The sequence below is a fragment of the Dendrobates tinctorius genome, unplaced genomic scaffold, assembly GCF_039654945.1.
Source record: "Dendrobates tinctorius isolate UK_male_01 unplaced genomic scaffold, ASM3965494v1 ptg000028l, whole genome shotgun sequence".
Lineage (NCBI taxonomy): Eukaryota > Metazoa > Chordata > Amphibia > Anura > Dendrobatidae > Dendrobates > Dendrobates tinctorius.
The window spans coordinates 70633467-70777645 of record NW_027361696.1 but is presented as its reverse complement, the minus strand read 5'-3'; the positions used below and the strand labels follow the sequence as shown (position 1 = coordinate 70777645).

The window sequence follows — 144179 nt, the reverse complement described above, 5'->3', positions numbered from 1 at the left end:
TAGCGGTTCAGCATAAGTGGGACTGCAGTTGCCGGAAAAGGCTAAGCAGTACTGGCAGGTCTCTCATTATGTGGCAGCTTTTTGCATGGGCTGATGCCCTCAGGACCGGGGCAAAATGGCTGATGGAGTCCCCTAATGAAGTAAGGCTGAACAGAGAGGACGCTGAAGGATCGAAAGGTATGGTCCGTCCTGGAAGCGAGCTTAGTAACAGAAAAGGAAGGACAGGGACAGAGGAGAAGTTGCACATTATGAAACCTGATGTTGATGCGGGAAAGAATGCAAATATGCTGTGCACCAGAATCAGTAAATTTACCTGTTTGAAAGTTAAATTGGACTGTGGCTCTATTTGTGCTAAGCCGGACCGTGGAAACCTCCAGAAACGGATAGAGGACCCTGATGGTGCCAATGAAGAGGCCACAGGCATGCAGGGCTATGGACAGTATGTGTATGTGACGGGAGGCAGGGCGTGCTAACGCAAATGCTGACCGCCACGACTACCGCCTTCTTACACCTCTAAACTTGAATTATTGACCACTCTTTTTTTGCAAATTGATCCAGGTCTCTCATATTTGAAGGCGCCTTCTCTCAACAACAATTTTAAGATCTCTCCACAGTTGTTCAATGGGATTTAGATCCGGACAGATTGCTGGCCACCTAATAATTCTCCAGCACTTTAATTCCATCCATTTCTGGGTGCTTCTTGAAGTATGTGTGGGATCATTGTCCTACTGGAAGACCCATGACCTAGGATGCAAACCCAGCTATCTGACACTGGGCATTTCATTGTGACCCAACATCTGTTGGTAATTTTCAGATTTCATGATGCCTTCATACAGTCAAGGCACTCAGTGCCAAAGGCTGCAAAACAACCCAAAAACATATTTGAATCTTCACTGTATTTGACTGTAGGTACTGTGTTATTTTCTTTGTAGGCCTCAATCTGTATTAGATAAACAGTGAATTATATATATATATATATATATATATATATATATATATATATATATATACACACACACACATATATACATATATATGTACATAATAAAGCAAAAGAAAGCATGGATATAACACACTCATTATGACATAGTCCATTATAGGAAAAGCAACGGAGAGTCCAGAAAACCTAAACGAGAGGAACGCTAATGGCAGCCATTGACCCCAACAAATAAAGCAAGAGCTGCTGTCACATTACACTCATCATGCTGCGTGGTCCAGTTACAACTTCTTCAGAACTGGAATCTAGACTATCCTGACAGTTTAATTTTAACCTCGCTGTCTCAGCAGACAGAATAGACACCTCATGTAGACAAACATGCTCACAAGATTAGATGAGATTAAGAAGAGTGACCCTTTACCACTGGGCCCTGAGCACTGTCCATGAATGTTATATATGCTGATTTTTTTTATTGCAATCTGCAAAATAATCAAGAGTACAAATTTATGCTAAAAGAGCATGCATTAGATTGCAAAAATAACAAAATGAACCAGGCATCACAATTTTTTTAGAGTAATTTTTAAAGGGAATCTGTCGGTCGATTCATGCTGCACATGAATCAGACCATGAATTCACAACTGCAACCAAGTATGTGTGGCGCCCCCAGGAGTATGGTCGCCATAATGGCATTGCCTTCCTCCAGGGAGGGTGATGTCATGCTTGGAAGCAAGGAAGGGTCTCTCTAAGAGTTATCCATGTCATGCAACACAGTTCCCACTCCAGGCCAGCAGAGGGAGCTCTGAACCAGGATTGGGGGAGGAGTGCTCTCTGAGGGCCAGGAAGGGATATAAGAGTTAGTGTGAGGAGGGCAACGAGTGTAGACGTGTGGAGAGAAGCTGGAGGTTGAGCTGAGGAACGAGAGCTCCCTCCCAGTGAGAGCGCATGATCTGGAGCCTGGTCTCCACGGTTGTATGGATACTGAAGGTCCTGCAACAGAAACCAGAGGAATAGGAATCTGTAAATGCTCTATTCCCAACTAAGACTCGGAGGCACAACAGCGACGGGTGAGTCAAGAGAGATAGAGGGCTACAGCTGTCTGCCATACAAGGTGGCTCTAAGAGAAGATAAGAAGGAAGAACTTCAGTGTAACACTGTACTGCATGTACCTCAAGCCAGTGCTAGGAAGGAGACTACACAACCCATCTGATAGAGAGATTCCTGAGTTGCTTCCAGGCTAGCCTGCTCCTGTGCCATCTGTAATCAGGACCCTGGACTGCGTTTTCCCAGTAAAGGTAAAGAAACTACATTCTGCTGTGTCCTTGCCTTCTTCGTGCAACTTCTCAGCACTGCTACATCTCTGTGCCAGACACAGCACCTTCTTCCTAACCCTTTATCTACACTGCCCTGGGACAACAGCCCTGCCTGTGGAGGGCTACAACATCTTTGCTGCACTTCACCATCTGTCCCAGAGGATCTGTCTGCAGTGTTGGCTTAACACCTTCATTGCCAAACACCACAGGTGGCGTCACGAATCACTTATAAACTTTATTCCCAACTCAACCCCTTTTAAATGGGCGCCCAGGGCCACAGCCCTGGGAGGGCGACCCATTTTTGGCGTCACGAACAGGATTACGGACCCCTTTATCCCCGGGTCCTGTGTGCCAGAGACTGTTGTGTGCTATAGACTGTGTACGAAATTGGCGCCATTGCCGCCATTATGCCGTTCCGTTGATTGGCGCGCGCGGGGAGAAAAGGGGCAGGCCTTCGTGGGCGGAGCCTGCCAAAGAGCGCAAGGAAGTGAAGTGCCATGTGGGAAGAGAGGACAGCGCGCGAGAAGGGGATGAGCTGAGACCTACAGCCGGTAAGCCGCTCAACCCCGGGGCCTGGCAACCGTTAACTAGGGGGAAGGAGAATGTCTCAGGCAAGCGCCGATGCAGCGGCGGACGCCCCCGCCAGCCCCTCAGCGCCGCAAGATGCGGTGCCCAACGCGGCTGCGGCTCCGGTAGCACCCACCACAGCGGTCCCCATAATGCCGCTGTCTATGCCCTACATACCGGGAGCGGCCTGGCTACTGTAGTACTCGGGTGAGTCCCAAACCCTGAGTGAATTTAAAAAGAGACTGTGCAGTTTGTTTGAGGTGTATCCTCTATCTGAAAGCCAGAAGATGAACATCCTGATTGGGCAGCTAACAGGTGCAGCACAGAGAGAAGTAAAAGCCTGGCAGGACACTGATAAAGAGACTGTTAAAAAGATCCTGGCTAAGCTAAGTAGCACCTTTGACCCCCGCACTGCCGCTGAAATCAAGATGAGGTTCTTTGGATGTAAACAGATAGTACAGGACAGTATAAGGGACTATGTTCTTAACCTGCAGGAGGCGCTGCGAGCCGTCAATCAAATCGATCCTGACAGTGTGAAAGAGGAAGACAAACTGTTAAAAGAGCAGTTCATTGAAGGACTCCTATCCAGTACCCACAGAACGCAGCTGCGCATCATAACCCTACAAAACCCTGACCTGGACTTTGCTGCTTTCAAGAACAGGGCTATTTGGGTGCTGCAGGAATCAACTGTCAGCCGTCCAGCGCTCCCTAGGCGCCCAGGGATCACCTACCACCAGGAAGCAACATCTTTCCCTTCCATCCCAGTGGAGGCTGATGCACAGACTCTGGATAAAGATCCAAGAGAAGAGCTGCATCTTCAGGTCCAAGAGTTGACCAAAGGTATGGCTGCACTTTCTAAAACCGTGCTGTCCCTGCAGGTGTCCTCCAAGGAGAAGATCCAGCTTGCTTCCAGTCCAGAGGATGTCCTGTGGTTCCAGAAGAGGATTACCCCGCCACTCCGAGGGAGTAACAACGACCGCTATGACCTGGACGGACGTCCCATCTGTCGTCACTGCCACAAGGCAGGCCATCTTGCAAGATTCTGTCCTTTAAATGAGTAAGCCCTGGGGCAGAGGACCAACCCCCAGGAGTAGGGCCACAAGGCCCAAGGAACTGGCGAGCCAAGTATATTGGAGGGAGACCGATCCTTCCAGTGGTGATTGACGGCTTCCCCATGAACGCTTTGCTGGACACTGGCTCCCAGGTGACCACTATGCCCTATATCCTCTACAAGCGGTATTGGGCTGACTCTGAACTCACCCGTGGCCCAACTGATGAACTGACAGTAATTGCCAGTAATGGTCAGTCTTTACCACAAGTGGGATGTAAAGAAATTACTGTTAAAGTGGGGAGGGTAGAGTTAAAATCTCAAGGTCTGATAGTTGTGGATATTGATCAACGAGAATGTAATCCCATGATGACTCTTGGTACAAATGTAATTGAAAATTGTCTGTCCGAGATTATTGTCTTGTTGCAACAGGTGGCTGAGACTGCTGGTTCCAGTGAACAACGAGTCCTGCAGAAGGAGATCAAGGTCCTGATGCAAAGACAGCAGGTCGAACTCTCTGGCGGAAAAATTGGCAGCGTCAGAGTGAGTGATGCTTTCCCCATTGCAATACCCCCCAGATGTGAAATGTTGATTTGGTGTCGGGCAGCTATAGGTCTCAGAGGAAAGGATTACCAGGCATTGGTAGAGCCAGTATACTCTGACAGCAGGCCCACTGTCCTGACAGCCAGAGGGGTAGTTGATGTACGAAAGGGGAGAGTACCTGTATGCCTTTTGAATTGTGGGGAGGAGGAGGCCACAATACCTCGGTATGCTACAGTTGCTAAGCTGCTCACCGTCAGTAAAAATGCAATGCAGGCAGCAGAGCCCTTGGTCTCATCTGACCAGGTGGAGGACAATGGCTCTGTAAAGCAGCTGGAGGAGTGGTGCCAGCCACTGCAGGTGGGGACTGACTCTACACCTTCATACCAAAAAAATGGGGTTTACAGGGTGACCCAGGAATATGAGCGGGTATTCAGTAAACACCCTCTATATTTTGGGAAGGCAAAAGGGGTTCAACATCATATCCCCACTGGAGATCATCCACCCATTAAAGAAAGCTACCGGCCTATATCCCCAACACGATACCAGTGTGCTAAAGGTATGTTGAGAGAGATGAAGGAAGCAGGGGTCATCAGAGACAGTTGTAGCCGCTGAGCAGCTCCAATAGTTTTTGTAAAGAAAAAGGATGGTACCATGAGAATATGTGTTGATTACAGGAAAATTAACAGCATTACACATAAAGATGCCTACCCATTACCCAGAATTGAAGAGTCATTAGCTGCACTTAAAACTGCAAACTACTTTTCCACCTTAGATCTCACTAGTGGGTATTGGCAGGTTCCCGTGGCAGAGGCAGACAAGGAGAAAACAGCATTTACCACCCCATTGGGTCTCTGTGAGTTCAACTATATGCCATTCGGGCTCTGCACTGCCCCAGGAACATTTCATCGGCTGATAGAGTGCTGCCTGGGACACATGAACTTTGAGACAGTCCTGTTGTACCTTGATGATGTCATTGTTTTCTCCAAGACTTATGAAGACCATCTGGAGCACCTGGCTGAGGTGTTTGAAACCTTGTCCACCTTTGGCCTGAAGGTGAAGCCTTTCAAATGCCACCTCCTGAAGCCCAAGGTACAGTACCTCGGTCATGTAGTGAGAGCAGAAGGTGTGGCACCAGATCCTGACAAAGTCACAGTCATCCGGGACTGGCCGAAGCCCAGCAACCTCCATGAAGTACGCCAATTCCTCGGGTTGGTAGGCTACTACCGAAGGTTCGTCAAAGGCTTCACGGAGATAGCCACTCCTATGCAAAATCTTCTGGTGGGACAGTCCAAGAAAGCCAAACAGAAGAATTCCACATTTGAATCGACTGAGGAGTTGGAGAGGTCCTTCACCCGACTGAAGATGGCTCTCACAGGAGATGAAGTACTGGCCTACCCAGATTATGACCAGCCCTTTGTGTTGTATACTGATGCCAGCAACGTGGGACTGGGAGCAGTACTGTCACAGGTACAGAATGGCAAAGAAAGAGTGATCTCCTACGCCAGCAGGAAGCTTTGTCCCACTGAAAGGAACCCAGACAACTACAGTTCCTTCAAGCTGGAGTTCCTCGCCATAGTCTGGGCTGTGACTGAAAGATTCAAGCATTACCCAGCTTCAGCCAAGTTAACCATCTTCATGGACAACAACCCGTTGACTCCCTTGGACACTGCAAAACTGGGTGCACTGGAGCAGCGATGGATGGCTCGGCTGTCTAATTATGAGTTTACCATCAAGTACCGGGCAGGGCACAAGAATGCCAATGCTGATGCACTGTCCAGAATGCCTAATCTGCCAGATGCAGGAGAAGACCCTGAGGCTCTTGAAGAAATAGAGTTGCCTCCCTTCCACCGGCCAATTGCAGCCCAACATGCTCAAGGAGTGAGAAACAGACGGTCTGGCTTGAAAGAGGTCACCCTAAATCCATTGCCCCATCACGATTGGGCAGAAATGCAGGATAGTGACCCCGCAGTCCGCCTGGTGAAGGAGCTACTGTCACAAGCTGACTCATGCCCAGAGTTCGATGCTCCTGAAGAAACTCAGCAGTTGTGGAAGGAAAGAGGTCAGCTGTTCATTTATGAAGGAAAGCTGTGTTAGAGGAGTATCAATGCCCGCACTCATGAGTTGGTCTGGCAGGTGGTAGTCCCAAAGAGAGAGGCATCAATGGTCCTGGAAGCATACCACAATGGAGCTGGCCACTTCGGATGGAAGAAGTTGGATGCATTGCTCCGAGAGAGGGTCTACTGGGCTGGTATGAGGAAAGCCATTAAAAAGTGGTGCCGAGAGCGTGGACAATGTAACCTGCGCAGAAAGGATCAAAACAGCCAGAGGGCTCCTCTACAGCCAATAATAACCAAACAGCCACTTGAGTTGGTCGCCCTGGACCATGTAAAGCTGGTCCCAAGCCGTTCAGGCTACATCTATGCTCTTACCATCGTGGACCAACCACTACTCAAGATTACTGATAGTTGTGCCTGTCAAAGATCAAACAGCCAGGACAGCAGCCAGAGCCTTTCCACAGCGCTTCTGTAGACCACAGGGATATCCTGAGCTAGTGCTTAGGCTACTTTCACACATCAGGTTTTCGGCGTCAGGCGCGATCCGGCGTCGTGCCGGAACGCCGGATCCGGCAAATGTTTAGTAAAACCGGATGTGACGGATCCGGTTTTCTGCCGGATCCGTCTTTTTCTTGACAGACAAAACCGGATCCGTCTCATCCGGTTCATGCGTTTTTCTATCCGTTTTTCGACGGATTACGCCGGATCCGGTTTTTAAAATTGACCCTTGTGGCCTTCCGAACGGGATTGGCTACTGGAAAACTATATCTAGTATGTTCCTACAGCCCTTCTTTGACAGGTTGTAGAGGAGAAAGTGCAGGTTGGAGAGAAGAGCAAGTATACTGGCGAAGATGGATGTTGTCATTGGAAATATTTTGAAGAATTTGGCGGATTTTACAGCGGAGGCAAATCGTTTGAGGGTGATTGTTCTGGAGAAGGAGAGAGCGAGACAGCAGCGCATCAGGCATCGTAGACGACGTTTGTGGATCCACCCCATAGACGCGTGGGGTCTATTCTACACTATGCATGGACCTTCGACGAAACCCGGATAAATTTTTTGGATATGTTAGGATGAAAATGGAGAATTTTGATTACTTGGTGGAGCGCATTGCACACCTCATAAGAAAAGCGGACACCTATTGCCGCTTCTCCGTTTCACCCGCAGAGCGTCTGATGGTGACTTTAAGGTAAGCCACATTTATTGGATATGATCGCATCAGAGCACACTTTCACTGCAATCTTGTTGGTGGTAATTTGTATCTCCAAGTGTTAGGTCAGTTTTGGTATGTAATGCTGTGATTTAAAACTAATTTATTGTTTGTTAATTCCCCACAGATTTCTTGCAACTGGAGAATCCCTTTCGTCACTGCATTTCCAGTACAGACTCGGGATTTCCACCATATCTGGAATTGTGAAGTACACATGCCGTGCACTGTGGGACTCCTTAGCTGAAGAGTTTTTACCAGAGCCCACAACAGAGAGGTGGATTGAAATTGCTGACAAGTTTCAACAGATATGTCAGTTTCCAAACTGCTTGGGCGCTGTGGACGGGAAACATATCCGCATTGTAAAGCCAGCTGGATCTGGATCGGAATATTTCAATTACAAGAAATATTTTTCAATTGTCCTCATGGCCATCGCTGACGCGGAATACAAATTTATTGCGGTTGATATTGGGGCCTATGGCCGCTCCAATGACTCTCAAGTTTTCAAACTGTCTGCCATGGGGCGTAAACTGTATGGAAACACCTTCCAGTTCCCACCACCTAGACCGCTGCCGCAAACATCTGGTCCACCTATGCCATTTGTCTGTGTAGGGGATGAAGCCTTCCAGCTGTCAGAACACCTTTTGAAACCGTACTCTAGCAGAGGATTGACAAGACCAAAACGCATTTTTAATTACCACCTCACAAGAGCAAGAAGAATGGTTGAATGTACCTTTGGTATTCTGACAGCCAAATGGCGGGTCCTATTGACTGCGATCAACCTCAAGACAGAAACTGTGGACGAGGTGATCAAAGCGTGCGTGGTACTCCACAATTTTGTTATATGCAAGGAACCCATTTCCATTGAGGACACCTCTGAAGAAACCACCTTGCAAGATTACCATGACATTACCACTAGAAGTTCTGTGACGGTTTCAGTAATGAGGGACAATTTTGCACTATACTTTATGTCACCTCAAGGCAGAGTACACTGGCAGGATGACAGAGTGTGAAAGATTTGTGCCCTAACCAAACTTGTGTACCTTCTGTACCAACAGTATATACCTTTGCCAACCAAAGTTGGCTATCTTGTCATGGTCTCTATTTTTAGCTTTAGGCCACAGGTGTGTACCTGGTTGTGTTTTATGCAAAGTATTTCACCTTTTAACAAAAGTTGTGTACATTGTTCGGAAATCACCAACAATAAACACAACTTTTTAGGTGAAATACTTTGCTTCAAACACAACCAGGAACACAACTGTGGCAAAAAGCTAAAATTTACCCACAGTTATATACCTAGTTTTGAATACCATTTCACCTTTTAAATACCCTGTATTTAACCTTTTTCGCCGCAGAAAGAAATGACAGACAACCAGTGTAAAATAATTTAACTTTTATTGAAAAATGTTTTTTTTAGTAAACTTTTTTAAAATTTTAATAAACATGTTTAATAAAAATTTGAAACTATAAAACTGAAACCATAAAACTGGTCATTTTTATTTAAATACACACATTATAATTCTGTGTAGTGTGTGGTGGAAATACTGCTGTAGGGGCTGCGGGACACTTCGACACTGGGAGTGTGGAGAGAGGACTGGGATCGTTGTGGGGAAGAAACAGTTAGAGGTGAAGGTGTGGAAAAAACTACTGAATGGGTGGACATGTGGGAAGCAGAAGAGGTGGTGGGTGGTGGAGTGGAGGGTTGGGCAGGGACTGTAGGAGCAGATGATGTTGATGGCAAGTTGTATGGGGAAGGAGTTTGGTACGGGGCAAGTTGCTGGAAGTGGGGAGATGTCTGGTACGGGGCAGGTTGCTGGAAGTGGGGAGATGTCTGGTACGGGGCAGGTTGCTGGAAGTGGGGAGATGTCTGGTACGGGGCAGGTTGCTGGAAGTGGGGAGATGTCTGGTACGGGGCAGGTTGCTGGAAGTGGGGAGATGTCTGGTACTGGGGAGGTTGCTGGTACTGGGGAGTTTGCAGGTACTGTGGAGGTTGCTGGTACTGGTGAGGTTGCTGGTGCTGGGGAGGTTGCTGGTGCTGGGGAGGTGGCTGGTGCAGGGGAGGTGGATGGTGCTGGGGAGGTGGATGGTGCTGGGGAGGTGGATGGTATGTAATAGGAGGGGGAGGATGGAAAGTGGCTGGAGGTGGATGGTATGTAATAGGAGGGGGAGGATGGAAAGTGGCTGGAGGGGGTGTAGATGTAATAGGAGGGGGAGGATGGAAAGTGGCTGGAGGGGGTGCAGGTGGAGGAACTACTGTGGTGGGAGGAGGAGGTTGGGAGGTAACTTGCTGGAGAGCAGCGTGGCATGAATGCATTACATGCATCTGCTGGGCAGGAGAGAGCGTTTCCATGCGCTCCACAACAGACCTGAAAAAGGTGTGGTTTGGCGAAGATCTTGCTTCTGAATGCATGGTTTGCAGAAGTGTCTTCACCTCCAGAATGCTGGAGTTGATCTGCTGATAGCCTGCGGAGATTTGCTCTGACAAGACTTTTAGACAGTTCTGGAAAGATGCATTCAGATGCAAGAACTCTGGCGCATAAGTCTTTTCCTGACCCCTCTGCCGCTGCCGCCCAGTACCCGCAGGTGTACTAGAGGCGGCAGGGGCAGAAGGGTGGGGTAAAGGGAAAGCGATCTCCTCACCAGCAGCTTCATGTAATGTAGGCGGCCACGATGCTCCTGTGCTGGTGGATGGGACAGATGGGTCGAATGTGTGGGAAGGCTGGGAAGGTGCAGATGTACCGGGGCGGTCGAAGTGTCCCTCGGTGCCGGTCTCCTCAGGGATCGCCTCAGAAGGGTCCAATCGTGCCGGCTCCCGAGTGCTGCTCACCGTGCTGTGGAATAAAGAGAAAAAAAAACAATTAAAATACTGACATGGTATGGCCCTGGCTGAAAAAAAAATTTACATCTAACATTTTTTTTCACATGTGGTGTGTAATATTTACCTTCTGGTGACCATTGTTTCCCGGAGGAACGACAGGGCTTCTGCGTACTTGTACTTGCTCCTGCGTCCTCCAGATCCACTCGGGGCCCGCATCTCTTTATTGAACTCCTTCTTGAAACGATCTCTCACAGACCGCCACCGATTCACAATTCTGTTCCCTGAAACGAGAAAGGAGTGGTTAGTATACAACATCAGTGTTTCCCAAACTCCAGTCCTCATGGTCCCCAGGGGTCATGTTTTCAGGATTTCCATAGTAAATAGAAATCCTGAACACATGATCCGTGGGGACCACGAGGACTGGAGTTCGGGAAACACTGGTTTAAATCAAGCAACCGGTACTGTATATACTTACGCTCTGTAATCTGGGCTCGAACATCGAGGTCCTCCCAGCGGCCCACAAGGAGCGAACAGATTTCCTCCCAGAGTCGTCGGGTAACGATCAGGTCAGCGTGGCGGCGGTCAGCCATATTCCAGAGCGGCTCCCTTTCTCTGACGAGATCGATGAGGCGGTCCACATCAATCCCTCCATCCTCAACGTCAGAGTCGGGAGCACGCTGTGAAGGCTGTTAAAGAAAAAGACAAAAATAACATAATTAGCCTCCACAAAAGAAATGAAATAAAAAGTGCAAAAAAACAAAGCAAAAATATTTATACTTACACGCTGGTGACCGCCGCGTTGCTGTCGCCGACGACCCTGGGAGGCACTGCGAGCACCTCTTGGCCAAGCACCAGATTGGGAAGACTAGAGAAGAAAACAAAAAAAGTTATGTCTTTGGATGTAGGCATTTGTTTGCTGTGTGTGGTCTGCAGAACATTGTTTTCTATGTGTTGTGTGTAGTGTGATGTTGTGTTTCTGCGTTTGATGCAAAAAACTTACGAATTGTGAGCCCACTCCAGGTGTCTGTCCACCCCTTCCTTCTTCTTCTGGGAGCTCCTCTTCATCTTGTGATTCCTGTTTTGAAATAAAAGGCCATGAATAGACATATATTACAGAGAAGATGGATTTTGGAAATAAAAACTTACCGTCAAACGCTGACGATGCGAGGGAGGGCTCCCAGAAGATGATGTGCTGTCTTCCTGGTGGCCACACTCCATGCCTGTGGGTGGTGTTCCAGCTGCTGCCATTGCTGCTGCTGCTGCATCTATTGGGCGGCTGTTGAATAAAGAGAAACAAAGGGCCAATGAATATCTTGATATTCAATAGCCCTAGTTTGGAGGAATGGGTGATTTGATAATTACCGTCTCTCATCTGCTGCTGGACTCCCCTCCCGTTGTTCAGCATGCTGCTCCAATTGGGGTGGTGCTGATGGTGCTGCTGCAGATGTCTCCTGCCTTCTCCTGCGCCTGGTTGCTGTCTTGGGTGGCATGTTGGGTGTGGCTGTGGGTCCCACTGTCTTGCTTTTATATATGTCTTGTGGGCAGAGCTACTGAGCATGCTCAGACCAAAAAAACGGATCCGGCCGCCGGATCAGGCTTTCGCCGGATCCGGCGCATTGCGGCGCTCATAGGCTTTCATTGTGTGAAAAAGCCGGACGCGCCGGATCCGGCGTGTCCGGCTTTTTCGCCGGAGACAAAAAACGTTACAGTAGACGTTTTTTCCAGACGCCGGATCGCGACACATTGCGACACATTGCCGGATCCGGCGAAAACCGGATGAAACGCATGGCCATCCAGCGCGATCCGGCGCAAATGCAAGTCAATGGGGGGGAAACCGGATCCGGCATTGCATTTCGCCGGATCCGGTTTCTGTCAAAAGCGCCGGATCGCGCCTGACGGCGAAAACCTGATGTGTGAAAGAGGCCTTACAGATCAAGGTCCCGCTTTTGAGGCAGAAGTGTTCCAGGAATTCTGGAACTTGTATGGTTGTAAGAAGATCCGGACAACACCATACCATCCACAGACCAATGGCATGTGTGAAAATATGAACCAGGTAGTGATTGACCTACTGAAGACCTTGCCCTTGGAAGAGAGGAATCTGTGGCCAGAAAAGTTGCCAGATCTGGTAGACCTCTACAACCACATTCCTGTGAATTCCACCAACTGCACTCCAGCATACCTAATGAGAGCGAGGCCTGGTAAACTGCCTATTGATTTGGATATGGGAGTCCTTACACCTGAAGTAACGTTACCAGATGCTGACTGGGACACAGAAAGGAAGCAACAGTACAGAAGAGTACAAGAATGTGTGGAAAAGAGTCTAGCTCAGGCAAGACAAAAACAAGAGAGGAACTACAATCAGCATGCACCAGCAGTTCCCTTGTCACCAGGAGAACAAGTCCTCAAGAGGAAAAGAAGACTGCATAAATTGGATGACCATTGGGAAGCTGAACCCTATACCATTCTACCCTCAAACTTTGACAATACCAAGGTGTGCCTTATTAGTAAAGATGGAGGAGAAACCTCAGCAGCAATATCAAGGGATCATTTGAAATTATGCCCTGACCAGTTAAGAGAAAGGATGGAAGAACAAAATAACATCCAACCCGTAGAAGAAGAAAAGGTCAGCACCATACTTGGAGAATTTCCTGCAAATTGGACTAAAGTAAATGATGCTATAGTGGTGCCAGTGTTGACATTTCCCCAACTGGTAGTATAAGAAGAAGTGACTCAAGAAAATCCAGAAAATCAGGCAGCAGATGCCACACCAGCAGTGGAGCCAGAGAACCCTCGCCCTGCCAGTGGTGAATCTGTCATACCCACAGTGAGTAGAAGTGGTCCTAGGAAATCTAGTATTCCTGTGCTACACAAAACCACCAGTAGTGTATCCAGTACATTACACACTACACCAGTAGTTAGCACCAGACATCCAGTAAGATCCCCAATCACACCAGTGTTACGCAGGTCTACCCGTACTACACAAGGTATACCACCCATCAGATATCGCATATAAATAAGTTAAAGTAATGTTAACCTGTACATGTACATATGTAACTGTTTTCAAGTTTGTGCCTACAGGTAATCTGTAAGAGATTCCTTTGAATTTTCCAGTTTGTTTCCATGGACATTTTGGCCACAGGACTGTGTGTGGTCACTACCCTTGTAAATAGTTCACCATTTGCCCAGGAATGGACCATGGACATTGATGCTTGGACTTATCATCATAGGACTATTTTTGGAGCTTTTTATTTTTGTAAATTTTTCATTTTTTCTTAAATCTTGTAACCTTCATATTGTTTATATGCTTATATGTTATTCATGTTTTCTTTCATCAGCCCAGGAGTGCTGACTTGCACTAGGGGGGAATGTGGCGCCCCCAGGAGTATGGTCACCACAATGGCATTGCCTTTCTCCAGGGAGGATGATGTCATGCTTGGAAGCAAGGAAGGGTCTCTCTAACAGTTAACCATGTCATGCAACACAGTTCCCACTCCAGGCCAGCAGAGGGAGCTCTGAACCAGGATTGGGGGAGGAGTGCTCTCTGAGGGCCAGGAAGGGATATGAGAGTTAGTGTGAGGAGGGCAACAAGTGTAGATGTGTGGAGAGAAGCTGGAGGTTGAGCTGAGGAACGAGAGCTCCCTCCCAGTGAGAGCGCATGATCTGGAGCCTGGTCTCCACGGTTGTATGGATACTGAAGGTCCTGCAACAGAAACCACAGGAATAGGAAGCTGTAAATGCTCTATTCCCAACTAAGACTCGGAGGCACAACAGCAACGGGTGAGCCAAGAGAGATAGAGGGCTACAGCTGTCTGCCATACGAGGTAGTTCTAAGAGAAGATAAGAAGGAGGAACTTCAGTGTAACACTGTACTGCATGTACCTCAAGCCAGCGCTAGGAAGGAGACTACACCAATCTAATTGAGAGAGATTCCTGAGTTGCTTCCAGGCTAGCCTGCTCCTGTGCCATCTGTAATCAGGACCCTGGACTGCGTTTGCCCAGTAAAAGTAAAGAAACTACATTCTGCTGTGTCCTTGCCTTCTTCGTGCAACTTCTCAGCACTGCTACATCTCTGTGCCAGACACAGCACCTTCTTCCTAACCCTTTATCTACACTGCCCTGGGATAACAGCCCTGCCTGTGGAGGGCTACAACATCTTTGCTGCACTACACCATCTGTCCCAGAGGATCTGTCTGCAGCGTCGGCTTAACACCTTCATTGCCGAACACCACAGGTGGCATCACGAATCACTTATAAACTTTATTCCCAACTCAACCCCTTTTACATGGGCACCCAGGGCCACGGACCGGGTCACCGCTGCTGTGACAATCCCTCTGAGAGACCGGCCCGGTACCGAGTACCCCACAGCCCTGGGAGGGCGACCCATATGTTTTTCTCTGAAATGCTACAGTTTAAAGAGCTGGCCATAGATCATAGAGCTGAGACTAGTCTGGTGCCACCACTTCTCCTCAAACCGTTGGGAGACGCTAATCAGCGGCGGCGCCAGAATAGTCATGCCTCTTCCTATAGTCACCGGCCAGTTCTTCAAACTATGTTTTCTCTGAAATTCTGAATAGGTCTAGCCTTATTACTGGATTAAGGTTGCTAACATTGCAGGAGGAATAGACCCGCGCACATGGGAAAGTGGATGTACCCTATAAAAAGAGGGGAAAAAACAAACAAATATGACACAACACTCAGGGCACTTTTGCTAAATGCTACCATGCCCTATCATACCAATCTCTCCTTCACCTCCCATATACAATATCTTGCCCGCTATTGCCATTTACAACTAAAGAACATCTCTAGAATCTACCCCTTTCGCACCATGGAAGCAACAAAAACCCTCACTGTCGTCCTGATGCACTCCCGCCTGGACTACTGCAATACTTTATTAATTGGCCTCCCCCTCACTCGACTTTTCCCTCTCCACTTCACCCTTAATGCAGCAGCCAGGGCCGTCCATCTGTCTAAACGGTGCTCGGATGCATCCGCTCTTCACCAGTCATTGCACTTGCTGCCCATTCACTATAGGATCCAATTCAATCTGCTTGTTCTCACCTACAAAGCTCTTCATAATGCAGCACCCCACCTCTCCTCTCTCATTTCTGTTTATCGGCCTACCCACTTGTTACGCTCCGCAAACAACTTTCGACTAACCTCTGCACTCATCCATACCTCCCATTCCCGGTTCTAAGACTTCTCCCGCATTGCGCCAATACTCTGGAATGCTCTAACCCAAGAAATTAGAACTATCCACAACTTGCACAGTTTTAGGCGCTCCCTCAAAACACATCTGTTCAGAGAGGCATATCATGTTCCCTAATCAAAGTCCATCAAACTTCATGGCACCCAACAGCACCACAAATACTGACTGGTGACCAACTCATGCAACCTTTATCTATCCCCCACTCCCTCAAGATGGCTGAACCATCATTGTAAATAAGCCCCTGTACTTTGTGTCTCCCCCACCTCATTGTAAATTGTAAGCTGTCACTAGCAGGGTCGCCTTACTTTGCTTTAATTATTGTATTTTTTTTAACGTTGTTACTTATGACTGTTGGGTATGAATTGTTAAACTGTAAAGTGCTGCGGAATATGTTGGCGTTATATGAAGAAAGATTATTATTATTACATTGTTTTGAAGTTCTCCAAGAATAAGCTAATCTCATAGCACCTGCTACCGAAATCCTTATTGATCGGCTGCAACCACGGAGAGAACAAAATGACAGTTGTTCAATTCCAGAAAACCGCCACCATAGGAGACTATCTCTATTTATGGCCAAAATATTAATTTCTAGGGGCATACTATTTCATGGGGACACTAATTTTAATTTCACTGGGCATTGTGGCTATTATCATTCATTAATGGGGACACTGGCCACAATTTTTCGCTTCTGGAGGCACAAAGGTCATATTTACTCATTTCAGGGGCAACAGTAGCTGTTATCCTTTGTTTCTAGGATACAGTGTCCATTTTTCTTTCATTTTTGGGAAGCAGGAGAAATGCAGTTAGGTCCAGAAAAATTTGGACAGTGACGTAAATTTTGGAATTTTTAAACTGTTTAAGAAAACATATTCAAGATACAATTATAAAAGTCAATTTGGGTTTAAAGTGCAGACTCAGCTTTAGGGTTCATACAGACTAGTATTTAAAAAAATAAAAACGGGTGCGAGTGTGCAATTATTTTCTCGCAATGCAGCCGTATGCCTTCCGTACGACAGCCATTTGCAATGCAATTTCAAACTTGGGTACAACCACAAAAGCAGTAAATTTAAGTGCCACATTGATTTTTTAAGGTAGTGTTGTTTCAGCCCCTTTCTATATGAATGTTGTGGCTTGTTTTATTCTTTACTAGCTGAAGTGCCCGGCGTTGCCTGGGCATAGTAACCAACTGTGGTTAGTTATAACAAATGATAATGATTATATTGCACATAAAAACATTTCACATCATATATTCAACACTACAGATTTGCAACACAAATTAACTAAACGATTACCCAAGTATCATCTCCTGTGTGATACTTTCTGCTGAGCTGTGTATCTAATCCTATCGTGTGTTACTGACTGCTCAGCCATGTATCTAATCCTATCCTGTGTGATACTGACTGCTGAGCCGTGTAACTAATCCTATCCTGTGTGATACCGTCTGCTGAGCCGTGTATCTAATCCTATCGTGTGTTACTGACTGCTGAGCCGTGTATCTAATCCTATCCTGTGTGATACCGTCTGCTGAGCCGTGTATCTAATCCTATCATGTGTGTTATTCACTGCTCAGCGGTGTATCTAATCCTATCCTGTGTGATACTGACTGCTGAGCTGTGTGTCTAATCCTATCCTGTGCGATACTGACTGCTGAGCCATGTATCTAATCCTATCCTGTGTGATACTGACTGCTGAGCCGTGTACCTAATTAGGGATAGGCTGCTGTTGAAGACTGTGAGGGACAGTTAGAAATAGCGATCATCAAAAATATCTATTGCTCTACTCAGGCTACATAATCCACCACTGTAGCATTTTTGTAGCCCAGCAGCGCTGTTTTAATAGCTGTCTGCAAGGGCTGTGTGAGTGCAGACCCACGCTGTGTAGTGTGTCCTGCAGGCACGTCTGCTTGTAGGCCGCCCAGCGTGTGTCTCTGCCTCATACACATTTTTCTTTTATTACTGCTTTTTTTTTCTCCTCTATAGTGTGCTTCCATACGTATCCATATACGTTGGTTGCAAACACTAAAGGAGTGGACAGCGGAGCCTTTCAGCAGCCTTTCAGTGCTATAGCCCATTTCTCTGCACTGTTTTTGGCTGTCTGATAGGTCTCTCTGTGTGTGAGTGCAGCTCACGTTGCAGTGTGTTCTACAGCCACCGCTAGCTGTAGTCCGCTCAGCGTGCGTCACTGCCTCATACATAGTCCTTTTTTTGCAGCTAATTTAGCCAGATTTTTGCTCCTATATTAGTGTGTTTCCAACCGCATCCATTGTCATTGGTTGGTTGCAAACACTATATAGGATTAGATAGAGGAGCCTTTTTGCTGGCTTATGCCCTTCAGGGCCAGCCAGACTAGTATCACCCTATTTTTTGGAGCCTCATCAATTGCATTGTAGGTTAGCTTCCTGCATTGTAATCGCTCCAAAAAGTTTGTGATACTATAGCTTTCAAACTTTGGTCACATCCTTTTCTTCCCCCCCCCAAAAAAAAAAGAGGAAATAAAGTTCACCAAACACTCCACTTTACAGTTGTGTAGGCCACATTAGATCATATTAAAGTGTAGTACACACACTCTTAGCCAAATTAGTGTTTCTTATACTGGTTAGCAGGTGTTCAGGAATAAGAACACTAAGCCACCCCTTTTTTACTTTTCTGCCTATCTTTATCAGTCTACCAAGATGAAGAAGGCAGGGAGTAAGGCACGTGGTCGTGGCCGTGGAGTTTCAGCAGGGAGAGGACGGGGGGATTCAGCAGGGAGAGGACGTGGGGATTCGGTGTCTGCTGCGGCCACCAGTGACCCGGCATCCCCCACTTTTACCAGGCAACAGTCATGCGCAGCTTTGTAGGACCTCGCCGTACCCCACTGCTGTGTGACGAACAAATTGAAGCCGTTGTCGGATGGATGGCAGCTAACGCATCCACTTCAATGACTTCCGCATCCTCCCAAGGCCAGAGCACTGAAGAGCAACCATCTGTCTCTTCACCACCTTCCAAATTGCCCAGGCAGTCTGAGAGCCCTGGACAGGAGCCATCTCAATCTTTACTTCTGTTCTCAGAATCTGTTGGCTTGGAAAGAGGTGGCCAGCCAAGCAGCATTCTAGAGCGTGAAGAAGAGGGAGTATGCAGTGATGCGCAACTGCTTTGTCCCTCTGAATCTGAAGAGGCGGGTGGGCCAGTGCCTATTGTCAGCACAACTCAGTGCTCATCTGATGATGATGAGACTCAGTTGCCAATTTCTGGTGCGTACGGTGCTGGCGAGACAACCCAGGACCAGCCGGTGCTTGAAGAGGGGAGTGGAGATGATGAGGTCCTTGACCCATCATGGCGTCAGCCACAGGAAGGTGGTGGGAGCAGCTCTGAGGAAGAGATTCCCCAAACGGCCAAAAGAGGAGGGAGAAGGCGGGGGCAGACTTGGTTGCCTGTAGCCTCCACTTTGGCACCCGTGAGGAGCAATCCTCTTCCAAAACAGAAAACGGGCGCTCCCAGGACTTACAGTGCGTGGTCTTTTTTGACACAGTTGCAGATGACATTTGCTTTGTCAAATGCAAGCTGTGTCATCAGAAAGTGAAACGAGGGAAAAATGTGAGCAACCTCAATACCACAAATATGTGGAAACATGTGCGTACCAAGCACGAGGTGGAGTTACACAGACACACTGAAGATGTAGGCCAACCTTCAGCAGCACCTACCACCTCTTCAGCTCGTGTTGGGGCCTCTTCCTCCAGCTCACACACAGCTGGTTCGGCTTCCTCACTGGAATGCCATGGAAGAACCACTGCCACTGTTGTCCAGAGACCCAGTGAAATTGCACCCACTGAACCACGTTCGCAGTCATCAGCACACTCCCAGGCCACTCACCAGCAATCGGTAGCACAGGCATGGGAGAAAAAGCGGCCATACTCGGCAAACCATCCCCGAGCACTGGCTCTGAATGCCGGCATTGCCAAACTACTGGCCCTTGAGATGCTGTCATTCAGGCTGGTGGAGACTGACACCTTCCGGAACTTTATGTCATTGGCAGTTCCACAATACAATGTGCCCAGCCACTTTTATTTCAGCAGGCAAGCCGTCCCTGCCCTGCAAAAGCATGTGGAGGGAAAAATTAAAAATGTGCTACTAAACGCCGTCAGTAGCAAGGTCCACCTGACCACCGATGCGTGGACCAGTAGCCATGGACAGGGACGATACCTTTCCCTCACTGCCCATTGGGTCAATGTTGCGGAGCCGGGTACAGATCTGGAGAGTGGCTCTGTACGTATTCTGCCAACTTCAAGGATTGCAGGAATGCAGTCTGTACATATTGAGTCCTCCTCCTACTCTAGTTCCTCGGAATCAGCACTGCATGAGCCTGTTAGGCCAGATATGAGCACAGGTGTGGCCAAACGTCAACAGGCCGTCCTTAAATTAATTTCTTTGGGGAATCGGAGCCACACAGCACAGGAGCTCTGGAATGCCATCAAGCAGGAGAGCGATGTGTCGTTTGTGCCAGCGAATCTCCAGCCAGGTTTGGTAGTGAGTGACAATGGCCGAAATCTAGTGGCAGCTCTGGGCCTAGGCAACCTCACTCACATACCATGTCTGGCACACGTGCTCAATTTGGTCGTGCAGAGCTTTCTGAGGGACTATCCGGATCTTGATGCACTGCTGCACAAGGTTCGCCTAGAGTGTGCTCACTTGCGGCATTCCAGCATGGCAAGATCGCGCATTGCATCTCTGCAACGCTGATTCCGCCTGCCAGAACATCGCATCATATGTGACCTCCCCACCAGGTGGAATTCAATGTTACATATGTTGGAGCGGTTGTGTGAGCAGCAGGCAGCAGTAATGGAGTACCAGCTGCATCAGGCGCAAACAAGTCGCACTGTGCGCCGGACACACTTCACCACCACTGAGTGGGCCACTATGAGGGACATCTGCCAAGTTTTGCGTGCCTTCGATGACTCCACGTGGATGGCCAGTGCAGACGATGCACTAATCAGCATGACTGTCCCCCTCATCTGTCTGCTTCAAAAAACCTTACAAGCACTAAGTGAGGAGGTTTTTGAAGAGGTCGAGGATGAGCAGTCAGAAATGCTATCTGCTTCTGGCAAGTCTGCGCAACGTGCTTCCACACAAAGGCCCAGGCAGGGGACACTTAGTGAGGAGGATGACGAGGAGTCAATGGAGGAGGAGGAACACATCTTTCCAGAGGAGGGAGGTACATAAGGCTCTAGTAGTCAGTGTGTACAGCGAGGGTGGGGTGATGCTGAGCAGGCAGAGATGCTGCCTCAAGCTGGGGACAGCGTTTCCGGTCCAGTTGGCAGTCTGCAGCACATTGTTGCTTTCATGCTGCAGTGCTTGTTAAATGACCGCCGCATCGCCAACATTCTCCACACGGCTGATTATTGGGTGTACACCCTCCTAGATCCTCGCTACTGGGACAACTTACAAAGCCTCATACCACAGTTGAACCGGGAGCGAAAAATGCGGGAGTACCAAGAAACACTTGTGCAGGCCATCATGTTCTCCATTCCCCCCGCAAGTGTTGCTGGTAGTGCTTTTCAAAGCAGCCATGTGGGTAGAGGCAGTGGAGGAAGCTCTGCACAAAGAGGTAGCAGAGGCAGTGCCGCAGGACAAGGCAAGGCCAGTATGGCCCAAATGTGGAAAAGGTTTGTGGGACCGCCACAAACGGCTACACCATCACAGACGGCTCCAGTCAGCAGGAGGCAACGTTGCCCTGTTAGTGTACTCCCAGACGGCTCTTCCCCGTTCAAGTATTGGGTCTCTAAGCTGGATACATGGCCAGAGCTTAGCCAGTATGCATTGGAGGTGCTGGCTTGCCCTGCTGCCAGTGTATTATCGGAACGTGTCTTTAGTGCTGCAGGTGGTGTGGTAACAGACCGTCGCACGCGACTATCGGCCGATAATGTTGACCGGCTTACTTTTCTGAAAATGAACAAGGCCTGGATCTCACCTGAATTTGCCAGTCCTCTTCCAGAATAAATAATTGGCTGGCAACAGGATCCAGGTCTCCTGTTGTGTTCATGTTTCTATGACCTGAACTTTATTTCCTGGGCTACAGCAACGCCCGTTGTTGCTCAGAAGTGCTGTCCACACAGACAAAACACTCGCTCATGTGTAAGTGGGGTTCGGTAACGTCAGCTGATCATCCCCTGCTGTGTGGAGGGCAAAGTGTCCTGCTCCCTCCACAGTCAAACAACCTCAGATTTACACCTGGCTCCAAGTAGGCCTCGGCCTACTACCCGATTTTCCCTGGGCTCCGACACCGCCAGTTGTTGCTCAGAAGTGCTGTCCGCACAGACAAAACACTCGCTCATGTGTAAGTGGGGTTCGGTAACGTCAGCTGATCCCCTGCTGTGTGGAGGGCAAAGTGCTGCTGCATCCAAATTGTAACTACTTCAGATTTAAACATTCTCTGATTTGGCCTCTGTCTTCACTCTGTCTCTAGTATTTCCCCTGACCTCCAACACCGCCAGTTCCTGCTCACAGTTGCCGTCCACGCATTCCACACGTGTTCCTGTGTTCCTGGTGTTCTGTTACGTGAGCAGATCCCCCAATGTGTGTCCGGCACTGTCTCCTGCGCTGTCCACCTTCCCACTGCAAGCGGTGGGAATGTGGACAGAGCAGGAGACAGTGGCAGACACACATCAGGGGCTCTGCTGACATTACAGAACCCCAGTAACACAGGAACACGTGTGGATTGGGCAGACGGCTGCTGTACGCATAAACTGGCAGTGTTGGTGGTCACGTGAAATCCTGGAAACAGAGTGGAGACAGATGCCTAATTGGAGCACGTTGACAGTCTGTTGTAGCCTACAAACAATCTAAAACTGCCACCAAGTAGGCCTCGGCCTGCACCCTGGTTCTCCCTGGGCTCCAACAACGCTAGTTGGTGCTTGGAAGTGTTGTCCACACAGAAAAAAAACACTTGTTCATGTGAAAGTGGGGGTCAGTAACGTCAGCTGATCCCCTGCTGTGTAGAGGGCAAAGTGTCCTGCTCTCTCCAAAGTCAAAATACCTCAGCTTTACACCTGGCTCCTAGTAGGCCTCGGCCTGCACACTGATTGTCCCTGGACTCCAATAACGCTAGTTGGTGCTCGGAAGTGCTGTCCACACAGAAAAAAACACTCGTTCATGTGAAAGTGGGGGTCAGTAATGTCAGCTGATCCCCTGCTGTGTGGAGGGCAAAGTGTCCTGCTCTCTCCAAAGTCAAAATACCTCAGCTTTACACCTGGCTCCTAGTAGGCCTCGGCCTGCACACTGATTGTCCCTGGACTCCAATAACGCTAGTTGGTGCTCGGAAGTGCTGTCCACACAGAAAAAAACACTTGTTCATGTGAAAGTGGGGGTCAGTAACGTCAGCTGATCCCCTGCTGTGTGGAGGGCAAAGTGTCCTGCTCTCTCCAAAGTCAAAATACCTCAGCTTTACACCTGGCTCCTAGTAGGCCTCGGCCTGCACCCTGATTGTCCCTGGGCTCCAACAACGCTAGTTGGTGCTCGGAAGTGCTGTCCACACAGAAAAAAACACTTGTTTATGTGAAAGTGGGGGTCAGTAACGTCAGCTGATCCCCTGCTGTGTGGAGGGCAAAGTGTCCTGCTCTCTCCAAAGTCAAAATACCTCAGCTTTACACCTGGCTCCTAGTAGGCCTCGGCCTGCACCCTGATTGTCCCTGGGCTCCAACAACGCTAGTTGGTGCTCGGAAGTGCTGTCCACACAGAAAAAAACACTTGTTTATGTGAAAGTGGGGGTCAGTAACGTCAGCTGATCCCCTGCTGTGTGGAGGGCAAAGTGTCCTGCTCTCTCCAAAGTCAAAATACCTCAGCTTTACACCTGGCTCCTAGTAGGCCTCGGCCTGCACCCTGATTGTCCCTGACCTCCAACACCGCCAGTTCCTGCTCACAGTTGCCATCCACGCATTCCACACGTGTTCCTGTGTTCCTGGTGTTCTGTTACGTGAGCAGATCCCCCAATGTGTGTCCAGCACTGTCTCCTGCGCTGTCCACCTTCCCACTGCAAGCGGTGGGAATGTGGACAGAGCAGGAGACAGTGGCAGACACACATCAGGGGCTCTGCTGACATTACAGAACCCCAGTAACACAGGAACACGTATGGATTGGGCAGACGGCTGCTGTACGCATAAACTGGCGGTATTGGTGGCCACGTGAAATCCTGGAAACAGAGTGGAGACAGATGCCTAATTGGAGTACGTTGACAGTCTATTGTAGCCTACAAACAATCTAAAACTGCCACCAAGTAGGCCTCGGCCTGCACCCTGGTTCTCCTTGGGCTCCAACAACGCTAGTTGGTGCTCGGAAGTGCTGTCCACACAGAAAAAAACACTTGTTCATGTGAAAGTAGGGGTCAGTAACGTCAGCTGATCCCCTGCTGTGTGGAGGGCAAAGTGTCCTGCTCCCTCCAAAGTCAAAATACCTCAGCTTTACACCTGGCTCCTAGTAGGCCTCGGCCTGCACCCTGATTGTCCCTGGGCTCCAACAACGCTAGTTGGTGCTCGGAAGTGCTGTCCACACAGAAAAAAACACTCGTTCATGTGAAAGTGGGGTTCGGAAACGTCAGCTGATCCCCTGCTGTGTGGAGGGCAAAGTGCTGCTGCCTCCAAATTGTAACTACTTCAGATGTAAACATTCTCTGATTTGGCCTCTGTCTCCACTCTGTCTCTAGTATTTCCCCTGACCTCCAACACCGCCAGTTCCTGCTCACAGTTGCCGTCCACGCATTCCACACGTGTTCCTGTGTTCCTGGTGTTCTGTTACGTGAGCAGATCCCCCAATGTGTGTCCGGCACTGTCTCCTGCGCTGTCCACCTTCCCACTGCAAGCGGTGGGAATGTGGACAGAGCAGGAGACAGTGGCAGACACACATCAGGGGCTCTGCTGACATTACAGAACCCCAGTAACACAGGAACACGTGTGGATTGGGCAGATGGCTGCTGTACGCATAAACTAGCGGTGTTGGTGGTCACGTGAAATCCAGGAAACAGAGTGGAGACAGATGCCTAATTGGAGCACGTTGACTGTTGTAGCCTACAAACAATCTAAAACTGCCACCAAGTAGGCCTCGGCCTGCACCATGATTGTCCCTGGGCTCCAACAACGCCAGTTGGTGCTCGGCAGTGTCTTTGGCACGGGTACTCCCTGCTGCCCAGCCTGGTTCCAGCACGCCAGCTGTTTCTGGGTAGTGTCAAGGTCACTATGCCACCAATCCGTTGTCCTGTCGTCTTGCGGCCGGGTTAGCCGACTCTACGGTGCCTGCAGTTTAGGTGACTCCTATGTGGGCTGCGGGAACTGGCACTGAAGGCTGGATCCGTAGTGCCAATGGGACATGGACCCCCTGTAGGACTGTGGGTTTCGGTAACTGCGGCCGGCTTGCGGCCTGGCTACTTTGCTTTGAATGGGTACCTTCTGCTACCCACCCGGGTTCCGGCATTGTCAGCTGGTTCTCGCCAGAGCCTTTGGCCTAGGTGCCTCCATCTTGGTATCTGAAGGTCCAGCACCGTCAGCTGTTCCTTGTTAGTGCTTTCTGGCACAGGTACCTCCTGCCTAGTAACCGTGGTCCAGCACCGTCAGCTGTTCCTCGGTAGTGCCATTGGCTATTGTAGCTTTTGCTACCCATCTGGGTTCCAGCACCGTCAGCTGGTTCTCGGCAGTGTCTTTGGCATGGGTACTCCCTGTTGCCCAGCCTGGTTCCAGCACGCCAGCTGTTTCCGGGTAGTGTCAAGGTCACTATGCCACCAATCCGTTGTCCTGTCGTCTTGCGGCCGGGTTAGCCGACTCTACGGTGCCTGCAGTTTAGGTGACTCCTATGTAGGCTGTGGGAACTGGCACTGAAGGCTGGATCCGTAGTGCCAATGGGACATGGACCCCCTGTAGGACTGTGGGTTTCGGTAACTGCGGCCGGCTGGCGGCCTGGCTACTTTGCTTTGAATGGGTACCTTCTGCTACCCACCCGGGTTCCGGCATTGTCAGCTGGTTCTCGCCAGAGGCTTTGGCCTAGGTGCCTCCATCTTGGTATCCGAAGGTCCAGCACCGTCAGCTGGTCCTGGGTAGTGCTTTCTAGCACAGGTACCTCCTGCCTAGTAACCGTGGTCCAGCACCGTCAGCTGTTCCTCGGTAGTGCCATTGGCTCTTGTAGCTTTTGCTACCCATCTGGGTTCCAGCACCGTCAGCTGGTTCTCGGCAGTGTCTTTGGCACGGGTACTCCCTGTTGCCCAGCCTGGTTCCAGCACGCCAGCTGTTTCCGGGTAGTGTCAAAGTCACTATGCCACCAATCCGTTGTCCTGTCGTCTTGCGGCCGGGTTAGCTGACACTACGGTGCCTGCAGTTTAGGTGACTCCTATGTGGGCTGCGGGAGCTGGCACTGAAGGCTGGATCCGTAGTGCCAATGGGACATGGACCCCCTGTAGGCTTGTGGGTTTCGGTAACTGCGGCCGGCTTGCGGCCTGGCTACTTTGCTTTGAATGGGTACCTTCTGCTACCCACCCGGGTTCCGGCATTGTCAGCTGGTTCTCGCCAGAGCCTTTGGCCTAGGTGCCTCCATCTCGGTATCCGAAGTCCAGCACCGTCAGCTGGTCCTTGGTAGTGCTTTTTAGCACAGGTACCTTCTGCTTAGTAACCGTGGTCCAGCACTGTCAGTTGGTCCTCGGTAGTGCCATTGGCTCTTGTTCATTCTGCTACCCATCCGGGTTCCAGCACTGTCTGCTGGTTCTCGCCAGAGCCTTTGGCCTAGGTGCCTCCATCTCGGTATCCGAGGTCCAGCACCGTCAGCTGGTCCTTGGTAGTGCTTTTTAGCACAGGTACCTTCTGCTTAGTAACCATGGTCCAGCACCGTCAGTTGGTCCTCGGTAGTGCCATTGGCTCTTGTTCCTTCTGCTACCCATCCGGGTGCCAGCACAGTCTGCTGGTTCTCGCCACAGCCTTTGGCCTAGGTGCCTCCATCTCGGTATCCGAGGTCCAGCAACGTCAGCTGGTCCTTGGCAGTGCTTTTTAGCACAGGTACCTTCTGCTTAGTAACCGTGGTCCAGCACCGTCAGTTGGTCCTTGGTAGTGCCATTGGCTCTTGTTCATTCTGCTACCCATCCGGGTGCCAGCACTGTCTGCTGGTTCTCGCCAGAGCCTTTGGCCTAGGTGCCTCTATCTCGGTATCCGAGGTCCAGCACCGTCAGCAGGTCCTTGGTAGTGCTTTTTAGCACAGGTACCTTCTGCTTAGTAACTGTGGTCCAGCACTGTCAGTTGGTCCTCGGTAGTGCCATTGGCTCTTGATCATTCTGCTACCCATCCAGGTGCCAGCACTGTCTGCTGGTTCTCGCCAGAGCCTTTGGCCTAGGTGCCTCCATCTCGGTATCCGAGGTCCAGCACCGTCAGCTGGTCCTTGGTAGTGCTTTTTAGCACAGGTACCTTCTGCTTAGTAACCATGGTCCAGCACCGTCAGTTGGTCCTCGGTAGTGCCATTGGCTCTTGTTCCTTCTGCTACCCATCCGGGTGCCAGCACTGTCTGCTGGTTCTCACCACAGCCTTTGGCCTAGGTGCCTCCATCTCGGTATCCGATGTCCAGCACCGTCAGCTGGTCCTTGGTAGTGCTTTTTAGCACAGGTACCTTCTGCTTAGTAACCGTGGTCCAGCACCATCAGTTGGTCCTTGGTAGTGCCATTGGCTCTTGTTCATTCTGCTACCCATCCGGGTGCCAGCACTGTCTGCTCTTTCTCACCAGAGCCTTTGGCCTAGGTGCCTCCATCTCGGTATCCGAGGTCCAGCACCGTCAGCTGGTTCTTGGTAGTGCTTTTTAGCACAGGTACCTTCTGCTTAGTAACTGTGGTCCAGCACTGTCAGTTGGTCCTTGGTAGTGCCATTGGCTCTTGTTCATTCTGCTACCCATCCGGGTGCCAGCACTGTCTGCTGGTTCTCGCCAGAGCCTTTGGCCTAGGTGCCTCTATCTCGGTATCCGAGGTCCAGCACCGTCAGCTGGTCCTTGGTAGTGCTTTTTAGCACAGGTACCTTCTGCTTAGTAACTGTGGTCCAGCACTGTCAGTTGGTCCTCGGTAGTGCCATTGGCTCTTGATCATTCTGCTACCCATCCAGGTGCCAGCACTGTCTGCTGGTTCTCGCCAGAGCCTTTGGCCTAGGTGCCTCCATCTCGGTATCCAAGGTCCAGCACCGTCAGCTGGTCCTTGGTAGTGCTTTTTAGCACAGTTACCTTCTGCTTAGTAACCATGGTCCAGCACCGTCAGTTGGTCCTCGGTAGTGCCATTGGCTCTTGTTCCTTCTGCTACCCATCCGGGTGCCAGCACTGTCTGCTGGTTCTCACCACAGCCTTTGGCCTAGGTGCCTCCATCTCGGTATCCGATGTCCAGCACCGTCAGCTGGTCCTTGGTAGTGCTTTTTAGCACAGGTACCTTCTGCTTAGTAACCGTGGTCCAGCACCATCAGTTGGTCCTTGGTAGTGCCATTGGCTCTTGTTCATTCTGCTACCCATCCGGGTGCCAGCACTGTCTGCTCTTTCTCGCCAGAGCCTTTGGCCTAGGTGCCTCCATCTCGGTATCCGAGGTCCAGCACCGTCAGCTGGTTCTTGGTAGTGCTTTTTAGCACAGGTACCTTCTGCTTAGTAACCGTGGTCCAGCACCGTCAGTTGGTCCTCGGTAGTGCCATTGGCTCTTGTTCATTCTGCTACCCATCCGGGTGCCAGCACTGTCTGCTGGTTCTCGCCAGTTTCTCAGCCTTCTTGTACCTTCTGCTACATTTCCAAGATCAAGCTTTTTGAAATTGTCTTTGGTAATCCTTATTGATCTCCATGACGACGACCCTGATGACGACGACCCTGAAGACCACACCAAAGAAGACCAGAAATATGACCCTAAATAATAAGACCAAGATGACAAAGAACATGAAGACAACCACCAAGATACAGAACAAAAGACAGAAGAACAAGAAGCAGAAGAAGCAAAAGCAGAAGAACAGAAAGCAGAAGAACATTAAGCATAAGACTAAAAATCAGCATAGAAGAAATCAAAATTATAAGCAGAAGAAGACTAAGCAGTAAATGGGGGTGAGTCCGTTCCTCCTCGTGGTGCCCCTGGAAAATGCCTGCTGCTGCAGGCCAAACTGAACGCGGACAAATCCTGTTGTAAATCTTTAGTGGCAGGCAGAACGTAAGGTGTAATCTTATAACTTTTATAGAAAAGTACTACAGGAATGCCTGTCACCATAAGAAAATGAAGACAAAGAAGAATAGGAAGAATATGAAGAAATAGCATATTAAAATTAATAATAGCTGAATAAGAAGAATATGAAGAATGGAAAAAAAAAAGAAGATGAAGAAGAAGAAGATGAATAAGGTGAAGAAAAAGTTGATGAAAAAAATGCTACTGCTGCGGATCATGAAGGAGAAAGTGTGGGAGAAGTACAAAAGAAGGTGAAGAGCATGGAAGTTGTGAAACATACATATCTGACAAAATATAAAAAAGGTTAACATAGTCAATATCTTTTTAACTCCGAACGTCTTGAAAAAAAAATTGGAATTAATGCTATGCCATGTGATTTGAATAAACCACTATGCCTTTAATGTCTCCTCCACCTCCCACAATACATTCTACATGATTCTTATTTGTTTTCAAGTATGTAGAATTAGCCAACAAGGAAATAAAGGGCTTTTTTAAATTCCGATACCGGAAGTCCCATTGACTTGAATGGGACTTCCGGTATCGGAATCGGCGATACCCGATATTTTTTTCGTATCGGGCGATACCATCCGATACGATATTTTTGGGTATCGAACGGTATCGCTCAACACTAGTTTCGACTTTTATGTGGCGAGGTTGGTGTATGTGTGGTGAAATGTGTGCTGAGGGTGGTATATGTGTTGAAGCACGTGGTAGTGTGTGGCGCATTTTGTGTGTGTGTTCATATCCCCATGTGTGGTGAGTATCCCATGTCAGGGCCCCACCTTAGCAACTGTATGGTATATACTCTTTGGTGCCATCGCTCTCATTCTTTAAGTCCCCCTTGTTCACATCTGGCAGCTGTCAATTTGCCTCCAACACTTTTCCTTTCACTTTTTCCCCATTATGTAGATAGGTGCAAAATTGTTTGGTGAATTGGAACGTGCGGGGTTAAAATTTTGCCTCACAACATAGCCTATGACACTCTCGGGGTCCAGACGTGTGACTGTGCAAAATTTTGTGGCTGTAGCTGCGACGGTGCGGATGCCAATACATACATACATACACTTTTTCCCCATTATGTAGATAGGGGCAAAATTGTTTGGTGAATTGGAACGCGTGGGGTTAAAATTTCACCTCACAACATAGCCTATGACGCTCTCGGGGTCCAGACGTGTGACTGTGCAAAATTTTGTGGCTGTAGCTGCGACGGTGCAGATGCCAATCCCGGACATACATACACACACACATATATACCCACATTGAGCTTTATATATTAGATCAGGGGTGTGGAGTCTTTTTTCTGCCAAGGGCCGCTTGGATATTTATACCATCCTTCGAGGGCCAAACAAACTCTGCCCACAAGTTACATCCTGACTCTGGCACTGGTTTCATGACTTAATCTTTCATTGCATGCCCTTCAATGTTCAGTAGTGAACACTGCGTGTGTGTGCTAACAGAGCAAGAAGAAATTAATGAGATTGTGGCAATCAAAATACAGCTCCCTGCCCAAGAATGCGTTCCCTGAGAATCTGCCCGGGGGCCTGATATAAGGTCATCGAGGGCCGTAAATGGCCCTGGGGCCTGAGGTTCCCCACCCCTGTATTAGATTGTTAGGCTGCGGGCACATGTTGTTCATTTGTCGAATTTTTGCTCCTAAAAAAAATGCATGTATATTAATGGAAAAGGAATGTCACCAAGAGATATAGGAAACTCCACCATTTTGGGTGTCCTTTAGGTGTTTGGGTGAGTTAGGGTGTATATATATATGTATATGTATAAAATTGGACCAGCACAATTCTTACTAGTGGGTGCCAGGCCTCCCAGGCAAAAAAAAGTCCAATACTTGCCCAAAGTTATACAGATAAGCAAAAATGAAGGCAGATTTATTCAGACCCACATGTCTGGGCAGCGTTTCGGCTCACATCACACTGAGCCTTTCTCAAGCACTGAGTGTCATTAAGGCCTCTTTCACACATCAGTTTTTTGCCTTCAGGCGCGATCCGGCTTTTTTTGGAAAAAACGGATCCGGCAAAATGCAATGCCGGATCCGTTTTTTCCCCATTGACTTGCATTAGCGCCGGATCGCGCCGGATGGCATTGCGTTTCATCCGTTTTTTGCCGGATCCGGCAACTTGTCTCATTCCGGCGTCTTGAAAAAACGTCTACTGTAACGTTTTTTGTCTCCGGCGAAAAAGCCGGAAGCGCCGGATCCAGAAAAAGACGGATCCAGCAACCGGATCCGTTTTTTTTAAGTCTGCGCATGCTCAGATCCAATTGGCCAGCCGCCAGGAACAGAGACGGATCCAGCAAAAAAACGGATCCGTTTCTACAGTTCTCCAAAATTTATGCCGGATCCGTTTTTTCTAAAAAAAGCCGGATCCTGCCTGACGGCAAAAAACTGATGTGTGAAAGTAGCCTAACAAGTGTGCTTATATAGACATAATTAACAATCATTAAATATTCATCAACCTGTGATAAAGTGCTTCAAAGATACATTTCATATTATGAATAAAACCCATCATAATCCTTAGATCACCATTACATACATATTAACAAGCAGAGTGCTAATGTGCTAATGTGCAGTTTTCCAAATTCATATAGATATCAACTCAACTCAGTTCAATTCAAAGAAGCTTTATTGGCAGGACTAAATACACATTAGTTTTGCCAAAGCAAGTGTACAGAAGGGAATGGGGATAGGGACTGTAGGGATGTTGAAAAAAGGTTGTAGGAAAGGTGGATGGGGGCAGATCCAGGATGGGGCTATAGAAGTCCATGGCAAGTCCAACTTCTCACATTTAACCCCTTCACTACCAAGGGTGGTTTGCATGTTAATGCTCGGGCCAATTTTTACAATTCTGACCACTGTACCTTTATGAGGTAATAACTCTGAAATGCTTCCATGGATCCCGGTGATACTGACAATGTTTTCTCGTGACATATTGTACTTCATGTTAGTGGTAAAATTTCATTCATGTAACTTGCGGTTATTTGTGAAAAAAATGGAAATTTGGTGAAAATTTTGAAAATTTTGCAATTTTCCAACTTTGAATTTTTATGCTCTTAAATCACAGAGATACGGCACACAAAATACTTAGCGCATAACATTTCCCACATGTTTACTTTACATCAGCACAATTTGGGAACCAAATTTTTTTTTTTGTTAGGAAGTTATAAGGGTTAAAAGTTGACCAGCGATTTCTCATTTTTACAACACCATTTTATTTTTAGGGACCACATCACATTTGAAGTCACTTTAAGGGGTCTATATGATAGAAAATACCCAAAAGTGACACCATTCTAAAAACTGAAACCCTTAAGGTGCTCAAAACCACATTCAAGAAGTTTATTAACCCTTCAGGTGCTTCACAGGAATTTTTTGAATGTTTAAAAAATTAACATTTAACTTTTTTTCACAAAAAAAATTACTTCAGGTTCAATTTTTTTATTTTTACCAAGGATAACAGGAGAAATTGGACTGCCAAAGGTATTGTGCAATTTGTCCTGAGTACGCTGATACCTGATATGTGGAAGGAACCACTGTTTGGGCGCATGGCAGAGCTCGGAAGGGAAGGAGCGCCGTTTGACTTTTTCACTGCAAAATTGGCTGGAATTCAGATTGGACGCCATGCCACGTTTGGAGAGCCCCTGATGTGCCTAAACAGTGGAAACCCCCCACAAGTGACCCCATTTTGGAAACTACACCCCCCAAGGAACTTATCTAGATAAGTGGTGGGCACTTTGAACCCCCAAGGGCTTCACAGAAGTTTATAACATACAGCCATACAATTAAAAAAATCATATTTTTTCCACAAAAATGATCTTTTCACCCCCAATTTTTATTTTCCCAAGAGTAACAGGCCACCAAAAGTTATTGTGCAATTTGTCCTGAGTACGCTGATACCCCATATATGGGGGTAAACCACAATTTGGGCACATGGCAGAGCTCGGAAGGGAAGCCGCGCCATTTAACTTTTTTGGCTGGAATTGAGATAGGACGCCATGTCGCGTTTGGAAAGCCCCTGATGTGCCAAAACAATGTAAATCCCCCAATTCTAACTCCAAACCTAGCCCTAGCCCTAACCCTAACCCTAGCTCTGACCCTAGCCCTAACCCTAACCCTAGCCCTAATGGGAAAATGGAAATAAATAAAAAAAAAATTATTTTATTATTTTTCCCTATGGGGGTGATAACGGGGGGTTTGATTTACTATTTATGGCAGGTATTTATTTTTGGCAGCTGTCATACGCTAAAAGACGCTTTTTATTGTAAAAATAGTTTATGCATCACCACATTTTGAGAGCTATAGTTTTTCCATATTTTGACCCACCGAGTCATTTGAGATCTTATTTTTAGCGGGACGAGTTGACATTTTTATTGGCACATTTTTGGGCACGTGACATTTTTTGATCACTTTTTATTCCGATTTTTGGGACGCAGAATGAACAAAAACCAGCATTTCATGAATTTCTTTTGGGGGGTGCGTTTACACCGTTCCACGTGCGGTAAAATTGATAAAGCAGTTTTATTCTTCGGGTCAGTACGGTTACAGCGATATCTCATTTATGTCATTTTTTTATGTTGTGGCGTTTTATGCAATGAAAACAATTTCTATATAAAAAATAATTATTTTTGCATCGCTATAACTTTTTTATTTTTTGCTGATGATGCTGTGTTGTGGCTCATTTTTTGTAGGACAAGATGACGTTTTCAGCGATACCATGGATATTTATATGCGTCTTTTTGATCGTGCGTTATTGCACTTTTTGTTCGGCGGTATGATAATAAATCATTATTTTTTGCTTCGCTTTTTATTTTTATTTTTTAAGGGGTTCGCTTAAAGGGGTTAACTAATGGGACAGTTTTATAGGGCGGGTCATTACGGACGCGGCGATACCAAATATGTGTACTTTTATTGTTTTTTTTGTTTTTTTATTTTCAAAAAATGAATTTATTAGGGAATATTTTTTTTTAAATTATTTTTTAAATTTTTTTTTTTTTTTACTTTATTATAATGTCCCATGAGGGACATCACTGTCCTGTGACAGATCGCTGATCTGCGGGCAGTGAGGAAGCCAGCTCCCTGCAGGCCCCCGAAGGTCCCCGTCGCCATATTGGATCCGGGGACCTGCAGGGAAGGCGACCCCCGCAGAGGCGCTGCACATCGCGATGCTGTGGGGGTTGAAGGGAAGCACGGAGGGAGCCCCCTCCCTGCCGATGCTTCCTTTAATCCCCGGTACACCGCGATCATGTTTGATCGCGGTGTGCCAGGGGTTAACGTGTCGGGGGCGGTCCGTGACCGCCCCTGACACATTGTGCCGGGTGTCAGCTGTGATATTCAGCTGGCACCCGGCCGCGATCAGCGGCACACATTTAATTGCACAACCCCATGACACACTATAAAATTGCACCTTTTAGTGCCTTGCTTGTGAAGGTTATTGTACAGCTTTCACAAAATAAATTAAAAAAAATATACTTTTTAGAAGCAATAATGCAACAAATTCTCAATGTGTATACATACCCTAAGCCATGTGTGAGGCACCACTACTTGAACCAATTCCACGATAGTCCTGAGTATGTAATGTAACATGGAGACCACAGACCCAATTCCGACACAGTACCACATGTTGGCTAGACATGCTGAGACCCTTCTGATATCAGAGTTTTGAGCATGAAAATCTGATATCTATGTAATTGTCCATTTTTTGTGCTTTCACAATTGATCATTGTTTACTACTTATACTTTTTGCGCACTTTTAATGTATGTTGGATATGTAATAAAAAATGTTATGTTTTTACACACTTCTTTGTGTACTTTACTTGAAGTCACTTCACTTTTTATGTAGGTTCCATGTATCAATTAGGTGTTTTCCACTCCTAATTTTTGAATCCTTTTACGAGACATTATGTTCTTGCCTGGATAATTTTTCTAGAGTTTTGAATATGTTAGCTTTGATTGAACAGAAATACACTAGAAGGAATTTCTCTATGCCAAGACATTAATGTTAATGACCAAAACGTTACCTTATTGGGATTGCTTTCCTGAATATTCTTCATTTCTGAAAACAAGAGTGCTAGATTTTGTTTCTACATGATTAAAGAGTTAAACCAAAGGCCCTTTTACATTTAGCGATGCACCAGTGATCCGTCCAGCGATCCGACTCAGTCAGGATCGCTGGTGCATCGCTAAATGATTGCCAGGAAGATCTCACAGCGATGCAGCAGCGACGCAGAGCACGATACTCACCTTTCACACACAGCGATCCAGACGTCCTCCCGCCTGCGTCCAGCGTCGCTTGTCGTCACAGCAGGAAGCCCAGCAGGAAGCAGACGACGAGAAATGGAGCCGCCCGATCTCGCGCGATCAGCGATGGACAGCGGGGGAGCCGGTCGGAGGTAAGTATCACACATAGCGATATCGCTAGCAATATCGCTATAATGTCACAAAACCAGTGACGTTTTAGCGATATTGCTAGCGATATCGCTATGTGTAAAACCCCCTCAAGACCCACCATTTACAACCAATTCATATTAATAAAAAAAAAGAGAGGACAATGTAATGTCTTAGCTGATCACAAAAAACACTCCATAGAAAGGTATATTGGATACTGGAGAAAAAGCTCTAGGAGATTGTGGTGCTTGAAGTATAACAAACTTTAATGTGTATATATTAAAATGTAGACAAACAATTTACAAGATAGGCATAACACAGAACAGGACTGACATCCACCTAAAGTGCCAACATGCAAAAAAAGCAAAAGCCTATGTGAATCTCTTAAGCCATACTATCTGATAGGATTACACTGATAAGTAGATTTGCCCAGTAATATATAGTAAGATACCAAATGCAATTATATAAAGTGAATGGAGGGACATTATAAGTCCCTAAGGGCCCCATCACACATAGCGACTCACCAGCGATCCCGACAACGATATGAACTTTTCAGGATCGCTGGTGTGTCGCTACATGATCGCTGGTGAGCTGCAAAACAGGCAGCTTCCCCAGCGATCAGCACCAGCGAGTACGAGCCCGGGTGTCGCTGTGTACCATAGATACCAGCACGCTGGTGCAGGGAGCTGGTAACCAAGGTAAACAGTGGGTTTCTAAGCGCCGTGTGGCACTTAGAAACCCGCTGTTTACCTTGGTTACCAGCTCCCTGCATCAGCGCCCTGGTAACTAAGGTACACAGAGGGTTTCTAAGCTAGTTCCTCCTCCCCGGACTAACTTCGCTATGATAACTATTCCTTCTGCCTGTTTCTCCCCAGACTAGAAATCATCAGCCACCAGGATTGGCTGCCTCTGGTAAAGCATCCGGCCCGTCTGTACCGAACTCGAGAAACTCCAGCTTTCTTCACTTGAGCAATGCAGCCGACTCCTGCCCTAAAAACATTGGCCCAGGCGACAAGTCACCACATCTTTCCGTTTCTGTACTGGCCTACTGCTATAACACACAGTGGCCATGGGTAATGTGGGCTGCAGTGCTTGAATGTTGCGTGGCTGCCAAGTTGTCCAGGCCTATAGCCCATGTGGACACTAGGGCACCCTAGCCTCATCTGACCTAACTTCCTACGAGATCCCCGCTTACTACCCGGCAGCCCCTCCTACACTTAAACCCCTATGAACGTCCTATCAGATGTACCTATAGAGCCCACTTGTATGCCCCCATCTACCCATATAGTGGCCCGCAACAGAACTACACTTACCCATGACTGTTGTGAGCTCATCTGTTCATTCACCTTTTGTGTCCGAGGATCTCCCTCTTCTGGTGAATTAAGGTAGTGAGGCTGATTTGGATGAAAGAAACCAAACACCTGATCAGGTGGATTGTGACTAGGTAACAGGAAATTCAGACTGGATATAAGGCAGCCGACGCCCTTCTGAGTGGCTGGTGATTTCTCTGCTGGATTCTTGGAGACCAGTCTGATTCCTGCTTCCCAAAGATAAGTTTTTGCTCTGCTATTGAACTTATTAGTTTTGGTTTTAGTTACCTTGTTTTGGAGTTCAGCCATCCCCGGCCGGGGGTGTGCTGGATTCTTATTCCTTGATCAGTGTTCTCTTTTGCTCTGCTTTCAGAATATTCTGAGTGCTGATATAGGGTTTGAAGTCTAGTGACTTCAGGGTCCTTTTTGCTTATCAGTTGTGTTGGTAATATTTTTAGCAGGGTTTTCTCGGATTGCAGACAGCAGCTTTTCTGTCCTGTCCTTTTAAGTTAGCTTGGGCCCCATCGTTTGCTCATCCTATCTTTCTATCTGTGTTAGTGTTTTCATCTTGCTTCACCATTATTATATGTTGGGGGCTGCCTATTGCTTTGGGGTCTGCTCTGGGGCAGTCAGTTTTTCCCTTTTCTCGCTTTAGGCTTATTTAGATCTTCGGCTGTGACGAGGTGTCTAGGATCACCGTAGGAACACTCCACGGCTACTGCTAGTTGTGTGATAGGATTAGGGGTCTGCAATCCGCTAGTTTCCAACCTCTCTGATTTTCTGGGCTGAGCTTGCATTTTTGTTTTTTCCTCCTCGGTGACTCAATCATAACACATGACTATGTGAACTATATACTAAAGTATTCTCCTCTAATGTCCCCAAAAGGATGCACTAACATAAGCTAACTGTACATGCACAACAGGCACACCATATTATGCAATAATATAATACAGAAACACAAGACTTTATGTCACAGCTTTCTACACAATGGTAACACATACATATGGAAATACCATTAAAGACGAGCGATAATACATATTTCTATGTAGCAGTCCGCAGACGTTTATCATAAACATTATCACTTAGAAATATATGAACAATAACATAGGAGGGACAATCTTAGGAAGGGAAGCAAGAAAGACATCATATCTCACTCCCTTAAACAGGCGAGGGGCTTTGTGGCTGAAGAAATGGTTGAGAGGGTGGGAGATGGTTCAGAGGGTGGTGCAGGATGGAGAGATGGTCTGGAGGGTGGTGGTGGGCACTGGTGGCATCTCAGAGGGTGGGGCTGCTGACTGGACTGCTTTTACCACCATGGTAGCTGCCACCTCTCTAAGAATTAAAAGAATGCCATTGGGGAGTTGGGTGGTATTGTGGCGTCTGACAATTTGGAGGCAGCCCTAGTATGCAGTCTCAAAGCCCTTGGAATATGGGTCAAATACGTGGCAAGGCTGAGGTAAAAAGCCTCATCCCCATCATCACTGAAAGGTAGACCTAGATAGGGGAAACCTCAACTATCTAAGTTGCGTCTTCCAGTGTTGGTGGAGAAGTCCCTCCTTTGGTGGGCTTGTCCCTAGGTTAGTGGACTCTTGTTTGCCCCCCAGTTCCAGCCTGGACTGGAGCCAAAAACAGGAGATGGTCATAATATAGGTATGGCCTTTTTTTTCATGGCGACACCCCCATTCTTGCTACATTTTTGGCACTTCCAGCAATATTGGTCCTGGCACCTCCTCCATCATCTACTCACATCACTCTGTAACGCCGGTGTGTTGGTACTTTGTTTCTCCGGCGTTACCCTGCATGTCTCTGCATTAACCCTTTGCTCCTTTCCCCCTAATTAGCTGGGATACTGTTGTCTGTTACCTATATGGATGCTGCTCAGTTCCCAGCTTCGCTGCGTAGCCATACATGTGTGTGTGGTTCCGCTGCGCTGCATGACCACCCCCTTGTGCGGTCCCTGGCTGCCACTGTGGGAAGCTATCCATGGGTTTTTAGGTCATCTGCACTGTGCATGTCTTACCACGTGTGTTCAGGCTTCCAGCTCCTGCCAGGTGTCCTTTGCAATGCTGATTTGTGTCTGGCTGTGCTTAGGGTGCGTGCGACCGCACCTCCCCTGCTTTTATGAGGAATGGGTGTGTGCTAAAATTGCTGCTCCAGCCTATTGCTGTGAAGCAGCTCCTATATAAAGTTTCACTGGCTCTGTGGGGCATTGCCAGAGCTTCGCATTGAGTTCCTGAACCTAGCCATGTGAGTTTGTGTGTTCAGCTCCTGCTCTGATTGTGATCAGTTCTGGGGGAGCTGATGCTCTTTGTCCCTGTCTGAACTGTGTCTTTGTTTCTCTGCCTGCTCTGGGGGCAGAATACCAAGATCACCTTTCCTGGAGGCTGCATATCCAGGCCGGTTCCTGTTGTGTCTTGTTTCCTGAATCCTTGATCCTGGATCTGTTCCTGTACCTGACCCTGTCTGGACTCTGTCCTGTTTCTCCACCTACTCTGGGGGCAGAATACCCAGATCGCCTTTCCTGGAGACTGCATATCCAGGCCCGTCCCTGTTGTGTCTTGTTTCCTGAATCCTTGATCCCGGATCTGCTCCTGTACCTGACCCTGTCTGGACTGTGTCCTCTGTTATGTTCTTGAGGCCCTTCTGTGTCTTGAACCCTGGGCCCAGTGACTGTGACTCTTTGCTAACTGACCTTCCATGATCTAACCTATGTTCATCTTGGAAGTAGGAGTCCGGTGTGTCCACTGAGTTTCTGCTACTCTGTGGTCAGCTTGGCTATACGGTGCAATCCTTGGCCAGTTCCAGTCCAACCCGGAGGGGCTTGCACCAAACCGCTTGGGTTCCTTTTTAGGTCGTTGCCAGATGTCCAGAGCCTAATGACCGTGGCCTCTCATCTGGAGCCTGATGACCACAGTCCGATGCCCGGTGTCTGACCACTTCCAGATGTGCTGTACCTGATGTCCTCCGCCAGGTGTCCGGATCCTATGCTTCCCTGCCCGATCTCTGGATCCTGCCTGTCATGATCCAGTGTTGGATCTGGCGGTATTAAAAGCACAAAGTGAACTTTTTTTACTTTGGTTAAGTTCAAAGGTGTTTTGACTGTCCCCGGTGGTGGTTAGTGGTATTGCACCTTAGGTTAGGTTGCACTTAATTATGGTTCAGGTGTGGGGCTCTATAAATGGGTCTCAGGGTATTCACTCACGGCTGGTGATATTTCTTGCTGAGTTGTTGGAGAGCCTGGTGGAAGGATGGAGCGGGATAGGAGTCCTGCGCAGTCAGCCAGAGAGAATGAGTGCCAGCTAATGGTGTCTGCAGGAAGGACTGGCATGGCTTGGTGGAGTCGCAGTTTATGGTGTCAGCGGGAAGTGCAGGCATGGCTTAGAGGAGTGGCGACTAGGAAGAGAGTTGCACTCAGCATGCTCTACTTGGTTGCTGAGAACTGGACTCGAGCATGCTTGGATTCTTGGCAGAGGCTGGACTCATCTTGGGACTCTGTGTGCTGGACTGCTGCAAGTAGTGATGGACTCTGCTCCCAGGCTGCTCGATGGTGATGGATCCAGTTATGGTGATGGATCAGGGTGGAGGAGAAGATGCACACAGGTGGTGGGCTCTGTTGCTAGGAGCGCACGCAACAGAGCAAAGATAAGTGGTGTTTCCCCTGTATTGTCTCTTTCCTCATGTGTGTTGTTAGTGCAGTGGTGGGATTAGTCTCCGCACCGACCTATTCCCTAGTGAGGGTTTAGGTTTAGGGCGAGCTAGGGTATTGAGGCACGCGTGCGGCGACAGGCGAGGAGCTTGTATAGGGAATGTGAGGAGTGCAGGGACACTGGCTCAGGGGAGTGCAGGAGGTCTCCATTTCCCCATTCCATATCGCAGGGCCCACCATTGTTAAAGTTATCCAGGTTCCCCCCTTATTATTTAAATGCGCCTTACTGGAGGCGGTGTTTCCAGATATATATGCATAACGTGTAATACCTAAATTCGCCAGGTGGAGGCGGCGTATCCACCTGCACGTTCTATTATTTAAATTCGCCCCGCTGGAGGCGGTGTATCCAGGGTCACGTGTGTTATGGGTTCACCTTGCGGCATCATCTGCGACCTGACACACGTGATCATGACACTGCCGATTGCTACCAGAGGTCCAGAGCCTGATGACTGCGGCCTGATGTCCGTAGCTGATGTCCGCAGCCTGATGTCAGGAGCCTGTTGATCGTTGCCAGATGTCCAGAGTCCGATACCAGTGTGCTGATGTCCTATCTGAGATCCGAGTCCTGATGTCCTGCCTGAGACCTGATGTCCGCCTGGTGTCCTGATGTACTGCCTGTGACCCGTGTTCCTGATGTTCAGCCTGTGTTCCTGATGTCCAGTCCGTGTTCTTGATGTCTGGTTCGTGGTCCAGGTTGTCCAGCCTGAGTCCATATGTCTGGTCTGTGGTTCTGGTGGTCCAGCCTGTGTTCCAGAGTCAGTCCCGCCTGTGTTCCTGGAGAGTCTCTAGCCTTGTTTCCCGGTGACGGCCCTTCCTGGATCTAACCAGCCAATGACCTTTGTTGCCATGCCGGAGTTCTTGTTCCTGTCCTGCCTGTATCCCGATGTCCCGCCGCTTCCCTGAGGTCCACCCTGTGATGACATCTGTCCTGAATCAGTGTCTGATGTTCTTCTGCTGAGCCTATGCTACGCCTGAGGCCTGAGAGAGAGGCCGTCCAAGTATGCCCATGTCAGATGACCCTGGATTGCATCAACCCATAATGACCCTTGCCAGCGTCTGACATCTGTCCTGGGTTGGTGTCTGATGTTCTCCTGCTGAGCCAGTGCTATGCCTGAGGCCTGAGAGAGAGGCCGTCCTGATATGCCCGTGCCAAATGACCCTGGACTGCATCAACCCGTGATGAGCCCTGCCATTGTCTGAAGTCTGTCCGAGGTCGGTGTCTGATGATCTCCTGCTGAGCCTGTGTTATGCCTGAGGCCCGAGAGGGAGGCCGTCCTAGTATGCCCCTGGACAGTTAACCCTGGACTGCATCAACCCGTGATGTCCTCCTGCCTTTGTCTGTTATCCTGAGACGTGTACCCTTCCCTGATGTGCGGAATCGGGAGCCTGGCATTATGTTCTGTTTATGTACTGTGCTTGTCTTTAAGTAAACATTGTTTCTTCATACCTGAAGTTGTGCGGTATCATGTAGTTCTGCCACCTCGTTCACATGCTGAGCTGCCACAGACCCTGCTCGCTGCCCTTCCCTAGTCTGAGTAGGTCCAGGTGACTCTATGTGGTCCAGAAGGTCCACATTCCGTCCCTACCTGGGACGCTCGCCCCATGTCGTTGTGGTCGGTCGACGTGGAGGCGTCAGCTCGGCCGTGGTCGCAGTCGTAACACCCTCATTGGAATGACAAGCGCAAGAGATTGGTTTCAATTTCTATTTAAGCATACTCTAAGAAATAACATGTACAGTTGTGGCCAAAAGTATTGACACCCCTGCAATTTTGTCAGATAATACTCAGTTTCTTCCTGAAAATTATTGCAAACACAAATTCTTTGGTATTATTATCTTCATTTAATTTGTCTTAAATGAAAAAACACAAAAAGAATTGTCCTAAAGCCAAATTGGATATAATTCCACACCAAACATAACGAGGGTGGACAAAAGTATTGGCACTGTTCGAAAAATCATGTGATGCTTCTCTAATTTGTGTAATTAACAGCACCTGTAACTTACCTGTGGCACATAACAGGTGTTGGCAATAACTAAATCACACTTGCAGCCAGTTGACATGGATTAAAGTTGACTCAACCTCTGTCCTGTGTCCTTGTGTGTACCACATTGAGCATGAAGAAAAGAAAGAAGACCAAAGAACTGTCTGAGGACTTGAGAAACCAAATTGTGAGGAAGCATGAGCAATCTCAAGGCTACAAGTCCATCTCCAAAGACCTGAATGTTCCTGTGTCTACCGTGCGCAGTGTCATCAAGAAGTTTAAAGCCCATGGCACTGTGGCTAACCTACCTAGATGTGGACGGAAAAGAAAAATTGACAAGAGATTTCAATGCAAGATTGTGCGGATGTTGGATAAAGAACCTCGACTAACATCCAAACAAGTTAAAGCTGCTCTGCAGTCCGAGGGTACAACAGTGTCAACCCGTACTATCCATCGGCGTCTGATTGAAAAGGGACTGTATGGTAGGAGACCCAGGAAGACCCCACTTCTTACCCAGAGACATAAAAAAGCCAGGCTGGAGTTTGCCAAAACTTACCTGAAAAAGCCTAAAACGTTTTGGAAGAATGTTCTCTGGTCAGATGAGACAAAAGTAGAGCTTTTTGGGCCTAAGGCATCAACATAGAGTTTACAGGAGAAAAAAAGAGGCATTCAAAGAAAAAAACATGGTCCCTACAGTCAAACATGGTGGAGGTTCCCTGATGTTTTGGGGTTGCTTTGCTGCCTCTGGCACTGGACTGCTTGACCGTGTGCATGGCATTATGAAGTCTGAAGACTACCAACAAATTTTGCAGCATAATGTAGGGCCCAGTGTGAGAAAGCAGGGTCTCCCTCAGAGATCATGGGTCTTCCAGCAGGACAGTGACCCAAAACACACTTCAAAAAGCACTATAAAATGGTTTGAGAGAAAGCACTGGAGACTTCTAAGGTGGCCAGCAATGAGTCCAGACCTGAATCCCATAGAACACCTGTGGAGAGATCTAAAAATGGCAGTTTGGAGAAGGCACCCTTCTAATATCAGGGACCTGGAGCAGTTTGCCAAAGAAGAATGGTCTAAAATTCCAGCAGAGCATTGTAAGAAACTCATTGATGGTTCCCGGAAGCGGTTGGTCGCAGCTATTTTGGCTAAAGGTTGTGCAACCAAGTATTAGGCTGAGGGTGCCAATACTTTTGTCTGGCCCATTTTTGGAGTTTTGTGTGAAATTATCAATGTTTTGCTTTTTGCTTCATTCTCTTTTGTGTTTTTTCATTTCAGACAAATTAACCCCTTCACCCCCAAGGGTGGTTTGCACGTTCATGACCGGGCCAATTTTTACAATTCTGACCACTGTACCTTTATGAGGTCATAACTCTGGAACGCTTCCATGGATCCCGGTGATTCTGACATTGTTTTCTCGTGACATATTGTACTTCATGTTAGTGGTAACATTTCATTCAAATAACTTGCGTTTATTTGTGAGAAAAACGGAAATTTGGCGAAAATTTTGAACATTTCGCAATTTTCCAACTTTGAATTTTTATGCCCTTAAATCACAGAGATACAGCACACAAAAAACTTGATAACTAACATTTCCCACATGTTTTCTTTACATCAGCACAATTTTGGAACCAAAATTTTTTTTTGTTAGGAAGTTATAAGGGTTAAAAGTTGACCAGCGATTTCTCATTTTTACAACACCATTTTATTTTTAGGACCACATCACATTTGAGGTCACTTTGAGGGGTCTATATGTGACAAAAGTGACACCATTCTAAAAACTGCACCCCTTAAGGTGCTCAAAACCACATTCAAGAAGTTTATTAACCCTTTAGGTTCGTCACAGGAATTTTTTTTAATATTTAAAAAAAAATGAACATCTAACTTTTTTTCACAAAAAAAATACTTCAGGTTCAATTTTTTTTATTTTACCAAGGGTAACAGGAGAAATTGGACTGCAAAAGTTATTGTGCAATTTGTCCTGAGTACGCTGATACCTGATATGTGGGGGGAATGACTGTTTCGGCGCATGGCAGAGCTCAGAATGGAAGGAGCGCCGTTTGACTTTTTCAATGCAAAATTGGCTGGAATTCAGATCGGACGCCATGTCACGTTTGGAGAGTCCCTGATGTACCTAAACAGTGGAAACCCCCTACAAGTGACCCCATTTTGGAAACTAGACCCCCCAAGGAACTCATCTAGATATGTGGTGAGAACTTTGAACCCACAAGGGCTTTACAGAAGTTTATAACGTACAGCGGTACAATTAAAAAATCATATTTTTTCCACAAAAATGATCTTTTCACCCCAATTTTTATTTTCCCAAGGGTAACAGGACCCTAAAAGTTATTGTGCAATTTGTCCTGAGTACGCTGATACCCCACATGTGGGGGTAAACCACTATTTGGGCGCATGGCAGAGCTCGGAAGGGAAGCAGCGCCATTTGACGTTTTTGGCTGGAATTGAGATCGGACACCATGTCGCGATTGGAAAACCCCTGATGTACCTAAACAGTGGAAACCCCCCACAAATGACACCATTTTGTAAACTAGACCCCCCAAGGAACTTATCTAGATGTGTGGTGAGCACTTTGAACCCCCCAGTGCTTCACAGAAGTTTATAACGCCCAGGCGTGAAAATAAAAAATTTGTATTTTTTCCACAAATATGATCTTTTAGTCACCATTTTTTTATTTTCCCAAGGGTAACAGGAGAAATTGGACCCCAAAAGTTGTTGTCCAATTTGTCCTGAGTATGCTGATACCCCATATGTGGGAGAAAACTACTGTATGGACACACGTCGGGGCTCGGAAGGGAAGCAGTGACATTTTGGAATGCAGACTTTGATGGACTGGTCTGCGGGTGTCATGTGCGTTTGGAGAGCCCCTGATGTACCTAAACTATTGAAACTCCCCACAAGTGACCCCATTTTCGACACTAGGCCCCCCACGGAACTTATCTAGATGTGTGGTGAGCACTTTGAACCCCCAAGTGCTTCACAGAAGTTTATAATGCTCGGGCATGAAAATAAAAAAATCATTTTTTTCCACAAAAATGATATTTTTGCCCCCAATTTTGTATTTTCCTAAGGGTAACAGGAGAAATTGGACCCCAAAAATTGTTTTGCAATTTGACCTGAGTAGGCTGATACCCTACATGTGGGGGTAAAACACTGTTTCGGCGCATGGCAGAGCTTGGAAGGGAAGGAGCACCATTTGACTTTTTCAACTCAGAATTGGCTGGAATTGAGATCAGACGCCATGTTGCATTTGGAGAGCCCCTGATGTGCCCAAACAGTGGAAACCCCCAATTCTAACTCCAACCCGAACCCCAACACACCCCTAACCCTAATCTCAGCCCTAACCCTAGCCCTAACCCTAACCCTAGCCCTAACCCTAGCCTTAACCCTACCCTACCCTACCCTAGCCCTAACCCTAACCCTAATGGAAAAATGGAAATAAATACATTTTTTTTATTTTATTATTTTTCCCTAACTAAGGGGGTGATAACGGGGGGTTTGATTTACTATTTATGGCGGTTTTTATGTTTGGCGGCTGTCACACGCTAAAAGACGCTTTTTATTGTAAAAATAGTTTTTGCATCACCACATATTGAGAGCTCTAATTTTTCCGTATTTTGACCCACCGAGTCATGTGAGGTCTTATTTTTTGCGGGACGAGTTGACGTTTTTATTGGTACCATTTTCGGGCACGTGACTTTTTTTATCGCTTTTTATTCCGATTTTTGGGACGCAGAATGAACAAAAACCAGCGTTTCATGAATTTCTTTTGGGGGGGTGCGTTTACACCGTTCCGCGTGCGATAAAATTGATAAAGCGGTTTTATTCTTCGGGTCAGTACGCTTACAGAGATACCTTATTTAGGTCATTTTTTTATGTTTTGTCGGTTTTATGCAATGAAAACTATTTTATATAAAAAATAATTATTTTTGCATCGCTTTATTCTGCGAGCTATAACTTTTTTATTTTTTTGCGGATGATGCTGTGTGGTGGCTTGCTTTTTGCAGGACAAGATGACGTTTTCAACGGTACCATGGATATTTATATGCGTCTTTTTGATCGCGCGTTATTACACTTTTTGTTTGGCGGTATGATAATAAATCATTATTTTTTGCTTTGTTTTTTATTTTTATTTTTTAAGGGGTTCTCTAAAGGGGTTAACTAATGGGACAGTTTTATAGGATGGGTCGTTACGGACGCGGCGATACCTAATATGTGGACTTTTATTGTTTTTTTTTTTTATTTCTAAAAAATGGATTTATTTGGGGAATTTTTTTTTTTTTCTAATTTATTTGGCGATTTTTTTAAATTTATTTTAACACTTTTTTTTTTTTTTTTTTTTAACTTTATTAAATAGTCCCAGGTGGGACATCACTGTCCTGTGACAGATCGCTGATCTGTCACATCACAGATCACTGTGACAGATCAGCAATCTGTCACAGGCACTGCAGAAGGCTTCCTCATGCCTGCGCTTTGCAGGCACTGAGGAAGCCAGCTTCCTGCAGGCCCCCGAAGGCCCCCGTCGCCATCTTGGATTCGGGGGCCTGCAGGAAAGGAGCCCCCGGCAGCAGCGCTGCACATTGCGCCGCCGTGGGTGGCTCAGGGAAGCACGGAGGGAGCCCCCTCCCTGCCGATGCTTCCCTTTAACCCCCAGTACACCGCGATCATGTTTGATCGCGGTGTGCAAGGGGTTAACGTGTCGGGGGCGGTCCGTGACCGCCCCTGACACATTGTGCCGGGTGTCAGCTGTGATAATCAGCTGACACCCGGCCGCGATCAGCGGCGCTCACCACGTGGGCGCCGCTGATCGCGGTAGACGTACTATCCCGTCCATGGGCATAGGGGCCGGGTCCCATGGACGGGATAGTACGTCTCATGTCAGGAAGGGGTTAAATGAAGATAATAATACCAAAGAATTTGTGTTTGCAATCATTTTCAGGAAGAAACTGAGTATTATCTGACAAAATTGCAGGGGTGTCAATACTTTTGGCCACAACTGTATACTGTGGATTTAAAGATCACTGCTAGTGTATTTGTTGTTTTAAATTGTGATGGGCCAAGAATTATGACCACATTGTAGGAATTCACTCTCTCGTTAGGTAGCGTTCGCACAGGCAAAACAGTTTTGGTCCAAACACGTGCAGTTTTTTTTTTTGCTGTCCAGAGATTGCACTGCACTACTACAAAATGGGCTTTTCCCTTAAATTAATGCATCATTAATTAAGCAGGTAAAAGGTCTTGAGCTGATTCCAGGTGTAGCAATTGCATTTGGAAGCTGTTGCTGTGAAGTCATAACATGGGGTCAAAGGAGCTCTCAATGGAAGAGAAACAGATCATAATTAGACTGCAAAAAAAAAGAAAAAATTCCTCAGTGTGGTAACAGAAATGTTAGAAGTACAAATCAACAGTTTGACCACAGCTGACATCAACCCCAACTACTATTACCCAGATTGACATTGCACCAGGGCAATCGGGAAGAGCCTGGCAAAGCCCCAGAACTAGGGCATGTAATGTGATGCACCATTCCTGGGATGGCTGCTGGCTGGTATTTTTAGGCTGGGAAAGGTCCAATAACCATGGACCTTCCCAGCCTGGTATCAGCTCACTGCTGTCTGTTTTAACCTTTGCTGGTTATCAACAATACTGGGGATCCCACAAATTTTTTAATTATTTATTTAGTTAAACAAGGCTAAACACCTTTTAGTGCCACATGAAAGGCACTAAAGGGTGCAAATTTATTATATGTTTATTACATGTAGGGGGCTTGTGAAATTATATATCTACAGGACATCTATCTATATATCTATCATCTATCTTTTATCTCTCTATCTACCTATTATCTATCATCTCTCTATCTATAGCGATTTTTTACGCGGATGTGAGCGAGGCCTAAAGGTCTGCAGCAAGATGGTCACTTGCTATGTTGTACAGTAGATATCATGTAGATGAATGTGAATGTTGTTCATTTTTTTATTGATGTTGATTGAAAAGAGTTTATTTAGTGAAGGCATTAACATTTCCATTTGTGATTTCCAAAACATATGCTTTTTATTAATCTGCACTTAAAATAGGAGGTGACAATCTTTGTGGCCGATGAAAGTTGGCACCAGTGCCTTTCCATGGGCAGCTATTCAAGGAAACAAGCCTGGAGCAGTAGCACTGACATTTATGTCTGAACCAACTTGTCAGTAAGAAGAAATGTTCTATATAATGTGGGGAAATCTATAAATATAAAGTAACTCGAGGCATCTATCAGTTCTCCAAGCAAAATTAGTAAATGATTCAGTAATTATTCTCAATGGAAACATTTTAATTTATTTATTTTGCAAAGTTACTGCTGTTTTTGGCCACAATCCTGACAAGTGATCCCCAAAGGGAATTTTTATGAGAAAATTCTTTGAGTTGTCATAAAGTTTAAAAAAAAAAGCAACTTTATGATACAGTGAAAACTATACATAGTTTCCAACCCGTTCTGTCTTCAGTCTATGAGTAAATAAGTCTTAGGCCGGGGTCACACTAACCGACGCCAAATTCGGTCCGTAGTTTACAGGCGTAATACGGATGAATGACCCCTAAATAGTGCTCCGTATGTCATCCGTAAGCAAGGTGTGGTTGCGTATTTTGCGCATGTAAGCATCCATATGTAATCCGTATGCAATCCGTATGGCGAGATTTTCTCGCCGCCTTGCAAAATGGACATATAATGGAGCCCTATGACAGGGTTTCTAACAGAAACGAAATAATAGATATAGACACATAGAATGCATACAGTATATACTGTATATACTGTGTGTGTATATATATATATATATATATATATATATACATATATACACACACACAAGTCATTGAGACACATATATATATATATTTATATTTCACAGAGTTCTTCATAGCAGAATAGCCGCTAATTAAATTGCCGGCTTCTATCAAATAATTCCCCAACCCGACATGAAATGACACATGGTTTACATTCAGTAAAGCATTTCATTTCATGTTTTTTTATATGTCCCTGACTAATAATTAGATGAGGGTTTGTGTGCAAAATTTGGGAGTTGTAGTTGTTATTTTAAGGGGTTAATTCGTTGTTAAAAAATGTGTGGGCTTCCCATTGCCCTGTAGCGGTGGCGAATGGGTTAATCTAACAAAGGGTTAATGTCACCTTACAATCGAATGGTGACATTAACCCTTTGTTAGATTAATCTACTGGCCACCAATATAGGGCAATGGGAAGCCCACGCATTTTTTAACAAAGAATTAACCCCTTAAAATAACAACTACAACTCCCAAATTTTGCAAACAATCCCTCATCTAATTATTAGTCAAGGACATATAAAAAAACATGAAATGAAATGCTTTACTGAATGTAAACCATGTGTCATTTCATGTCGGGTTGGGGAATTATTTGATAGAAGCCGGCAATTTAATTAGCGGCTATTCTGCTATGAAGAACTCTGTGAAATATAAATATATATATATATGTTTGTCACAATGACATGTATGTATTGTGATAAAACACTCCGGGATCTCCTTTGCTGGGGTCAAAGGTCACGTGCGTTCAGTATGAAACTCAGGCGCAGAGCTGGATTCGGGTATAACTGACACTGGGTCAGGTTTATTCAAGGTGAAAGCAATGCAAAAGGAAATAAAACATAAAACAAATCCTTGCCTGTCCGGCACTAACTAAACAAAGTACAACCTAACTACCAACTGGCGGGCTTCTCCCGTCCAGCCAAAACCACAGTTGCAGTGGGCACTGCTTCCACTCACGTGTGTGTCTCTCACACAGACAGGCTCTCTGTGTTCCCAGGCTGAGACACTCACACAACCACCTGGCATCCTTATATATCCACCTCCCATTATCCATTAGTAAGCAGGTGCGATACTGACCAGACTAGGCCACATAGGAGAGGAATATGGGCGAGATATACCTGCCCTCATCCACTATTCCCACATGATTCTCACATATCCCCCCCTTCTGCTCAGGCCACTCTGGTCGAGCAATGACACCCGCCAAACAGTGCACTCGGGACAGGGCATCTGCATTCCCCATCTGTACCCCTGGGCGGTGCTCCACCGTAAAAGTGTAGGCCTGCAGGGCAAGGAACCACCGGGTCACCCGGCTATTCCGTTCCTTGTTCAAGTGCATCCACTTGAGAGGGGCATGGTCAGTGATCAGCCTGAACTTTCGGCCCACCAGGTAATATTTGAGGGCCTCTAGAGCCCACTTAATGGCTAGGCACTCTTTTTCCACGACTGCATACCTTTGCTCGTGTTTATTCAGCTTCCTGCTGAGATAGAGGACTGGGTGTTCCACTCCGTCCCTCACTTGTGAGAGTACGGCCCCGATACCGGTATCAGAGGCATCCGTTTGTACCACAAACTCGCTGCGGAAGTCTGGAGTCACCAGTACGGGCTGAGAGCAAAGTGCCCGTTTTAGGCTATGGAAGGCTTCTTCAGCCGCTAAACTCCATTTAATCATGACGGAGTCTTTCCCTTTTGTAAGATCCGTCAGGGGGGTAGCGATGGCTGCAAAATTGGGTATGAACCGGCGATAATAACCGGCGATCCCCAGGAAGGCTTGCACCTGCTTCTTGTTGACAGGTTGTGGCCAGTCCTGAACCGCCTGAATCTTATCAACCTGGGGTTTAACAACACCCCTCCCAATTACATACCCCAAATACCGGGCTTCTATTAGCCCGATGTGACATTTCTTGGGGTTCGCGGTTAGACTTGCCTCCCACAGGTCGTCAATCACAGCTTGTACTTTCTGGAGATGAGTCTCCCAGTCCAAGCTGTAAATGACAATGTCGTCCAAATAGGCCGAAGCGTACCGCCTATGTGGCCTCAGGACTCGATCCATCAGTCTCTGGAAGGTCGCTGGTGCTCCGTGCAGTCCAAACGGCATATACACATACTGAAATAGACCTTCTGGGGTAGCAAATGCCGTCTTTTCTCTGGCCGCCTCCGCCAGAAGGATCTGCCAATACCCCTTTGTTAGGTCTAGGGTCGTAATATACCGGGCTTTTCCTAACCGATCTATTAACTCATCGACCCGGGGCGTAGGGTAGGCATCAAATTTTGAGACTGCATTCAGTTTCCTGAAGTCATTGCAGAACCGGATGGTGCCGTCCGGTTTAGGAATTAGCACAATCGGGCTGGACCACGCACTGTGCGATTCCTCAATGACTCCTAACTCTAACATTGCCTTCACTTCTCGGGAAACGGCTTCACGGCGCGCTTCCGGGATTCGGTAGGGCTTTACGTGAACTGTGACACCAGGTTCCGTTACGATGTCATGTTTCATTAGCATAGTCTGCCCGGGTTTTTCTGAGAAAAACTTTTGGTTGTGAAGTAGAAACTGCCTGACTTCCGTCTTTTGCCGCTCCGAGAGAGTCTCTGCAACCCGTACCTCCGGTACGGTATGCGAGCAGACAGGACGGGCCAGCTCCGCTGACAAGGCAGACCGATCCTTCCAGGGCTTTATCAGATTTACATGATAAATCTGCTCAGGTTTCCGTTTACCTGCCTGGTATACTTTGTAGTTTACTTCACCAACTCTTTCCTTGATCTCAAAGGGGCCCTGCCACTTTGCCAGGAACTTACTGTCCACCGTGGGGACCAGGATCAACACCCTATCTCCGGGTGCAAACGTACGGATCTTGGCGCCCCTATCATAGATTCTTTTTTGGGCTCCTTGAGCCTGTATCATGTGTTCTTTGACGATAGGCATAACAGCCGCAATACGGTCCTGCATTTGTGTGACGTGATCTATCACTGTTTTAAATGGAGTGACCTGACCCTCCCAGGTTTCTTTTGCAACGTCTAACAGTCCACGAGGACGTCGGGCGTACAATAACTCGAAAGGCGAGAATCCCGTGGAAGACTGGGGTACTTCCCTGATGGCAAAAAGCAAATACGGAAGTAAATAGTCCCAGTTCTTCCCATCCTTGTCTATCACCTTTCTCAGCATCTGCTTCAGAGTTTTATTGAACCGTTCGACCAACCCGTCTGTTTGAGGGTGATACACGGATGTGCGTAACGGTTCGATTTGTAACAATCGGCAGAGCTACTTCATTATCCTGGACATAAAGGGGGTCCCCTGGTCGGTGAGTATCTGTTTTGGTATACCGACCCGACTAAACACATGCACCAGCTCCTTGGCAATCGTCTTGGTGGCCGTGTTACGCAAAGGGATGGCCTCCGGGTAACGAGTGGCATAATCCAAGATGACCAGGATATGTTGGTGTCCACGTGCAGACCGTGGAAGGGGCCCAACTAAATCCATCCCAATCCTCTCAAACGGGACTTCAATAATAGGTAGGGGTACCAAAGGGCTACAGAACCGGGGCTTAGGTGCAGAGGCTTGGCAGTCAGGACAAGACTCGCAATATACACGAATATCGTGATGCATGCCTGGCCAAACAAAACAGTGTAATATCCTTTCGGTGGTTTTCTGGACTCCCAGGTGACCTCCCATCACATGTCCGTGGGCCAGGTCCAGGACCTGCCGCCGGTAGGGTTTTGGCACGACTAATAGTTGCACCGTATCTTCCCCCTTTTTCTCTATCTGATAGAGTAATTCATTCTCCAGAACCATGTAAGGATATGCCAGCCTAGAGCCAGGTTCTACGGGCACCCCATTTATCACTTTCACATTTGTCCTAGCCTGAGAAAGGGTAGGATCCTTTATTTGCTCGCTTTGGAAGTCATCTTTCTGAACTTCTAAATCCGGCAAACGGGGAGGTGGACGGCTGTCAGCCTCCTCCTCTTCCCCGGTCTCCTCATTATCACCCGCCATGACTGAAAACGGGAACTCCAGGTCATTTCCCGCAGACTCTTCCCCCGAGTCTTCCAGGGAGACCTCTTCCAGGGGTTCGGGACCCACACACTCCCTGGGAGAAGAATCATGTACACTATTACCCGAGGGCATCAACTGATTCTCCCACAATTGCCAGAAGTGGGGAAAATCCCGGCCCAGGATAACATCATGCAATAACGCCGGAACGAGTCCCACTTTATGTTGCACAGACCCATAGGAAGTTGTAATGCATATGACTGTGGTGAGGTACGAACAGGTGTCTCCATGCACACACGTTACAGAGAATTTGTCTGATGGCCCAGTCGGGGCTGGCACCAGACTGGCCTTCACCAGAGTCACCACACTTCCCGAGTCTAACAATGCCACCACATTTTTGCCATCAACAGTTAAATCACACAAGTGTTTTTCCACATCCTTTTGACCGGCATTCACACTCACTACCCGTGCAACCATAGACATGCGGTTTTTAGAGTCTGTGACGTCGCACTGCATGGGTTCAGTAGTGACCGGACAGTTCGCAGCAATATGTCCCATCTCTTGGCAGCGGAAACACCTAACGGGCCCCTTGCTTAGACCATAGTTCGTTACTCTCGGACTCGCAGTGCGGGCAGTCCCGTTTTCCTCCCCCACTGTCTTAGGGATTTTTCCATCTCCCCTACTCCCTGGAACAGTCTTACCGGTTCCACGTGGAGATGATGAAGAACGAGGTGGGGTAACGTCGTCTCTGAGTCCTTCCGCCACGGAGTAACGTTCAACCAGATCCACCAGTTGATCTGCCGTCGTAGGATTTCCATGGCTTACCCACTTCCTCAGGGCTGGCGGTAGAGCTCTCAGGTACTTGTCCATGACGACTCTCTGGATTATCTCTGGCGCTGTCAGCACCTCGGGTTGTAGCCACTTCTTCGTCACGGGGATCAGGTCGAACATCTGTGACCGTGGTGGTTTATCCGGCTGATAAGTCCATTGATGCACTCTCTGTGCACGGACAGCGGTCGTCACTCCCAGCCGGGCCAAGATCTCGGCTTTCAGTTTGTCAAAGTCCTGCGCAGCTTCAGGCTCTAAGTCATAATAAGCCTTTTGGGCCTCACCGGAAAGAAACGGGGCAATCAGGCCGGCCCATCGTGCCTTCGGCCATTTTTCTCGCACCGCCGTCCGTTCAAACGTGGTCAGGTATGCCTCGACGTCATCTTCGGTCGTCATCTTCTGCCAGTACCGACTCACGTGAATCACTCTCGACTCGGCTTCCAGGTTAACCTCCTGTAGGCTTGCCAGGCGCTGCGCCACCTGCTGGAGAAGCGAACGATCGGTAGCTGTCATGTCCACCAACTCCTTCAGCTGAGCCATCATCACCCGATTAGCTTCTTGCTGGACGGCGGTGGACTGTACCAGCGCTTTCACCACGTCCTCCATGCTCATGCTTGCAACGTGATGCCCGCGTTCTCCACCACAATGTGATAAAACACTCCGGGATCTCCTTTGCTGGGGTCAAAGGTCACGTGCGTTCAGTATGAAACTCAGGCGCAGAGCTGGATTCGGGTATAACTGACACTGGGTCAGGTTTATTCAAGGTGAAAGCAATGCAAAAGGAAATAAAACATAAAACAAATCCTTGCCTGTCCGGCACTAACTAAACAAAGTACAACCTAACTACCAACTGGCGGGCTTCTCCCGTCCAGCCAAAACCACAGTTGCAGTGGGCACTGATTCCACTCACGTGTGTGTCTCTCACACAGACAGGCTCTCTGTGTTCCCAGGCTGAGACACTCACACAACCACCTGGCATCCTTATATATCCACCTCCCATTATCCATTAGTAAGCAGGTGCGATACTGACCAGACTAGGCCACATAGAAGAGGAATCTGGGCGAGATATACCTGCCCTCATCCACTATTCCCACATGATTCTCAGAGTATATATATATATATATATATATATATATATATATATATATGTATTCTATGTGTATGTATCTATTCTTTCTTTCTTTATTAAACCTGTCAGTGTGAGTTTACTGTATAGCGCACTGAATTGCCGGCTTTTCTAAAAGACACCTGGTGCGTATTTCTCGCAAGTCACATGTGTGGTCCGTGTGTAATCCGTATTTTTTGCGTACCCATAGACTTGCATTGGCGTACTACGGGCATAGTACGCTGACAATCGCAGAATGCTGTTACCCCATAATAAGGATTGTCGATTTTTTTTTTATTTTTTTATTTATTTATTTATTTATTTTAATTTTTTTTTAGCCAATTTTTCAAGTGAATCAGAGAAAGAAAGAAAGTGGCTCATCAGTAGAGAAAGAAGCTTCTTTTTTGTTATATGACAAAGAAATATTACAGAAATTTCCTTGTACTAATAAAGTATGCAAATTTGTTGATATGACAGTAACTATTTAGATATATAGAGGGATCCACTGGGCAGGGTCAGAGAAGGAACTTTTCCACCGTGTCAGAGGAAAGTCTTAGGCCGGAGTCACACTGGCGAGGAATACGGGAGAGTGAGAGGCGCAAAAAGCACGCATTAGACACGGACAAATGATTTTCTATGGGGTTACTCGCACCAGGCGTATATTTCTCATCCGTATCCTACGCGCCGTGCCAATCACAGCATGCTGCGATTGTCAGCGTACTACGCCCGTAGTACGCCAATGCAAGTCTATGGGTGCGCAAAAAATACGGATTACACACGGAACACACGTGTGACCTGCGAGCAATACGCAGGTCTTTTGGCTGGTGACAGGAAATGGGCCAATCCATTATCAGGAAGCCTAGACATGCAAATGAGCTCAAAAACCGCTCCAGACATCCAGGAAGTACGCCTCCACGGAATACAGCAGAAGTATGGCGTCCACATATATTAATGTTGAGATGCTCATTGTGCTGGTGCAAGAGCGTCCCGAAATATGGGACCCACGCGATGCAAATTATGCGAACCGGACAAGAAAGGAGGCGTCATGGAGGCGCATCTGTCGCCAGATGTACCATGACTTTGGTGACAGACCACGTGATGAGCAGCATAAAATTCGTAAGTGCAACCATAAAAACATCATTAACCTTAGCGCGCGCAAAAAAATGAATCTAGAATCAGCACCCCCCTTCCTGTGCATGTAATTTTATTAGCCTCATGAGGCCGTTACATTTGGATGTGACACGTGGCTTCACACAGCCATAATTAGGGGTTCAGCCACAAGCTCCTCATCCTCCTAGCCAATAAAATTAGTTTAAGTGTAGCTAATGAGACCCTGTGTATCGGCCCAATTACATATGCCACCATGGGTAGAAAGCACACCCCAGAAGGCCCCATGCCTAGACTACTGTTAGAAAATGTGACCTCTCAAATATGTGATTTTGACAATCTTTCCTGTCACATTGCAGTGGAAGATGTGATGAAACGCTGGCGAAGCATCCGGTACCAGTTCCGCCGGGAACACCAGCAGCGGTCCAGGAGTGGGGATGCTGGACATGTGAAAAGAAAATATATATACTATGACCGGCTGAACTTCCTTGCCCCAATTCTGGATCTGAGACCGTAAGTACATAACTCACACCACATTACACAAATACATTACACAAATACTTTACAGGGACAAAAATATTGATGTATTTTTGCCTCTGTTCTATTTCATAACAGAACTCAATCCAACCTTACGGATCGAGGAACGGCCTCAGAGACAGAGCCCATTATAGATCCTGTAGGGGATGAGGTGGCTGGCCCATCTTCTCCCCCTACAAGAAGGATGGCTGAAGATGAGGCATCACAAGACCACACAATGGCTGGCCTACACAACACACCACCAGGATGGTCTGCTGCTGCCACCTCACCCATCCTGGAAGAGCCGGGTAACTTGAGCAGCAGCCCAACTGCCCAGATCAGGTCCTCCCCACAGGCTGCTCTAGCATCACGGCGAACAAGAAGAAGGCGCCAGGTCACTATTCAAGAGAGCAGGACCAATGTGGACACAGGGGTGCTCAATTATTTGTCCAGAGTAACTACAGATGATGGTGAGGAGGCCTATGCATGTAGCCTCACCCTTTATCTCCGTGCCCTTACCCGTGAGGTCAGGCTCCGTATTAGGGGATGTATTCAGATCCTGCTTGATGCAAGCACCCCCCCAATACCCCATATGAGGTTTTTGAATTTCTGGAGAGGTGGCAGCTCTCACCACGAAATTTAATGCGCATGAGACCATCCACACAGATGCTTGCTCAAGCAGGGTCTGAACAGCCCCTAATACGTGGGCCAACACCTCAACCCCTTCCTCCCGCTACCCAACCGTCTATTCCGCAGCCCCAAATGTCTTCCTCAAGCCAACCCCACCAATATGGCCACTTGTACCCACCCAGTGTTGGAGGCTGGTCCCAACCTGGTTGGGGACGATCTGGCTATCTTGGTGGGTATGAGCCACGGGCCTGCCAGAGCCAACAAGAAGCCCCTCACCATCATCATTACTCTGGCCAGTATCCCCAACAGTCCCAGGAGGCTGGACAATTACAGCATCATGGGCAACAGTATGGCCCCACACAGGGCGATGTTGGCCACAATGTCCAGCAGCACCCACAGGCTGTTCTGCCACGTTCCCCTTCCCCAACCTATGAGGATTTATGATTCTGATGGGTGGAGATGTCCAGTGAGATGTAACTGGTGCTCCTAATATAAATGAAAAAACAGGTGTTCTCCTTCACCAACATTTAGAACATAATTTAACATTCACATTTTTAAACTATGTTTTCCAAACATATGAAACAATCCATCATGACAGGCAACGCTACCTCCCGCCTTTCAGACAGATATTACATGTGTGTAGAAAAGAGAATATTTAAATGCGCTATGCTGTAAAATGAAAGGATGAAAATACACTACTCACTTGCTAACGCCTAGGAAAGGCGTGCTCGCCTTAGTTAAGTAGTCACCTTTTTTGTTACCAATCTCTAGTACAAAAATTCTAGGCGACCAGCATTCAGAATATCATGCTCTCTCTATGTCTTAACAAGTGAGTTTTGTATTTTCATCCTTTCCAGTATAGCACGCTTAAATATTGTCTGTTCTACAGACAGGTAATATCTGTGTGAACGGTGTGAGGTAGCCTTGCCTGTCATGGTGGAATCTTTCTATGATTGGATAACATTATGAGGAAATGTGAGTGTTATCTTGTTGCCTTTATGTTGGTGATGGAGCTCACCTTTTGTTGGCAAATCTAGGTTAATCTAGTCATGCAGCAATGTTGTTTTTGCCTAATGTTTGTGGCTGTTTTGTTTTGTAATGTTCATTTTACAACAAGTTAAAGAAGGCACAAAGGGTCATTTTGGCCATTGACAAATTTGTCTTAAGGCAAAATTATGTTTGCCTTTAAGCGAAAAAAACAAAAAAAGGCAAAAGTAAAAATTTGTCTACTCTAGTTAACGTCTCTGTGTGATTTTTCATAATCCCTCACAACATACTAACAGACACCAACCAATGCAATGAAACACTCATAGAATCATAAAGGCTTGAGTAATATATATTTAGACACACTTATTAAAGCAACAAATTATAACAGGCACAGCATGCTCTTGTCAAGAAGTTGCCCCCTCAGGTGAGATAAAGTAATTAGTGAAAATATCACGCACTTTTAGGCCAGAGAGCGGTCTACGTTGAGGGTTCATAGGTGGTCTCACCCTGCGCACATTGTCCGGCCTACGCACAACACCATCAGAGGAGGAACAATCATTTATCCTGGTGAAGTTATGCAGAACAACACAGGCTTTCACAACTTCATTCACATTTTGCTCACTCAACTGAATGGCAGACTGGAGTACCCGCCATTTGGCAGAAAGAATCCCAAAGGAACACTCCACCAGTCGCCTAGCACGTGATAGGCGCAAGTTAAAAATTCTGTGCCTGTGGTCAAGGTTGCGCCGGGGATATGGCCTCATGACATTGCGCGATAACTGAAAGGCCTCATCTGCCACAAGGACATAAGGGACTGATTGTTCGGGGGAGCCTGGTAGCTGGCGTGGTGGTGGTAGATCCAACTGGTTGGTGCGTAGCCGCCGAGCCATTATGGAAGTATTGAAGACTATAGAGTCTCCCGTCCTTCCATAGGCCCCAATGTCAACAATTATAAACTTGTATTGAGGGTCTACCAGAGCCAACAATACAATAGAAAAATATTGTTTATAATTGAAGAATTGGGAGCCTGAGTTCGGCGGCTTACGCAACCTGATATGTTTGCCATCCAGGGACCCAATACAATTTGGAAACTGGCAGTCCTCCTCAAAGTCCCTTGATATCCTTAACCAGTCTTCCATCCTGGGCTCGGGCATGACCACTTGATGGAGTCTTGTCCAGATTTGTGCACATGTAGACCTCACTATGCCTGAAATGGTTGACTTTCCAATGAGAAACTCATGGTGGAGGGCGGCATAAGACAGGCCAGTGGACAGGAAGCTGTAGAACAACAGAAATAGTAAAGTTTAGAATGTCTAAAGTAAAAAAAATCAGTTACATGCTGACCAAACTTGTTAGGAAATGAGAGAGAAGAACACACACATATTTGGTGGCACAATGACTAAGTGATATGCAGGACATATTAGATCTAACATTCTGCTGTGTCCGGTGAAACATATTTGGAGTAAGAAGAGGGCATTAAACTTTGTCCAAGAAGGCGAAAAACCATAAATTTGCACACACATTATGAACATAGAGAATGTGGTTGTGTAGTACATACCGTATTGTGAGTAGAAGTCGCTCCTCTGCAGATATGGCTTTGCGCATCCTTGTGTCCTGAAAGGTTATCCCAGGGCGCACTGTCTCCAAGAGTCGATCAAATGTGGAAATGCTCATGCGACAGTACTGATAAAATTTCTCCGGATGCTCCCGCAGAGAAGAATAGAGGCGGTGAAAATGACCTCTTGTGAGTCGTTGCCTCAAAAGTGGATGGACCCACATGCGTCTCCTCCTCCGCGGATCCACTATCACAGGATATGGTTGCCCAAAGCGCCGTGACAAAAGCCAGGTAAAGAGAACCTGCTCAGTTGTATTGAATCGCATACCCTCTGCCATGCTGCACAAAGAACACCAACACACCTCGTGAAAGCAAGGTGACAAATGTACAGAATGTAGGCAGCCACCTGATTCTGAGTGTCTAAATAGGGTGCGGGCTAATGATTTAAATTGTTTGCAGGCCTGAAAACCGTTAAATGTCCATTTTGCAAGGCTGCGAGAAAATCTCGCCATACGGATTGCATACGGATGCCACACGGATTACATACGGATGCACACATGCACAAAATACGCGACCTCACCTTGCTTACGGATGACCTACGGAGCACTGTTTAGGGGCCATTCATCCGTATTACGCAAGTAAACTACGGACTGTATTTTGCGCAGGTTAGTGTGACTCCAGCCTTAGTATCGTCACAAGTAAATTAGGACTGTAAATTCTAGTTGAAAATACAGATGCAAATAGCTACTGCGATGTACGTTAAAAATTGGGAGATAAGAATGCAAGATCAAAGAAGACTAGTTAGGCAGGACCGCTAACTAAAATAGCTCTGAGCTCAACCTATATCGTTATTCCTGGGAAACACACGAGGAGGCAATTCATCACACTTAGATTTCTGAATCCTATGGGGATTATATGTTACCAGAAAAAGAAATGTCCTCTCGAAGAATTCCAGGCAGATACCCGTAAGTGTAATGTCACAGCTTAGATGTTTATCTACCTCTATTGAAACTAAAGGCCCCGTCTGACATAGCGAGATCGCTAGCGAGATCGCTAAGGTGTCTCCAATTTTGTGATGCAACAGCAACCTCGCCAGCAATCTCGCTACATGTGACACATAGTGGCGACCGGCCCTCCCGCTGGATATCTCTGATCGTGCTCAAATGTCCTGGGCCATTTTTTCATCATCGGCCGCTAGCCAGCACGCATCGCTGTGTTTGACCCGACAAGCGACCTCGTTGGCGATGCAGAACTCAGGACGCAGGCTGGAATCGTACAGAATAGCTGCTGCGTGACAACGCACCAGCGATCCTTACCAGGTCGTATCATTGTCGGGATCGCTGGTGCATCGCTGAAGAGATCTGCCTGTTTGACATCTTACTAGCGATCATTTAGCGATGCACCAGCGATCCCTACCAGGTCGTATCGTTGTCGGGATCGCTGGTGCATCGCTATGTGAAACGTGACCCTTACCCTTTAATTTTTCTGAGGGTTGTATACTTACTAGAGCTGTATTGGAAACCCTTGACTTATAAAGATGGGGTTCTTCAAATAAACAGTAAGCACATCTCTTTAGTTTATTGATTCTCAATTGAAGAACCTGATATTGAAGACCACTTGCACCGCCGGTCCAAACTGTGCACTCTCCATTGCTGCAAGCAGAGGCAGCTTTACTTTTGAAGCACTGAACTGTGCACTCTCCATTGCTACAAGCTGAGGCAGCTTTACCTTTGCAGCACCCAACTGTACACTTTCCTATGCTGCAAGAAGAGGCAGCTTTGCTCTGCAACACAGAACTGTGCATTCTCCAATGTTGCAAGCAGAGGCAGCTTCACTTCTGCAGAACTGCACTGTGTGCTCTGCTTTGTTGCAAGCAAGGCAACTTTACCTTTGCAACACCTCTCCTATTCTGTAAGAAGAGGCAGCTTGGTTTTGCAACACAGAACGGTGCTTCTCCAATTCAGCAAACAAACACAGCTTTTTTTCTGCAGCACAGAACTGTGCATTTTCCATTGTTGCAAGCAGAGGCAGCTTTACTTCTGCAGCACTGAACTGTGCATTCTTGAATACTGCAACCAAGCCAAGTTTACCTCTGCAGCCACTTATTTTGCTTTCTCCCATGCAGCAAGAAAAGCAGTTTTATCTGTGTAGCAGCAAACTGTGAGCTCTCCAATGCTGCAAGCAGAGGCAATTTTGTCCCGCAGCACTGTGCATTTTCCAATGCTGCAAACTGAGACAGCTTTGCCTCTGCAGCATCGGAAGAGCACAGAGACACCGAAGGAGCCTGGATCAAGCAATTCAGCAGGCTTCAGTGCAGATCTTCCAAGCTCTATAAAACAGAGCTTGTAAGCACTGCAATACTTACCTAGGAAAACGATTACCACTGATAGATTGGCAGAGATGGTCGGTAATTTTGGCAATGAGCTGTAAATAATAAAAGTAAAAATTTCTGTTCTGGAGAGCAGAGAGAATTTTTAATAACAAGTAAATGGCAAACTTGTTTTGCAATTTTAACCTTTTATCATGATGAGAAAAATCTTCAAATCTAAAATACAAAAAAGTAAACACAAAAGCACAAATAAGGAATAAAACTCGTTGCAATAAATAAATGGTTTATTATTAGATAAATATAAATTTTCCAAGATGACATTGTGCTTACATGTACTGTATTAAGAAGTGGCCCTTGTCACTGGCCAGTGTACCTTTGGCACTTTCATATAGTAGTCCTGTGTAAACAATTTGCATAGTATCATCTCTTTGTTAATACAAATTACATATGCAAAAAAAAGCACTCAAAACATCACCTTTGCGCCTTCCCAAATAGAAGTAATGCGGTTTGAAAGAGATACAAGAAATTCTAAAGCCATGCCAGCTTTAATAGTTCACACTCTTAAGCAGAAGTCATTGTCCACCTTCTTTGAATGCTCTGAATGCATAGATGTTGTATTTTCCTACCTGTCATCAAGGCTTCACATCACACAACCTTCCACCCCACCAAGAAGAACTCTTCAGCCTCATTTACGGTCTTGTTGGAGTGAAAGGCTCATTAAAACACAAGTATGCTGTTTCTACTGTCACGTCTTTAGTTTGGTTGGATGATTGATCCAATTATAGTCCTCTCGTGAGTTTGTAATGACCATGACCTGATTGCCATCGGAAACTTCTCAAAGAGGTAGTGATGGAAATAATAAAACACCCCCTCCGGTTCATTTCTTATATTACAACTTGGAAGTGAGGATGTTCAATATTTGTCCAGAATACTCTGGTCTAGGTTACGTCTGGTCTACGAGAAGACAAGCCAGATTGGTGGCCGATGCGTTGGGTGAAGTTTATGTTTTTGTCACTTTACTCTACCGGTTAGACCTTTTCTAGGATGTACGCTAGAGTCCCATGTTAATATTGTTCCAGGTAATAAATGAGTATTTTGGAAATTAAACAATGAATGAGTGTTTTAAAGCAACCAAGAACGCACCATTATTGCCAGAAATATTCCAAAAATGGGGCGAAAGATCATTTTTTTCTTCGAAAGATCTTTTACCTACAAATGATCTTTCCATGAAAGAACATTCCCCAAAATATCTATTGTCCTTTATTTTTTGCATTAGACTTTAGTGGAGATATCATGGTACCTGGGCTGCACTTGCAGTAAATGAGAAGCCTCAATGGTATACAATTAAGGTTTCAATTCACACCAACGCATTTCATTGCCGGAGTAATGCCTTTTTCAAGGTAAAAAGTCGGTATCGAATTGGCACCTTCTTCAGGTTAAAAACAAATGTTAGTCCAGCGCCAAAACGTGTTAATTGTATACCATCGAGGCTTCTTTCTTCCCACCCATACAGCCAAGGTACCTTGATATCGCCATTAAAGTGAATTGCTATCCAGAAGAATTTCTCCTCCAACCACAGGGCTGCAACTGCTAATACTTAGGCTCTTATAGATGTTGTGCCCTTACACAACCCTATTTCCAGGCGAGCATTACTATCACTCTCACTCTCTCTTATTCCTCTTGTAGTATTGCCCTACTGTGCATTTCTGTCCCAATCAGACCACAGCTTTTTTTTTTACAATTGGGCGCAGGAGCTGAAAGATATGTGTTATATTGAACATAGAAAAAAAACTGCTAGTGCAACAGATTTCTCCAATATCGATATTAAGCGGGAGAGTCTTACAAGCCAAAAATTACTATTGGGCACCAACAGAAGAGAAAAAGAAAAGTCCACAGTTCCTTAAATGAGTAATCAGATCACATTCATACTCCTGTGGCCCACATCTCACAAATGGTGATAGTCTAAATAACCAAGACAAGCCCCAGAAGAAGCTGTGAAAGCGAAACCAAGTGTCAGAAATAAGTCTGTATTTTCACTAGAACTCTATACTTTTATATAACGCACATTTTTTTTATCATAATTAGCTAGTATTTTATAATAAATAACCTCTTGAGTATCTAAGCTTGAGGTCTGCTGCACTAGGGAGTTATGCCTTATATATACCTAGGTGTATCGAGACCAAAATTGGTATTTTTGCTAGCCTGTGCTAGAAGACTTCAGGTACTAGTGGACCAGAACTGTTCCATTTTAGAGAACTTTTTATCCTTATGTGTATATAAAGGTGGTGAGTGGAAGTGGTCCTTCAGACTGTGAACCATTTGTTTGTGCAATGTGAGCCACAGGAGTGCAAATGTGAACAGATTTCCGCAACGTTGCAGGAAAGGACAGGGACAGACCAAGGAGGTATACTTTGCAGCCACCAAACCTGAACCCTTTGTGGAGTGAGGGGATCAAAGTCGCCTTTGTATTATAAATAGCCCTTTTGTGGACATTTGGGTTAGCCCAGGAGCTTTAAGTTACGCATCTGAGGACTGCCCGAAACAAATCCTTATTCGTCAACTATCTAAAACCCTGTGTGATTAACATGGGATCAATGTAATGTTACGGACAACTGCATTTTACATTTTTGGGCTTCAGGGGAACATAGAGGCTACATATTAAAACTAAGGTGTCATAAGAAGTGATGCACTGAGGAAAAGCTCAAATATTTGGGGAGGTGGAAATTTATACCTCATCATTATGTTAAAAACTATTCGTTTTATATATATGTATAGCTTCCAAAAATGAAGGACTTGAAAAAGGTCCACATCTTTAGAACTGAAACATTGCAGAATGGGCAATTAACCTGCACACAAATTCACTTTATTATGGTGTGCTGCTTTCATTTTTTGAAGATATATATGGAAGGTTTGGTATATACAGTACCTAGAAGGCTTTTGCACCAGATGACATGACTGTTTTTTGTGCTGTTTTTTAATTTTTTCTTCTATATACTGTATATATATATATGTGTGTGTGTGTGTGTGTGTGTGTGTGTGTGTGTGTGTGTGTGTGTGTGTATATATATATATATATATATAAAACGAGAATTTTTGTAAACCCAAAGGCTGTTAAACTGAATTAAATAAATTTCACAAACATACATTCTCCAGTTCTTTTCTAGGTGAGCCCCACATTTTTCCAGTCTTTAGGGGTCATGTTATTATAGCACGTGATATTCAGTATCATGTTGCACATTTTGCTCCTTTGCCCTCAGAAACCTTTGTTGTCATTTTTGTGAATTGATTCAGTTGCCATTTTTAAAGCCTGATCTCACAATCTGTTTCCCTGAGCTCATAATAGCGCAGAAAGTCATAATTGTCATCTTCTTCGCTCTTCGACTTTGGAGAAGGACCTTCCTTTGGCCAAGAGTATGCGGTAAATTTGGCAATTCAATAATCTTCACTAGAATGCTTGTGTTATGTGTTTGTTTTTTTCAAAAATTCACATATTTCATTTCATGTCAACCTCAATTCTGTGTCTTATAGTGGTAACACTTCATCAGCAAAATCAGTGGAAACCTTGTCTACCTTAAGATCACCAAAAAGCCATTAGTAAACTTTCAAAATTCTTCCTAATTTAAAATAAGCCAAGTATTTAAAAAAATTCAGCATGGTACTATTCATATTTCTCAAACTGATTGGACACCAATACTCTTCATTTAAGACTCCAAAATGAAATGATGATGAGGGTAATGATGAAGATGATTTGATGCTAGTTGGGAAGAAGCCACCATAGCAGAAATCACACTTCAGTTATTGTATGTGACTGTCCAGAATTTCTTTTGTTATCATCCAGGGGGCCCAGTCCATCCAGGTATTCTGCCTTAGAATTGCTATATAAATTCTTAAATTTATCCAATATGGGACTCTTATCCTTCCCCACCGTCTTTGGAGTATGGGGTGGACCATTAGGACATGAACCAACATGATTATACTGGCCCATATCTGAGCACTCTGTCTCACGATGGTAGAAATAACTGAAGTTGGATACAATGACAGGCACAGGAAGAGAGATGGTCAACACACCAGCAATGGCACAGAGTGAGCCCACCAATTTACCACCAACAGTCTCAGGAGACATATCTCCGTAGCCAACAGTTGTCATTGTGACCACAGCCCACCAGAAGGCTTCCGGGATGCTGGTAAACTTGGTGTCTTCGTGATCTGCTTCTGCAAAGTATACAGAACTGGAGAAGAGGATAACTCCAATAAACAGAAAGAATATAAGAAGCCCAAGTTCTCGCATACTTGCTTTCAGTGTCTGTCCCAAAATCTGTAATCCCTTGGAGTGGCGAGACAGCTTAAAGATACGGAAGACTCTCACCAAACGGATTACCCTGAGAATGGCCAATGACATGGCTGGTTGGCCCACACCTTTGTTGCGAGCTAGTTCTGTGCCTAGTGCAACAAAGTATGGTATTATAGCCACAAAGTCAATAATATTCATGATATCCTTGAAGAAGGCCGCCTTGCTGGGAGAAGCAATGAAACGTACAGAGAGCTCAAAGGAGAACCAACAGATGCATATGGTTTCCACAATAAAGAAGGGATCCTCAAATGGACTTTTCTCTTTAAAGCTGTGTGTGAAATTACCCCTGTGAGATGGCTGTACCTGCAACATAAGGAAACAAAAAAAAACATTTTTAGGACATTTACAATATATAGATCAAACATTTTAAAGTGGTTATCCCATTTGGGACATATATGGCTCAAATAGAAATTAAGTAACCCACTAAAAAAAGCATTATTACAACCAAATATCAGCCTAAAACATAATAAACTTTATTGGTACACAGTAAAAAAATATATATAAAACATGACATATATATTCCCCTTACCTCAGGTTGGCATTATTATATCTGACTCTGTGCTATATGTATATGGTTTCACTACATATGTGTTTTCTTTAATATGGCTGCCACCATGGACTATAAAACCCTTAAAGGGAACCTGTCACCAGGTTTGGCCAATAAAAGATACGACCACTGCCTTTCAGGGCTTATCTACAGCATTATATTATGCTGTAGATAAGCCCCCGATCTGACCTGCAAGATAAGAAAAATAACTTTTATTATACTCACCCGGGGGGCGGTCTGGTCCATAGGGTGTTGCATGTCCAGGTCCGATGCCTCCCATCTTCTTGCGATGCCGCCCTCCTGCTTGCTTTACAGGCTCCTCGGCATCGCACTCCTGCTCAGACGTACTTATCTGCCCTGTGGAGGGCAGAGCAAAGTACTGCAGTGTGCAGGCGATGGGCCTATCTGACCTTTCCCGGCCCCTGTGCACTGCAGTACTTTGGTCTGCCCTTAACAGGGCAGATAAGTACGCCTGCACAGGAGCGCGATGCCGGGGAGCCATGAAGCAAGCAGGAGGGCGGCAATCATAAGAAGATGGGAGGCGCCGGACACGGACCTGCGACACCCATCAGACCAGACGCCCTGCAGGTGAGTATAATAAAACTTATTTTTCTTCTCTTGCAGGTTGGATGAGGGGCTTACCTACAGCATTATAGAATGCTGTAGATATGCTCTGAAAGGCAGTGGCCGTATCTTATATCGGCCAAAACCGCTGACAGGTTCGCTTTAAGGATTGGGCAAATTTTCATTTTTGCACTTTCGCTTTTTCTTCTCTTTTTTCAAAGAGCCACAACATTTTTATTTTTCCATCAACATAGCCGTATGAGGGCTTGTTTTTTTGCGGGACGAGTTGTACTTTTGAATGGTACTATTCATTTTATTACTGTATATGATGCAATGGAAAGTGGGAAAACAATTTAAATTGTGTCAAAACAGCAAAAAAAGTGTAATTTTGCTATTATTTTTGGAATATTTATTTTATTCTTTTACATGGTGCTATTAATTCCACAGCGCATTACAGACATTATTGGCACTGTCCCCAATGGGGCTCACAATCTAAGTTCCATATCAGTATGTCTTTGGAATGTGGGAGGAAACTGGAAAACCCAGAGGAAACCCACACAAACATGGGGAGAACATACAAAGTCCTTGCAGATGTTGTGCTTGGTGGAATTTGAACCCAGGACCCCAGCGCTGCAAGGCTGCAGTGCTAGCCACTAAGCCACCATGCTGCCCCTAGGTCCATTGCTTCTGTTGTTTAAGCCACCGTGCCACCCTTTATACCATATAAATGCCAAATACATTAATGTAAGTCATTCCTAACTCTGTTATTTCTGGGGTTCTTGATTTGCCCTACCTCAACCCTTTTTCTCCTTTACATTGTGTGGACTACATGTCGTGTTTTTATATACATTTTTTCTATTTGTTTTTTTTTTACTGTATACCAATAAAGTTTGTTTTATTGTGATATTTGGTCCTGGTGGTTTATTTGTTTTATGCAATTGCCTGAGACCCTGTATAAGATTCTTTCTGGACTACATTATTCCCAAAATAAAATAAGCCAACTTGTGCAAAGACACTTAATTTTTGACAGGGTGCAGGATAATTGTGGGTCACTGTGGTAGAACCCACATTTATCGAACATTTATTGCATATCTTATCAACGTTCCAGATGGTGAAACACCTTTTAATGAATTGACAACTGGGTGTACCTTATCCCTTATAATTGGCCATGCCACTACACTACAGGGTCCAATGGTAACGTCCAGTTGTCATTTTATTAAAACATTTAAAAAGACGTAAGAAATGAACTTCGCAAGAAAATGTTCTAAGAAATTCTAAGAAAGAATTGTTATTTCATAAGTAATGCCAGAATTTACTAAAATTCATGTCAACAAAGATCTAAACAAACAAACAAGTAAATGATAGTAGAATTAATCTTATAAGACGGACCTGAAAAACTAATTCTCTCCCCATCGAAACTGAACACCAATAAGGCTGTCAGCTCCAAGTGGTGAAAGAGGAACAATCAAGATTCATCATGACCTGGAAGGTGCAGTCACTCATGGTATCCTATACCTTCAAATAAATCTTAGAAACCCAGGATATCATATCATAAAAATATTAAAAAGTGGCCAAAGTGGATGATTCAAACTTTCCAAATGTTCGTCTATCGTCTTGAACAAAGTTGGCCGAGTTTTCATTTTTCAGTCCACTAGTTGGACAAAAAATCTTTTATCCACACGTGATCTTTCTTAAAAACCAGTAGAATTATTTGTCCTTTGTCCAGTTATTGAACATGTATGGCCAAGTCGAAGAACCGCGACAGCCAGCATGAATTAAGGACTCATTCAGACCTCAGTGATTTTTGTTGACCAAAAAAAAGTTTTATCAACATTTTTGATCTGATTTTCACCAAAGTTTGGTCCCTGTGTTCCATCAGTTTTTATTGTATGAAAAAAAGATGGCGGTTTCTCAAACTTCTTCTTTCAACAGTCAGTAAAAAAAGGACAGAACATAGATGGCATCTGCGTGCTGTCCAATTTTTGCATTGGCGAGTTTGAACCCAACACTCGGATCAAAATCGGGCAACTCTGCATGCTTTTATGTGGTCCTCTCGGTCTGCAAAAATACATGGATATGTGACCAGCTGTATAGACTGTGATAGGTACGAGTTTTATCCGCAAAAAACATAGATAGAACTCCTACTTGAAAAACTGATGTCTGAATGTGCCTTTTGGCTCTCATACTGGTTATGAGGATCTCCCAACCTTACTAAATCAAGATTTACAAAATAAAGGGTGAGTTTAAGTAAGGAACAAAGCAGTAGTGTTAAAGATCAATGAGAAGAATAGCAATGAACCTGCATCGATCAAGTTAGCACAATATTCCATTACAAAAAAAGTTCTGCACCAACTGTTAATTAAAGGTTACATGTCCTATAACTCGGAGTTCAGAACCTGCCGAAGTATCTTCAGATGTGAAAACGAACCCCGTCTGATTGATGATGACTAGCGTAAAATGAAACACAAGTTGGTAATTCTTGACGGCAAGGTGCCTTGAGCTTCAAATAAATATTGCTGGGCAAACAGACATGTAATTTGGTGTTTTAGGGGTCATGAACATTTGGAAGTGAGACGTTTTACGGCTTAAAAAAACATCATCAAGCTTAAGAGGGCTTCATAATTCAGTTCTACCATTGACCTCAAATGCTCTGGCCACTCGTGTTAATAACATGGGTCACATTAGGGCATAACCTTTACAACTTTAGAGATGAGGTATTCCTTCCAAACAAATGAGTCAATAAACCTGTATACATAGTAATATTTTCGATTTATGATATGAGCAAAAAATTTAACCATTGAAAAACTTTAATTGGATATCCTTTATGAAGTAAATGCGTAATAGTCACTGGTCGAATCCGATGTCCAGAATTCCTTAGTGTAAATATGTCTATCTGGTGTCCTACAGCTTGGAAACTTCTGATGTTCCATTGCCCAGCTGCCAAAGGGTATGTGCACACATTGGTCCTGATTTATCAACACCAGCGATTTTCTAGTGGGGCATGAAGGAGTTAGATGCTTTGATTCATGAAATGGGGTGGGATAGGACTCTCTCAACGTCATTTTTTTTTCAAAGTGACAGCTCTTCATTCTGCAGAAATGCTACTCCAGTCCATGACTGGAATAGCATTTCTAGCACACCACTTAAAAAAGCACCGAATTCAAGTGGGGTGCACCTCTTACTGAATTTGACACCTATTTCAGTAAGATTAGCGTAGCGCAATTCTGTTGTACGCCAGTCTTGGTGAATTGGCTCCTATTTCTCTTTTAAGGCGGATGAAGTTGCCAAATTTTTTTTAAGAGAAACAAACTTCAGGAAATGGTATTGAGTTTATTCCTACAGCATCTGTTTGGCCATTGTTTTTTCAATGTTTTTTTTAACGTTTTTTAGGCACTATTCCAGCAATTTTGTGACAGCCTTTTTACTGGCATTTCTGGTAATTTTTTTTTTAAACTCTATTCATCAGTGAAGAAAGTGTTCAAGCAAAAACTTTGGAAAAACACAAAAAAACACATCCGTGCATCTTTTGAGCCTGCCTTTCGACTTCTATTATGAAGTACAGAGCATCCTCAGAGAAGAGGATACCTAAAGAATGGTTGGGTCACTTCTTTTAACTTCTTGGCGTCTTTGGAAACCTGAAGAAATGCTCCAAAGACAACAGACAAACATGTATTTCTGTTTTTAACATATACATGCACTGTTCATTCTTTTAAGTGCTTAGTTAATGGTTTTTGGACAGGACCTGCCTGAAAGAGACATTTTTCCAGGAATTTACTTTTCTTGAGAACTTCGCTGAAATCCAAGAGTTCTGTCACTTTCCAAGTTCCCTCTACTTTGATTAATGCCTGGATGAACTCCTTAGGAATATTTTTTTTATAAAGATTTTGCACAAAATTCACAAAAAATGTCAATGAATACCACAAGAAAAAAAAAAAGTGACTTAAAAAAAAAATGAATCCAACCCATTGAGTACAAGGATAAACCAAGAAAAAGGTGCGCACACCCGTTAGACGTCAAGCTCTGATCATATCGATCCCTTCTCTCATCCCTTCTTGTTGCAAAGGCAAAATAATGTTATAAAAAGAGGTAGCCTACAAATTAAGAACCTATAATAAGACTTATTTATTCATGTATTTACAGATTGTTATATACCGGTAACAGTAAATTAGAAAAATAAAATTTATAATTTTTAATGAATTTAATTAATTAATTTAAGAAATGTAATGAATTTAATTAATTAGTTATAGAATGTATCCAAAATGTTTATTTTCTTTGCTTTAAAATTATAATGGAGGGACAGAATGGAAAATAGTTATTTACAATAGTATGTTTTCGACATTGCAGTTCAGTGATTTTCCAGGAAAAAAAAAATGCTTCTTTCAGGGCTTGAAAAAATTAATTGTGAAATACACCATTAGGCTGGAATATTATGTCTGGAGGACTCCTTGTAATAGCTGATTGAACAGACAGCCCATTTATTCCAATGAGCACCATGTAATGGTCAATTTCCTCTGTGGTGGCGCTGCAGGGTAATTGAACAATGGCTGCTAGATTACAAGCAATCATTGAAGGTTGTAGTAGTCCATCCCAGTAGTTTGATTACTCCAAATCCCCAGTATTAAGCATGGTGAAAAAGGAGGACAAAAAAGTAAATTCCTTTGTCTTCCACCATTATAGTGCACATCACAAAAATACTCTACGAGTGTATGATCAAAACGAGTATAAAAAAAAGTCAATTCTTTAGTCCTCCACCATTGTAGTGCATGACAGAAAAATACTCTATGAGTGTATGATCAAAAGGAGTACAAAAAAGTCAATTCCTTAGTCCTCCACCCTTGTAGTGCACGTCACAAAAATACTCTACGGGTGTATGATCAAAAAGAGTATGAAAAAGTAAATTCCTTATTCCTCCACTATTGTAGTGTATGTCAGGAAAATATTCTGCTGGTGTATGAACACTGTTTGGTAAGTGTTCAATGGTATTGTATGGGCGCTATAAGGTGATATTACTTGTCTATTTTATAATAATATTTTAAAAAGTATTTTATTTTTAGAGTTTTGGCCAACATGGAAAGATTTGAGACTTTTCAAATCACTATATTAGGGAATTTGTTTCCATTCCTGTAAAACAAGCATATAAGTGGCATTCCAAACCCTGAATTTTTACATAGTCTATTTCCCTGCTTTCATCTACATTGATATCAGAATGTTCTCATTTGGAGTACAGATGATGGCAGTGATGGGTCCACACCTACCTCCTCCTCTGAGTGTTCTGCTTATTAGAAAAATCTCCTGCAGCAGCTTCTCCCCAGAATTAGCGAGACAAGTGCTGAGCTGACCCATCACTGCCATCATCTGTACTCCAAATGAGGAAGTTCTGATATCAATGCATTTGAAGGCAGGGAAAAGCAAAGCCAATTATGTGCCAAAAAAATTACAGGAATGAAGGAAAATCACCCAATAAAGTGATTTGCAGAGTTTTATGACTTTCCATGCTGGACAAAATTCTGAAAAAAATGAAAGTTTAGCTACTGTAAAAAAAAGTATAGTGATTGTGTCACTGTTCGCCAGTGGTTATTGCCTTGCAAGAGTTTACAAAGAAATGATTGAAAACAGGAATGCTTATTGGCGCTAAATCCTTCTGTCAATGGCTACCTTAATAAACCTTCCTGACATTTCAGGGCGGAGACACACTTGCAAGACTAGTGACAGCTATTTTAGATAAAGACATCTTGTCCTGTTGAAACCTTGGCTAAGGTTTTATTAGCATCACTTGTAACTCAGGGAGGTCATTTTTAAGTGAATTGTCTGTAGGTGTCACAGTATTACTCAAGGTGTAGGGACTAAAAAAGTCAAAAATTGTAGTGGGATGACACATATATTAATATACAGACAAAACCTCTGCTGTGAAGTATTGGTGACTTATCATCCAACACTGTTAATTCATGCATATGTCAAACCTACGATGGGAAAGTCACTGGCACAACTGTATGGGTCGCACATTCCCTGGTTGCATCTGGGTCCTGAAGGCTGAGAATGCCCAATCTTTAAGGAGACTATAGTTGAGGTACTGTGACAAATTTTGCATTATGCCCCCAGACTCTGCAGATGCAGAACATATCACCATAAGACTGCACTCTCTGAATTCTACCCACTATTCCTAGTTGTTTCCACTTCTTCCTGGATGTTTCTCATTCTTGGTTCTCCTTTGCCTTCTACCACCTCTTTGTATACAGAGAGGACCGCCCCCGAGGAGCTTTATGTAATTCAAAGAGCATTTGACATAAATTTCCTCCCCTTTTTAAAGATGTTCTGCAGTAGGAGGTGCATGACTCTTCAGATACTGGAGAACAAGGACATATCACTATGTATCTGCACTGTCTGGATTGCTCTCACTATTACTAGTTGTTTCCCCCTTCTTGCTGGTTGTTTATCATTCTTGGTTTTCTTTTCCCTTCTGCCACCTCTTTGTATACAGAGAGGACCGCCCCGAGGAGCTTTATGTAATTCAAACACTATTTAACATAAACCTTCTCCATCTTTTAAAAGATGCTGTGCAGCAGCAGGTGCATGGCACTGCAGATACTGAAAAAGGAAGACATATCACAACATAACTGCACTGTCTTTATTGCTGTCACTTTTTCTAGCTGTGACCCACTTCATCATGGCTGTTTTCTCAATCTTGGTTCTCCTTTCCTTTATGACCCCTCTTTGTGTACAGAGAAGGTCGCCCCCAATGAGATTTATGTAATTCCTCCCTCCATTCCTAGTTGTTTCCCCTTTTTCCTGGATATTTCTCATTCTTGGTTCTCCTTTCCCTTCTGCCACCTCCTTGTATATAGAAAGGACCGCCCCCGAGCAGCTTTATGTAATTCAAACAGCATTTGACATAAATCTTCTCCGCCTTTTAAAAGATGTTCTGCAGCATCAGGGGTATGATGATAATTTACATATCATAAAAGATAAGCACCCCATAAAGGGGTATCCCCTTTCAGAAAACCTTCTGTAATAAGCTGCGGAAGCTGTTAAAAAAAATCTGGATATTACTCATCCTCTCTGTTCGAGCCGCTGAGTTCACTGATTGTCTGCAGCAATGTGACATCAGAGCTGCAGACAAACAGAGACCACAAATAATTTACACCTTTACGTCTTGTCCATTTCATGGGAATTTTTGTTGGGTGCATATAATAAGGAATGATTATTCCCCAATTATAATTCAATTTAGGAGTTGTCCAAATCACTGGAAGGTGGTACAAATTTGATCCCTGACCGCCAGGCTGATCTAAAATTGAGGTCTTGTTTTTTGTGCCGAGGTAGCAATTCATGCATGGATTTTCTAATTAATAGGAGCTAATGAAAACCTTGAGCGATGGGCACACCATCCCACCTATGTAGGTAACAATATCCTACATCATAGTTGCTGGAGAAAACAGAAGTATTGAGAAAGCTGCCATATTACCAAAACAGTCCATATAAAAATAGCGAAAAAATACAGCAAGCAATAAGGTCAGGCGAGACAAAGTTCAGTAGACAAACAGAGGTCAGGATGGGCAGCAGACAAAAAAATGTGGTCAGGTGAAATACAAACAATAGTATACAACATCACATACCACTATATAGGTCCAACAGAACCTCATTACTCAGAATCATGTCATACATGACAGTGGTCAGGGAGTGCGGCATTACTTATCCATTTCAAATTATCATACCACCAATTTAAGTCCACTTCTTGCTGATTTCTAACACTGTTTTAGCCACCTTCTTAAATTATGAAGTATTATAAAAGTGTAGCGCTCATTTTTTTTTGCCCTCTAAATTAATTGTGCACAAGTAACTTTTGTAATATATCTTATCAGAGAAATCTGCTTCTTTTTCCTTCAGGACTGATCTTTCACTTTGTAAATTCTGTAGTCAGAGGTAAAATCTGTATTTAGTGAAGGCAGATTTTGGCATTACCAAGATAGGAGATGGCAGTTGGTGCTTATAAGATTCTTTGGGGAGGGAAAGTAGTAGGTGGAGGGAGGAGGTAGAACAGGCACATTCTGCTGTAAGTTCTCCTGAAACGACAGTTACATTTTTAAACTTTTACTTAAGAGTAACTGTCATTTCTGGATTACTTGCAGTAGAATGTCTGTATCGGTTTCAAGCTCCTCCTATCACTTCCCTCTCCATAAAATGTTATAAGCACTAACTGTCTTCTGAAATGACAGTTAAGGCCCCATCACACATAACGACTCACCAACGATCCCGACAATGATATCAAGGTGTCAGGATCGCTGGTAAGTCGTTATGTGATCACTGGTGAGCTGTCAAACAGACAGCTTCACCAGCGTTCAGCACAGCGACGCCGAGCGCGCGGCGTCGCTGTGTTCGTTAGTTACCAGCGCGCTGATGCAGGGAGCTGGTAACTAACATACACATCGGGTATCCAAGGGACGTGCGTCCCTTAGATACCCGATGTGTACGTTAGTTACCAGCTCCCTGCATCAGCGCGCTGGTAACTAACGTACACATCGGGTTTCTAAGGGACGCACGTCCCTTGAATACCCGATGTGTACGTTAGTTACCAGCTGATCGCTGGTCTCCCGCCTGTCACACGCAGCGATGCGTGCTGGCCAGCGGGAGACCAGCGACCAAAGAAAAGTCCAGGGCTTTCCTACAGTGATCAGCGATACCGGCAGGGGGGCCGGTCGCTGATCGTTGTCACACACAGCGATCTCGCTGGTGAGATCGCAGTTGTGTCACAAAACTTGTGACTCAGCAGTGATCTTGCTAGCGAGATCGCTATGTGTGATGAGGCCTTTACACTTTAAACTTTTTTAGAACTGTGTAACTGTCATTTTAGGAAAACTTGCAGTAGAATGTATTTGTCTGTCTGTAGCTTCTCCCTCCTCCTATCACTTTTCTCTCCACAGAATCTTATAAGCATCAACTGTCATCTTGATCAATAGTTACACTTTAAACTTTTTTAACTATTTAACTGTCATTTCAAGAAAACTTGCAGTTAACATCTGTGTCTGCCTCCAGCTCCTCCCTCCTCCATAGAATTTTAAAAGCACCAACTGTCATCTCCTATCTCAGTAAAGGGAAAGTCTGTATTGACTGAAGACAGATTTTTTTTTTATCAGATTTTACCCCTAAATTATCAGTAAAAGCTCAGTCCTGTAGGAGTATGAAGCAGATTTATATGATAAGATATATTAGAAAATTGCTAATTTTCATGAGTAGTATTGATTTATGAATTAAAAATTAAAATGACAGATACACTTTAGATGGGTAAGAATCGTATCTGTAGGGTTTTGTTTTATATTTTTATGAGATGTTTTACAATTTCTTCTCAATTCTCCATCACTGAATAGTCCAGAAATTCTGTGGCTTGTCTGCAGAGAATTGCGCATCACATAATCTTAGATCTTACAATCTACTGTATACCTGAGAGCTATGGTCACCTTGGTATGGTTGCTACTTTATAATTGCCTAATTCCCCAGAATTTTTTGGTTTCCATCTTGTTTTTTTTTCCCAATTCGTCCTGACAGATGCACAACAGAAAACATCTATTTTATGACTTTTACGAGATAATCTAAGGTTTCAAAAAATTCTTTCTCTCTGTCTCTGTAACCAAGCACAAGTCCAACAACACACTGTCCCATCGTGTCCTGGATTAAGTGACATCAAGATGTCGGTACACCTCAGAATGTTGTTAATCCTGTCAAGAATAGATGTGCAACTATGATGACCCGTCACCCGATCCCCACGCACATCATTACAAGACAGTGATACTTTTTTGGAAAATGAGGTCAGGGCAGAATCTTCAAAAGCTCCAAAATGTTTCATGTGTCATTAAATATTTACTAATTGTGGTTGTTTTTTTTTTTACTAATATTTACTACTAATCTTATGCCAGTTTGTACTAGTAGGACTAGATAAAGGGAAATCTACATGAAGCTGGGCTAAACCCTTTAAGGGTTTGTGTCTCAAATTGCGTCTTAACCCCGTAAAATACAGGCGGTGTCAAGTTGGCCATGTTGACTCTCAGGGAATGCTCAAGAAAGAAGCGAGAGGTATAAGACAAAATCAGTGATCGATCAAGACACAGATAAAAATAGTTTGTCATCCAACACAGCAAGATTCGGAGCCGAAGTGACTAAGAGACAGCGTGATTTACTGGAGACGGGTCCTGGGAGAGGACGACTAGCTGCAAGGTCCAAAGTATATAACTCTTGAAGGTAATGGCCTAAACAGGACTGAGTATGTGAGATGAGTAAAAGGCTCCAGGCAGGAGTTCCAGAGCATCAGCATTAAAGGAAAAAGTACCGGCCATACTGGCACCCTTAGGGGAAAGAAGTTTTGGAAGCGCGGGACGAGTACATGATTCTTGATAAGCAGGACTGTAGTTTCAGGCTGGGTTGTGGTGAAGCAACAAGAAGGAGTAGAAACAGAGGACAAGTAAAGATAGTAAAGAGGAAAGGTGAAGATAGAGAACAATATGGAAAACAAAGACGGAAACGGTATGGAAAATGCTTCAAGTGATAAAGGAAATGTCCATAAGACTGTGTGTACCCGCTATCTCTTGTATATATTCCCTACAAAGTTCCCATTATGTAAAAAGGTTATTTTTGAGTGGTGGTCTCTCTCACCGAACTGTGAAACATCTGGTCCTGGTAAACCAGCAACATCAGTTACATGCGGCCTGCACACAGCACAAGTCCACACACCAGCCAGGACCCCCACTTTCAGGGTAACGTGACTGGGCGTAAGATATGAGTGCCTTGCCCACAGCTACCACCTTGCGCCACATTACAGTAGAACAACAGAAACTTTAATATAGGGACACACCACTTGTCCCAGTAAAGAGTAGATTTAATATGTGATGTTCATACAACCATTTATTGTATCGCTATGCTTTGCAAAGGTATAAAATTTGGCAGAAGTGCAAGTAACTTTACAAGAAAAAAGCAGAGGGGAGTTAATAGTTAGATAAGCATGGTAGCTGGGAGGAGTATTAGGAAGCAAAAAAGGAATATGCTGGTTCTAGTGTTTCAGTTACATTTACTTAAAGTGGTTGTCCGGCCTTGGGGTCAGGGCCGGCGTTAGGGGCAGGCAGACCAGGCAGCTGCCTAGAGCCCTCCCCCAGGGGCTCCCAGCTAGCGGCACATCATGCAGCCGCTATGGGGCCCCTGTGAGGCAGAGGGGCCCGCCTGTCCCCAGCGCCGACTCCCCCCGCCGCCGCATTGAACTGTACCGCGTCATAGACGCCGGTACAGTTCACAGCAATGATGGAGGAGAGAGCGTCAGCTGACACTCCCTCTCCCATCATTCCCCTCTCTGCCTCTGACACACAGCGGATGCGCAGCGACGTCATTGCGCTCTCACTGTGTACCAGGCAGGCAGAGCATGAGACAGGAGCCGGGAGCAGCGCAGGCACGAGGAGAAGGTGAGGAGTGTTTTTTCTAATGCAACAGTGAATACTGTACCATGGTGCTGTGCTGGAGGGGGCTGTTGTCACGTGGACCTGTCTTGTGTGACACGACCCGCAGGTCGGTAACTAAAACAACAAAACTGGCAAGTGTAACTGTCCTGTGTGACACGACCCGCAGGCCGGTAACTAAAACAACAAGACACGGGGGAAGGGGAAAGTTACAAAGGTGGGCCCTGCGATAGGGAACGGGGACGTGGAGACCTCCTGAACTTCCCTGAGTCAGTGTCCTTCACACTCCCAGCGTTCCCTATACAGGCTCCTCACCTGTCGCCAAGCCGGAACCTGTCACCCTATCACACCCTACACCTATCCCTTGCTAGGGCGCTGGGTGGTGCAGGCACTGGCCCCATCGCTGTACTAATACACACAAGGGAAAAATACAAACAGGGATAACAGCACTTAGCTCTGCTCTGTTGCTCTTGCTCCCAGCAACAGAGTCCAGCACCAGAATGCAGCTTTCCTCCTGAATAGCTGCTACGTCACCAAGCGTTGTCAGAGCTGCAAGGAACTCCTCACTGTGTGTCCTTCCACACCAGGACTCTGACCATGCAGCAAGGAACTCTCTCTAGCTCCTTCCTCCACCAAGGATGGTTGAAATGACCAATATCACCAACACCTGCTCATAGACCATGTGACCCTATACAGGAAAAGGGAATGGTCAAATGATCAGGGGCCAAAATCTGCTATAATCCCAGTGACCACCGGGGGCAAAAGGCAAAGCAAAGAAAGCATCTAGTGCAATGACCCTAACAGCCACCGGGGGCAAAACTAGAACTGAAACCACCAGCTTAAGGAAAAAAAAGGTTACTAGTCCGTTTATCTGTCATGATCCAGCATGGATCATGACAGTACCCTCCCTTAATGAGGAGCCTCTGGACCCTCAAGACCGCTCCTCATCAAGGAACCACCTACAGAGGGGACGCCCAGAACCAGAGTTCACCCCTGCAACTACCTGCACGTCAGGTTGATGACAAACGAGCACCGCTGGTATTGGCAATAATAATCTTTATTTTTAAATAGCGCTAACATATTCCACAGCGCTTTACAGTTTGCACACATTATCATCGCTGTCCCCAATGGGACTCACAATCTAATTTCCCTATCAGTATGTCTTTGGAATGTGGGAGGAAACCGGAGTATCCAGAGGAAACCCACGCAATCACAGGGAGAACATACAAACTCCTTGCAGATGTTGCCCTTGGTGGGATTTGAACCCAGGACCCCAGCGCTGCAAGGCTGCAGCGCTAATCACTGAGCCACCGTGCCGCCCATGGCAATGTATGTTCTGGAGGCACCAAACATCTCCGAAGCGCCGACCTGGGGAACGAGTTGTGTAAGTGTGTGTTTGGGGGTAACTCGAGCTGGTAAGACTCCGCAACACACTTCCACTGGATGTTTTTTGGTGGCCACCCATACATGCTTGTTCTCACACAGATCCGGACCTGAACGTTTATTGCCACACATTCGTTTGTCACAATTCGGTGAACTCCTTCTGGGATTGACAACAGAGGTGTCCCCCTGTGTCACCACACTCACACACACGCAATTCATCACGGGGTACACCACCCTCCAAGACGTAGCATGACAAGGACTCCTCATGATGTCCTATACGTAGATGGATATTTTCTACGACTTGGGTCAAGCTCCCCTGGCTCAGTGTAACAGAGTTTATGGCCTGGACGCTTATAGGTTGGGCTAGCGTCCTACACCTGAGGCCATGAGTCTGGACAAAGCGAGCATCCACCAGACTGACTCCTGCTCCGCTGTCCACAAGCACCGGTATCACCTCCGCTACCCCGCCAGACAACACCTCTGCTGACATAGTACCTTGGGAGGGCAAAATGGAGGAAATATACACTCCCTGGTCGCCTCCCTCTAAGCGACCAGGGGAATGCGGCTTCTCAGATGGCACAGACAATTTGGCGCGGGTTGGGCAAGCCTTCAGGACATTACCAGTCTGCCCACAGTTAAAACATGCCGACACCACTCCCTGAACCATAGGCAGCTCCGTACACCAACTAGCTCCTCCTACTTGCATAGGTTCGTCTTGAGACTTGGCACGCACTGGGCAGGCTCTCATGAAATGGCCCGGCTTCCCACAGGAAAAGCATACCCCCCAACCACAACGAGCCGCAGACACCCCCTTTTTTGTACCAACAACAGCGGGCTGTCTGGGTTCCTCCGTCCGCACTGATGGTTCCTCCTCCCTAGCGAGGACAACAGGGGGGACATTTTGTGTATGTCTCTCCTTAAGGCGTCTATCCACCCGGATGGCAAGGGATATGGCAGCCTCCAGCAACCTGGGGGTGGCGTACTGCACCAGAGTATCCTGCAACTTTGGAGACAGACCCTGCACAAATTGACTCCTAAGTGCAGGGTCATTCCACTGAGTGTCAGTGGCCTACCTCCTAAACTCTGGGCAGTACTCCTCAGCAACCCGGGCTCCCTGCTTACACCCACGGAGTCGGGATTCCGCCAGGGAGACGACATCAGGAACCCCATACACAAGCGCCAAAGCCGCAAAAAATTTGTCCACGGACTCTAATGATGGTGAATCGTCCGGCAGGGAGAAGGCCCAGGATTGGGGATCTCCCTTAAGAAGGGACATAATGATTCCCACCCGTTGCTCTTCACTCCCTGATGAACGAGGGCGCAGCCTGAAGTATAGTTTGCAGGCTTGCTGAAATACCAAGAATTGATCTCTCCCTCCAGAAAACCTGTCAGGGAGGGATATCTTGGGTTCTGGCTGAGCCTGTCCTGAACCAAGCCCCCAAAGCCCATCAACAGCTGCAGTTGCTGCACCAACTCACCGCGCAGCCCCCTAATCTCATCCGTAAAGATTTGCAGCATTTGGGCAAAGGTCTGCATTGGGTCCATGGCTCAGCAGAACAAAAATGTATGGTTGGTGATAATGTCACGTGGACCCGTCTTGTGTGACGTGACCCGCAGGTCGATAACTAAAACAACAAAACTGGCACGTGTAACTGTCCTGTGTGACACGACCTGCAGGCCAGTAACTAAAACAACAAGACACAGGGGAAGGGGAAACAGTTACAATGGTGGGCCCTGCGATGGGGAACGGGGATGTGGAGACCTGCTGCACTCCCCTGAGTCAGTGTCCCTCACACTCCTAACATTCCCTATACAGGCTCCTCACCTGTTGCCGAGTCGGAACCTGTCACCCTAGCACACCCTACACCTATCCCTTGCTAGGGAGCTGGGTGGTGCAGGCACTGGCCCCACCGCTGTACTAATACACACTAGGGAAAAATACAAACAGGGATAACAGCACTTAGCTCTGCTCTGTTGCTCTTGCTCCAAGCAACAGAGTCCAGCACCAGAATGCAGCTTTCCCCCTGAATAGCTGCTACATCCCCAAGCGTTGTCAGAACTGCAAGTAACTCCTCACTGTGTGTCCTTCCACACCAGGACTCTGACCGTGCTGCAAGGAACTCTCTCTAGCTCCTTCCTCCACCAAGGATGGTTGAAATGACCAATATCACCAACACCTGCTTAAAGACCATGTGACCCTATATAGGAAAAGGGAATGGTCAAATGATCAGGGGCCTAAAGCTGCTATAATCCCAGTGACCACCGGGGGCAAAAGGCAAAGCAAAGAAAACATCAAGTGCAATGACCCTAACAGCCACCGGGGGCAAAACTAGAACTGAAACCACTAGCTTAAGGAAAAAAAAGGTTACTAGTGCTTTTATCTGTCATGATCCAGCATGGATCATGACAGCTGTATACTGCTGTGCTGTGCTGGGGGGGAGCTGTATACCATGGTGCTGTGCTGGGGGAGCTGTATACCATGGTGCTGTGCTGGGGGGCTGTATACCATGGTACTGTGTTGGGGGGGAGCTGTATACTATGGTGCTGTGCTGTAGGGGGCTGTATACCATGGTGCTGTGCTATGCTGGGGAGGAGGGGGGCTGTATGCCATGGTGCTGTGCTGGGGGGCTGTATACCATGGTGCTGAGCTGGTGGGAGGGGGGCTGTGTACCATGCTGTTGCGCTGTATTGTGCAGTGCTGGGGGGAGGGGGGCTGTATACCATGGGGCTGTGCTGTGCTGGGGGAGGGGGAGCTTTATACCATGGTGCTGGGCTGGGGGGAGGGGGGCTCTATACCATGGTGCTGTGCTGGGGGGCTGTGTTGTATACCATGGTGCTGTGCTGGGGGCTGTGCTATATACCATGGTGTGGTGCTGTGCTGAGGGGAAGGGGGGCTGTATACCATGGTGCTGTGCTGGAGAGGGGCTGTATACCATGGTGCTGTGCTGGGGGGGAGTGGGGCTCTATACCATGGTGCTGTGCTGTATACTATGGTACTGTGCTGTATACCATGATGCTGGGGGGGCTGTACTGTATAGTATGGTGCTGTGCAGGGGGGACTGTGTTGTATACTATGGTGCTGTGCTGGGGAGGGGGGTTGTGCTGTATACCATGTGGGGCTGTGCTGTATACCATGGTGCTGTGCTGGGGGTGGCTGTGCTGTATACCATGTGGGGCTGTGCTGGGGAGAGGGGGGCTGTGCTGCATACCATATGGGGCTGTGCTGTATAACATGGTGCTGTACTGAAGGAGGGGGGGCTGTGCTGTATACCGCGTGGGGCTGTGCTGTATACCTTGTGGGGTTGTGCTGTATACCATGGTGCTGTGCTGTATACCATGTGGGGTTGTGCTGTATACCATGTGGGGCTGTGCTGTATACCATGGTGCTGTGCTGTATACCATGTGGTGCTGTGCTATATACCATGTGGTGCTGTGCTATATACCATGTGATGCTGTGCTATCTACCATGTGGTGCTGTGCTATCTACCATGTGGTGCTGTGCTATATACTATGTGGGCTGTGCTATATACTATGTGGCTGTGTTATATACCATGGGGGTACATTATATTCTATGGGGGAGCATGTGTTATATAATATGGGGGACTACATTATATTCTATGGGGAAGTGGGTTGTATTATATTCTATTCAGGGCTACATTATATTCAATGGGGGGGCTGTATTATGTTTATTATATTCTATGGGGGTTATTGCATCATACTCTATTAGGGGGCTACATTATACTATATGAGGAGGCTACAATGAATTCTATGGGGGGCTAGATTATATTGTATGGGTGGCATCATTATACTTTGAGAGGGCTACATTATAGTTTATTAGGGCTGCATTATACTATATGAGGGCTACATTGTATTCTATGGAGGGGCTACATTATACTATATAAGTGGCTGCATTATATTCTATGTGGGGCTGCATTTTACTCTATGAGGGGGCTGCCATATATTCTATGGAGGGGTTGCATTATATTCTATGGGGGGTTACATTATATTCTGTGGGGTGGTGGCGTTATGCTCTAAGGGGTGGCTGCATTATACTATAAGAGGGGGCTGCATTATATTCTATGGGGGGTTACATTATATTGTATGGCGGGGCTGCATTATACTCTGTGGAGTGGTTGCATTATGCTTTATGGGGTGGCTGCATTATACTATATGTGGGCTGCATTATACTGTATCAAGGACTATGGGGAATACATTATACTATATGAAGAACTATGGGGTGCATTATACTATGGGAAGTGAATTGTACTACATGGATGACTGGCGGTGTATTATACTATATGGAGCACTCTGAGGAGTGTATTATACTATATGGAGGACTGAGCAGTGTATTTTAATATATGGAGGACTATGAGGAATGTATTATGCTATATGGAGGACTATGGGGAGTGTATTATGCTATATGGAGCACTATGAGGAGTGTATTATACTATATGGAGGACTGAGGAGTGTATTATATGGAGGACTATGGGGCACATTATATTATATGGAGGACTATTGGGTGTAAACTGCAGATATGCTGCTGATAACATGATACTGTATGGGGACAGATTCATCCATTAGTGATTGTTCTGTCCCCATCATTCTTTCTCAGATGGTGGAAAGAGGCCAGGAAACAAGTGTTGAACGACATAAATATTGTAGATCGCACTCATTTAGCGGCCTGAACTCAGCGCATGTAAATACAATCGAAATGCTTCTGTGTGATGTGCAATATGGTACCATTTGGGGCCCCATGTTAAACTTTTCCTAGGGCCCCACTTTGCTTAAAACCGGCCCTGCTTGGGGTACAAGTCTTCAGTCACTCTATGTGACTGCATACTCATGTATCCTCACATTGCGCCTACTGCACACTGTGAAGATTCTCCAAGCGCTTGACTGCAAGTTTGTGATTTACATACATGTGGTCAAATGCCTACTAGACATGCATGTCCTCGTTCAATCAATGTATATTAAGCAAGGCCAGACAAGTCTAGTTGGAATGTGGCCAGAAGGATGAAAATCACAGTTACATGATCGCCCTTTCCCGCTGCCGTCACTGTAGAATCTTCATAGTGTGCACCATGCGTGATGTGTGGAACATCACCTAAGCGCGTTTTCCCACTGAAATTAATAGGAATCTTAGTTAAAGAGAATTCAGATTTTTTTTCCTTTTTTTTTTTTTTTTTTTTTATAGAATCTGCTCAGAAATCCACTTAAGGCTGTGTGCCCACGATGCGATTTTTAAGCGTTTTTGCCGCAATTTTCAGCGCGAAAATGTTTAAAAAAACTAGTACAGAACGCACCCCATGCATTCCTATGGCATTCCACACATGCTGTGCTAATGCTGCTCTTTTTTCCGTGGCAGAATCGCATCACGGAAAAAAACGCAGCATGCTCATTCTTTTTGCAGAATCGCAAAGAATTGCCGCAATTCCGCACCCATAGGAATGCATGAGAATCGCTTACTTCCCGCATGTGGCTATGCCCACCATGCGCAAAGTTAAGCGTCTCATGTGCGTATAGTACCCACGGTGTGGAGGAGAGGAGACTGTCCTCCAGGCCCTGGGTACCATACCCCTGTAAAAAAAAGAATAAAAAATCGGGGTATATTTACCTTCCGGCGTCACGCGCAGCCTTCCCGGGCCTCAGCGTTCCCAGTAATGCCTTGCGGCAAGGACCTGTGATGACGTAGTCTCGCGTTACTCTAGCGGTATCGTGAGATCACTATAGCAACGCGAGACCAACGTCATCACAGGTCTCGCAAGGCATCGCTGGGAACGGGAGCATCGCTGAGGCTGCGCGGGACGACGGAAGGTAAACATACCCCGATTTTTTGTTATTTTATCATTTTTAACATTCTTTTACTATTGAGGCCGCATAGGCAGCCTCAATAGTAAAAAGCTGGTCACACTTGTCAAACACTATGTTTGACGAGTGTGACCAACCTGTCAATCACTTTCCAAGCGATGCTTCAAATCGCTTGGAAAGTGCTTGAATATCGCATGTGAAAATCGCGGCAAAATCGCAAACATAATCGCTGTAAAATTGAGCGAAAAAAATGCGCGATTTCTGGGAAGGAGTCCGGTTTTGAGTGTTCGGTTTAAAACGCTACGTGGGCACATAGCCTAAAAGAAAAAACATAACCTCCGTATGAATATAACAAGACTAAATATTTGAAGATTTGGGCCCAATTTATTATTGCAATTGCTCTAGTAGTTTTGTTGGTTTTTTTGTGTTTTGAGTCTTTTTTTTTGTTTGCACAAAATTAATTTTTTTAAGTGTGTGTTTTTCTTACGTTTGCTATCGCGGGCAGAGTTTAGGGTTTCCAAATGTTTTCACCTGATTTCTAATTAGCGAATTTTCAAAATTTGTCCCAAATGTTCTCCAGTCCTACCCCAGGAGTGATTCTATGTAAATCAACTATTTTTGGGATATCTTGCCATAAATGTTCACGAAAAAGTCAGAAAATCGGTTAAGGACAAAAGAAAGATAGTTTTAGAAAGATATTAAAAATCATGACCTAGATTTTCATAAACAATAATGTAAAAGTAAATTTTCTACAAAGTTCATGTATTACATAGTCACCAACTGTCCCTAATCTGCAGGGATAATCCCAGGTTTTACAGATTTGTCCCTGGTTGTTTTCTTGTCTCTTTTATTATTTCTCTTGTAATTTATTATTGACCAATCACACAGATATTTTTCATCTTTTCTATTCAATTTCTTCTATGAATTCAAGTGCTATAATAAAATATCTGAATGGACGATACAATGTGTTTGCAAATAAGAGTGGGTAAATGTTTATTACAAGATTATTCTCACCTTGAATAAACAGGAAATGCAATAAATGGCTAACAGATGTGGGACCTGTGTCTATCTCGAGAGTGCGGCTATGTCTTTCGGGCATCTGTTTCTGCAATTTTCTGAAATGCCATACAAGTGAATGAAGAGAGCGTATGAGAGTGCAAAGTGAGATGGAGCAAATTTCCAAAATAAATGCAAGTTAGAGCATTTGAGACTCGCATCCAATGTCAGACTGGGGTACCAAGGGTCCACCAGTAACCAACTCCAAGACCCCACGTTTCAGCTACATACAAATGTGACATTATCCTCAATCACAAATTTATATAACAATGATCTGGGTAGATTTATAAATGAATAAGATTCGGCCTTTGTCTGCACATAGTGATTCAAGTATATAATGCCAAGTACTGCTCATATAAGAGACTAGTGGCCCACCGGAGGATTCTCCTGTTCTCCTGTTGGCCAGTCCAAGCCTGTTCACATCTATCAGACATAAAGATCCTAACAAATATTTTTCAAGGAAAAAATGTAATACTGCTAAGCATTCCACTGGTCAAAATTCCCAATTCATCCAAACTTCTGAGGACCTCAAAATTTCAGTTTTGACAATAAAGGGCTTAGTTTTGGGTTTAGGGTGTGTTCACGCATGGCGTTTTTTTCCTACCAATATGTGTTCTTAACCCATTCGTTTTAAGGAGTGAAAACCACTAGAAAGATGCTGAAATAATTGACTTCTTGGTAAAAAAAAAAAATATCAAGATAAAAACCCTGCGACGCGCGCCAGAGATTTCAGAAATTTCATTGCTTATGCTGGTACTGTAAAACACTGCATATTTTATGCACTAGCAAAAACGCCACATGTGAACATACCCTAAGGGGGCTTAGCTCAAAGTCGACAACTTTTTTCCATAAACCCTACTGTGGCATATCAAAATCATACGAGCTCTTGGAGAGCCACTAACAAAGAGTCCCCAAGAATGTTCCAAACTAGACATGCCAAATCCTTTGTTCTAAGTAGGAGTTTGATGTGCCATATTTGGAAAATTTTTCACTTTTGTGCTTTCAATTTTTCACTCCCTCCCAAGAGCCAGAACTTTTTGTTTCATTTTTCTGTCAACTTATAAGGGCTTTATTGTTACGGAATGAGTTGTAGTTTTGAACCACACCATTCATTTTACCATGCAATGTTCAGAAAAATGGTAAAAAGACTTCCAAGTAAGGTACAATTAAAAACTAAAAAAACACAATTTTGCTGTTTTTTTTTGTTTTGTTTTTACAGTATTCTTTAAAAGTGACCAGACAGTATGATTCTGCAGGTCGGTATAAGTAGCACAATACCAAATTATCATTTTTTAACATATTTTAGAAAAAAAAAATTTGGCAGCGTTGCCATTTTATGAAACTTGTAAGTTTTTAATATTTCTGTAAATAAAGTTTTGTGAGGTCTTGTTTGCTTTTTTTTGCCCTAGGTGACTTTTTTACTGACTCAATTTTGGCGTACAACGTTTTGATCATTATTAGTTGCATTTTTTTGCGGGGGTTCAGTGACAGTAAAAAAAGTTGTTCTTGTGTTTCGACCCTTTGTTTCTTTTTTGCTGTTTGAAGTAAGATTAAACTCAATTTTGATAGATTGAACTTTTACAGATGCGGCGATACCAAAGATGTTTTTCTATTTCTTCCTTTGTTTTAAAAATGGGAAACTTTTTTTTACTTTATTTCTTAGTCCCTTTAAGCAACTGAAATCACTTGATCACTCAGAATATATTGCAATACTAAAAGGGGATCTGTCAGCAGGTTTTGCTATGGAATCTGAGAGCAGAATGATGTAGAGGCGGAGACTCTGCTTCCAGTGATGTGTCAGTTACTGGGCTGCTTTGTATAGTTTTGATGGAATCCCTGTTTTATCTGCTGCAGATCTCAAAATGCTTAGCTGTGTATAACCCCACCCAGATCACGGATTGGCATCTTCCTGTGTACACTGTAAGCAAACTTCCAATCAGTGGTGGGGGCGTGGTTACACGGAGCAGTAGGACTAGGAGACACGTGACAACTAGTCCAGAAGTGATAATCTCCTTCTGATAAAACAGTAATTGTATTGAAACTACAACACTCAGCCTAATAACTGCCACATCCCTGGAATCAGGCTCTCTTGCTTTATACTATGCTATTCTCAGATTAAATAGCACAAACCTGCTAAGAAGCTCCCATAAAGCACAGTGGCTCACTGGTGAGAGATTTTGCTTTGATGTGGTCCAAGGACAGCATATGCATGGGGTTTGTAGGTTCTCTCCATGTTAGTGTGAGTATCTACTTCGGACAATTCTTTTTTGAAGTTCTTATGGGAACCCCTATTGATCCTGTAGATGAAGTGGTTAATTGGTTAATTCTCAACCAGATAACCCTTTAAGCTTTTTTGCGCCATAAGCAATAGTTTTACTAGGATTTAAAATGGAAGATTGCATTTCCATCTGTCAGAAAGGTCAAGAGATAGAATTTTCAGACACTGTTTTCCATTACTTCCCTACACTGTTTCTCCCATCAAGACATATGACTCGCACGCAGGACGCACATGTCATGTTTTTCCACAGTACATCAAAGAGTGACAATGAATGACTGCACCCTGGGCCACAGACACGGCAACATTTCTCATACCATCTACTCTGCATTCATCATCTATGAGAATGTGAATTATTAATAATAATAATAACCCTTTAAAGACCAGGGAATTTTTCTTTTTTATTCTTCTTTTTTCTCGACTTCTTTCTAGAAACACAACTTTTTGATTACCGTATTATTTTTCCTTGGAGGGCTTGTTTTTTTTTTCTGGGAACAGATGTGTACCATGTAATGTATGGAAACACGGGGGGAAAAAAATTCCAATCATGATGAAAAAAATGCAATTCCGACATTGTTTTTTTTGGGCGGCTTTATTTTAACGCCGTTCATTGTACCGCAAAAATGACCTGGAAATACGGTTGTCCACATGACTCCGATTACAGCGATACCAGACATGCATCGATTTTTTTTCTCAACTTAAGTGATCAAAAAAAATTCAGAATATTGCAAACATATTTTATTTTGCTTTGTGTCACCATTTTCCGACACCCCGTAATCATAATATTTTTATTTTTCTGTTGATGGGGCTGAGTGAGGGCTTGTATTTTTGCGTGGTGAGGTGATGTTGTAATTAATACCAATTTAGTGCACACATGACGCTTTGCTTGCATATTATTACATTTTTTTAGGGAAGTGACCAAAAAATGCAATTCTGGCATTTTGATTTCTTTTTATGGCATTTAGCAATAAGGTTAATTTAATCAATAAATTGGACTTTTACGAATGCGGTGATACCAAATATATATATATATATATATATATATATATACAGACAATCAGTGAGCTTAGCAGCTAGTGATGTTATCTCAGACAGAGCCTCTGAGCTCACAGATTGGCTGCAGCGCTGTCAATGTGATGGCAGCACTTCAGACAATGCTAGACCCTCGGAATAGTGGTAGCGACTCAGCGCTGGACCCGGGGATGGTAGTAAAGTAGAGATTGTGAGAAAACCCCTTTAACCTTCCAGACTAAAAAAAAAGGTATGGTCTGGCAGGTTATTGGCCCGGTCTAATTAGCTATGTCCTCTATGCCTTTCTCCAGGGACGTAATGATTGTGGTTTCAGAGAGTGGGACTGCAACCGGACCCATGACAAAGGGGGGGCTGTTGATGTCAGCCCCACTTTCAGCTGAAATGTATTGCAACACAGAAAGCCACCAGCAATAGCAATAGCTATATTGGATGAGGGACATTAATTATTACAGGAAGGAGCCCAGGATGGAGGACATTAAAGGAGGACTGGGACATAACTACAGGAAGGGGCCAGAATGTAGGACATTATTAAAGAAAGAGGCCAGGATGGGAGACATTATGACAGCATGGGGGACATTATTACAGCACGGGGGACATTATTACAAAACAGGGGATATTTTTACAGGAAGGGTCCAGGACGAGGGCAATTATTACAGAATGAGGCTAGGATGGGAACTATTATTGCAAGATAGGTGTAAGGACAGCGGCAATTGTTACAGGATGAGGCCCAGGGCATAGGACATTATTACAGGGTTATTATTACATGATGGGGAGCATTACTACATGATGGAGGACATTATTACAGGAAGGGACCAGGATGGGGGCAATTATTACAGGATAAGGGACATTATTACTGGATAGGGGGCATTATTACAGAATAGGGGACATTATTACAGAATAGGGGTCAGGACAAAGGACATTATTACAAAATAGGGGCCAGGACAAAGGACATTTTTACAGGGGCCCATAGATCTCACCAACATGCATGTGGGAGCCCTGGTCCAAATGATGTCATTGGGCCCAAAGGACTCTATTTACACCACTGCTCATTTCTGTATTTGTAGCTAAGGCCGGGATCACATGTCGCACCCCTGAGGCTTCAGTCGCCACAGAGGTACTGCACCTCCTCCTGAGGTGTGGTGCCCCACCATCCACGTAAGGTGGGAACTCCTAACCATGCTCCAACACCTGCACCCCTCACCACAAAGTAGTGTAGCAAAGCCACATTGCGGCTCCTTGCTTAGAGAGTAGCAGAGCACCTTTGGTGGTTTCCTGCTTGGAACACGAAACATGCTGGGAGGCGGGTGGAGTTTAGAATACATAAAGAGCGGGAAGAGTCAGTCAGTCAGTCAGTGAGTGCAAGAGAGAGAGTCACTCGGAGAGGAGTGAGGATCTCTGGAAGAGGGATGGAGGAAGGAGTGCTGCAGCTGCCTCAGTGATCTGAGCCAGCTGGCACAGGAATGGAAAGAAGGAGAAAGACATAAGACTGAAACCTGACCTTCTATGAGAGAGAGGGATTAGTATGGAACGAAGGAGTAAAAGGGATCAGAGAGGCGGTGGGTTAGAGGAAGAACCCTGCCTAGAAGTTCTAAGCGCAAGGCTGGGGCCCGGTCCCCGAGGTTGTATGGATACTGAAGGTCCTGCAGCAGACACCGGTGGAGTAGTGGGCTGTAAATGCACTACTCCCATCTAAGACTTGGGGGCACAACAGCAACTTGGATAGTGAGCCGGGACTCAGGAGTAAGGGGTCCTCGAAGCAGGCTACAGCTGTCTGCTGTACAAGTAGAGTTCTTGGGAACATCTGTCGGGAGGCACTCCCACTTAAAGGCGCTATAGAGGAGACGTTCAGAAAGGTACATGTTGGCGGAGTGTTGGAAGGGAGCATCCTATCTTGCCTGGAGGTTGACTGAGCCCAGGACCCGGAGGACACAGCACGGAGGCAGGTATCTGTGTGAACTGCAGACTGTGAGTAATGCTTTGGAACTACATGCCCTGGTGTCCTCCACTTATTCCCGCATCACTACACCCCGCACTACTACATCTGGGCACTGGCCTCTACACCGTCTGTGCCTCTCCTCCATGGCTACATCTACACTGCCCTGGGACTACAGCTCCACCTGTGGGGAGCTTCACCATCTTGGCTGCAACCCACCACCAGTCCCAGAGGATCTGCATGCAGCGTCGGCCTAACATCTCACTTGCCGAACACCACAGGTGGCGTCACAAACTATTCATAAACTTTATTTCATTGTTCATTCATCTCCTTTTTGCCATGGAGCCCCAGGGTCATGGACCGGGTCACCGCTTCTGTGACAACTCCCATTGAGATCAACGGGCCCGGTACCGAGTACCCCGCTAGGCCCTGGTGGGGCGCTCCACACACATGCGAGAAACACGGCCAAGTCTCACATGTTAATACCTGGTACTGTCGCTGACACTCTGGAGCGGGGCTTTCAGCTGCATGTACTGCTATGCGGCCGCACGCTCCGCTCCTGAGTGGCGGCAGCAGTGTCGGGTATTAATATGCGAGACTCGGCCTTGTTTCTCCCATGTGTGATCACGGCCTTATACCTAGGCTTCATTCTCATCACTGGTAGAGTCAATCTCACTTGGAAGAGTCCTCGTCGCTTGGGCAGCTTGGATCCAGTTCCTTTGTGGTATGAGGTATCTGATTTTGTCTTCAGAGCCAACTCGAGGGTTGCATGACATATGATCAGTGCTGTATTTAGATTTTTTGCTGTGCTAGTCCTCCTATGTAAAATCCACTGTGTACACGTGAACCATATTTTCAGTGTTTGGCCACCCGTGATTTTGCTAAGTGAGATCTATGGAAAGAAATAAGCTGGTCTTATAGTTTAATCTATAACACTCTAATCATGGGGGATCAATTGGGGGTAATTATGGACTCTCAAGAGTATTTATCACTCATTAGTACAACTCACTAGACCGCAGGAACAACACACTGGGTTACATAAACCTTCTATCAAGTTTTATGGATGATGTCAAATCCATACTGCCTCCTAAATTGTGTGGGTTAATAAGAAAAAAAGGTCCAAAGAGCTCTAATATGTTCATACAGTTAGGAATTTGGGGGTTTGCACCCCTATCTCCCCAATAAGGCTAATATTTTTTGCTAAAATGTAAAACAAAATATTAAAAAAAAACAAACATACACATGTAAGGGGGTGGCGTTGCTATGGACCGTAGAGACAAGCTGCCACTTTAAGAGACAGCACCCCCTTGGTTAGAGCAGTGGGACATTCTGCGCGTCCCTGCTGTAAAGACTGTTTTGGTCTCTTCTGCCAGCACTGGAGAGGGGAGGGGCTGCTTTTCTGTGTGTGAGGAGAGAGCCGAGATTTCTGCAGGAACGAGACGTGCCTGAGCTGTGAAGGAAAGACTTTGTAAACTCTTCTGTGGAAAACAAGGTGGCTTTCCTATGTTGCCGTGAGGAGCCACGAAGAAAAAACAAGAATGGAATCCAGAGGAGGGAATCCACCATTTCTAGGAGCATCACTAGACCTGCACACAAGGAAGGGTTTAGGATAGGCTGCAATAGATAGAGCACAGCAGCCGTGTGGCCAGGTTAGCAAAGGCCAGATAGGTTATAGTTAGTGTAGCATCGTACATGACTTTACTGTGTTGTCTTGCCAGTTGGATAAATATACGGAGCTGTGATAGTTGGTGCTCCAGGCTGTTTGACGTCCCAGCTAGAAAATATTATCCTTGCAAATTATCTGTTTTCATTGCATACCCATTTTTGCATTTTCCTAAACACTGCATTCCTTGCCTGTAAATAAATTAACCCTTTGTTGTTTGCACCTCATCTTGTGTACCGTAGTCTCCCTGCATTGTGGTGGTCCCCTGGCCATCGCTTCACACATTTGGGCAGATTCACCAGGCTTCTTGCTCCAGAATATCATTTTATCAGCAGGAGATTATCACTAGAGGACTAGTTGTCATATAGTCCTCCTGCTCTGTGTAACACCGTCCCCACCACTGATTGCCAGATTTTTCCCTATGCACATTGTACACAGCTGTTAATCAGTGATGTGGGCGGGGTTATACAGAGCTCAACATTGAGAGCACGGCTAGACCTGCATCAAATAAAACTGTGATTTTATCAAAACTGCAGCAAGCAGCCCAGTAAGTATTACATTGCTAGAATTGGAGTCTCTGCTGAAGCCAGCAGAAATGTGATCGCAGCTCTGGAGTACAATACCGTAACTCAAGATCAATAAGAGACAAACAATGTAAAGCGTATACACAGAAATCATCAAAAGTTAGTCATTTTGTGCACCCCCTCAAAATTTCCTAATATATGTTACTCCAGTGCAAATGCTCAAGTATTTAAGGTCTAAGTTTGGGCATAAATTTTAATATAAAGTGTCCTAAAGTGGAGACATCTTGGGAGTCATCAGACTTGCTTCTATCCGAGCCTCATACCATGCATTCGATGATGCTCTGTGGTCACTGAAGTAAAGGCTAGAGTAAGAAATGTCTGCAGAAGTTTAGGCCACTTTTGTAAATTAAATTATGACGAATTTGTTGAGCGTTCTTCTGGCTGAGCTTCGCCCACTTTTCAAAAAGTTAGTAAAACTGCAAAAAGTTACAAAAATGTAAGCGTTTTTTCACCACCAAACTGTCATAAACTGCTTATTAGTTCCATCCAGAGGCGTATCTATTTGGGGCAGGCGGGGCGCACTTGAGCAGCCTAATGAGGCGGTCTGAAATGTCCCCCTTGGTGACTGCATTTTGCTGCCCTCCACATTGGAATTCAGCGGTTCTCTGAGCTTGTTGTGAAGCTGACGGCTTGCTCATGGAAGGTGCAGAGTGCTGGTACCCAAAGATAAATTGTACTCGCATCTTTCACACGCGAGTACAATTGAAGCTCTGACTTCCAGGTCAGAGTGACATCAGCAGCGTGATAAGGTCATGTGGTCACACTGCTGAGGTCACTCTCCGGCTCATATAGGTGCAAAGAGCATTGGTGGTACATACTCCAGTGGAGCTGAAGACACCAAAGATTAAGTCTGTGAACCAACGTTGCAGAAATGCTGCGGAAATTTCCGCAACATTTCCGCACACCCGCCACGGGTAAAATGCATGCGAATTCGCATGCATTTTTCCCGCGGAAAACAAGCATTTTACAAGCGTTTTTTCGCTTGCGGAATGCTTGCGCATTCCAATCAATTAGCATCAATTGGAATGTGATAGGTAGGATGTTAAAATAATTAAAAAAATAAAAATTATTGTTATTCTCACCTTCCAACGGCCCCCAATCTGCTCTGCGGCGCACCCGGCATCTTCCGGTCCCAGTAATGCTTTGTGCAAAGGACCTGAGATGACGTCACACTCGCGAGAGCGCGACGTCATCGCGGTCATTCACGCAAAGCATTACTGGGACCGGAAGATGCCGGGAGCGTGCTGAGAGGCGGGAAGGACTTCGGGGGCTGCCGGAGGGTGAGTATATCACTATTTTTATTCTATTTTTACCAGGATTATGGTACTCAGGTCCTGGAGGAGTCTCATCTCCTCCAGACCCTGGTTACCATCCGCACCTGATCCACTTACTTTGCGCATGGTGGGCATAGCCACATGCGGAAAGTAAGAGGATCAATGCATTCTTATGGGTGCAGAATCGCCACGATTACGCAAAAAGAATGAGCATGCTGCATATTTTTCCACTATGCAATTTCGCAGCGGAAAAATCCGCAGCATTAGCACAGCTTTGCGGAATCCCATAGGGTTGCATGGGATGCATTTTTTTGCATTTTCGCGGCAATTCCACAGCGGAAAAACCCCGCGAAAATGCAAAAAAATGCAACGTGTGCACACATCCTCAATGTAACGGGGGGAGATTTAGTGTAGCAGGGCTGTGGGAGATTTAGTGTAAGGGAGGTAATATTTGAGTACACAAGTTTGGGGAGCAAGGAAGAGACAGTATGGGGAGTCGGGGGATGTGTGAGGAGGCAGTATGAGGAAGGAGGGAGAAATGTGTGAGTGGGGAGGCAATATTGAGGGGAATAGTGCAAGTAGACAGTACGGGAGAATAAAATTTGGCACTGAATAGAGACAGAGTAGTGTGGGGTGCAGCATGGGGTGATACTGTAAGGGGACAGTATAGAGACTGGGCCCAATAGAGGGGACACTGTGTCAGAGGACAGTGTGAAGACAGGGCCTAGTTTAGAAAGGAGAGGTCAGTGTGAAGAGCATGTACCATAAGAAGGACAGTGTGGGGGTCATATTTTGTGCAGGCAATATAGTGGGGGGCAATTATTTATTCAGGGGCTCAGTGTGCTGCAGATGTTTTTATTCAGGAGTATTATATTGACACTGCTATTTGTAAGGGCATCGTGTGGGCGTATGCTGCAGAAACCCTGAGGAGATGGAAGTCTGCAGAAACGAGCTGTGGATGAGAAAAGTCATCATAGCGTCTGGACAAGATGAAGAACAGAAAGAAACTGTCATCTATCAGATACCTGGTACATCAGGTACATGTTTTTTTGTGATGCTGACTAATTCTCATATTTTTATTTATGATAGGAGCATTAAAGGGATTGTCTAAGTTTGTGCTGAGTCTGCAGCCATTCTAGGTGACTGCAGACTTCTGAATATCACAGTGCACACTGCATGCTGTCAGGATTCTCTGGTGCCGGTGATTTGCATGATTAGTCACCTACTAATTAGACATGAGTGGCCTAACTCAATGAAAATGAATTGAGCGTGGCCGGACACGTCTAGTTGGAATGTGGCCAGAAGCATACTAATCACATACTTGTGCTGATATGACCATCCACTCTTGCCACCAGCAAAGGAGAATCCTAAAAGTGTGCAGTGCATGCGCTGTGAGAATTCAGAAGCCTGCAGTCACATAGAGTGACTGCAAACTTTAATCTCAAACCTGGACAAGCCCTTTAATTATAAAATGAAGCCCTGCAGCCAATCCTAACAGCTTGTAATATCCTCAAAGTCAGGATTCATCTCTGCAGGTTCCATCAGTCATCAGATGGCCATGTCACTCATATGCGACTTTCATACTTACGGTCACGTGACAACAAGCTTTTCTTCCTGCTTCTCTCAGTTTTTTGCTGAACATTGAGATAATTAGGGAAAGCAGCTAGTCTGCATGTGACTACGTGTGCAAATCACATATGTCGTTGGGGGGTATGGGTGGGCGCCAAATGGCCCCTGGGACTGGAAAACACCGATATACCTTTGGTTTGATAATAAGGCCACCAGCATTTCTGCATGGGACAAAAGCAGCAATGCTCTATACAGCTTTTACTTAATGTACGGTGCTTGTGTAGATGGATAAATGTAAACCATGAAAGAGTCCAGACTGATTCGTGGGGGTGCTTGTCGAGAGTTGCGCAGGACAATTCCAGTGCGCAAATAGGCTAGGGATTTAATGAAAGCAGCTGAAAATACACATAGTGAGTAATGTAGTACTGGAGTCGGTGACATATAACGTAGCACAAACCTTTAAAAAGTACCATAAACACTCCAAAGTGCACAGCTGTGCAGGCAGAAGCACTGAGTCCCTGCATGAGGGTGCACAGAGTTGTGTATGGGTTCATAGGTTTTCTATTGACCCCGTACATCACTTCGTGCACGCCTTTGCATTTTTTGGGAACAATCGAAAGAGAGCTACAAATTTTCAAGAAATATAAGGAAGAGTTAAAAAAAAATATTCTTTCCCAAGCACAAGCTATACCTAAGACATCAATGGCTCTATGATTTTATGCAGAATTACTGTATATACAAATCACTTAAATCAATCTGTGTCCCCATTATCATTCAACTATTTTTTTCCCAGTCAGAGAAGCTGAGCAAAGGAACCTTTCAAAAATAAATGTTGGGCTCTACATTTACCTCCAGTTAGGGTTGTCTTCTGCTGGATTTCTGGCGCCCATTCTCCAATCCCCATGGTTAATTATTCTAATAATTCAGAAAAAAGTATGCGGCACTCGCTGCATACATTTTTCTGAATTATTTATATCTACATGTTGATATACAGTATGCTGAGCACCTCCAAATTGGACATTTACGCTGATAAAGGTTCTATAATCTGGCTCAACTTTGCCGTACAAAGGATTGCATGTTTTAACACTGATGCTTCTATTCACTTTCCTCTGTGACTTAAAGATTAATTATTCTAATTCCCCTACCAATTAAAAGGTTTGGCTTTCTGACGTTTATCACTCATAGGCCGGGATCACACATGCGAGAAACTCGGGCGAGTCTCGAATCTTAATACCCCACGCTGCCGCAGGCACTCGGGAGCGGAGCGTGCAGGCTGCCATGTATTTCTATGCAGCAGCACGCTCCCGAGTGCTGGTGGCAGTGCCGGGTATTAAGATGCGAGACTCATCCGAATTTCTCGCATGTGTGACCCCAGCCTTACTATGAGGACGGTCTGTTTTGTAACTGACCGGACTTAGGCATGTCATAAGCACAATGGAGGAGCGGGCTATTATTATTCTGCTGTTTTGTTTTTAATGGCATCCCCAAAAATATGGAAGATTCCATAAGACCTCTTCGTGAGCTGAATCTGTTTTTTCTGGGGTCGCTGCCTCCAACATTCACACGTCTGATTTCTCCATGTACGAGAAAAACGGACCGATTATTCTGATCAGAGTTAGTGGTGTGTTAAAAAAAAAGAAAAGTTTCTCTATCTTTTCCATTCTGACATGAAATGCATGAAAGTGCATGAAAATTGCTGCACGGAAATTACAACCTTTACTACAAAAAGATGCCCGATTACAATCCATAGTTCCAGACCCCCCACACCTGTGTTTTAGGCAGCCCCCAAATTTAAGAAGCATCATTGTCAGAAGCTCCCTGTCCTCTCCAACAGCTGCAGGAACCTTTCCTTGCAACCAGAAAAAATGTAAAACCTGTCCATTTATAATGACCACGGACAAGATAAAGATCCCCAACTCACATCAGGACTACAAGATCCCAGGTACTTTCTGCTGCATCACATCTAATGTGGTGTACTTAATTATTTGTACTAAATGTCTAACTGGGGGTCTGTATGTGGGAGAGACAGGGCAAAAACTTAGAACAAGGATGAATGCTCATCGTCACACAATAAGAGAAAAAAGAATGGCTCTACCTGTGGCAAAACATTTTTGTATCCCTGATCACAGCAGCGTGGATATGAAATTACTGGTATTGAAAGGAAGTACAAGTTTATGACGAACTTTGACACTCTCAGTGCTGGAATGAATGTGTCGCATGGATTTAAAAATATTCAGGATTGAGAGTCCTCAGTAGTTGATACCTTTTAATGGCTAACTGAAAAGATGGTAATACATTGCAAGCTTTCGAGACTATGCTTGCAATGTGTTACCATCTTTTCAGTTAGCCATTAAAAGGTATCAACTACTGAGGACTCTCAATCCTGAATATTTTTCTATCTACTGGCTAACACGGTACAAAGATATACATCTTTCCTGTATCGCATGGATTTATGTCTTTTTACATCAATTAAGGAATTTCCTTTTAAAACCGTGTGGGGGCATCACAACACAGAACTAGACCCCAATCAGAGGACCATAAAACATCCGGACTCCTTATCTATGAACTGGTCCAATGTTTATATTTATGTTTCTCCCTCTCCCATATTGATAGTTCTGCTTCACGTCACTTGTCTTATCTATTGCATTTTTTCTAGGCTGTATTGTGCATAAATATGTGACTTCAGATTTTGTATTAGTCTAGCCTGATGAAGAGACCGGAGTAGTCTCGAAAGCTTGCAATGTGTTACCATCTTTTCAGTTAGCCATTAAAAGGTATCAACCACTGAGGACTCTCAATCCTGAATATTTTGGTATTGAAAGGTAACTTCACATCTCAGAGAGAGAGACGTGTTTGGGAGTATACATTTATGACGACCTTTGACACTCTCGGTGCTGGAATGAATGTGTCGCATGGATTTATGTCTTTTTACATCAATTAAGGAATTTGCTTTCAAGACCTGGTGGGGGCATCACAACACATTAGGAGACCCCAATCAGAGGACTATAAAACATCCGGACTCCTTATCTATGTACTGGTCCAATATTTATGTTTCTCCCTCTCCCATATTGATAGTTCTGCTTCATGTCACTTGTCTTATCCATTGCATTTTTTCTAGGCTGTATTGTGCATAAATATGTGACTCTTCAGATTTTGTATTAATCTAGCCTGAAGAAGAGACCTGAGTAGTATCGAAAGCTTGCAATGTGTTACCATCTTTTCAGTTAGCCATTAAAAGGTATCAACCACTGAGGACTCTCAATTCTGAATATTTTTCTATCTACTGGCTGTATGAAAATTGCACTGCACTCAGATGTCCCGCACATGGACCCAGGCTTGGACTGGGCCACAGGAGAACAGGAGAATTCGTTGGTGGGCCACCACCCTCTTATATGAGCAGTACTTGGAACTATATGTCATGATCCCAGTGCAGGTTTTTGAGCTGCACACCGGGGGTTAATGTCTGGAGCTCTGTGCAGGTTTTGACCTGCACACTTGGGGTTAATGATTGTGGCCTCTTTCTGGTTCTGGGAGAGCTTCATAAACCCCTGGGTAGCTTCAATCCCTGCCAGTTATACTTTTGCCTTTGGCCGAGTGTACTGACCCCCGTGTGCCTGTTTGTTGCTATAGCTTGTTTGTATGGTTCTGACACGATTCTGTTTCCCGTTGTGAGTTTGCCTGTTGATTTTGTACTGCGTTATTATCTGTGTATGACCCATTGCCTGTGACCTGATTACTCTCTGCTCGCCCCTCTTGTACCTTGCAGCTATCTCTGTGTGTGACTCATTGCCTGTGACCTGATTACTCTCTGCTCGCCCCTCTGGTACCTTGCAGCTATCTCTGTGTGTGACTCATTGGCTACGTCCTGACTATTCTCCCTGTCTATGCCCCTTGGTAACTTTGTCTCGCAGTTACCCTGCTAGGAGTTATCTTGTACCTCCTAGCTCTGTGGAGTTTAGGCCACGCCTCTAGCAGTCACGTGCTTCAGGTCCTGCGGGTGTGAAGTACACATCTACTCGGTTGCTGCCCGCTCCACAGGTAGCTTTGAGCACTGTTCGCTTTACTCAGGACACGCGCACTGGCTCAGTGAGCAAGTTCAGTGCGGTGTCTGTGACACTATACACTTGAATCACTATGTACAGAGAAAGGTGACATCTTATGAATTTACCAATCTCCCCAGATCATTGTTATATAAATTTGTGATTGCAGATAACGTCACATTTACATGTAGTTGAAAGTGGGGGCCTGGAGTTAGTTACTGGTGGGCCCTTGGCAGCCCAGTCCAACACTGCATGGACCCATTGACTTGCATTGCCAATTTTGATTAAAAACAGACAGGTCTCAGAGATATTCCATGGACCTCTCAGTCCGTGAAAAATCACAGACATGTGAATGGCCCCATGGACTATCACAGGTATGAGTTCTATCTGTGAAAAACACCTATAGGATTCTTACGCAAAAATCGGACGTCTGAATTCTGTTGGGCCAATCTGTCCCTGTTTGTAGCCATTTGTTATTGATTGTGTTCTGATTTAATGGATGCCTCTCCAAACAATTTGCTCACCCTGAGCCTTTATCTTGAGGATCTTGGCTGCAGGAATCGGCATAATTATTTAATTACTTATGCCTTGTTCATAGGTGTCTATACAGATCGGACGAGTAAACAAGAATTTCCCCCCACGTTGCTATAACCTTCCCAAGACGAGTACTGGATTCTAGCATAGTATAAATAAGAAGTGTGAGTACATCTAGTGCTCGGTTACTGGAGCTATATTTATATATTCCCGGAGAACCCCCTTATTATCAGGTTACATGTATCCAGTATAATTCCTGATGTGGTAATTACGGTGTCATCTAACCCTTTGATCCTTGTTCTGTTTAGCACCAAAACCACAGGATGCGGTAATATCCAATGCCCTAATGCTTTCCTCCAAGTACTAGAAAATATATGTATAATACATATTGGGCAGAGCTTTTTGAAATGCTTAGTTTGCATACTTTATCTTCCTTAAAATACCATTAAAGAGTAAATAAATATTTTTTAATTATCCTCCTGGCATTGCAAAATTGTAAATTTTGGAATATACTTCAATACTTTATTTTGATTCCTTCTCTTTGAAACAATGTGCTGCGGTACTGTTTCAATATCCAGTTGATGTTTCTTTAGAGGTTGCTTCCAACTGCTGCTCAGCAATGATCAATACGCTATATCCAATCAGTCCATGTACAGAACTTAATCTGTCTTAGCCTCTTTGTTCCCAGCCCGTGTACTCAGACAATTTCTTTGCTGATTTTAGCTCTTTGCTGAGCAGCAGTTGAAAGCAGCTTCTAAAGGAGCATGAACTAGGCACCGAAAAAGTGCTGCGGCATTGTGTGTGGGCAAGCAAAATAAATTAATGAAGTATGTTATAAACATTCAGAAGTTTGCAGTGCTTGGAGGATGACTTAATAAAAAACTAGTTACTTTTTAAGTCTGTGTAAATATAGTTTGTTCTGGCTCTAAACAAATTAATCATCAGTTACACCAGACTTAGGTAACTGATTATTTCCTATGTTGTAATTTCGACTATAAATACCAACATACACATTGCCCGGCCAATTAGCAATGTGTTACCACTACAAATTAGGAAAAAGAGGATTGGAGCCATAATGCGGTGTTCACATGGAGCAGATTGTGAAAATGTCTGCACCTGAAAATCCATTCCATGTCCTGGACAGTTTGGATTATTTCAATTCAGTTCTATAGACACAGGGTCATTCCAGGACTTGCAATGTCATGCAGTGGCAGAAACATGCCAATATTACCCTTCTGTGAAACTGACCTCAGATACCTAAATCTTCCACAAATGAACTTACTAGAGTTGAGCGACTTTTGGTTTTTTAGGGTCGCGTTTCGTTTCGTGAAACCCGACTTTTCCAAAAGTTGGGTTGAGCAAGATCGTCCGATTATAGGGAAAAGTCGGGGTCGTCCCGAAACACGAAACCCAATGTAAGTCAATGGGGAATAAAAGTCGGCAGTGAGAGGAGGACAGGAAACACACCTACAGTGCCCATTTGAATGCCAAAAGCATCAATTCTTCTTACTTAAGCTTGTCAACCTTAATTAACTTCATAATACAAGTTACGCACTGAAAAATGGGGGTTATTTGGCTAAATTTGTGGGGGGGGAGGGCTGGCTGCAGGTTTTCATGTGCCCTGGGCGAAAGAGCGCCCCTTTAACACATACCACAACTCATCATGCTCCGATACGGCAGAGAAATAGCGGTATAGTACAATGAAAAATACCTCACTTTTTACCTCTCATGACGAGGCCCATCTATTTCTACATACAAAATCATTGGTCCCATATAATGTTTGAAACAGTATATGATGAGCTCCACATAATGCTACAGTATATGTTGGTCCCCATGGATGAAGCTCCACTGTCTTATGGGCCCAAATAATGCTCCAAACATAATGGGCCCCATTTCTAATGCTCTAGTGTATAATGGGCCCTGTAAATGCTGCTCCAGTGTCTGATGTCCACCTTTGGAATGTTCCAGTGTATGGTGGGCCCCATCTATCATTCTCCAGAGTATAGTGCTCCCCAAAAATTGCTGTCCCAACATAGAAAACAATCAAATAAGTCTCCTCGCTAGGGAATCCCTGTACTTGTCTGGACAGGTGCTGTAGCTTGCTTAACAGCTCGCCAGCCGTTCTCACGCCCAGTATGGATTGCACGTGATTGCACAAAGGTTAGAAAGGGTACCGTATCCCTGGATAACATGTATGGATAGCGTACACATTCAAAATATATGTCTATACAGCATGAGGCAGGCTCAGACGGTGTTAGGCCCAGTATGGATTGCACGTCATTGCACAAAGGTTAGAAGGGGTACCGTATCCCCGGATAACATGTATGGATAGCGTACACATTCAAAATACATGTCTATACAGCATGAGGCAGGCTCAGACGGTGTTAGGCCCAGTATGGATTGCACGTCATTGCACAAAGGTTAGAAAGGGTACCGTATCCCCGGATAACATGTATGGATAGCGTACACATTCAAAATATATGTCTATACAGCATGAGACAGGCTCAGACGGTGTTAGGCCCAGTATGGATTGCACGTCATTGCAGAAAGGTTAGAAGGGGTACCGTATCCCCGGATAACATGTATGGATAGCGTACACATTCAAAATATATGTCTATACAGCATGAGGCAGGCTCAGACGGTGTTAGGCCCAGTATGGATTGCACGTCATTGCACAAAGGTTAGAAGGGGTACCGTATCCCCGGATAACATGTATGGATAGCGTACACATTCAAAATATATGTCTATACAGCATGAGGCAGGCTCAGACGGTGTTAGGCCCAGTATGGATTGCACGTCATTGCGCAAAGGTTAGAAGGGGTACCGTATCCCCGGATAACATGTATGGATAGCGTACACATTCAAAATATATGTCTATACAGCATGAGGCAGGCTCAGACGGTGTTAGGCCCAGTATGGATTGCACGTCATTGCACAAAGGTTAGAAGGGGTACCGTATCCCCGGATAACATGTATGGATAGCGTACACATTCAAAATATATGTCTATACAGCATGAGGCAGGCTCAGACGGTGTTAGGCCCAGTATGGATTGCACGTCATTGCACAAAGGTTAGAAAGGGTACCGTATCCCCGGATAACATGTATGGATAGCGTACACATTCAAAATATATGTCTATACAGCATGAGGCAGGCTCAGACGGTGTTAGGCCCAGTATGGATTGCACGTCATTGCACAAAGGTTAGAAAGGGTACCGTATCCCTGGATAACATGTATGGATAGCGTACACATTCAAAATATATGTCTCAGGAGGCAGGCTCAGACGGTGTCAGGCACAGTATGGATTTGACGGCCCAGATTACACAGCGGAGGAGCAGGGAGAGGTAAAGATTGCAAATGCTGGGGCCCTGGCCAAGCAAGGGGGGCCCACTCGTGGGCGTCGGTACTGGCACTGGGCCCCTCATAGTACAGCGGTGTGTCTGACGGCGGGTGTGCACCACCACCGTCAGAGACACTTGATTGCACTATGAGGGACCCTGTGCCAGTGCCCGCACCCAAGAGTCGGCCTACCCACCTGTCCAGGGCAACGGCACTCGCACGGTGTCGTGCGCTAGGTGGTGACCCCGGCCATGGGGGGGGAGGCAGCACAGTTAGGGAGTTTTAGAAAGTGGCATATGTTGATGTTGGACATTCAAATGATGCAAAAGGCGAAATAGGTGAAGTACCAGGAAGAGGTGGACCAAAGCAAGCCATTTTTCTGTCACCCTATGTGTCATCAGGGGAAGGTGGGACAAAATCCTTGGAAACCCATGCGTGGTTCATTTTAATGAAGGTTAGATCATCCACATTTTGGGTTGACAGACGGGTCCTTTTTTCTGTCAGGATTGATCCAGCTGCACTGAAGACTCTTTCCGATAGCACACTTGCAGCTGGGCAAGCGAGCTCCTGTAAGGCATATTGTGCCAATTCAGGCCAGGTGTCCAGTTTAGCGGCCCAATAGTCAAAGGGGAATGACCTGTGTGGGAGAACATCGATATGGGAGGAAAAGTAGTTTGTAACCATAGTTGACAACTGCTGTCTCCTGTCACTTTCCATCGATGCAGTATTACCAGTTGTGTGAGCGGTATTTGAAAAATCAGTCCACAACATTGTCATGAAACCCCTGTCTCCAACGCCACTTCTGCTGTGTGCACCACGAACACCTCTGCCAAGCTGCCCCCGGCCCGTACGGCTCGTGTGAGAACCATCACCGCTGCTGTGTGCTGGGAATGCCTCAAGCAACCGATTTACCAGAGTTGCTTGTTTATTAGCCAATATTAGGTCAAGGTTCTCCTGTGGCGTGATGTTTTGTAATTTGCCTTTATAGCGTGGATCCAGGATGCTGGCCAACCAGTAGTCGTCATCGTTCATCATTTTGGCAATGCGGGGGTCCCTCTTTAGGATCCGCAAGGCATAATCTGACATGTGGGCCAATGTTCCCGGTGTCAATGATGCACTGCGAGTGCTGGGTGGAGGAGCACTTTCTGGCAAATCCACATCCCTCCAGTCACGCACAAACCCTGTACCAGACCTTGCCACGCCAACATTTTCACTTGCCCCACGAGATGCATCCTCCTCCCCTAAGTAATCATCCCCATCATCCTCCTCCTCCTCCTCCTCTTCTTCCTCCACCTCGTCCAGGAGAGGTCCCTAAGCAGACAATGGCTGAATGTCATCAAGGATTCCCTCCTCCTCTTCCTCCTCATCAACATTGGCTGCAGACGCCTGCTCCTTAAGGTGCGTCAAAGTTTGCATGAGCAGACGCATAAGTGGGATGCTCATGCTTAGGATGGCGTCGTCTGCGCTTACCAGCCGTGTGCATTCCTCAAAACACTGAAGGACTTTACAAAGGTCTTTCAGCTTCGACCACTGCACGCCTGTCAACTCCATGTCTGCTCTCAAAGTGCCTGGCCGTGTATCCTCCCACAAATGCATTATGGCCTGCCTCTGCTCGCACAGCCGCTCCACCATGTGCAGGGTGGAGTTCCACCTTGTTGCAATGTCGATAATGAGGCGGTGGTTGGGAAGGTGGAGCAATCGCTGCAGCTTCTGCATACGAACGGAGTGCACAGGCGACCGGCGGATGTGCGCGCACAGTCTTCGCACCTTCTGGAGCAGGGCTGTTAACTCCGGATAATTTTTGAGGAAGCACTGCACCACCAGGTTCAAGGTGTGAGTCAAGCAAGGTATGTGGCTGAGTTTTGAAAGGGCTATGGCTGCCACAAAATTACGGCCGTTATCACTAACTACCTTGCCTGCCTCAAGATGTACACTGCCCAGCCATGACTCAGTTTGTCGCTTCAAGTACTCGGCCAGCACCTCGGCGGTGTGTCTGTCGCCCAAACACATCATCTGCAACACAGCCTGCTGACGCTTTCCACTAGCTGCTCGATAGGAGGACACATCGTGTGCAACAGTGGCAGCTGCAGATGGAGTGCTCATACGACTGCGCTCTGTGGACGAGCTGTCGCTTCTGGAGGAGGAGGAGGAGGAGGAGGGTCGAACGCCTACAGCCAACTGTTTCCTATACCGTGGGCTAGGCAGCACTGTCCCACCACCGCTGTCCCCTGTGGACCCTGCATCCACCACATTAACCCAGTGCGCAGTGATGGACACGTAACGGCCCTGGCCATGCCGACTGGACCATGCATCAGTTGTGAGGTGCACCTTTCCGCTCACTGACTGCTTGAGTGCATGGACAATGCGGTCTTTCACATGATGGTGGAGGGCTGGGATGGCTTTGCGAGAGAAGAAGTGGTGACTGGGTAGGTCATAGCGTGGTACTGCATAGGCCATGAGTTCGCGGAAAGCTGTGCTTTCCACCAACCGAAAGGGCATCATCTCAAACGAGATTAGTTTGGCAATGTGGGCGTTCAAACCCAGTGTACGCGGATGAGAGACTGAGTACTTTCTTGACCTACTCATAGTGTCTGGGAGGGTGAGCTGGACTTGAGAGCTGCATATGGTGGAAGTAGCGGTGGACAGGGCGGACTGAGAGAGGGTTGATGATGGTGATGGAGTTGTTGTTCTTTCTGATGGCCTAGAATCAGTCTTTCGTTGATATAACAGTGGGATTCCCTGACTGCTGTGGCCTTGCAACGACACCTCAACATTTGCTGCTGTGCTAACCGGTGGGCTTACAGTGGGGGAAACAATGTAGCGTTGCTGACTACCTTCGTTGTGATCAGTTGCACATGTGGCACTTGAGGTTTGGTGTTGTGTCCACGCTTGCAAGTGCATGCTGGTTAAATGTCTAAGCATGCAACTGGTATTCAAATTTTTCAGATTTTTCCCTCGGCTAAAGGTCTTTGCGCACTTCTTACAGATAACCTTGGCCTGATCATGAGGATTTTGTTCAAAAAACTGCCACACTGCACTCTTCCTACTTTGGCAGACATTTTGCGGCCTAGCACGCTGTGATCTTTTGACCCTCTGGACAAGCTGTCCAGCAACTCTTTTGATGTTTGGAACCTGTCTTTGGAGTGCTCCGGGCCTGCCAGATAACAGCTGTTGCGATGTCGATGTCTGCTGTGGATGCTCCTCATCTGAGCTATTGGAAGCAGCACCCTCTTCCCCCAATGGATGCCAATCTGGGTCAACAACTGGGTCATCCATCACCTCCTCTTCTATGTCATGTGCACCTTCCTCTGTGTCACCGTGTATGGTGGTATAGTGTGCGGGAAGGGGCACCTGAGTCTCATCAGGGTCAAAATCTGGCTCTGTACACTGCGAGGACAATGTAGTGCTCTGAGTGAATGTACCAGCAGAATCATCCATCAGCGGCTGTGTATCAGTGCACTCCATGTCAGATTCATCTTGGCCTGGGTAATTCACCATTTGACTTGATAATCCAGGCATGGTATGTGAAAACAGCTCCATGGAGTAATCAGTAGTATGGCCTGCGTCATCCTTCAATCTTGGTTGGGGTGAAGGACACAAGGAAAGGTGTGGTTCATGAACATGAGCCTCCAATGACGACTCAGTGCTTTTACTTTTTACAACTGAAGAAGAGGAGGCGATAGAGCTGGAGGCTGAGTCAGCAATGTAAGACAAAACTTTTTCCTGATGCTCTGCCTTTAAAAGCGGTTTGCCAACTCCTAGAAAACTAAGCGTTCGAGTCCTTATGTAGCCAGACGATGACGCAGGGTCAGCACCTCCTGCATTTGGTCCTATTTTGCTCTTGCCACTACCATCAGATCCACCACCAACACCATCATTACCAGCTGCCAACCCCCGCCCAATTCCACGGCCTCTTCCACCAGCCTTCCTCATTTTTGGTAGAAATGTAGACAAAATCCAACAAACTATATAGTAATGTAAAACAAGGTACAAGGTGTCTATAGGACAGGGGAGTTTTAGAATTTCTGCACACACTTGTGGACAGTGGACACTTGTGGATTGTGTGCGGCCCACTGATATCTGAGCGCTATGTGACACGCTCGATGGCACAGCTGCCTGTGACCAAAGTGACGAGAGGATAATGGAGATTTTGAATCTCTGCGTACACTTGTGGACAGTGGACACTTGTGGATTGTGTGCGGCCCACTGATATCTGAGCGCTATGTGACACGCTCGATGGCACAGCTGCCTGTGACCAAAGTGACGAGAGGATAATGGAGATTTTGAATCTCTGCGTACACTTTTGGACACTGGACACTTGTGGATTGTGTGCGGCCCACTGATATCTGAGCGCTATGTGACACGCTCGATGGCACAGCTGCCTGTGACCAAAGTGACAAGAGGATAATGGAGATTTTGAATCTCTGCGTACACTTTTGGACACTGGACACTTGTGGATTGTGTGCGGCCCACTGATATCTGAGCGCTATGTGACACGCTCGATGGCACAGCTGCCTGTGACCAAAGTGACGAGAGGATAATGGAGATTTTGAATCTCTGCGTACACTTGTGGACAGTGGACACTTGTGGATTGTGTGCGGCCCACTGATATCTGAGCGCTATGTGACACGCTCGATGGCACAGCTGCCTGTGACCAAAGTGACGAGAGGATAATGGAGATTTTGAATCTCTGCGTACACTTTTGGACACTGGACACTTGTGGATTGTGTGCGGCCCACTGATATCTGAGCGCTATGTGACACGCTCGATGGCACAGCTGCCTGTGACCAAAGTGACGAGAGGATAATGGAGATTTTGAATCTCTGCGTACACTTGTGGACAGTGGACACTTGTGGATTGTGTGCGGCCCACTGATATCTGAGCGCTATGTGACACGCTCGATGGCACAGCTGCCTGTGACCAAAGTGACGAGAGGATAATGGAGATTTTGAATCTCTGCGTACACTTTTGGACACTGGACACTTGTGGATTGTGTGCGGCCCACTGATATCTGAGCGCTATGTGACACGCTCGATGGCACAGCTGCCTGTGACCAAAGTGACGAGAGGATAATGGAGATTTTGAATCTCTGCGTACACTTGTGGACAGTGGACACTTGTGGATTGTGTGCGGCCCACTGATATCTGAGCGCTATGTGACACGCTCGATGGCACAGCTGCCTGTGACCAAAGTGACGAGAGGATAATGGAGATTTTGAATCTCTGCGTACACTTTTGGACACTGGACACTTGTGGATTGTGTGCGGCCCACTGATATCTGAGCGCTATGTGACACGCTCGATGGCACAGCTGCCTGTGACCAAAGTGACGAGAGGATAATGGAGATTTTGAATCTCTGCGTACACTTTTGGACACTGGACACTTGTGGATTGTGTGCGGCCCACTGATATCTGAGCGCTATGTGACACGCTCGATGGCACAGCTGCCTGTGACCAAAGTGATGAGAGGATAATGGAGATTTTGAATCTCTGCGTACACTTTTGGACACTGGACACTTGTGGATTGTGTGCGGCCCACTGATATCTGAGCGCTATGTGACACGCTCGATGGCACAGCTGCCTGTGACCAAAGTGACGAGAGGATAATGGAGATTTTGAATCTCTGCGTACACTTACTCGGTTGCTGCCCGCTCCACAGGTAGCTTTGAGCACTGTTCGCTTTACTCAGGACACGCGCACTGGCTCAGTGAGCAAGTTCAGTGCGGTGTCTGTGACACTATACACTTGAATCACTATGTACAGAGAAAGGTGACATCTTATGAATTTACCAATCTCCCCAGATCATTGTTATATAAATTTGTGATTGCAGATAACGTCACATTTACATGTAGTTGAAAGTGGGGGCCTGGAGTTAGTTACTGGTGGGCCCTTGGCAGCCCAGTCCAACACTGCATGGACCCATTGACTTGCATTGCCAATTTTGATTAAAAACAGACAGGTCTCAGAGATATTCCATGGACCTCTCAGTCCGTGAAAAATCACAGACATGTGAATGGCCCCATGGACTATCACAGGTATGAGTTCTATCTGTGAAAAACACCTATAGGATTCTTACGCAAAAATCGGACGTCTGAATTCTGTTGGGCCAATCTGTCCCTGTTTGTAGCCATTTGTTATTGATTGTGTTCTGATTTAATGGATGCCTCTCCAAACAATTTGCTCACCCTGAGCCTTTATCTTGAGGATCTTGGCTGCAGGAATCGGCATAATTATTTAATTACTTATGCCTTGTTCATAGGTGTCTATACAGATCGGACGAGTAAACAAGAATTTCCCCCCACGTTGCTATAACCTTCCCAAGACGAGTACTGGATTCTAGCATAGTATAAATAAGAAGTGTGAGTACATCTAGTGCTCGGTTACTGGAGCTATATTTATATATTCCCGGAGAACCCCCTTATTATCAGGTTACATGTATCCAGTATAATTCCTGATGTGGTAATTACGGTGTCATCTAACCCTTTGATCCTTGTTCTGTTTAGCACCAAAACCACAGGATGCGGTAATATCCAATGCCCTAATGCTTTCCTCCAAGTACTAGAAAATATATGTATAATACATATTGGGCAGAGCTTTTTGAAATGCTTAGTTTGCATACTTTATCTTCCTTAAAATACCATTAAAGAGTAAATAAATATTTTTTAATTATCCTCCTGGCATTGCAAAATTGTAAATTTTGGAATATACTTCAATACCTTATTTTGATTCCTTCTCTTTGAAACAATGTGCTGCGGTACTGTTTCAATATCCAGTTGATGTTTCTTTAGAGGTTGCTTCCAACTGCTGCTCAGCAATGATCAATACACTATATCCAATCAGTCCATGTACAGAACTTAATCTGTCTTAGCCTCTTTGTTCCCAGCCCGTGAACTCAGACAATTTCTTTGCTGATTTTAGCTCTTTGCTGAGCAGCAGTTGAAAGCAGCTTCTAAAGGAGCATGAACTAGGCACCGAAAAAGTGCTGCGGCATTGTGTGTGGGCAAGCAAAATAAATTAATGAAGTATGTTATAAACATTCAGAAGTTTGCAGTGCTTGGAGGATGACTTAATAAAAAACTAGTTACTTTTTAAGTCTGTGTAAATATAGTTTGTTCTGGCTCTAAACAAATTAATCATCAGTTACACCAGACTTAGGTAACTGATTATTTCCTATGTTGTAATTTCGACTATAAATACCAACATACACATTGCCCGGCCAATTAGCAATGTGTTACCACTACAAATTAGGAAAAAGAGGATTGGAGCCATAATGCGGTGTTCACATGGAGCAGATTGTGAAAATGTCTGCACCTGAAAATCCATTCCATGTCCTGGACAGTTTGGATTATTTCAATTCAGTTCTATAGACACAGGGTCATTCCAGGACTTGCAATGTCATGCAGTGGCAGAAACATGCCAATATTACCCTTCTGTGAAACTGACCTCAGATACCTAAATCTTCCACAAATGAACTTACTAGAGTTGAGCGACTTTTGGTTTTTTAGGGTCGCGTTTCGTTTCGTGAAACCCGACTTTTCCAAAAGTTGGGTTGAGCAAGATCGTCCGATTATAGGGAAAAGTCGGGGTCGTCCCGAAACACGAAACCCAATGTAAGTCAATGGGGAATAAAAGTCGGCAGTGAGAGGAGGACAGGAAACACACCTACAGTGCCCATTTGAATGCCAAAAGCATCAATTCTTCTTACTTAAGCTTGTCAACCTTAATTAACTTCATAATACAAGTTACGCACTGAAAAATGGGGGTTATTTGGCTAAATTTGTGGGGGGGAGGGCTGGCTGCAGGTTTTCATGTGCCCTGGGCGAAAGAGCGCCCCTTTAACACATACCCACAACTCATCATGCTCCGATACGGCAGAGAAATAGCGGTATAGTACAATGAAAAATACCTCACTTTTTACATCTCATGACGAGGCCCATCTATTTCTCCATACAAAATCATTGGTCCCATATAATGTTTGAAACAGTATATGATGAGCTCCACATAATGCTACAGTATATGTTGGTCCCCATGGATGAAGCTCCACTGTCTTATGGGCCCAAATAATGCTCCAAACATAATGGGCCCCATTTCTAATGCTCTAGTGTATAATGGGCCCTGTAAATGCTGCTCCAGTGTCTGATGTCCACCTTTGGAATGTTCCAGTGTATGGTGGGCCCCATCTATCATTCTCCAGAGTATAGTGCTCCCCAAAAATTGCTGTCCCAACATAGAAAACAATCAAATAAGTCTCCTCGCTAGGGAATCCCTGTACTTGTCTGGACAGGTGCTGTAGCTTGCTTAACAGCTCGCCAGCCGTTCTCATGCCCAGTATGGATTGCACGTGATTGCACAAAGGTTAGAAAGGGTACCGTATCCCTGGATAACATGTATGGATAGCGTACACATTCAAAATATATGTCTATACAGCATGAGGCAGGCTCAGACGGTGTTAGGCCCAGTATGGATTGCACGTCATTGCACAAAGGTTAGAAGGGGTACCGTATCCCTGGATAACATGTATGGATAGCGTACACATTCAAAATATATGTCTATACAGCATGAGGCAGGCTCAGACGGTGTTAGGCCCAGTATGGATTGCACGTCATTGCACAAAGGTTAGAAAGGGTACCGTATCCCTGGATAACATGTATGGATAGCGTACACATTCAAAATATATGTCTATACAGCATGAGGCAGGCTCAGACGGTGTTAGGCCCAGTATGGATTGCACGTCATTGCACAAAGGTTAGAAGGGGTACCGTATCCCTGGATAACATGTATGGATAGCGTACACATTCAAAATATATGTCTATACAGCATGAGGCAGGCTCAGACGGTGTTAGGCCCAGTATGGATTGCACGTCATTGCACAAAGGTTAGAAAGGGTACCGTATCCCCGGATAACATGTATGGATAGCGTACACATTCAAAATATATGTCTATACAGCATGAGGCAGGCTCAGACGGTGTTAGGCCCAGTATGGATTGCACGTCATTGCACAAAGGTTAGAAGGGGTACCGTATCCCCGGATAACATGTATGGATAGCGTACACATTCAAAATATATGTCTATACAGCATGAGGCAGGCTCAGACGGTGTTAGGCCCAGTATGGATTGCACGTTATTGCACAAAGGTTAGAAGGGGTACCGTATCCCCGGATAACATGTATGGATAGCGTACACATTCAAAATATATGTCTATACAGCATGAGGCAGGCTCAGACGGTGTTAGGCCCAGTATGGATTGCACGTGATTGCACAAAGGTTAGAAAGGGTACCGTATCCCCGGATAACATGTATGGATAGCGTACACATTCAAAATATATGTCTATACAGCATGAGGCAGGCTCAGACGGTGTTAGGCCCAGTATGGATTGCACGTCATTGCACAAAGGTTAGAAGGGGTACCGTATCCCCGGATAACATGTATGGATAGCGTACACATTCAAAATATATGTCTATACAGCATGATTCAGGCTCAGACGGTGTTAGGCCCAGTATGGATTGCACGTCATTGCACAAAGGTTAGAAAGGGTACCGTATCCCCGGATAACATGTATGGATAGCGTACACATTCAAAATATATGTCTATACAGCATGAGGCAGGCTCAGACGGTGTTAGGCCCAGTATGGATTGCACGTCATTGCACAAAGGTTAGAAGGGGTACCGTATCCCCGGATAACATGTATGGATAGCGTACACATTCAAAATATATGTCTATACAGCATGAGGCAGGCTCAGACGGTGTTAGGCCCAGTATGGATTGCACGTCATTGCGCAAAGGTTAGAAGGGGTACCGTATCCCCGGATAACATGTATGGATAGCGTACACATTCAAAATATATGTCTATACAGCATGAGGCAGGCTCAGACGGTGTTAGGCCCAGTATGGATTGCACGTCATTGCACAAAGGTTAGAAGGGGTACCGTATCCCCGGATAACATGTATGGATAGCGTACACATTCAAAATATATGTCTATACAGCATGATTCAGGCTCAGACGGTGTTAGGCCCAGTATGGATTGCACGTCATTGCACAAAGGTTAGAAGGGGTACCGTATCCCCGGATAACATGTATGGATAGCGTACACATTCAAAATATATGTCTATACAGCATGAGGCAGGCTCAGACGGTGTTAGGCCCAGTATGGATTGCACGTCATTGCACAAAGGTTAGAAAGGGTACCGTATCCCTGGATAACATGTATGGATAGCGTACACATTCAAAATATATGTCTCAGGAGGCAGGCTCAGACGGTGTCAGGCACAGTATGGATTTGACGGCCCAGATTACACAGCGGAGGAGCAGGGAGAGGTAAAGATTGCAAATGCTGGGGCCCTGGCCAAGCAAGGGGGGCCCACTCGTGGGCGTCGGTACTGGCACTGGGCCCATCATAGTACAGCGGTGTGTCTGACGGCGGGTGTGCACCACCACCGTCAGAGACACTTGATTGCACTATGAGGGACCCTGTGCCAGTGCCCGCGCCCAAGAGTCGGCCTACCCACCTGTCCAGGGCAACGGCACTCGCACGGTGTCGTGCGCTAGGTGGTGACCCCGGCCATGCGGGGGGAGGCAGCACAGTTAGGGAGTTTTAGAAAGTGGCATATGTTGATGTTGGACATTCAAATGATGCAAAAGGCGAAATAGGTGAAGTACCAGGAAGAGGTGGACCAAAGCAAGCCATTTTTCTGTCACCCTATGTGTCATCAGGGGAAGGTGGGACAAAATCCTTGGAAACCCATGCGTGGTTCATTTTAATGAAGGTTAGATCATCCACATTTTGGGTTGACAGACGGGTCCTTTTTTCTGTCAGGATTGATCCAGCTGCACTGAAGACTCTTTCCGATAGCACACTTGCAGCTGGGCAAGCGAGCTCCTGTAAGGCATATTGTGCCAATTCAGGCCAGGTGTCCAGTTTAGCGGCCCAATAGTCAAAGGGGAATGACCTGTGTGGGAGAACATCGATATGGGAGGAAAAGTAGTTTGTAACCATAGTTGACAACTGCTGTCTCCTGTCACTTTCCATCGATGCAGTATTACCAGTTGTGTGAGCGGTATTTGAAAAATCAGTCCACAACATTGTCATGAAACCCCTGTCTCCAACGCCACTTCTGCTGTGTGCACCACGAACACCTCTGCCAAGCTGCCCCCGGCCCGTACGGCTCGTGTGAGAACCATCACCGCTGCTGTGTGCTGGGAATGCCTCAAGCAACCGATTTACCAGAGTTGCTTGTTTATTAGCCAATATTAGGTCAAGGTTCTCCTGTGGCATGATGTTTTGTAATTTGCCTTTATAGCGTGGATCCAGGATGCTGGCCAACCAGTAGTCGTCATCGTTCATCATTTTGGCAATGCGGGGGTCCCTCTTTAGGATCCGCTAAGCATAATCTGACATGTGGGCCAATGTTCCCGGTGTCAATGATGCACTGCGAGTGCTGGGTGGAGGAGCACTTTCTGGCAAATCCACATCCCTCCAGTCACGCACAAACCCTGTACCAGACCTTGCCACGCCAACATTTTCACTTGCCCCACGAGATGCATCCTTCTCCCCTAAGTAATCATCCCCATCATCCTCCTCCTCCTCCTCCTCTTCTTCCTCCACCTCGTCCAGGAGAGGTCCCTGAGCAGACAATGGCTGAATGTCATCAAGGATTCCCTCCTCCTCTTCCTCCTCATCAACATTGGCTGCAGACGCCTGCTCCTTAAGGTGCGTCAAAGTTTGCATGAGCAGACGCATAAGTGGGATGCTCATGCTTAGGATGGCGTCGTCTGCGCTTACCAGCCGTGTGCATTCCTCAAAACACTGAAGGACTTTACAAAGGTCTTTCAGCTTCGACCACTGCACGCCTGTCAACTCCATGTCTGCTCTCAAAGTGCCTGGCCGTGTATCCTCCCACAAATGCATTATGGCCTGCCTCTGCTCGCACAGCCGCTCCACCATGTGCAGAGTGGAGTTCCACCTTGTTGCAATGTCGATAATGAGGCGGTGGTTGGGAAGGTGGAGCAATCGCTGCAGCTTCTGCATACGAACGGAGTGTACAGGCGACCGGCGGATGTGCGCGCACAGTCTTCGCACCTTCTGGAGCAGGGCTGTTAACTCCGGATAATTTTTGAGGAAGCACTGCACCACCAGGTTCAAGGTGTGAGCCAAGCAAGGTATGTGGCTGAGTTTTGAAAGGGCTATGGCTGCCACAAAATTACGGCCGTTATCACTAACTACCTTGCCTGCCTCAAGATGTACACTGCCCAGCCATGACTCAGTTTGTCGCTTCAAGTACTCGGCCAGCACCTCGGCGGTATGCCTGTCGCCCAAACACATCATCTGCAACACAGCCTGCTGACGCTTTCCACTAGCTGCTCGATAGGGGGACACATCGTGTGCAACAGTGGCAGCTGCAGATGGAGTGCTCATACGACTGCGCTCTGTGGACGAGCTGTCGCTTCTGGAGGAGGAGGAGGAGGAGGAGGGTCGAACGCCTACAGCCAACTGTTTCCTATACCGAGGGCTAGGCAGCACTGTCCCACCACCGCTGTCCCCTGTGGACCCTGCATCCACCACATTAACCCAGTGCGCAGTGATGGACACGTAACGGCCCTGGCCATGCCGACTGGACCATGCATCAGTTGTGAGGTGCACCTTTCCGCTCACTGACTGCTTGAGTGCATGGACAATGCGGTCTTTCACATGATGGTGGAGGGCTGGGATGGCTTTGCGAGAGAAGAAGTGGTGACTGGGTAGGTCATAGCGTGGTACTGCATAGGCCATGAGTTCGCGGAAAGCTGTGCTTTCCACCAACCGAAAGGGCATCATCTCAAACGAGATTAGTTTGGCAATGTGGGCGTTCAAACCCAGTGTACGCGGATGAGAGACTGAGTACTTTCTTGACCTACTCATAGTGTCTGGGAGGGTGAGCTGGACTTGAGAGCTGCATATGGTGGAAGTAGCGGTGGACAGGGCGGACTGAGAGAGGGTTGATGATGGTGATGGAGTTGTTGTTCTTTCTGATGGCCTAGAATCAGTCTTTCGTTGATATAACAGTGGGATTCCCTGACTGCTGTGGCCTTGCAACGACACCTCAACATTTGCTGCTGTGCTAACCGGTGGGCTTACAGTGGGGGAAATAATGTAGCGTTGCTGACTACCTTCGTTGTGATCAGTTGCACATGTGGCACTTGAGGTTTGGTGTTGTGTCCACGCTTGCAAGTGCATGCTGGTTAAATGTCTAAGCATGCAACTGGTATTCAAATTTTTCAGATTTTTCCCTCGGCTAAAGGTCTTTGCGCACTTCTTACAGATAACCTTGGCCTGATCATGAGGATTTTGTTCAAAAAACTGCCACACTGCACTCTTCCTACTTTGGCAGACATTTTGCGGCCTAGAACGCTGTGATCTTTTGACCCTCTGGACAAGCTGTCCAGCAACTCTTTTGATGTTTGGAACCTGTCTTTGGAGTGCTCCGGGCCTGCCAGATAACAGCTGTTGCGATGTCGATGTCTGCTGTGGATGCTCCTCATCTGAGCTATTGGAAGCAGCACCCTCTTCCCCCAATGGATGCCAATCTGGGTCAACAACTGGGTCATACTTTTTACAACTGAAGAAGAGGAGGCGATAGAGCTGGAGGCTGAGTCAGCAATGTAAGACAAAACTTTTTCCTGATGCTCTGCCTTTAAAAGCGGTTTGCCAACTCCTAGAAAACTAAGCGTTCGAGTCCTTATGTAGCCAGACGATGACGCAGGGTCAGCACCTCCTGCATTCGGTCCTATTTTGCTCTTGCCACTACCATCAGATCCACCACCAACACCATCATTACCAGCTGCCAACCCCCGCCCAATTCCACGGCCTCTTCCACCAGCCTTCCTCATTTTTGGTAGAAATGTAGACAAAATCCAACAAACTATATAGTAATGTAAAACAAGGTACAAGGTGTCTATAGGACAGGGGAGTTTTAGAATTTCTGCACACACTTGTGGACAGTGGACACTTGTGGATTGTGTGCGGCCCACTGATATCTGAGCGCTATGTGACACGCTCGATGGCACAGCTGCCTGTGACCAAAGTGACGAGAGGATAATGGAGATTTTGAATCTCTGCGTACACTTTTGGACACTGGACACTTGTGGATTGTGTGCGGCCCACTGATATCTGAGCGCTATGTGACACGCTCGATGGCACAGCTGCCTGTGACCAAAGTGACGAGAGGATAATGGAGATTTTGAATCTCTGTGTACACTTTTGGACACTGGACACTTGTGGATTGTGTGCGGCCCACTGATATCTGAGCGCTATGTGACACGCTCGATGGCACAGCTGCCTGTGACCAAAGTGACGAGAGGATAATGGAGATTTTGAATCTCTGCGTACACTTGTGGACAGTGGACACTTGTGGATTGTGTGCGGCCCACTGATATCTGAGCGCTATGTGACACGCTCGATGGCACAGCTGCCTGTGACCAAAGTGACGAGAGGATAATGGAGATTTTGAATCTCTGCGTACACTTTTGGACACTGGACACTTGTGGATTGTGTGCGGCCCACTGATATCTGAGCGCTATGTGACACGCTCGATGGCACAGCTGCCTGTGACCAAAGTGACGAGAGGATAATGGAGATTTTGAATCTCTGCGTACACTTTTGGACACTGGACACTTGTGGATTGTGTGCGGCCCACTGATATCTGAGTGCTATGTGACACGCTCGATGGCACAGCTGCCTGTGACCAAAGTGACGAGAGGATAATGGAGATTTTGAATCTCTGCGTACACTTGTGGACAGTGGACACTTGTGGATTGTGTGCGGCCCACTGATATCTGAGCGCTATGTGACACGCTCGATGGCACAGCTGCCTGTGACCAAAGTGACGAGAGGATAATGGAGATTTTGAATCTCTGCGTACACTTTTGGACACTGGACACTTGTGGATTGTGTGCGGCCCACTGATATCTGAGCGCTATGTGACACGCTCGATGGCACAGCTGCCTGTGACCAAAGTGACGAGAGGATAATGGAGATTTTGAATCTCTGCGTACACTTGTGGACAGTGGACACTTGTGGATTGTGTGCGGCCCACTGATATCTGAGCGCTATGTGACACGCTCGATGGCACAGCTGCCTGTGACCAAAGTGACGAGAGGATAATGGAGATTTTGAATCTCTGCGTACACTTTTGGACACTGGACACTTGTGGATTGTGTGCGGCCCACTGATATCTGAGCGCTATGTGACACGCTCGATGGCACAGCTGCCTGTGACCAAAGTGACGAGAGGATAATGGAGATTTTGAATCTCTGCGTACACTTGTGGACAGTGGACACTTGTGGATTGTGTGCGGCCCACTGATATCTGAGCGCTATGTGACACGCTCGATGGCACAGCTGCCTGTGACCAAAGTGACGAGAGGATAATGGAGATTTTGAATCTCTGCGTACACTTTTGGACACTGGACACTTGTGGATTGTGTGCGGCCCACTGATATCTGAGCGCTATGTGACACGCTCGATGGCACAGCTGCCTGTGACCAAAGTGACGAGAGGATAATGGAGATTTTGAATCTCTGCGTACACTTGTGGACAGTGGACACTTGTGGATTGTGTGCGGCCCACTGATATCTGAGCGCTATGTGACACGCTCGATGGCACAGCTGCCTGTGACCAAAGTGACGAGAGGATAATGGAGATTTTGAATCTCTGCGTACACTTTTGGACACTGGACACTTGTGGATTGTGTGCGGCCCACTGATATCTGAGCGCTATGTGACACGCTCGATGGCACAGCTGCCTGCGACCAAAGTGACGAGAGGATAATGGAGATTTTGAATCTCTGCGTACACTTTTGGACACTGGACACTTGTGGATTGTGTGCGGCCCACTGATATCTGAGCGCTATGTGACACGCTCGATGGCACAGCTGCCTGTGACCAAAGTGACGAGAGGATAAGGGAGATTGGATTGCTTTTAAAAAAGCAGTTTGCGGAGCAGTGGGTAAACAGCAATGCCAGCGTGTCAGGAAGCCTTAAAAGGCAGCCCAACAACCAACACCACTGATACACCACAATATAGCCTCCCCTTGCACTGCACACACAGTGACTTGTGTGTTGTGCAGGCCAAATCGCTAGCAGCAGAAGCAGTTTTTTTGTCTTCTTCCCTGCCTAACGCTCTCCCTACAGAATCAGCAGCAACCTCTCCCTATACTAAGATCGGCAGAAGTAAGATGGCGGTCGGCGTGCACGCCATTTTATACCCCCTGTGACGCCCACCAAAGCAAGCCAATCACTTGCATGCCCTTCTGAAAGATGGTGGTGACCCGTGCCTATGTCATCACGTTGCCCACAGTGTCCGTGGATCCTGATTGGCTGAAAAAGAGCGCAAAACAAACTTTTGAAACGCGACTTTGGCGCGTAAGTCGCCGACCTCGTGGCCGACCTCATCCTAGGGTCGGGTTTCGTTTCATGAAACCCGACTTTGCCAAAAGTCGGCGACTTTTGAATTTTTTCGACCCGTTTCGCTCAACTCTAGAACTTACTCTTCTAAGGATCCATCAGTGTCAAACTGAGTGCATTTTTAAAATAAATATTAATTTCAAGGATGGATTGGCCAATCACAGTGCCAGTAAATATGGTGAGCAGGGCAATAATGGGTGTCAAAGGTTTAAGAGAAGACACACCTTCTCATTCAAAGTGTTTTCTTAATTTTCATGACTATGAAAATTGTAAATTCACTCTGAAGGCATCAAAACTATGAATAAACACATGTGGAATTATATAATTAACAAAAAAGTGTGAAACAACTGAAAATATGTCTTATATTCTAGGTTCTTCAAAGTAGCCACCTTTTGCTTTGATTACTGCTTTGCACACTCTTGGCATTCTCTTGATGAGCTTCAAGAGGTAGTCACAGGAAATGGTCTTCCAACAGTCTTGAAGGAGTTCCCAGAGATGCTTAGCACTTGTTGGCCCTTTTGCCTTCACTCTGCGGTCCAGCCAGGGCTGGCATTTGGGACAGGCAGACCAGGCAGATGCCTGGGGCCCCCACCTACAAAGGGGGCCCCCTGCATCTGCAGCCCATTTATCAAGTATCCAGAGGGTGTACAGCAGTGAATAATCCTGTGCATTGCTCTAAAGTCGTAGAGTGTCTCACTGTCTCTCGCAACTCCCCTTGAGCCCCCCTGTCTCTTTCTCCCTGCAGTCAGGTTAAAAGTTGAGGGGGAAGGGCTGATTACAGCACAGTGACAGTGCAGGACTATGCCTGAAGCTCTGTATGTCTCCTCCTGAGTCCTGATCATGGCTGCTCCTAGCACTGTCCTGAGAATGGATATGCCTAAGGCCGGTTTCACATTTGCGTTTAGGGCCGCAGCGTCGGCCTGCGCACGGCCGCTGCTAAGTCCCGCCCCCTGCCGCACCTCCACCGGTAGCTCCACCTCCGGGCGCATGACGCTGCATGCATCATGCGTCCCCTATCTTTATCACTGAGGACACAGGCCGTGTGCAGTATGCGTTTTGGCGGTGCCTGCGTCTTTTTGACGGTGTGCCGACCAGCGCCAAACGCAACCTGTTGCAATTTGGTTGCGCTCGGCGCACCGTCAAAAGGACGCAGGCGCCGCCAAACGCATACTGCGCACGGCCTGCGTCCTCAGTGATAAAGATAGGGGATGCATGACGCATGCAGCGTCATGCGCCTGGAGGCGGAGATACTGGCGGAGGTGCGGCAGGGGGCGGGGCTTAGCGGCGGCCGTGCACAGGCCGACGCTGCGGCCCTAAACGCAAATGTGAAACCGGCCTAAGTGAAGCCACAGAACCTGGTAAGAGCAGCAGTAACAGGTCAGAGAACAGTGATTTCCTCACTGTGGTCCCAGAGCTCTGTGCTGATCACTGCAGTATCAGGATTCACAGCCACATACAGCAGCGATCAGCATCGGCTCTGACCACAGTCACTAATCACTGCTTGTAAAGTGACAGGGCGACCTCCTGTCACTACCGTCTGGATGACACAAGACAGGGATATTGTCTGCTGAATCAGGGGATTTATGATATAGAAATAAATGAATTCCCATGTGAAATAATAAGGGTAAACCATACACATATATAGTACTAGTACAGGTGTGCATTTGAATCAGCGGTTTTGGTGCATTTTTTTTTTTGCTCCCAAAGCCTGCTCTCTTGGCAGTAAAAACACTGCTTTCAAAACGCCCATTTTTTAGGGTATGTGCAGACGATCCGGAAATGGCAGCACTTTGGACGCAGCGGACATGTGCTCCGTCTAAAGTGCTGCCATCTTACGCAGGTGATTCCACACGTGTTCATCCCATCCACTATGCTGTAACGTCTGGCCGCTGCGGGTTGGACGCTGCGGATGTACGCAGCATCCAGAGTTTACTGATTACGGACACATACACTTAGAGCCTTTGCTGTTTTTTTTGTATAGTATTCATTTTGTCTACAGTACATATTTAATAAAGTTAGCTTTATTCACCAAAAACAAAGCAAAAAACAATGTTGCGACATTTGCAGCTTTTCTAAAACTTTTTCATTGCTTTCTACGGGTGAAAAAAATTGCTGAAAGAAGTGACACGCTGCAGATTTAAAAAAACGCTGCAGTTGTGAAATTCAGTCAGGATAAAATAAAAGGGTGTGCAGGAGATCTCTGAAAATCTCAGTCTTTGCTTGTGCTGTAAAATGCTGTAAACTTCTTATTTGCAGAAGAAAAAGCTGCAGAAATTCTGCCTATGAACATGGCCAAGAGCAGCTTTTTAAAGTGCCAGCAAAACATATGAGATTTCCGAAATCTTCTGCATGCGCTTGTTCTTTTCTGACTGAATTTCAGAACTGTAGCACTTTTTAAATCAGCAGCGTGTCACTTCTTTCAGTGTGTTTTCACCTATAGAAAGCAATGAAAGAATATAAAAAAGATAGCTGCAGATATTGCAACGGCATTTTTCGCTGCAATTTTTTAAGTGGTTTTGGTGAATTAAACTATTAGGTCTCGTTCACACATTCAGTATTTGGTCAGTATTTCACATCAGTATTTGTAATGCAGAAACAGCAGTGGAACAATCAGAGGAAAAGTATAGTAGAAACACGTCACCACTTTTGGATTTCTCACCCTCCTGGTTTTGACTTGCACATACTGATGTGAAATACTGACCGAATACTCAACGTGTGAACGTGGCCTTAAACATACTGTAAACAAAGCAAACATCCTCACTTTAAAAAAAGCTGAAAAAAGTGTAAAGAACACCAGAAACAAGCTGAAAAACAGGTGTTTTGAACACAACATTTTTACTGCCAATAGAACAGGTTTTGGCTACTGAAAAAAATGCATGTGAACATAGCCATAGCGTTTCAGAGTAAGACTATCTGTGGTGTTACATAGGACTGCAGGTGAAATCTACTACATTATCTGTTCTCAGAGAGTTATTACTGCTATCTCTGGTGTTACATAGGATGAGGTCACAGTCATGTGATTGGTCACGTGAGCCGGGAGGGCTTCTGTACTGGAGTGTGCTGTGCATAGAGGGAATTGTATGGTGATCTGTACACAGTCCCTTCTGAAATGACAGGTGGGCGTGGCGGCTGATTTGCAGTGCGGGAAAATTACAATCCCGCTGGTGGGAGTGTCAAAATCAGGACTGTCCCACTGGATCCAGGAAATTAAGAGGGGGTTGGGGGACAACTCTTTGTCTTTGGGGCTTGGGCCCCCAAATCTTTTCTGACCCTAGCAACGCTCCTGTGTAATGCTAATAGTGGCAGACTCGTTGGCCCAGGGCCGCCATCAGGGCATGACAGCCCTTACTGCTGTATGGGGCCCCGTGAACAGCAGTACAGAAGGGGGCCCCGCAAATCAGGGGCCCCGATCCTGTGCTTCCAGTCATCAGGCCCCAAGTGCTGCGTGTCATGGGGCGCCAGGCGGGCCCCAAATGTGCGCTGCGGCCGGGCCTGCAGCGCACACATCAGCAGAGCCGCCAGAGCAGCCGACATCAGAGCTACAGAAGTGCTGAAGGACCTGTGGTGACGTGATCATTACCACAGGCCTTCACCATTGATCAGCCCGCCCCCTGATCACATGACGATGACATCACCACAGGTCCTTTCAGCTCAGACAGCTGCAGCTCCATCTTCAACACAGGAGCAAGGCCAGGTAAGAAAAAAGTTTTTATTTTATTTTGTTATTGAAAGGGGCAATATGTTTCCCTGGCCGAATGGAGACTCGGGGGCAGGATTGGAGACACACAGGAGCAAATATGGAGAAATGGGGGCAGAATGCAAGACATTTGGCAGAATGCAGACATGATGGGGCAGAATGCAGACATGATGGGGCAGAATGCAAGACATGATGGGGGCAGAATGCAGACATGGGGCAGAATGCAGACATCATGGGGGCAGAATGCGAGACATGATGGGGGCAGAATGTGAGACATGATGGGGGCAGAATGCAGACATGATGGGGGCAGAATGCGAGATATGATGGGGCAAAATGCAGACATGATGGGGGCAGAATGCAAGACATGAGAGATAATGCAAGACATGATGGGGGCAGAATGTAGACATGGGGGCAGAATGTGCCAGTAAGAGAAGATGGGGCAGAATGTGACAGTGAGACACAGGAGGGGGCAGAAAGTGAGACATGGGGGCAGAATGCAAGACATGGGGGGCAGAATGTGATAGTAAGACACAGCAGGGGGCAGAATGTGACAGTGAGACACAGGAGGGGGCAGAATGCGAGACATGGGGCAGAATGTGACAGTGAGACACAGGAGGGGGCAGAATGTGACAGACACAGGAGGGGGCAGAATACAACAGTGAGACACAAGAGGGGGCAGAATGTGACAGTAATAACACAGGAGGGGGCAGAATGTGAGACACGGGGGCAGAATGTGACAGTGAGACACAGGAGGGGCAGAATGCGAGACATGGGGGCAGAATGTGAGACACAGGAGGGGCAGAATGTGACAGTAATGACACAGGAGGGGGCAAAATGTGAGACATGGGGCAGAATGGACATGGGGCAGAATGTGACAGTAAGACACAGGAGGGGGCAGAATGTGACAGTGAGACACAGGAGGGGGTAGAATGTGACAGTAAGACACAGGAGGGGGCAGAATGTGACAGTAAGACACAGGAGGGGGCAGAATGTGACAGTGAGACACAGGAGGGGAAGAATGTGACAGTAAGACACTGGAGGGGGCAGAATGTGACAGTGAGACACAGGAGGGGGCAGAATGTGAGGCACAGGGGCAGAATGTGACAGTAAGACACAGGAAGGGGCAGAATGTGAAAATAGGACACAGGAGGGGGCAGAATGTGACAGTGAGACACAATATGGGCAGAATGTGACAGTAAGACACAGGAAGGGGCAGAATGTGAAAATAGGACACAGGAGGGGGCAGAATGTGACAGTGAGACACAAGAGGGGCAGAATGTGAGGCACGGGGGAAGAATGTGACACAGGAGGGGGCAGAATGTGAAAGTGAGACACAGGACGGGGCTGAATGTGAGACACAGGGGGCAGGATGGGAGACACATGGTGCAGGATCATGGGGCAGGATGGATACAATGTAGACGAGGCAGGATCAGGAGATCATATGGGGGCAGAATGGATACTCATGAGGGCAGGATGAGAGAAAATATGGCTGAAGCCAGGAATGAGACACACGGGTGCCAGGAAGGGGGATATTATTATCATAGGGGCTAATTAAGGGATGTTATTACTGCAGTGATGTATTTTTTTTATTTTTTTTGAGGATACTGTTTTAAATGGGGGGGGGCGGTCCTGTTACTGTGCAGAGCGACACTATGTCGCCTTTTTTTCTTCATCTGGTATAGTGTAGAAGTTGGGAAAAAAATAAGTAATGTGTTCTGCAAGCGGAGCTCTAGATAAATCTGTTATTTCCTGCAGAGACGAGCCCTGGCTGGAAGACGTGATGGCGGTGTGTGCTGGAGGAAAGATGAAAAACAAAGATGAAGGACTTCACCTAGAGATGTCAATGGTGAGTCAGTGTGTTACCTGTACACTGACACTATACACTATATACAGAGTGCCTTTGTATAATGTCACCAGTGATCACTGTATTATCTGTACACTGACACTATATACAGAGCTTCTGTGTATAATGTCACCAGTGGTCACTGTATTACCTGTACACTATACACTATATACAGAGTGCCTTTGTGCAACGTCACCAGTGATTACCTGTACACAGACACTATATACAGAGGTCCTGTGCATAATGTCACCGGTGATCACTGTATTACCTGTACACAGACACTACATGCTAAGTACAGATCTCCTGTGTATAATAGCACTTATGGTGATAGTATTATGTTTTTTTATTAATGATCAGTATTGTAATATTCTGTCACCATGTGGTGGTAATATGTGGTCTGGGCATGGTGCCGTGGTATTTGTTCCTTGTATGTGCTATTATTCTGTCACTGGTGGTAATATGTGGTCTGGTCATGGTGTGGCTGTAGTTGTTACTTGTATGTGGTATTATTGGCTACCATGTGGTGGTAATATGTGTTTGGGACATAGTGCGGTGGTATTTGTCCCTTGTATGTGCTATTATTCTGTCTCTGTGATGGTAATATGTGGTCTGGTCATGGTGTGGCTGTATTTGTTCCATGTACGTGGTATTATAGGTCACTATGTGGTGGTAATATGTGGTCTGGTCATGGTGCAGTGGTATTTGTTCCTTGTATGTGACATTATTCGGTCACTATGGTAGTAATATGTGGTCTGGTCATGGTGTGGCTGTATTTGTTCTTGTATGTGGTATTATAGCTCACTATGTGGTGGTAATATGTGGTCTGGACATGGTGCGGTGGTATTTGTCCCTTTGGATGTGATATTATTGGTCATTTTAAAAATTGAAAAATAAATAAAAAATATCCCTAAATTGTATTGGATATTTTAGCAAATGTTTAATAGGTTAGAGTAGAGTAGAGCTCGGCCAAAAGAGTCTACCTTGTCGTGGTGGCAGATTTAAAAAATCTTTTGGCTAAAACAAGAGCTGCTGGCTAGATGTGTGATCTGGTAATGGGAACTGTTAATGTGTGATTGATGAGAAGTGCAGTTTTTCCAAAAGAGAGGTGGGACTGTGGACAGTTTGAGGGGTGGAGGTGGGGCTGGGGTGGAGCCTGGGCGGAGTCTCATGGGACCCCGAAAATTTTGCCAGTATGGGGCCCCCAAATTCCTAGTGGCAGCCCTGCATTGGCCGATATAAGGCCCCTGAATATGGGGGCCACAGTGCCAGCATTGGTTCCTGGCCCCTCTGCCAGCTGTTCATGTAATGTAACCTAAATGTATGATTTTACAATGTTAGCACTTTAAACTTTTGCCTAGGGCCCCATTTTGTCTAAAACCGGCCATGGGTCCAGCTCACCCCAAACCATCTCGATTGGGTACAGGTCTGGTGACTGTGGAGGCGTAGCACCCCATCACTCTCCTTCTTGGTCAAATAGCCCTTACACAGCCTGGAGGTGTGTTTGGGGTCATTGTCCTGTTGAAAAATAAATGATGGTCCAACTTAACCCAAACCGGATGGCATAGCATGCCACTGCAAGATGCTGTGGTAGCCATGCTGGTTCAGTATGCCTTCAACTTTGAATAAATCCCCAACAGTGTCAACAGCAAAGCACCCCCACACCATCACACCTCATCCTCCATGCTTCACAGTGGGAACCAGGCATGTAGAGTCCATCTGTTCACCTTTTCTGCGTTGCACAAAGACACGGTGGTTGGAACCAAAGATCTCAAATTTGAACTCATCAGACCAAAGCACAGATTTCCACTGGTCTAATGTCCATTCCTTGTGTTCTTTAGCCCAAACAAGTCTCTTCTGCTTGTTGCCTGTCCTTAGCAGTGGTTTCCTAGCAGCTATTTTACCATGAAGACCTTCTGCACAAAGTCTCCTCTTAACAGTTGTTGTAGAGATGTGTCTGCTGCTAGAACTCTGTGTGGCATTGACCTGGTCTCTAATCTGAGTTGCTGTTAACCTGCAATTTCTGAGGCTGGTGACTCAGATGAACATATCCTCCGCAGCAGAGGTGACTCTTGGTCTTCCTTTCCTGGGCCGGTCCTCATGTGAGCCAGTTTCTTTCTAGCGCTTGATGGTTTTTGCCACTGCACTTGGGGACCCTTTCAAAGTTTTCCCAAATTTTCGGACTGACTGACCTTAATTTCTTAAAGTAATGATGGCCACTCGTTTTTCTCTACTTAGCTGCTTTTTCCTTGCCATAATACAAATTCTAACAGTCTATTCAGTAGGACAATCAGCTGTGTATCCACCAGACTTCTGCACAACACAACTGATGGTCCCAACCCCATTTCTAAGGCAAGAAATCCCACTTATTAAACTTGACAGGGCACACCTGTGAAGTGAAAACCATTTCCGGTGACTACCTCTCGAAGCTCATCAAGAGAATGCCAAGAGTGTGCAAAGCAGTAATCAAACAAAAGGTGGCTACTTTGAAGAACCTAGAATATAAGACATACAGTATTTTCAGTTGTTTCACACTTTTTTGTTAATTATATAATTCCACATGTGTTAATTCATAGTTTTGATGCCTTCAGAGTGAATCTACAATTTTTATAGTCATGAAAATAAAGAAAACTCTTTGAATGAGGTGTGTCCAAACTTTTGGTCTGTACTGTATATATATATATATATATATATATATATATATATATATATTAGTCCTGGATAACCTCTTTAACATTGTGATAGTAAAGAATTACTAAAATTTCATTTTTTTATATAATTTTGTCCAGCATGGAAACATTGCAAATCACTATACTAGAAGATTTGTCTTCATTGCTGTAAAATAAAAATGTGCATATAAGTGTCTTCCAACCTCCTTCTTTTCCTCAGTCTATTTGCCTTCAGCTGCATTGAAATCAGATTGTACTCATGTGGAGTACAGATGATGGCAGTGATGGGCCAGCTCCTGTCTCCGCCTCTGAGTGTTCTGCTTATCAGATCAAACTCCTGCAGCAGCTTCTCCCCATAGTCAGACCAGGTGCTGAGCTGACCCATCACTACCAGCATCTGTACTCCAAAAGATTAAGTTTTGATATCACTGCATCTGAAGGCAGGAATATGGATTGGGGAAAAATAGGGTTTTTGGTAGCCACTTATGTGCAATTTTCTTTACAGGAAATTAGACAAATTCCCTAATAAAGTGATATGCAAATTTTCAGAACTTTCCATGCTGGACAAAAGTATAAAAAAAGTTTAGTTACCCTTTAAGTGGACATGAACATGCTCTGTTTATATGGGAAGTGGACCATCAGAGTAATCATTTGGAGGGCCCAAGAACTCCTAGTCCACCCCTGGGGACCTAGATATAGGTATATTTGCAAGTTGGAACACATCCAGTTGTTTTCGGAATACACAATAACAAATTTGAACACTGCAGGAGGAGGTGAAAAAAAAAATTGACCAAATCAGGTTGATTGCTCCCGAATGAAGTTTCATTTTTTATACATGTGATAAAAATGTCCAGAAAAGGATAGTAAAGTAAAGGGGTGTTAAGGTTTGGATAATTTCCTAGTGTTGGAAGGTTCCTCAAGGGTAGGCTGACCAAAAGGTGTTCCAGCAATCAGTAGAGGAACTTAACAGCAAGTGTTTAATTATCCTGCAGCGCTTCCGCAGTGGAAATGAGGCATTACATGGTGCACATTAAAATCAAGATACTGTTCATAAAATGTATACACCAGGGGAGGACACAGTCAGAGGAGGGTTCCTGTGCGAGAACAATATATGGGCACTTTGCAGTCCAATGGCTAATAATAATGCACAATTCCACCTGGTTTGGAGGTGATAATGGGTCCCACTTTACCTCTAGGGCCCTTGTGTCCTAATAAATTGGGGGCATCTTGCTTCATATCGAATTTAGACTTTACTTATAAAATACCTTTAGTCTTTCTCGCAGACGTTATGAGAGAACAGACAGGAACTTTTGCAGCATAGGCCTCATTGCCAGGCATTCATGAAATTATCAGCATGTATTTAGCAAGCTGTCTGCTAAAATGATCACTGATCTTCTGTCATTGAAACTGCACTGACTACAGACAACGGAACACATCAATAAGCATCTATGTGTAGCAACATATGTGCGGGAGATGGAGGACACGAATTGCGATCTTCTTGGCCAATCATACTTGGAAATGTTCCTAATCATTAAGCCTTATTCACACATTGCAGAACAGGTCAGTATTTTGCAGTGATATTTTGGAGCCAAAACCAGCATTGAATCCTGTGCTCGGGGCAAATATAATGAAAAACTTACACTACAGGGCAAATATAATTTTAAAAAAGAAACACTTTATTCATCTTTTTTCAATGTCTGACTTTAGCTTCAAAGTGTCTTGGCAAAATAACAACCAAATCTGGAATGTATTCATTATTTAAGGGTTTGGCACATGGACATTAATCATCTATCTACTGGGTTGGGGGTACACCTATCACAGGAATGAAGATCCCATTTTCCCGGTTGGAATGAAGCCTTGGTCACACATGCACACAAAGTTTCCAATCAAAGCCTGTTGGACTGATGGCGATAAAGGCGTACAACCCTCAGCTATTTATATTAGTTACACAGACATTGCAGGAAGCAGTCGTGTGCTTCTATGAAACTAGGAACAGGACCCCTGTCTGATAAGAGGAGGTCCCAATGGTCACTTGAGGATGTCCCAGTAGATGAGAATGAGAAGGAGGTCACTGAAAGAGATGCCAAATAAAGAGGATGAGGAGGAGATTACTGGATGAGGTCCCAGAGGTCACTGGAGTAAGTCCAAGTGGAAGAGAATGAGAAGGAGGTCACTGGTTGAGTTCCCAGTGGTCACTCAAGGAAGTCACAGGGGAAGAGTATGAGAAGGAGGTCACTGGAGGAAATCCCAGTGGAAGAGTATGAGGAAGTCACTAGAGGAGGTCCTAAGTGGTTACTGGAGGAAATCTCAGTAGAAGAGTATGAGAAGAAGGTCACTGGAAGTGGTCCTAGTGGTCACTGGAGGAAGTCTCAGTGGAAGAGTATGGGAAGGAGGTCACTAGAGGAAGTCCCAGTGGAAGAGTATGAGGAGGTCACTGGGGGAGGTCCTAGTGGTCCTTGGAGGTAATCTCAGAGGAAGAGTATGAGAAGAAGGTCACTGAAGGAGGCCCTAGTGGTCACTGGATGAAGTCACAGTGGAAGAATATGAGAAAAACGTTACTGGAGGAGGTCCCAGTGGTCATAAGAGGAAGTCCCACTGGAAGAGTATGAGAAGGTCACTGGAGGAGATCCTAGTGGTCACTGGAAGAAGTCTCAGTGGAAGAGTATGAGGAGGTCACTGGGGGAGGTCCTAGTGGTCCCTGGAGGTAATCTCAGTGGAAAAGTATGAGAAGGACGTTATTGGAGGAGGTCCCAGTGGTCATAGGAGGATGTCTCAGTGGAAGAGTATGAGAAATACTTTACTGAATGAGGTCTCAGTGGTCACTAAAGGAAGTCCCAGTGGAAGAGTATAAAGAGGTCACTGGAGGAGGTCCCAGTGGTAACTGGGGAAATCATATAGTTATCACTGATTCCATTAACTATAAATATTGTTTTGGAGCCAACCCCATTTTTGGCAAATAGAAACAAAAATGTGAAACTGTAGCATTGTTAATGGCATTTTTGGTATACCTGGACGAAATCTCAGCAGAAGAGTATGAGAAGGAGGTTACTGAAGGAGGCCCTAGTGGTCACTGGAGGAAGACCAAGAGGAAGAGTATGAGAAGGTCACAGAAGGAGGTCTTAGTGGTCACTGGAGGAAGTCTCAGTGGAAGAGTAATAGGAGGTCACTGGAGGAAATCATACAGTTATCACTGATTCCATTAACTATAAATATTGTTTGTGTGCCAACCGTATTTTAGGGAAATAGAAAAAAAATGAAAAACTGTAACATTGTTAATGGCATTTTTGGTGTGTTTTTTTTATTAAATGTGTTTTAGTGCCTGCAATTTTAGTTTATTTTTATAGTTGCATTTTTAAAGTCACCCTATACCCTGGGACTAAAAAGTGGGTATACTTTTAATCATGTATTGTCCTCCTAACTGGTTCCCTCTGTTTGGCTCCCATTGCCTCCTACAAGTCGTTCTGTTACTTGAGCATTCAAGATGGCTGCTGCAATGGCATGGGGAGTGTGGTGGTATGTCTAAACCGCGTCGCTCTTTCTTGATCGGAAAGTCAGGTTATACATGTTTATACTTACCACTGCACTTCCAATGCCACTGTGATGGCCATCTTGGAAGCAGGAGAAACAGAGGGTTTGTGCAAATTGAGAAAAATGGCAGATTACATTGTAGAGGGCCATAAACCAAAAAAAATACCCCAACGCACACCTATCTTACCGCTGCAGACCCCTGTTTGGTCCTTCGTTAATCTGGTCCTGCACGACTCCTCTTCAGCTCTTCCATCATCTTCCTTAGCACTAAGGCTTCCAGCACCAAGTAAACATCAGATGTCAAGCAATGATGTCGCACATCATCCAAGAAGCCTACATCAGATAGGAGTATTTACTATGTTCTGGGGAGACCACCGAGAAAAACTTCCATCATATGTGGTTTCTCCTTATACGTAATACCCTAGGGGTATGTTCACGCTGAATCTTTTTCCCGTGGTTTTTGAGCAGCTTCGCTCATAAAAATGTTGCAAAAAAGTTCGGAAAAGGCTCAAAAGAATCATTTTATTTGCTTCAATGGAAAAACGACTTTCTGTTTGCTCGGACTTTTGAGCGTCTTTTAACTGCTTCAGGTTTCAAGCGTTTATTAGAAGCGAGAGGAACATTCTTTCGGCACTTTCGGCACTTTTGTCTAGGAAGACGCACCATACTAAACAGTAGAACACAACATGAAGTTTAAAAAGAAGCATCTTGTACGTGATTTTGCCACACAAATGGATTTTAAAAAGTCCGGAGAACGTAAATAAAAGATGCCTAACAAAGCTGAGTAGGACATGACCAAAAAACTATAAAAAAAAACCAAAATGCTGAGGGTTACAAAGAGAAAACACCAGAAACAAGCAATTTCCAAAGTGTCTTCTGATTGAATAACTGATAACCAAAAGCTATAGAATAAGGAGGCTTGCAGAGTCTTCCATAATGGCGCTTGTAGATGGACAATGGGTGTCTGGCAACTTAGCGACATAAAATAGACCAAACATTAATCAGAAAATGGGAAAATAATTATTTTTTTCATCTATAACCAGCTTTACATGCCTGGTATCTCACCATGTATTTAAGCCAAAGAAAATGAGAAGGCCACATGGAAATTTCCACTAGAATTAGTCACACGGATTATTAGTGTGAACTTTTTATTATCAGGTGAATCAGCAAAATCTTAAGACAGGGGTTGCCAATTTGCTACAGAGTCTTAGGCAATGTTCACACATAGTGTTTTTCTGTTAGCCAAAAACCTGCTTTATCAGCAGTAAAAACGCTGAATTCAAATGTAGGTTTTGCTACATTTTTTGCAGCGTTTTGTTGCTGCTTTTTTGGTGTTGATTAACGTCTGTTTAAAAAACTCAGTTTTATTCACCAAAAGTGCAGAAACAAGACACAGCAAAACCTGTTTGCTGAATTTTTTGCAGCATTTTTGCACTTTCTCATTCCTTTCTATGAGTGAAAAATAGCTGAAAGAATTGGCATGCTGCAGATTTAAAAATTAGTTTTCAAAATTCAGACTGGAAAAGAAAAAAGCGTGTGCATGAAATTTCTCAAATCTGATTTTGCTTGTACTGTAAAAAGCAGCTTTTTAGTTGCATAAAAAATGCTGCAAAAACAATTTGTGTAAACATACCCAAAAATGTATGGGTAATTTCACAAAAAACACTTTATTTGTGCATTTTTTAGTGTATTTTTAATACCTAAAGAAAATGCATAAACTTTTAATACTTATATTTCCTTTTTGTCCCTCGATACACATTTGGATTTGACTAAAAAAAAGCACATTAAAAATGCACTAAAACTGTGAATACTGCATTTGTGAATTCAGCCTAAAGTAATTATTATTGGCAATATTTTTTAATCACAACTAGCATTTCTCAGTGCAGAATCCTCCGGTCAGACGGGACAAGGAGGTGTAGAGACCAAAGCCTTGCTGCAGCACGTATTTTGCCACAGGGCTGTTAAAAAAAATGTGATCACCAGTAAATAAATTCGGAGTCAGGGAAGTGCACACAGTCAAGAAAACTTTATAACTGGACAGTGAAAACTTTTTTTTAAGCCCTTGATACTGATATTTTAGAGTTTTCCTTTCATTTGAACCCTGACATTTTGGTTTGTGGTTAACAAAGTGACAAACTTTAGCTATCTTTTCTCCTCGAGATGACCATAAAATTTGCCCTGTATCAAGGATGTAAACAAATGTCAAGACTCAATGACTGTCTAATAAATCTTAGATAGTTTTTGTATTATAGTAATATTGTCAACCCCAATCTATTAGACTTACACCAAGGATGGATAGTTAACGTAAAAAGAACATTTAGAACTTTTTATAACCTACTTTCAGAAATACCATGAGATTATGGAGAACTGCAAGAAGCTCAAGCTATCCTGTGTCATCAGCTATAAATAAGCGCACTTTTGCAAATATTCGGAGAACATTCCCAAAGGAAATGAGCACAAGTTTAACGTCAATTTTCAAAATCTTTCACTTAGATACACTAGTACAAAACAACTCAATCATTGTGATTTAGGTTAAATACAACTCTTACCGGTAAGGACAGATCCCTCTCATCTCGGAATTCAGGTAGTGTTTCTAAGCAGAAGATGACTATGGAAATCAAGATGACCATGACGGAGATAATGGCAATGATACGAGCAGCAGATGAACTGTCTGGATGTTCAAACAAGAGCCAAACTTGCTTCATGAATTCACATTCGGGAAGAATTCTCTCCTCTTCTTTTTGAAATCCTTCATCTTCCCTAAATTTCCCGATCACTTCCTCTCCAAGCTGGTAAAATATCAACTCCTCCATGAAGACATCTAGGGGTACATTAGTAGGCCGTCGTAGACGACCCCCAGACTGATAGAAGTACAGTATTGAGTCAAAACATGGCCGGTTCCGGTCAAAAAAATACTCATTCCTCAATGGATCAAAGAATCGCATTCGTCGCCTTGGATCTCCCAACAAGGTGTTGGGAAACCGACTCAGTGTCCTCACCTGAGTCTCAAACCTCAACCCAGACACATTGATAACCACTCGTTCACAACAGTCTTTCTGGCGGCATACTTCATACTTTTTCTCATCAGAGACCACCACGAGGTTCGAATTCCCAATCACTTCGTCCCCGTTCTCCATGACTGAGAGCCTATAAGTGTCCTCAAGGTAATCCCAGTAGAACTGTCATATCCATAGCCTGTTTTCAGTTTTTTATTTACTTGCTCTTCTTTTCTTTACAGAGTTCACATTTTCTTTTCCTTTCTTCACATGGTAGTTACTTTCAAAAACTTCCGAGTTTTGAGGGATAAGTTTACGTAGTGATTCTGTTTGACTCAATGTTCGTGTAACGTTCCTGAAATCCCAAAGGTCTTTCATAAACTTTACTTCCAGTGGAGTTTTCATCCATTAATTGAGGAGATGCACCAGCCTTCTCTCACAACCCTGGTCTCTCTGTTTTGTGATCCTGCCTGCCTGGCTCAGGGGATTAACATTATGTCACATTTGCTCTTGCTGCCTGTATACTTCTTTCCAGACCTTCATACCAATAGCTTCACTTCGCTCTGTGCTGTAAACAGATTTGCAGAGCTCTAGGTATCGGGTTCTCTCGACTTCATAAGCTAAGAGTTCCATGCAAAATAAAAATACACATCTGCAACTCCTCCCTCCAAACTCCCCTTCCCCTGCTAATGTCCCACTGAAGGCTGTAGGTCAGCCCAGCCTCAAGTCCACTACCATACCATCTCTAAAAATAAGACCTTGTGAACTAATCTCCTTAGAACAGCCAACTAAATTGTATCAATATTTTTTAATAGGCTGAAGTTTTTTAACAAACTTTACTTGCAACAGATTTTGGAATCTAAAATTATCTGCAAGTGAAAGCCGATATCTAATGTACCTATTGCAACCACTTGTGAACGTTCTTCAGAAAATTGCCTTTTTTTTTACTCACTGATGTTAAATCTCCATCTTTGCTAATATAAAAATATGTGATAAAGTAATGGCTCTTTAGTCTTCCTTTTTCGAGATGACCGAATATATTGACGTCTACAAAAATCTACATTCGACAAATTTTGTAATTTGCTTTTGCGCGGATTCAGCAAGTTGGTGACCGCTGTGCATTATTTTTCTGAACAGTCAAAAAGTAAACAGAAAATCCATATGTTCACCTTGTTGCTCGACTTTTCAGCCCCTCTGCTCATCACTGTCACCTATCCGGTCTTCGGTGCATCTTCTGATCCCTGCTACAAGTACTGAAATCCCCAGGGCCATTTCTGCACATACGTGCGCGAGGTCGCGGCAAAGAACACAAGCTTTTGTGCGCTAGTGCAGAACACTCCCGGGCTTCATAAAAGTAGGAGGTTCCGATTCAGTGCGAGACGTGTAGGGATTTCAGTGCAAGTGACGGCGATCAGAAGATGCAAAGACGACAGGTGACAGTGAGGAACGAAGAGACAGGAGAGGTGACAGTGAGGAGCGGAGGGACTGGTGATGTGAGCGGTAAGGTGAGTATAGAGATTTATTATTTTATATATTACATTTATTATGCTCTGCTAAAGAGTCCCCAGATCATATGGTATATTAAGTCCATGGAGATTGACTACTCTGTGAATGGGATTTCCCAGGGAAATCGGCGCCAACAGGTGAATTTAAATAATTCCCGATCCACTTATTTCTATTCCTATTTGTCTGATTTGAAGATTTTGAATAATCCTCCTAAATAATAACCATCAGTTTAAACTTTGTTTTTCCATAAATTAATAGTACATATGAAAAAAACTTCGTAATTTATCTTATCAGGGAAATCTGCTTCTTTCTCCTCCTGGACTGATTATTCTCAGATCACTGGTAAAATCTATCTTCAGTGAATACATACTTTCCCATTGCTGAGATAGGAAATGACAATTGGTGTTCATGAAGTTCTATAGGGAGGGAGGAGCTAGAGGCAGGCACAGATATTCTGCTGCAAGTTCTCCTGAAACCACAGTTACACTAAAGAAATTCACCCCATTTGAACACTCTGACATTTTAATTACCAGTGGTGCTTATTAACCCCTTAATGTCCAATGAGGGACACAGTCCGTCATCAGACATTTCCCCTGCTTTGATGAGGGCTCCGGCGCTGAGCCCGCATCAAAGCCGGGACATGTCAGCTGTTATGAACAGCTGACATGTGCCCGCAATAGGCGTGAGCGGAATCGCCGTCCGCCCGCGCCTATTAACTAGTTAAATGCCGCTGTCAAAGCTGACAGTGGGCATTTAAATAGCATTTCCGGCCGCTGGGCCGGAAATGACGTCATCGCCGACCCCCGTCACGTGATCGGGGGTCGGTGTCATGTTGCCTGGACAACCAGAGGTCTCTATGAGACCTCTATGGTTGTTCCAGGCATATGGCTTTCAGCGCCACCCGGTGGTCGGCACTGAAGGCACAGCAGTAAATCTGCTACATATGGGCGATCTGCTCATCGCCCATATGTAGCAGAGCCGATCGGGTTGCGCAAGCTTCTAGCCTCCTATGGAGGCTATTGAAGCATGCCAAAAGTAAAAAAAAAAAAAATGTTTAAAAATAAAAAAAAATTAAAAAAACCTAAAAGTTCAAATCACCCCCCTTTCGCCCCAATCAAAATAAAACAGTAAAAAAAAAATCCCACATACACATATTAGGTACCGCCGCGTTCAGAATCGCCCGATCTATCAATAAAAAAAGCATTAACCCGATCGCTAAACGGCGTAGCGAGAAAAAAATTCAAAACGCCAGAATTACGTTTTTTTGGTCACCAAGACATTGCATTAAAATGCAATAATGGGCGATCAAAAGAAAAAGTGGTATCATTAAAAACGTCAGTCCAGCATGGAAAAAATAAGCCCTCACCCGACCCCAGATCATGAAAAATGGAGATGCTACGGGTCTTGGAAAATTGCGCAATTTTTTTTTTTTTTTTTTAGCAAACTTTGGAATTTTTTTTCACCACTTAGATAAAAGAGGACATAGACATGTTTGGTGTCTATGAACTCGTAATGACCTGGAGAATCATAATGGCAGGTCAGATTTAGCATCTAGTGAACCTAACAAAAAAGCCAAGCAAAAAACAAGTGTGGGATTGCACTTTTTTTTGCAATTTCACCGCACTTGGAATTTTTTTCCCGTTTTCGAGTACACGATATGGTAAAACCAATGATGTAATTTAAAAGTACAACTCGTCCCACAAAAAATAAGCCCTCACATGGCCATATAAATGGAAAAATAAAAAAGTTATGGCTCTGAAAAGAAGGGGAGGGAAAAATGAAAATGTAAAACCAAAAATACCCCTGGTCGTTAAGGGGTTAATCACAGCTCCATTTTATAGTCTAATACATTGCTGTTGTTTAGTAAAGATTTATTTTTATAAGCAGGTTTATTTGTAAAATAAAGCAGTAAAGGCTCAAATTGATTCATTTTCCTATGACTTATAAATGTCAGTAGACATAAGCAGTTTTTATATTATTCCTTTTTTCTTCTGACCGATATGCGGGCACTGAAAAAAAAGCTAATATTTTAGGGTCTTGCAAGCTTATTATTGATTTGTTTCCACTTGCAGCCATGATGAGTAACAAAATAAATCAAAATAAATACTTTAATCTGCTATGTACTCTGACAGCAGCATGATGTATAGGCAGAGACCCTGATTCCAGCGATATATCACTTAGGCTACTGGATGCAGCAGTTGTAATAGAATCACAGCGTTCTCTGCTGCAGATCTAACAGAGATGCAATGCTGAGCTCTGTATAACCCCACCCACACTACTGATTGGCAGCTTTCTGTGTACACTGTGTATAGGCAGAGAGCTACTAATCAGTGGTGGACACCTAGTCCTGTAGTGATAATCGCCTGATGATAAAACACTGATTTTATTAGAACAAAAACATAGCCCAGTAAGTGACACATCACTGGAATCAGGGTGTCTGCCCCTACATGATGCTTCTCTCAGATTTCAATTACAAATATTTTGGAGATGAGACCTATGTAACAAACTACTATATGAAAATATAGAAAATATAGTGAATATTCGCTTTAAAGAAATAGCAAATATGTCCCTGTAAATCTTAATTTTAAATACTGTAGGTTTTATTTATTTTTCTGTTGTGGTCTGATATACTCCAGCTTTCACAGATTCCAGAAATACAATTGCCCTATAATGGACAATTTTCGCCTATCCACAGGTAACGAGATAAATGTTTGGTTAATGGGGCGCCACTGCTGAGAACATCACTCATCACATGAACACCTCACTGTATGACTGCCATCACAGACATTGAAAAGAACGACAATGGTCAGACATGTATCACCTATTTTGTAGATGACCATTGTGAGAAAGACTCAATTCTCCAGGTGAAAAATTTGATAACCATCATGCCTATAATTGCCAAATGTCACATGTTTCTCAGGATGAACAAAGTTGGGGTAGAACTTATAACCCCCAGAAATGTAGGCAACATTACATGCGCCATTTTTAGTACCATTCTCCTAAAGAATGACTGTCATTGTAATTTTTATTTCATAAATCATGATAATAAGCAACTTTCTAATATATCTTATTAAAGGAATCTATTTCTTTCTCCTCCTAGACTGACCATTTATTCACAATCCATGGGTGAAACATGTCTTCAGTGAAAACAGATTTTCCCATTGTTTAGATAACATTTAACAGTTGGTGCTTTGAAAATTCTATGGAGATGGGAGTCGCTGGAGGCCGACACATACATTCTGCTGCAAGTTCACCTGAAATGACAGTTACAGTTTAAACTTTTTTTTTTTAAAAAAGTAACTGTCATTTCAGGGGAACTTGCAGTAGAATGTTTTGTGTCTGTCTGTAGCTTCTCCCTCCTCCATAGAACTTTATGAGCACTAACTGTCATCTCCAATCTCAGCAATGGGAAAATCTGACAGATTTTGCCCATGAATTGAGAATTTTGGGAAAGAAAAGATCAGTCCAGCAATAGAAGAAAGCAGATTTCTCTGAGAAAGATATTTTACAAAGTTTCTTATTTTCACGGGATCTATTTTATTTAAAAAGTGACAACCTTCTTTCCGTCATGGGTGATTATTTTTATTTTGTGTGATATTTATGCTATTATATTATGCTCTGTGTTTTTTTTATTAGAAGTTACTTTATTTTGTTTTTCTTTCTTTACCTTCCTGCTTCTTTTGTCACATTGAAGAATGTGCTGGGTCATGTGTTGGCTCCTAATGCTGCAGATATACCTATGTACAAAGTCAGTATGGCTTGCCGTTGAGTACAATGCCCAGTAAGAACTTTATTTCGGAGCTGTTACATCATGTACCCTCCACAAGCCCTAATCTCATGCAACTTACTTGAGCAATTATGAGTACAAGGTATTAACGAAGAATTCCTTCACAGATACGTTATAATGGAGCTGATCAATCTACACGTCTAGTACACTGATGTTCTTTTTCAATGTATAAATCCACCAGATCTGAATGTACATAATCCCGTCTGGCAGAACAAAAGATGACGCTTCCGACACATATCAGCTGAAACAATCTAGACTGCAGGAACGTCGGAGGGCAATACGAGCGTGGGGACAGTCAAAGAGCAGTGACATGATGCTGTGTCAGTCACTTCGGTGCCTTGACTCGGGGCGGACACTGACCGCAAAGGACTCCTGTGCAGGACATGTGTCTGAGTCCCCCTCCATAATGCCCCACCATGCACCATGCACAATAACATTCCCATAACACACACATATACATAAAAAATACACAACATATAAGCATAACCACATTATGCACACATACAGTGGGGAAAAATTGTGCAAGTTCTCCCACTTAAAAAGATGAGCGAGGCCTCATAGATTGACATCACAGGTAGATCACAATTATAAGAGTCGAAATGAAAAAACAAATCCAGAAAATCACCTTGTCTGATTTGGCAAAATTTATTTTGCAAATTATGGTGGAAAATAAGTATTTGGTCATTAGCAAAAGTTCATCTCAATATTTTGTTATACTATATCCTTTGTTGGCAATGACAGAGGTCAAACGTTTTCTGTAAGTCTTCACTCCAGTGGTGCAATAAAAAAATGCTGGAGTGGTGCTTTGAAGAACTGTTTGAGGAGACAAAAGAATGGAAATTTTGTTTTTATTCAAATGGCCTGCAAAATATGCTTTTTTGGCCTTCTGTCATTCATAGACGTAACAGCCATACATTTTTTAATTTTGACATCAACTTCACTATATAAGGTCTTTTTAATTGCTAGATAATTTTTATATTTTATTAGGTCTTAATTTACCAAACAGAAAGGTAAGCGGTACGTTTATATTAACTTTAATAACTGGTTAAATGGATATAGAAAAAATTTTAGACATTTTTTATTAATTACATTAACCAATTCCCATAAATAATAAGTTGACTGTATTGTAAGGGTTGTTAAAATTACAGAAATACCAAATATGTCCATGTTAATTACTGAATTGCGATGTTTATTGAAAAAAAACTGTATAAAAAATGTTATTTTGTGCCATTAACTTCCTGGGAAAAAATCTCTGACTTTAACTTTTTAGTTTTGGGATTTTTTTTACCCATAACATACTGGTATGTATGATGCATCTATGTACCGATACATAGATGCATGTAGATGCATGTAGATGCATGTAGATGCATAGATGCAGGCAGATGTAAGGCTACTTTTACACTTACAACATTTTTTGCGGTCCGTTATTGCGGCCCGTTTTTACAAACCGTATCGCCGCATTTTTTGTGGTTTCCACAATAATGGACCGCAAAAAAGTTTGCGGATCACAGTTTTTTTCCCCCCAATAATATGCAAATAGAATTGTAAAAAAAAAGGCAGTCCACAAGACTGGAAGTCACAGTGCGCAGCAAAAACAAACTTCCGTTTGTTTTTGCAGCCCCATTGATTTACAATGGGGGCCGTATCCGTACGCCGTATAAAAGATCAATCTTTTATCATGGCTGCAAAAACGGCCCTCACGGCCGTACGGCACACCGTGGAATTTTTGCAGGCCGATTTTGCGGCCACATAGAAATCTATTGGGGCCGCAAAATCGGCCCGCAAAAACAAGTGTAAAAGCAGCCTAAAGAAGAAGAATACCATTTAGAGCTTTAGGGCTCATACCCACTTGCGAGAAATACGGGCGAGTGCAATCTGTTACAAAAACGGATTGCACTCGGACCAATGTTATTCAGTGGGTGACATCTCAGTTTTTTCTCAGTTGAAATCGGATTGAGACAAAAATCGCAGCATGCTGCGTATTGCTGCGATTTTCGGACGAGACTCACCAATGCAAGTCAATGGGTGCAAGAAAAAAGTTGCACAGCACTCGCACCATGCATCGGTGTCCTTTGAAAAGCCAGCAATTCATGTACGGCTTCTGTAAAATCACACTGACAGCTCACAAAACATTACATACAGTATACACACATAGACTACATACATATATATATATATACAGTATATATATATATATATATATATATACACACACACACACGTCAGTGACA

General features: G+C 45.3%; 1 protein-coding gene across 1 annotated transcript; it reads right to left on the bottom strand.

The window, feature by feature from the left end:
- Positions 1-62373: 62373 nt before the first annotated feature.
- Positions 62374-137203, bottom strand: LOC141085531 (potassium voltage-gated channel subfamily A member 7-like). Its single transcript, XM_073570957.1, has 2 exons — positions 136209-137203; positions 62374-66761 (listed from the first exon to the last, which is right to left on the bottom strand). The coding sequence occupies exons 1-2, from the start codon at positions 136794-136796 to the stop codon at positions 65892-65894; spliced, it is 1458 nt and encodes a 485-aa protein (XP_073427058.1). The 5' UTR covers positions 136797-137203; the 3' UTR covers positions 62374-65891.
- Positions 137204-144179: the final 6976 nt, after the last annotated feature.

Coding starts and splice junctions, on each gene's coding strand:
- LOC141085531 (XM_073570957.1), bottom strand. CDS start 136,796: ATGGAGAACGGGGACGAAGTGATTGGGAATTCGAACCTCGTGGTGGTC. Junction 66,762..136,208: donor AGAGGGATCTGTCCTTACCG/GTAAGAGTTGTA, acceptor CTTATGTTGCAG/GTACAGCCATCTCACAGGGG.